The sequence below is a fragment of the Dermacentor albipictus genome, chromosome 2 (assembly GCF_038994185.2).
Source record: "Dermacentor albipictus isolate Rhodes 1998 colony chromosome 2, USDA_Dalb.pri_finalv2, whole genome shotgun sequence".
Taxonomy (NCBI): Eukaryota; Metazoa; Arthropoda; class Arachnida; order Ixodida; family Ixodidae; genus Dermacentor; species Dermacentor albipictus.
The window spans coordinates 55,707,173-55,851,351 of record NC_091822.1 but is presented as its reverse complement, the minus strand read 5'-3'; the positions used below and the strand labels follow the sequence as shown (position 1 = coordinate 55,851,351).

General features: G+C 46.3%; 1 protein-coding gene, 1 long non-coding RNA gene and 1 pseudogene across 2 annotated transcripts; 1 reads left to right on the top strand and 2 right to left on the bottom strand.

Moving 5' to 3' along the window:
- The first annotated feature begins 23,916 nt into the window (after positions 1–23,916).
- Positions 23,917–126,133, top strand: LOC135901823 (uncharacterized). Its single transcript, XR_010564277.1, has 3 exons — positions 23,917–24,040; positions 122,410–122,514; positions 123,084–126,133. It is a non-coding gene; the product is annotated as an uncharacterized lncRNA (long non-coding RNA).
- Positions 84,486–85,706, bottom strand: LOC135901787 (uncharacterized; annotated as a pseudogene).
- A 288-nt stretch (positions 126,134–126,421) lies between the features above and the next one.
- On the bottom strand, positions 126,422–127,450 carry LOC139055703 (uncharacterized). The gene is made up of 2 exons (XM_070533236.1): positions 127,059–127,450; positions 126,422–126,814 (listed from the first exon to the last, which is right to left on the bottom strand). The coding sequence occupies exons 1-2, from the start codon at positions 127,335–127,337 to the stop codon at positions 126,422–126,424; spliced, it is 672 nt and encodes a 223-aa protein (XP_070389337.1). The 5' UTR covers positions 127,338–127,450.
- Positions 127,451–144,179: the final 16,729 nt, after the last annotated feature.

Genomic DNA, 144,179 nt, shown 5'->3' with positions numbered 1-144,179 from the left:
CCGGCGCGTAGCAACATGGCGGCGCTCTTGCGGTTCCCGATTTCAGTGCATGGTCCCTATGGGTAATTTTTGTAGGAAACTCTATGCTATAGGTAGCTTGCCCTCTAGAGTCAGTATAGTAACGCTATGCCTCTCCCTCTTGCTCGCGCCACTAGGACATTATTCTACAGGTTTTCCCGCTCAGTTTAATCCAAACGCCATTGAAAACAATCCAGGTATACCAGCCAATTTAATCTGAGCGCCAGCATTTGTAATCCCAGTGCCAATAATTTAATCCAGGTGCCACCACATTTAATCCCAGCGCCATCCAAATTAATCCGCGTGCCAACTCATTTAATCCTTGCGCCAGCCATTTTAATCCAAGTGCCACACATTTTAATCCCAGTGCCAGTCAATTTAATCCTGTTGGAAATTGATTGAGAAACAAATAATTCTTGCAGAAGAGCTCGTAACAGGCGTCATGAATGCCGTCTATTCATTGATGTGATCACTATATTGGCGTCAGCACTATAGCACCACAGTTTCCACGCTACCGGTGCTGTCATGGTTGCTTCAGAAACGCTTCCGTGTGTTGTACCGCTCGCTCATTTCCTTCTTTTCGAATCGCATTTCCGAGTGACAAGAGGCTCACATAGGTGAGGCAGAATCGTGACGGATATTACGCGACATGGGCTGCGATCATGACATGTGATTTCCTTCCCTATCGTCTTGCATATCGATCGACATCGTTCGCAAGGGTAAAAACTTGCTCACCATTACTTGGCATGATCACTAAACGATTCAATATAGCTCACTAATCTTGTATTTTGCACGCACTCTTATGCTTCCGACATGCATACCAAACGACATGGTTCTGAGAATGTCAACAGCTTATTCTTGAGTGACATGATTAGGTCACTATAGTGAACTACTCGACTTCACTGCCGTCGCACCTCTCCTAACCTGCCTACTAACGTGTCAAAGGAAATCGCTTTCAAAGCTTTAAAAACTGATCCCTATCACTGACTAAAGTGACGTGATCACTATAGTGACTCGCGTGACATCACCACGTTTCTCACGCATGTACTATCCTAAACTACCGGCATGTATATCAAACGAAGTGGCTTATAAAGGGTAATAACCAGCTCGCTATCACCCAGCCAATGAGGTCATCACTAGTGACTCCCATGACGTCATCATGGTTCCCACCCAACCATGCACTCTCCTAATCTGCCGACATGCATATCAAACGAAACGGCTTTCAAAGAGTAACAGCCTGCTCATTATCGCAAAGTCAAATGAGGTGATCACTAGTGACTCGCGTGACATCACCACGGCTCTCACCCAACCATGCACTCTCCTAACCTGCCGGCATGCATATCAAACGAAACGGCTTTTGAAGGGCAAGAACCTCCTCCTTATCACAAAGTAGAATGAGGTGATCACTAGTGACTCCCGTGACGTCATCATGGTTCTCACCCAACCATGCACTCTACTAATCTGCCGACATGTATATCAAACGAAACGGCTTTCAAAGAGTAACATCCTGCTCATTATCACAGAGTAGAATGAGGTGATCGCTAGTGACTCACGTGACGTCACCATGGTTCTCGCCCAACCTTGCAATCTCCTAACATGACGACATGCATACCAAACGAAATGGCTTTTAAAGACATACAAACTGCTCACTACCACAAAGTTGAATGAGGTGATCACTAGTGACTCATGTGACGTCATTAAATTCGCACGCGAGCGTCAACTCCCCTTACCTGCCGGCACCTATTTCAAAAGAAATGGTTTTCAAAGGGCAGGTAGCTGCTTACTATCGCTCATTAACATGACGTGATCATTAGTGACTTGCGATGCGCTGTTACGACAAACTCGCTCAAGATATCGTGTTAGAGAAGAGGCGCATTGACACGCGCAAAGCGTGTTATACATGAAGTCACCATGAAGATTATTTAGCACGCACTCTTCATTAAGGGCTGCATTAATATAAAATATTTTTAAAACCCGAAATATGCGAATTGAGTCGCACCTTTTTCTTACAAATGAATTGGTCATTATGAAACGATGGTTATACTATGGCTAGCAACCTTGTTATGCTACCGACGTCGCAAAAAAAATATCCTTGTATCGGCTTACACTTTGATGGTTGCCGCGCGTTAATCAAATATAAGTGGAAGATTGCCGAATAGCTAAATCTCGGATGCGTAGGATTGAGAGAGAGAGAGTGAACTTTATTTAATAAGCACCAGCAGTTTTGTCGGCTGGGCCTAGGCCTCCCACGATGGGACGTCGAGGTCTTGCCTCTTCGCCGCTTCGTAGGCCTGCTGGGTCGCCCAGAGTTGGTCGTCGAGGTGGGAGCTGCGCAGGGCGGCGTGCCATCTCGACGAGAGGGTCACGGGATTAAGGTCTTGGTATTGGTGTTTGCACTGCCATAACATGTGGGGGAGTGTTGCCGATTCAGTTTTACAGACCTTGCACGTCTGGCTCAGGTAGATGTCGGGGTATATAGTGTGATAGCGTGTGAGGGAGGGGTATGTGTTTGTCTGCAACAGGCGAAGGGTGGTTGCCTGTGCCCTGTTTAACTTGCAGTGAGGGGTGGGGAAGGTTCTTCTTGCGAGGTAAAATGACTTTACAAGGTCGTTGTATCTTGTAAGGCGGTCGCGTCCTGCGGGTGCACCTGCACCGTCTCCGGCACGGTTGACTAGTCCTCGTGCTACGGAGTGTGTAACCTCGTTGAGGTTGGTGAGGTGCGGGTGGACAACGCCGGCGTGTGCTGGGATCCAGACGAGGGTGATTTGATTTTCAGACGAATGCGGGGCTTGTCGTAAGATGCGGAGTGATTGATGAGAAATGCGACCTTTGATGTAGTTGTTGACTGCTGCGCGAGAATCGCTCACTATGGTGTGACAGGCTGGGTCAAGAGTGGCCAGGGTGATGGCCACTTCCTCGGCCTTCTCGGAATTTTTTGGTAATGATGCTGGCAGCATGTCGGAGCAAGCCGCCTGCTGTGGTAACCGCCGCAAAGCGCCGTCCTTCTTGGTACTCAGCTGCGTCGACGAAGGTGACGCCCGCGGTATTGGCGTAAGCTTTGATGAGAGAAGTAGCTCGTGCCTTGCTGCGTTCTTTGTTGTAGTCTGGGTGCATGTTTCTCGGAATAGGGTTGGCGTGTATCCATTGCTGAATGTCGCGTGGTATTGGGTGTTTGTCTCCATGTTGACGGTGGTAGGTGATATTAAGCTTGTTTAGAATGCTGCGGCCCGTTTCCGTGAGAGTAAGCCTCTCTAGTTGAGATCGACGTTGGGCCTCGATTAACTCGTCTATCGTGTTGTGGATACCTAATTGTAGTAGAAGTTCCGTGCTGGTGTGGTTGGGTAGTCCTAAGGCCTGCTTATAGGCTCCTCTAATGATGATGTCCAGTTTAATCTTCTCAGCTTTGTACCAGTTGAGAAAGGGCGCAACATAAGTAATCTGACAGACGATAAAAGATTGGACAAGGCGGATGAGGCTGTCTTCCTTCATACCCCCTCGCCGGTTGGTCACTCGTTTCAGCAGTCTGGATGTATTGGCGGTCTGTCGAAGTATCTTTGAGATTGCCGTAGAGTTAGCTCCGTTGGCTTCTATGGTCATACCAAGAACGCGGATGCAAGGGACCACGGGTATAGGTCTGCCATCCCTCAGGTTGAGCTCTATTTCCTCGTATTGGCGTTTAGTTGTGGAGCCCCGCGGGGGGCGTCCACGGAGCGTGGGGCGGTATAGGAGAAGCTCCGACTTTTCAGGGGAACAGCGGAGTCCCGTGCCTTCAAGATAATTTTCTACGACGTCAATGGCGTCTTGTAGGGCAGTTTCGATTTGGCCGTCACTGCCCTTTGCAGTCTAGATTGTAATGTCATCGGCGTATATGGTGTGTTCAATGCCGTCGAGTTTTTGTAGTTCTTGTGCTAATCCAAGCATAACCAGATTAAACAGTATTGGGGAAATGACAGAGCCTTGCGGTGTGCCCGTGCTGCCGAGGGAGAGTTCCTCCGATCGAATGTCTCCGACCGACAGGAAGGCCTTCCGATTGGATAGAAAGTCACTTACGTAGTTGTAAGTGCGTTCTCCAAGGTTGAGCAAGGAGCAAGGAGCTGCGCTGAAGGATGGTGGAGTGCCTTATATTATCGAAGGCGCGCTCGAGGTCGAGGCCCAAGATCGCCTTCGTGTGACGGGATTTGCCATCTAGGGTTTGATGCTGAAGTTGGAGCATAGCGTCTTGGGTGGAAAGATGCTGTCTAAAGCCAATTATCGAGTGGGGATAAGCACATGTGTCTTCGAGGTGAGTGTTTACACGGGTTAGGAGTGCGTGCTCCATGACCTTGCCTACACATGAAGTTAGTGATATGGGCCGGAGATTGGCGAGGCTAGATGGCTTACCAGGTTTGGGGATGAGAATTACTTTGGCTGTTTTCCATGTCGGGGGAATGGATCCCTGGCGCCAGCAGGCGTTGATGTATTCGGTGAGTTGTTGCACCGAGGGGTCATCTAGATTTCTTAGTGTTTTATTCGTAACACCATCTGGACCTGGCGCCGAACGGCTGTTCAGCCTATGTAGGGCAGCATGAATCTCTGCCAAGCTGAAATCTTCATCAAGGGCAGGGTTGGAGGTCCCTGTGTATGGGCCGTGAGGTTGAGTGGGCCCAGATGGGATGTACGTTTGACATAAGCCATTCTTAACGTGGTCCTGGCCATGCGTCTTGCTCTCTGTGAATAAAAGCTTGGCGAGGCGATCTTGTTTATATGAGCGGGTGGTGGTGCTATCAATCAAATGTTTGAGGATTTTCCACGAGCGGGGGTGGTGGAGTTGCCCGTCTAGAGAGTGACAGAGCTCTGTCCATTGCGGTTGACTTAGAACTCGGCAGTGTGCTTCAATTTCCTTGTTGAGAAGTGCGACCTTCCATCTGAGTCTTCTATTTAGCCGTTGTCCCTTCCATCTAGAGAGGATGGATGATTTGGCCTCGATAAGGTGGGCGAGTCTACTGTCCATGCGCTCAGTCGGGGCGTCTGTTGTGATAATGCGGGTGGCCGATTTAGTATCAGACAGTAGATCGCATGACCATGATTCTATGTCGGTAATGGGAGTGTCCGTCGTTGCTGTTACACGGCGTTTACGGAACGCATCCCAGTCCGTCCAAGTAAAGTCCCTAGTTCTTCTCATAACGGCTGTTAGGTGCGGGAGAGTAATTTCGATGATGCAGTGATCACTCCCGAGGTCGTGTTGGGTGTTTCGCCAATGGGCGTTGTCTGCGTTTTTGGTGAAAGTGAGGTCTGGCGTCGTGTCTCGTTCAGTAGAAGTGCCGAGGCGAGTGGGGAAGGCTGGGTCAGTAATGAGTGTAAACCCGAGATCATGGGAGTCTTGCCATAAGTTACGACCTGCAGCAGAGCTGTGTCTGCAACCCCATCCTGTGTGCGGGAGATTGAAGTCACCTCCGATGATAAGGGGGCTGCTGCCTGCGATATTAAGGGCCTTTTTGAAGAGGGTTAGAAATCAGCTATGGCGTTGAGGTGGAGTATTGTAGATGTTGAGGATAAATATTCCTCCCTTTCGTTTTCTGTGCGGGATGAGCTCAATAAAGAGGTGTTCGGTGCGCCGATCGTTGAGATCGTGTTCGATTGCGGTAATTCTTTTTCGAACGAGTGTGGAGACTCCGTGTGGAGCGTTGTTCGCAGTGAAAGAGTGAGTTTCCTGGAGCAAGATTACGTCGGGTTGACATGAAGTAGTACGGAGGTGTTGACGGAGAACAGGTTGTTTATGGAGGTAGCCTCGGCAGTTTCACTGCCACAATGTTGTGTCAGTTTTAGTGTGGGCCATGATGAAGGATAGGGGATGCCACAGGTGGCAGGGTGGCGGCGATGGTTCCTGTGGTGTCCATGGCTACGGTTTGAGCGGTGGAAGCGGTTTGTGTGAAAAGGGTTTGAATATTAGCTTCCATGGCGGTGACTGTGCATAAGGGCGATTAGAGAATTCTGTAAAGCTTCCACCGTGCTTTGGAGTGTTACGAGCATATCCTTGACCTCGGAGCGTACTTGGCCCTGACCTCCTTCTTGGAGGGCACGCTTTTTGGGGGCTGGTCTTGAGAGTTCTTCGGTTTGGCTGTTGTTAGCGGGTTCTGGGGTGTTAGGTGTAGGTTGGGTTTTGGGTTGTTTGAGGTTGTGAACCTCCTGGGTAAGCTTTTGGAATAAATCACGCATAACTGCGTTTTCTTTCTTAAGGTGTTCGATGTCGGTGTTGTCTGGGTTGGGTTTAGGCAGTGGGGGGGATTTTACGTGACCCTCTCGCGAGACGCCCGTCAGGGCCTCTGCGAAGCTCACCTTTTCTGAGGTATGTCTGGCTCCTGGAGTCGACGTGGATCTTGATCTGGACCGACCTCGATCCGACCTCGGTCTGGAGAGGGCGCGCGACCGGGACCGGTGCTTGGTCTCCATGGACGGGAAATCTTCTGATTGAAGGGCTGAATGCTGTGCTACTCGGCGTTCTCCGAGGCGTCTTCGTATAACATACGGCGTTTTGTATCTGGCAGTACAAGATTTGCCCGCTGTGGGGTGGGGTACACCACACAACATGCACTTAGGTGTACACTGATGATCTTGATCTGGGTTGCGAGCTCCGCAGCCCCGGCAGATCTTGTTATTAGGGAACGGGCAAACGTCCATGCGGTGCCCGAGACGGCCGCAGTGGTAACAGATATCGATCTGCTTGCGGTACAGGGAGCATGGGATTAGTGTTGCGCCATACCGAACCATGTATGATACGTCAGGTCCGTCGAAGGCAATGACGATGGTCGTGGTGGAACCGATTCGCTTTGCGGCCAGGGCTAGAGGATTGCGATCATTTATGATGTTAGCATCGACTTGTATGGCGTCATCGGTGAGAGGGATGCCTCTGATGACTCCTTTGGTGGTATTATCTGGGGCGGCTTCGTACGCGCTGACCTCGTGGGTTACCCCGTTGACTTGGATGGACTTGATTCTTGCGTACCGGTCCGCATTTTGCGGGCTGGGCGTGCTGATCACCATGATGTTTTGCTGGTTGTTCGAGCATATTATGTCGTGTTGACTGTCTTCTGAGCTAAGTTGCGCTGCTTCAAGAATAGCTGCAGTCACTGTAGAGCTGCCGACCTTGGAAATATTGAGTGCTCCTTTGGGTCTGACGATGATCTTGATCTCATTTGCTGGTAGTGGGAGCATGCGCCCGGCCTCGAGAACCTGAGTTCTAACTTGCTCCCTGGGTCTATAGCGAGAGCGAGAGTCTTGCGTCCTAGGTTGTTGTTCTTGGGATAGTTTTCGGCACCGCTGCTCGTCTGGGCGACGGGCGGTACACCAGCCCATCTCGGCGGTTAACTCTTCTGGGGAAATATCTTTGCCACATACTTGGACTTCTATGCTTCGCAGATTTGGCCAGGGGCTTGTGCGTCGTAGCAGAGCTCGCACGGACCCGCGCGGGAACGTGCCAGGTAGCCTATGTAGGCCGAGCACCTGGCGCACGCGCTTGGCCTTAGCGCGGCGACGGCGTGATCGTAACACAAAAGTGGTCGCGGTCCCGGAAAAATAAATGTCCCACCTGATAACTTGGTATCTACAGAGTCCTGGTGGTCTCACGGTTCGAATGGTACAAAATTAGGGCTGGTATGCACAGAAAATCGCGGCGAAAACATTTCGAGAAGACGGAGCCGATGGAAACACAAGCTATGGGCGCTATGCTCGAGGATGGACTGCAAGAAGTACAACCGACAAAATAGCGTCGTGATGTGTTTTATGAGACATCTCACTCGACACCAGATGTACAAAAATACTTTAAGATCTTTTGAACGAAAAGATGTAATTTATTCGATGCGGTATTTAATTTCACAAAATACCAGGGCACTTCCTGAATGGGATTATAGAAACAAACCGAGAACAACTACATGTCCTCCTCTCTGAGCGCAGCCTGAACAAAAGGAAAGTTGTGCCTATCAAATGCTGCGCAATCCACGCGTTGAGCAAGTGCCATTGGGTGTTGTCAGTGGCGTAGCAACAGGGGGGGCCGGGGGGGCGTGGGCCCCGGGTGCACGGGGCCAGTAGGGGGGGGGGGTTGTCATATACGTCTGAAGACACCCGAAAATTGTCAATATCCTCGCCTTTCTCAACTACACCCGGGGTGGGGGAGGGGTGACGGAAGAGCTAAGGGCCCCGGGTGCCAGACGACCTAGCTACGCCACTGGGTGTTGTGCAGCATTTACAAGCAACGAGCGCTTGTGTTTTTGTGTGACTCCTTGTGGAGTCACCAGCACTGCGTCGCGCCGCTCACTAACGTACTGTTTAACTTGACATTTAAACTTCCTTTAAACTTCCTCAACGGGATTAAAGAAAGGGTTGTATGGCGGCAGGCGCTTGATGGAATGGTTCGAGCTGACCAGATTTGCCTGTTCCGCGCGATTGTGAGCGGGAGCGTTGTCGAAAATGAAGAAAGCCTCTGTATGCGGCTCCTCAGAGTCAACCTGGGCCGTAACGTCGGCGAGAAAGTCATTGAATACGATCCAATGGACTCTTTCGACAATTCGCCAGTGCAGCACACCGTTTTCCGACATGCAGGCGATGATGTTGATGTTCGCGCCTTTCGTCGAAGTCGTCTGGAGCGCTGCCGTGCCCTTTGTTGCGCTGCCGAATTTTCTTGATCACCACATATTGTAATTTGTTCCGTCGACGTAAGAGCGGCAAACCCAGGGCCCATTAGTTTGTAACCATTGCGCATACTCTTTTCGCTTCTTCTTCACGTCGGAGCGGTTGCGTTCCACCGGCCTCTGGGTCGCTAATTTGATGGAGGAGTAGGTGTGTGCGTCGAGGAGGCGGTCAACAGAACTGGTGCTGATTGTGAGACCAGGTATTGCTTGTTCAACGGTTCGCTTTATCTCTTTCAGCGTGCACGCTAGGTTCTCGTCGTCAGTTCTTGTTACAGTGAGCAGTTCGTAAGTCTTTAAAGCCATTTCGTTTGATATGCATGTCGTCATGTTAGGAGATTGCACGGTTGGGCGAGAACCATGGTGACGTCACGTGAGTCACTAGTGATCACCTCATTCTACTTTGTGATAATGAGCAGGATGTTACTCTTTGAAAGCCGTTTCGTTTGATATGCATGTCGGCAGATTAGTAGAGTGCATAGTTGGATGAGAACCATGATGGCGTCACGGGAGTCACTAGTCATCACCTCATTCTACTTTGTGATAAAGAGGAGGTTCTTGCCCTTCAAAAGCCTTTTCGTTTGATATGCATGTCGGCAGGTTAGGAGAGTGCATGGTTGGGTGAGAACCATGATGACGTCATGGGAGTCGCTAGTGATCACCTCATTGGCTGGGTGATCGCGAGCTGGTTATTACCCTTTATATGCCACTTCATTTGATATACATGCCGGCAGTTTAGGATAGTACATGCGTGATAAGCGTGGTGACGTCACGCGAGTCACTATAGTGATCACGTCACTTCAGCCAGTGATAGGGATCAGTCTTTTAAGCTTTGAAAGCGATTTCCTTTGACATGTTAGTAGGCAGGTTAGGAGAGGTGCGACGGCAGTGAAGTCGAGTAGGTCACTATAGTGACCTAATCATGTTACTCAAGAATAAGCTGTTGACATTCTCAGAACCATGTCGTTTGGTATGCATGTCGGAAGCATAAGAGTGCGTGCAAAATACAAGATTAGTGAGCTATATTGAATCGCTTAGTGATTATGTCAAGTGCCTGAGTAATGGTGAGCAAGTTTTTACCCTTGCGAACGATGTCGATCGATATGCAAGACGATAGGGAAGGAAATCGCATGTCATGATCGCAACCCATGTCGCGTAATATCCGTCATGATTCTGCCTCACTTATGTGAGTCTCTTGTCACTCGGAAATGCGACTCGAAAAGGAGGAAATCAGCGAACACACGGAAGCGTTTCTGAAGCAACCATGACAGCACCGGTAGTGTGGAAACTGTGGTTCTATAGTGCTGACGCCAATGTAGTGATCACATCAATGAATAGACGGCATTCATGACGCCTGTTACGAGCTCTTCTGCAAGAATTATTTGTTTCTCAATCAATTTCCAACAGGAATAAATTGACTGGCACTGAGATTAAAATGTGTGGCGCTTGAATTAAAATGGCTGGCGCAAGGATTAAATGAGTTGGCACGCGGATTAATTTGGATGGCGCTGGGATTAAAAGGGATGGCGCCTGGATTAAATTATTGGCACTGGGATTAAAGATGCTGCCGCTCAGATTAAATTGGCTGGCACCTGGATTATTTTCAATGGCGTTTGGATTAAACTGAGGGGGAAAACCTGTAGTACACTATAATGGTAGGACAACGACTGCAGCGCCAGAGTTCCCTGTAGTAATTTTTGTAGGAAACTCTATGCTTGAGGCCAGTGTTGCGCTGGTTGTCTAGTGTACTAGAATAATGTCTTAGTGGCGCGAGCAAGAGGGAGGGACAATGCGCCGGCTGAAGCAAATGCCAGTAGCCGCCGTCGGTGGCGCTGCTGTGCTTTTTTGTAGCTGTTTGCATTTAGATTTTGTGGCGGATGGACGTGCTTTTCGGGGCTCCGTGGCGACGACGAAATCATAAGTTTTTGTGCATGCTTTAAGCTTGCTTCTGTTTTTATTTGCCGTTTTTTTTTCATTTAAATAGTAATTGGGCGTGCGGACGCTCCTGTGTCGAGGCTTCAGCGACTTCGTTCGTGTGTGTGTGTGTGAAAACTTTTATTGTACTGAGGTCCGGAGGCTCGACTTCTCAAGCCAAGGCGGGCCGCTCCCACATTGGCACTGTCAGGCCAAGCCTTTCAGCGACATCATGGGCCCTCTGGACTGCCCTTAGTTGGTCCTGAAACAATGGGCTTTGAATCCTTTTCTCCCACTGTGTCCATTCTTCAACGAGGTTGGGGAGAGTCGCGGGACACCCCGCCAGCATATGTCTGATTCCAATGATGCCATTACAATCATTGCATTCCATCTTAATCTCCCTCTCTGGATATATTTTATTAATGGTGTACGGTGTGGGATATGTACCCGTTTGCAATAAGCGCAGTGAGACTGCCTGAGCCCTGTTCAGTTTTGAATGTGGCAATGGGAATTGTCTGCGTCCTAAATAGTAATGTTTGGTAACATCATTGTATGTTAATAAATGATCTCTGGATTCCTTCGCTTGATGGTGAACGGCTCGGTTGTGACTGTCACGGTTAGCAAGTCCTCGTGCCAAGTCATGAGCAACCTCATTGAGGTTTACCCGAGTCTCGTCCACTTTCCCCATATGCGCAGGAAACCATCGGATTTCAGTTGTCATAATCACAATGTTTTCAAAAAGTTTAGCTGCAACTCCAGCTACGTAGCCTTTATCAAAACACTTTACAGCGTTCGTTCGTTTACTTCGTTCGTGGCTAGGTGGTCTTTTTTCTTCTTGTTCCCTGATGTTTTTGAAGAGTTTTGTTTTGCATGGAGCGGGGGCGCAAATTTTGAATTCGTGGTAAGCGTGGTAAACGTGCTGGCTTTGTCTGGGTCTGGCGGCTTCCCTCGTTGGGCCTGGGTGCTAGGCGGGACCTGTTTGATAGGCCTATTTAACTATCTCAGCTAGCTCTTCGAAGTGATTTGGCGGACGTGCTCGTTGAGCCTGAGGAAGTAGGCCTAGCGATGAAACCAAACAAAGGGAAGGCCGCGGGGGATGCGGAGCAAGTGCAGTGCGACGAGTGCCTGCGCTGGTGCTCCCTCGACGAGACCAGTTTCCAGAGCTTAGCAGACGCGGAGGAGTCTAGCTTTACGTGCAGGCTGTGCGAAGGGGCCAGGGAAGCACTCCAAAAACTGGAAGGAAATTGGACAGCCAAGTTCGAGGAGCTGAAAGCAGACCTGAAGGAGGAGCGGGAGAGGCGGTTAGCTTTGCAGGCGAAAGTCGCCGAGTTGGCCAAGGTGGAAGCGGTGCAGGCCGCGCAATTAGTAAGAACCGTGGCCGAGCTTGCAGAAGAGAAGGAAATGAGAGCAGAACTGCATAGGCGTCTCGATGCGCTTGAGACGCGCGCAGCGGAGAATGATGGGTCGGGACACCAAGGCGGGGGCAAAAGCACAGAAAGTAGGGTAGACCCTACATGCGAAGTCGCGGGCAGGGGGGCAGAGCAAGCGGTAGTCAGCTCGCCGCCGGTGAATCGGCGTAGTTATAGCGAAGCAGCGCAACACGCCCCGCGGGAGGCGACGCTGCAGCCACAGGGGCGCCAGCGAGCGCGAGGAGAGGAGGGGAACAAGCTAACCCCAATAAATTAGCTCATAGCCAATGATAAGCACAACCTGGAAGTTAGGAGGGAGGGAAAGAATGCCCTAGTACTTATCGGTGGTGATTCAAATATGAGGAGGTGCAAAAGAGCTATAATGGAGCGGCGTGCGAAGGGTGATAAGCGGGTAGCAGTCGGGACGTTCCCAGGCAGGACAATGGACGCAGTACTGAAAGAAATAAAAAGCGAGCTTTCTGAGAATGCTGCAGAGCGCAATTTGGTAGTGGTAGTGGCGGGGCTAAATGATGTGTTGAATGGTGAAACTGCAAAAGTAGTGGAAAGATTAGCGGAGGGAGTTGACGATTTAAGGGCGATAGCACAGCAAGTCCAGATCGTGGTATGCACAGTGCTGGAGGTGCAAGGAAGGAACGGAGCAATTGCCAAGGACGTTGTGGCTGTAAATTGTGAAATAAGAAAGCTAAGCCAGGAGAAAGGATTTGAAGTGGCAGACATAAACAGAGAAGTGCATAGAGCAGGCTTTGGCGGAGGCTTTACACGAGATGGCATCCACTTTATTGGACGGCTAGGAGCCGAGATAGGCTGGCGCCTGGCAGGTCGGGCAGTAGCTTTTTTAGGGGGTCCACTGCGCCTCAGGGCGTAGGGGTAGGTAGAAACAGTCTAGAAAGTTCAACAATAGAGGCTGACGCCAAGAAAATGGCCACTAGGAGGTCCAGGAAGAAAACTACAAATAAATTTAACACCAGGATCAGGTACATAAACATGCAAGGCGGTAGAAAGAGAGCGAGGTGGTTAGAAATAGAACAGCAGTTAAAGGACGAAGAAGTAGGTGTATACGCGCTATGCGAAACACACCTCAGGGATCTAGAAGACCCACCGCTTATTGAAGGCTACGTCTGGGAAGGGAGCAATAGAACAACAACGGAGAGGAAGGGAGGAGGAGTAGGTATGCTCATACACCAAGGAACAAATTGGCAAAGAATAAAGTTAACTTGCAAAGAACATGTCTGGGTATCAGGTACAATTGCCGGTAAAAAGGCATGGATAGGAGTAGTTTATTTAGGGACAGGGGACAAATACAGGAAAGAGAACAAAGATCTAGTGAAGTGTCTCGATGACGATATAAAGCAGTTTGGAGAAGATGCCGATATTTGTCTGCTGGGTGACATGAATGGCCACATCGAGGATCTGTATGGATACACAGATTGTAATGGGAAGTTGATGCTAGGCTTCTGTGAACGACACAACCTAGTTATAGTAAATAGAGAAACTAAGTGTGAGGGACAAATCACGTGGGAGTCCCGTAACAGACAAACGACCATTGACTACTGCTTAATCTCGCAGGGATTGTATAGCAAGCTAGCAATAATGGAAATAGACGAAGAGGGGAAGTACAGCCTCGGAAGTGATCATAAACGTATTAGTCTACAGTTGGGAGCCCTACTCAAAAGAGAAATACAGGGAAGCCAAAAAGAGTACGCAAAATTAAATGACGCGCAAATAGCGCAAATAGCGGCTGGCATAGAGGAAGCAATAAAGAAATATCCCATGGAGAGGTGGGATTATAATCAGTTAGAACTACTCATTAGTACAAAAATAAAAGAGGTAAAAGCAGTAAACCGCTGGAAAGGAAAGGGGAAGCCACGAAGTTGGTGGAATAAGGAAATTAGAGAGGCCATCGAACAACGACGGTGGGCATCTCGGGAACACAGAGAAGCAAAGAGGGTGTAGTTATCTGAAGAGGAAATAGGCCAAAAATGGGAATATTATCGACAAAAGAAACAACAAGTGCAGGTCCTCGTCCAGGCAAAAATAAAGCAGTCCTCTGATCGCTGGCTGGCTGAAGTTCACGATGCAACTAAAGGGGGGTCAAGAAAATTCTGGAACCCTATAAGCTGGCTGGGTAAAGCTAATCACAGAAAAGAGGAACAGATTCACGATGCCGAAGGAAATTGTTTAGAGGGAGATGACGCTGTGAACTACATTGGTTCAGTTATAGCAGAGTCATTTAGGAAAGACGATAGGGTAATCGCCCCAAGTGAGGGAGCAACACAGAATAGCATAATAGAAAACAGCATAGAATTGACCAATCTTAACTGGAAAAAGGCGGAAGCAAATGTTCCAAAATGCACGTCCGCGGGGATAGACGAAATTCTAATCAAGTTAATTAATGAACTTGGCCCAAGAAGCAAGGAAACGCTGATAAAAGCATTGGAGGCAGTCATAACAAATAAGCAAATTCCGCACAGCTGGAAACATAGTAAAATGAATTTGATTTATAAAGGGAGAGGTGATAAGAAGAACATAAAATCTTTCCTACCAATTACGATAACATCAGTTATATATAGGCTGGCGATGCAGGCGGTGAAATTAAAAATACAGTCATGGGTAGAAAGTAATGGAATACTTGGAGAACTTCAGAACGGGTTCAGAAGTGGTAGGCGCTTAGATGATAGCCTGTTCGTGCTTACCCAGTGCATAGAAATAGCTAAGGCGGAAAATAGACCTCTGTATTTAGCCTTCCTGGACAAAAGTGGTGCATACGACAATGTGAACAGGGAACTCCTGTGGAACATATTAAAAGCTGAAGGTATCGGTAATGAGGTAATTGATTTTCTACAGGAACTATATCGAGAAAATAATGTTGAAATAACATGGGAAGGAATCAAGAGTACGACAACTGTCGAGGTTCACAAAGCATTAAGGCAAGGTTGTCCTCTATCACCGCTGCTGTTCATGCTTTATATGATAAGCATGGAAAGAAGGTTACAACGAAGCAATCTAGGGTATAATCTGTCGTACAGATTAGGCGAAAAGGTTGTTGAGCAACGACTACCGGGTTTAATGTATGCGGACGATATTGTACTGTTAGCAGATAGCCAGGAAGATTTGCAAACTCTGGTTAATTACTGTGGGGACGAAGGAGACAGTTTAGGTTTCAGTTTTAGTGCTGCTAAGTCCGGTGGAATGTTTTTTAACGATACAACTGATCAGGAGCTTACAATACAAGGCCACGAAATACCCCGAGTGGCCGAATACAAGTATCTCGGGGTATGGATAAACAAAGGGCAGATGTACACGGAAAAGCACGAACAGTCCCTAATAGCAAAAGGGCGAAGAGATGCCGGGATAATGAAACATAAGGCATTGTGGGGTTACAACAGGTATGAAGTACTGAGAGGCATTTGGAAGGGAGTAATGGTGCCGGGGCTTACTTTCGGGAATGCGGTCCTGTGTTTAAGGGCAGAGGTTCAGTCGATACTAGAAGTAAATCAGAGAGCTGTGGGAAGGTTAGCACTAGGTGCCTACGGGAAAACCACAAACGAAGCAGTACAGGGAGATATGGGCTGGGCATCATTCGAAGCAAGGGAAGCTCAGAGTAAAATCCTATACGAAAAACGTCTGAGGAAATTGGATGATAACAGGTGGGCAGCTAAGGTGTTTAAATACCTATACAGAAAGAGCGTTGACTCACAATGGCGGAAAAAAACTAGGAAGCTAACCAGTAAGTATGCCAGACACGAGGACGAAAAAGGACAGAGCATTAAACGACAGGTTAAAAATGCGGAAGGTAAAAATTGGATAAATTCAATGGAAAAGAAGCATAGTGTAGAACTATATCGATACTGGAAACAGCAGATCAGGAAGGAAGCGTTTTATGATAACTCAAGAGGCAGTGCCCTACTCTTTGAAGCTAGATCAGGATGTCTTAGAACACGGAGCTATAAAAAGAAATTTAACGAAGAAGAAGAAGACACATGTACAGTGTGTGGTAAATATGTAGAAACAATGGAACACCTCATACTAAAATGTGATGGTATCAATCCCGATGTCGATGCGGCCACAGTCACCCTTCCTGAGGCCCTAGGGTTCAGAGATAATGATAGTCATGTAAATAAATGTGCGGTGGAAATTAGCAAAAGGCGATTGGAGGATTGGTGGCTCAAAAGCAGAGAGGTGACATAAGGTTAAAAGGGTAGGAAGACGTATTTAAAGAAAATCGAGAAATTCAATAACACACAACACAGATAAAAATAAAAGGCAAAATAAAAATCTGAGCATGGTGGCAACTGCCATCGCCCCGTTTCAAAGGGGACGCTCCTACCTTCCATCCATCCATCCGTAGCTGCTGGCGCGCGGTCGAGCCGGCTCAGACACCCTCTGCGGCTGTTTGCTCCGTGTGTTTTCCGAGCCGTGTTACGTTCAACGTGGCCATGCTCGTGAAAAACAGTGGTTGATTTGAAAAAAAGAAGGCGTATGCCTGCATCTACTGCAGCACAGGAGGTTCGATGCCAAAAAGAAAGACGGACACCCATTGTTACGCTCCGGTCTGTCACAGCGATTATCAGGGCGCTCCGAAAGCGTCATTGTTCGCCGCACCAACGGAAAATGAACTTGGGAAGAAATGGGAGAGCGCAATCTGCGAACAGCAGACAAGCATCTCACTGAATCTTTAGCGGTATTTCATTAAAACTTCTTTCTGGGCGAGTTGGTGCATACTTGACATAAAAATTGCGTGCTTGTGTCTCGTCCTTGTTACTTTGTGGTTGCATGTGTTTGCGTTGTTACAATTTTTTATGTTCAGTGGTATGTGAGCGCCACTTTGAGCCTCGATACATTTGGAGGGATTACGTTCGCATCATCAATAGCACCGAAATGCGACTTCCACGTGGGAAGCTGTCGCTGGCGCCTGGCGCGGTGCCTACCCTTCTGCCCGACTGTACGTCCTACCTTTCTGTCGCACCTGTTGAAGAGAGGCCAGAAAGGAAGAGGCCAGCCGCAGAAAGCGCACCGATGGTAAGCACGAAGCCACGTAAGAGCGCACGGACCGCACAAAATGAAGAAAGAGCGGGAGATTGTCAGCTCCGCCAACCACTTCGCGAGATCCTGGTCGAGACTGCGTAAGATGAAAACGGACAGTTTGCGGAGAATGAACCATTCGCAATTAGCTCGCTCCAAGTTGTGAATGTTCCCTCAAGTTCTGGTGCCACTTTAACTGTGGCAACGACTCAACCGTAGTTTTCGCGACAACGTAGGTACAAAAGCAAGAAAGGCTCGAGATATTGCATGAGAAAGTTCTGCATTTCAGTGGGCATGAAGACGAAGTGTCTGCTCAACTGTACTTTAGAGGTGGGCTGTGCCAAGACATAGCTGTACGCTCCCTTGCCGCTGCGAACCATTTGCTATAAGGCTCTGAGAGCCGCATCATCTGCCAAGGAATAATGCCTGAAAGTGACTTTCGTGACCTTTCACGTGTTTTAACTCGAGGTTGCAGTCTGCTGCTGTGGTATTTGGGACTCCGGCATCCAGTGACAGCCGCCTAATTTTCTATATCGCTGGTTGTGGCGAGAAAGTGCATTTTAAAGACAGGCTGCGAAGCCTGCCTGAACTTACTACTGATCACAAAATGGGCAGCAGGAAATTTGAGGCTTGCAGAGTTTACCATATGAAAGACAATGGTGGTTTGTCATATCCTGCCTCCCCTCTGTACAAGTTTATGATCAACTTGGACAAAGACTTCATAGTTTGTTTAAGTCTTCTTGCACGTAGACAGTGTTTTAGATGTTGTAGGTATAGATGCTGTTAAAGCCAGGCTGCAGCATCAACTTGGCTGCCCTGATCAGCGAATCCATCAAAGCAGAACTCACTGCTTTCTACATCACAACCAGGCTACATTTCTTCACAAGAAGCGTGAATAAGCGTAATGAAAGAAGGCGTCAGGCATCAAAATTAATTAAACTCAGTTGATGTTCCTAGAACTCCATGCTACAAGGTGTTTTTTGGTCATGTGTTTTAACAGTAATAGTTACTTATAATGGGATTTGATGCTCGGTGTCTAGGGAAGGTACGCTTTAGGGTTCCTTTAGAGCTGTGCTATTTTCATTGTGAATAATTAAAAAGAAATAACCTGGATTTCTTTGGAGCGTCACTCTAACAGTATGTGCTGAAGATGCGGCGGATTTATTAGGAGCTAAAATTTCGGGAAAAATTGTGAGTTTGTATGCGCGCAATTGCATAGTAAAAAATGAATTCATTCCGGGGTTTAATATGTAAAACACACTAAGATCTAATTATTAGGCACGCAGTAAAGGGGGGGGGGGAAGGACACATGAATAATTATGACCAACTGGGGTTTTATAACCGGCAACACGGACATGTTTGCATTTTCCCACTATGAAAGTGCAGCCAACGAGTCCATTATTTAATCCTACGCCCTCGGGGTTAGCAGCGCAACGCCGAAGTCGCTACGCACTTTCCTGTCATTTGCGATAAGCACGCGATTTAAATGGAGTGGTAAATATAGCTCCACAGAAGCAAGGCAGGCCCAGATATATTGGCTTTCGAGCAGTAGATGAGCAACAAGAAGCTGAGGTAATTGCCAGCTGGTACAGGCGGTACGACGAGCGCAATGAAAGCGCCGGACTGTGCGAGAGTACGCTAGCAGACGACATTGTCGATACTATGGTCTCGATGTGGCCTTCAAAATCTTCCTTTACACAATAATTTGTTAAATACAATCCTGTTCTGTTATAATGAAAGAACCATGTCCCCTTAATAACACGGACCGCCTCAAAAGCAGCGAATATTAGAGCAGCCGATCTGCTAGAAAAGGTGGCAGTGGCGACACCTGGTGGCGTCAACGGAAAGAGGCACGCGCGCCCTTTTCCGGTCGTGTCACTAGGGGCGCTATTCTGGACATTCCGCCATTTTCTTCGGAGCGTGACGTAGGCGCGACGCAAACAAAATGGCGCTGGTGGCCCGGTTTTGCTTACGTAACGTGACGCCAACTTGACGTTTCGCCTAAGAAACTGAAATGAAGGCACTGAATGTAGCGTTATCGGTAAAGCAAAACAGTTTTCCTCCGCAGTAAAAATAAAGCAGCTATCTCAAAGCGTATGATTATTCTGTCGAAAACGCTTCTCGCTTCCGTCGTCTGCTGCGTACAAGCCGTCGTCTGCTTCAGTAGCTCGGATGCGTGTCCCTGGAAAATGGAATGAGTCATCGCATGTTCGTGCCAACGCGCTTGTTTTCTTTCTTGAGACAACATACGCGAACTACCAGTGGTGATGCGCGCACGTTCTAGGCCACGTTATCGCTATTTCGTGAAACGCAAGTGACTCAGCCCGACTCGGCTGGCTTAGAAACGGCCGAATATCACCGATAGCGTTGCGCGCGCCAGAGATATCCACTAGAGCGACGCAAGCGCCGGCGCTGCCATCTCTTGTTCATTTCGCTGGTTACTCGCACCGCGGGAGGAAACTTCAAGGCGCCGCCTTGCGTATATTTCTTTTTGTAAGTTAGAAAAAAGCCGTTGTCATAACTTTTGATTGTGCGAAAAGGCATTAATCTCGATTACAATACAAATGCAGCAGTGAAAAGTGGACAACATTGCTGAAAGTTTGCTATATTCAACCAATATTATTTCGTATTTACGCGTTCTTTTAAAAAACGATGGCCCAAAACACAAATGCCAACACCACCCGAGAGCGATGCAAATACTATGAGCACGCGTTATGAACAAAAGATTTTCGTGGCGCCAAACGACGGGGAAAATGTGGCGATACGCATTCCTCTCGGCTGCCATTGCATATGGCTGCCCAGTAGCATAATTCGCGCGGCTCGTCGCAGCAAAAATTATGGCGGAAAATCTCAGCAATGGCGGCCCTGCGCAACGTCACGCATCGTCAAAATGACGTTTACGAAACAGCCCTTCCTGTGACGCTCCTCATGAGATATTCCTTCAGCCAATCAGCAAGCTGGCATGGCGCATATCTTGAATCGCCACCACATATTCGCGCAATTGCAGATGCATTGCACTGGCTTCTGCACGCTACCGCTCACATTCTTTTTGAAGCGCTAACATCACAATATATCTGCCAAGGACCAAAAAAATGTATTAGTCCATAACATTTGCAGCTCCACGTCACGTTTCGTCATCTTGATGAAAACGCAAAATTGCACTTTGCAATACTTCCGCTTCCCGGCACAAATTTCAAAACACGTGACCTTTCGACAGCCAATCAGAGAGTAAACATGGCGGCTAATGGCGGCCGTGCAGCCGCCATGCGTGTCCAGGGGCCGAATCTTATAGGCTACCCAAGCACCGCGAGCGGCGCCACTGCTCCTGACGGCTAGTGCCATCTGTGGCAGAAAAAGTCGAAACTGGGAATATCCACTGCGCATTTCTGCTGCGCCGCGCTGCAGCCGCTCGCTTTTTGTGCACGTGCAGGGCCCTCTCCTCGCTTTGCACGTGCGGCGCGTCACAATGTATCGCCTTCAGTGCGGCTTCAAAAAGATCGGCCAGCTATTTTAGGAAAGCCAACTTGTTAAAAGGAGACAAGCTCGTCAGTCACGTAAACTTTGTGGAGCACACAATCAACGGCAACGATGCACAGCTCAATGCAAAATGTATTTCCCAAGTGAGCGACAACATCGTGTACGACGTGTACCTCGAGATGAGTGTCATTCTGTCATATGTTAAAAATACTGATTGCTTATAAACACTGCGAAATGAAGCCGCGCACTCTCGATGTTTTTCGTTGTCGAATATGAAGCGTATGCCTTAGTTGTTTTGATATGGCAGCTTTACAGTTGTTGTCGTCTACTGTCGGGGTCGAACGTGTGCGGCGTGCGAAAAAAAAATAATTGTACGGCCGTGGCATCCCACTGAAAAGCCTGGAAAGGTACAACACTTGTGCTTCGCCCGTTGGAGGATCACCCACTGACTTGGTGGCGAGGCAGCTGAAATTTAAGCGCTGCGAAGCTAGTTGAACTGCTCACCTCGTTGATTTCGGCGGTCGCGTCATGCCTGCACTCGAGTTTTGTGAAAGTATCGGCTTTACAGGCGCATAAAACCTGCTGCGCGAACGCAGTTCAGTGTGAGTGGTGCAGAATTAAAGGCGCGATATGGTATTGTGCGCGTGATGCGCTCGCGCAATTAGCGCGCTGGTGAACGCACACTCGAAACACTGTGCTGAGTGTTTATATTAGTAAACGTAAGCATATTATGTTGCCTTTACTTTCGCTTTATAGGGCAGCCTGGGGTATTGTGGCAGAGGTGCAAACTTGGAGTTAGCTTTGGAAATGCGCACCATGTCATGTTGCTGAATATTTGTAGAGGCAAGTTTGAAAGGCAGCTGCATTTGAAAAGTAGTGGCAAATGGCTTCACTGTCTCACCCTTATTTTCATTCTTTCATAGCTGCAGTGGTCGTGCCATGAAAAGAGGAATTCTTGCTTTCGAGAAGGAGATGCACCTGCAAAGCTGGCATTACGGCTCAGTGCGAGCACGCAGCGGTGCTGTGCATTTATGTGAACAATAAAGAATTTAATTAATGCATCAGCCAGCCACAGAAATGGGGCAAGCCACGCGGAAAGCCAAAGAGACGCCTAGAACAAGATGTCTCGGACCTTTTCCCAAATGAGTTAGAAAAACATTCATGATGTAGAATGCACTGCTTCAGTGAAGTAACTGTGCCAGTACTGAAGGTACGAGAATTAGGGGCTCGTTACGACACAGCAGCCGACGACACAGCAGTACTTCGGACCGCGCTTTCGCTTCGGCGGGGCCGCTTTTGCCATTGTGGAAACTCAACTTCGCGCAAGAAGCCTTTTGACAACGTTCCCAGGTGGCGGCGCGACGCGCCAGTGCCCCGGCTCGACTGAATAGCGCGGGCGCGCACGTGCAGTGGCCGCCTGCAAACTGGTTGCGCCTGGCTGCGCGGGCGCCGTCTATCCCCAGTTTTGCACTGATCGCTCGCTGGGGCAGCAGTGCGCGCTGTCGTCGCGCGCCCAAACTTGAGCTTGGGTTCGGTTGGGGAACCGTTCCTTTGGCCTCACCTGATTGGCCAAAATTTTTATTACGTCACAGGTCGTCAGAGGCAGCTGGGCGGTATCGCAATTTTCGAATACGTCACGCATCTGTCAATCATCTTCAAAGCGAACCGGTCGCAGGAACCGGCGCAGGGGTAGTCCGCTTTGGGTTCCGTTGCTGTGGCTTGGCTTCGGCTTGTGACCCTGGCCGCGCGCGCCGGTCGCGCGACCCCGGAGACACGCGGGCGTCGCGCGCGAGTGCGTTGGTTGCTTCGGAGGCTATTACTTGCCTTCGTCGTCTGCTTGGCGTTCCTCTTTCGGTGTCGACCACGGCTGGAAGCGCGATACGCGTTCGAAGAAGTGACGGATAATGAGTTGCACCGCCCTTGCTGGCTTTCTAAGTAAACCTTTTGCAGGCTACGCTATCAAATGTAGAGGACTCAGGTGCAAGCGTACGAGTGGCCATTCCACGCAGAGGAAGGAATATTGCGCGCTGCGGTTCATCGCCACTGGCCTGCAGCTCCCAGAGGTCGGTCGGACGTGAGGCATTCATCGGAATGACCTAGATCTCTGCTGCCGACACCGTCCACAAAGTTGCTCTCGCAATTACTGTGTTGGCCGGTTGAAGGGCTGGGTCAGCTTTCCCGTGACCTCAGCTTCAAAGCCAATGCCAAGGAGATATTTGCATGGTGAGATCGAATTCTCAGTGCTATCGCCAGCGTGAATAGCTTGCAGATCGCCGTTCAGCAGTCAGAAGCGTTCAACCTAGGCTGGTTCAGCACTTCCATCGTTCGGCTGATAAAACTATACAGTCAGGACGGGAAGATATTGTGGAGATCTCTTATTTGGCTGCCTTTTTTTCTCTTGTTCGGGAGTGCCGCACTTTCTTACTCAATTTTACGGCACAGCGCGCACCGTCAGCACCACACTATTCGATTTGACTTCGCGCAGGCAATGCAGGGCCCGTGTATCGTAATGTTCGATTTCAAGTTCCATTGCTGTTATCACGCGACGCGCCGTGGGGCTTATCGCAGGGACAGCGGCAGCGCGGCGGCGAGCGAGTCATGTCCGAGCCGATGACGAAGGGCAAAAAAAGAAGGAAAATTGATATAGTCGGCTAGTAAAAGTGTCCCTAAGAACCAGTTGACCGTTTTGTCGCGCTCGCTACTTGAGAAGTGCCGGCAGTGCGTTCCTGTTGCGTGCATCCTGCGAGCTCCTGGTAGCAGACGACATAGTGCTGCGCTCTGCCAACTCATTTACGCTTGCGATACCGCCTGTCGGCTGAGAATAAAAAAGAATAACATTAATAAATTACTTCTGCATTGCGTAAACGCCCGGCACCACACGTTTATACTTCAGAACTTGGCGTATAATATTAAATTTATATTTTACATTTGTTTAGCAAGCAGAAACATTCTGCAATTCCTCGATTAGCTCGTCATATAGTGACGTACACTTCAGAGGTGGCACCCTCTCATCTATTGGTCGCGTCCTCCCCTTCTTGCACCGCCGGCTTGGGAGTAGCACATCAAGTGACGTAAGTGGCGAAGCGAACGGTTCGTATTCCGAACCGTTATAAGATTCGGCCCCAGAATAGAGCCTTAGGACATTATTCCCTGAGGCAATTTCGGAGCCGCAATTACGCGGTGAGATTTCGACACCATTTACACCATCTATAAAGACACCTGCAGAACATCATCAAACGTTTTGGCTATGTTTATGGTTACTGTTTGATAACAAAAAAATTCGATCTCGATATTTTTAGATTACATTTTGAGATCATTTGGTGATTTTTTGTTGGGGCCATCTGGCAACCCTGCGCGGCGGGCATCTAGTTTGTTTATTTTTTGGTAAAGGAGGCATTTGAAGCAGGGTTAGAAGCATTGTGAAGTTGCGAAGTTGATCACAGTTGTCGGTCGTCCTTGTCATGCACGTGCTCATCGTTTGCTGCGGACGCGGTGGTCTTAAAGGTGGTTTCAGCAAATGTAAGTTATGTATCTCGCATCACATTTTGTAACGTGAGTAGTTTGTGTATCTTGACTGATGGAGTTTGCGTTGGAGGCATGTAAGGTTCCGACTGGTGTTGTATACCGGTGTCACACGTGCACTTTTATCGCCATCGGCACCGATCCGGATCGAAATTCTCGACTGCGATTGGCTCTCTCGCGCATTTTATGCAAATGAGCCAATCATGACCGAGAAATTCTATCCGAATCGGGCTTTATCGCCATCAAAATTGCGCTGTGTGACACCCATATAAGTCGCGGGCCGCTTGTTTTCGTTTAGACGATAGATTGATTTTTTACTGGTACTGCTCCAGGAAAGCACATGTAACCGGCAAACGGAGGCCTCAGGAGAGCACGTGAGATTATAATAGAGGAGGCGGCGCAGGATCTCCAGTGCACCCAAGCGGTAGCGTGCTAGGGGGTGTTTGCATAAAAAATTGGCTGTCCGCTGTCGCGGGCAGCCGATCTTGTAAACCCCGGCACGCGCAGGCCTCGGCGAGCCCCAATCCACGAACCACTCCGGGTTCTAGCTTTGATGTCCCAGTTGTCGCTTTGGTGTCCTGGAGGCGCCGCCAATAACCCGAAATAATGACACGTTGTTACTAGTCAAAACACGATTGAAGAAATATAATTACATCCAGCCGCTGCCTTGTGGCGCTAAGTTCTGAACTACCGCGTCCCGCAACTTCAGCAGCGCCAATCAAAGATTTGCCTTCAACAGAACTCGCGCTCATGCTACCCATGGTTCAAACAGGAGTTTTTTTTTTTTTGTGTGTCAGTTCACGGATCGCTTCGCCCAGAGAAAGCAGAAGGCGCTACGGCCTTTAGGATCCTGAACAAGACCTAGTGCCGTCGACAGCTACATGCAAGATAGTCCTCATTTGTCGGGAGCGCGTGCGAAGACTCGTCTTTCATGACAACTGCAGAGACTGTGCTTCTTGAAAGAAAAAAAAAAAGTGCTTGAGCTGTGATAGTGGCGTTACACCTTTGTTGTTTTTCAAGCTTATATGGCAGCAGTGTTCCATCAAACATGCGCCATCACAGTGAACCATGACAACAAAAGTACTTTAGTGACTCCGCAAGAGCGCAGTGGTTAGCAATGCTGTGACACTATACTCATTTAATTACCGTGGGAGCATACTACATTTCTAGTACAAACATTCTAGTTCAAAAATTTTATTTTAAGTTTGTTCGAATATAAGGGTAACAAGGTCTGTTTGACTCTACAGGAAGAATGGCCGATGCAAATATAGACTGTTACAAATGGTTTTGTTGCCCGAGAACAGCGGTTGTTGTGCAGATGCCAGTTCCTGAGTGAAAGCATAGAATAGCCAACTTCTGCACAGTAATTTGCATTTCGTTAAGTAAGGCTGCCCTGCCTCCCAAATTGCGCATGTGGCTTTAATGTGGAGCATTCTTTGCGAACTTCAGGTACTTTTGAGTGAATCTATCCTCGCACGTCGACGAGGCTCGCAGTGCCTACCAACTACAGATGGAAAATTTTATGAAAGTTTAAGGATGTGTGAAAAACTTCCATGTTTTTTTTTTCAGAAAAATATAAAAAATTGAAAAAAGAAATACTTGGGCACAGAGCTATGAGAAACCTGACAAATTTGTTTCTCTAACACTAAAAAGAATATAATTGTTACTTTATTGCATCACAAAAGGCCCAGCAAAGTTTCTGGGTTCAAAATCTAAGCATGATCAAGGCATTAATTTCACATCAAAGCATCAAGACTGACATTTGTGGCAATCTGTGTCTGATTACTTTCGATTTGACGCATCAACGCTCTGCTGTGCAGCGGACAAGCCTTCCAGACTTTCAAATTGGAGTGCACGCACGCAAGTTCATAAATGCTGCCCCCTGGGAGGCCGTTGCATAGCTTGGTGGGGACATTTTCACACTCGGACCAGTTCTGTTGTCCTGCCGCTGAAGGGGGGGGGGGGGGGAATCTGCAGTAAGCGACAAGCGAGGGGCTCATGGGTTCGCTAAAGCAGAGTCCTTGCCCCCCCCCCCCTTCCTGTTGATGGATTCAGGTGCTTCGCAGACTCCCAAACTCCTTCTTTTGACCAAACATTTAGGTACCTCGAAAGGAGTCATATCACAACAGAAGAGTTCTGAGGTGAAGCCTTCTCTTTAGTTTTATCCTGGTTTAAAAGAACGAGAAAAGCCAGGTTTTCTTTCTGAAATTTCCAATGTTTTTTGAACCACTTAGATTTCTACTACCAACATGAGCTGCTGGGTACATGCTCATGTTCACATTGCTAGCATGGTTGCGGCATTGTCATTTGAGCTCCTTCATCCGCCTATTGCCTCTGATTCTCGAGTACTACCTGCGCCGAGCCAGCTGGCACGCGTAAGAAGACCTGGGTAGTGGTGGCCTTCGCACGAACAGCAATTCACAAGCAAGTTTCCTTTGTAATAATAAAGATGTTTTTATCATCATCTCACTATGTGCACGCCAACCGGCTCCTGATGCTGACAAAGAAGCTCTTGGAAGACTGTAGCTTCGTCGAGAGGGGTGTCAACTCGGACATTACTTTCCTCAGTGGTTTAAGTGAGCTGCTCGAGGAGAAAAGAGACAGGTAGACGGGGTGGGAAAGGGAGGGAGGTTAACCGGACAAGATTCTGGTTTGCTAACCTACCCTGCACTAGGGAAGAGTCACGGGAAATGAAAGACTGAAAGAATACCAGAGAGAAAAAGCAAAGACACACAAAAAATATTGATGAGGTTGGGAACATCTGTGGGATCTAGAGTCTCTCTAATACGCCACTCGCATGAAAAAAATTCAAGAGTATGCATACTACGTGGCGTGCTACACAGTGCAGAAAAAGGGGAACATATTTGCGATGATCTAGCTAGCTAGGCAAGTCTACATTCTTTGACTTTCAGCATGTCCTAGCTCCACAATGAGTGCTTGCTCGAAGTCATTGAGAAAGTGAGAGCCAGATGAGGCACGCTGCTGTAGGGGTGATGCCATAGCCAGCTACCTGCAAAATACTTTGCACAACTTATATTTCCACAGTAAGTGGGATCTATGTATTTCTTATTCCATATTTCCTTACTGTTGGACTTCACAATGCTTTCAGTGTCAGCGAGCATTAATCATTAATTAATCAAAGCCACTACCGCTGCCGTTTTGATTAGCTTGCCGCCTCGAACCGGTGCTCTCGCACGCATATTCACTGGCAGCTGTCGCCACCACCGCGGCAACGCGAGGCTTAGCTGTTTCGACGTTCGCTATTAAGCTTTTTGCCCTCAGATTCCGTGTTTTTCATTGAAAGAATTAGCTGCTGTCGGCAATGTTACCGACTGCACCTCGGTGTGTTGCATAATGCGAGTTCCCGAAAGTCAACCTCGCCTCTACAGAAATGTTACTTGGTGAAGCATATGCAAAAGTATTGCAATGAAGCATAACAAGAGGGGGAAGGGGCTATTGCCACAGGACAGTATGTGTTCCTCAATTATACACGCGTGCATCCGGTATCTCCTGTTACAGTATAAGCACCGACATGCCTAATACCTGTACCAACAGGCCTTCAGAGCATTTTTGAATGTGCCTGTGGCGGTTTGAGCCCTGAAAGGCAGTAAATGACATGCAATTATTTTTTCCTACTGGCTGATTTTTTGGACGTTTTCGCAGCCCCTAGGGAGTTCGAAAAGTCAAACTTGGACTGTGTAACTGACCAAGAAGATGTTTCAAATGGTCCGGGTCCGGGGGGCGAACGAGTGACGGAAGGAGGACAAGAATAGAAAGAACCTACGTATTGAGGAATGAACAGGAAAGCCTGCTGCCGCTGTTTTGAAGGAGCTTGAGCTCAAAAATAAGAAGTGTTGGCTGATGCCAAGATGCAGGTGTCCCTCATCCAAACCAAAATAAACTCTTTAAAGCAGTGAAACACAACACTGAGGCGTCGTGTGCGGGCTGAGAGTATGTCAGGACAGTTGAGGTTGAGTTACGAGCTGTAGACAGAGAATCTCAACTGTGACAAAGTTCGGTCCTCATACCACTGAGCTTGCTATCAGCTGATAGAAATAGCTCATATTCGAAAAATTTGCTTCTGTATGCATCTCCTTTTTATTCGTATTTGAGAATGTCTGACTCAATTTGCAATTTCTTTCGAAAACATTTTATTTGCTGTGCATTTTACTAACCCCTCCTTTCTTTTCTCTTTTTGAATAACGTAAACACTACTCCTTAGTATTCAAACCGACTCAAGTCGTGTTTCTTAAATTTTTTTTTCATGTGCTTGTTAGAGAATGACAGCATCGTCCAACGTGGTTTCATCCCTTCTTAACATAAAACATAGTTCTGCGTCACTCAGGGAATTTTGCAAGGGCACTCACGGAAAACCTGGAAAACTCTGGCAATTTGGAAATGTCAACTTGGTAGACACCCTGCTTTTGTGCGCCTTGCAGTGCGCCAGATAGGGTACTTTATATATACATGTGTGACGGAAAGGCTTTGCTTATTTCCAACTAAAACACTATGAGCTCCATGCTGCATTCCAAAACATGCTTATCTGGGGGCGGCACGTTTCCCCCCCCCCTCTTTTTTTACCGAGCTGTTTGCAAACTGTATGAACATGAATGGGGATTAGGGTGATATCGGCCATGTTCTGCTGCAAGAGTGTTGGCTCCTGCAATCGCTGATGCTAAGCAGCATTGATCTGAGCTTGTAAATGAAATGGAGGCCGCTTCCAGGAACGCCGACTGATGGTAGCTCCGCCTGCCATGGAATAGTTTGAACGTCCGCTTTGTGCGATACAGTTACAGTAGTGGTGGCGGGGGATGTCCCCTTCCCCCGCAATAACAATTCCTCATCACGAAGAATGCACGAAAAACTCAAGGAAGACAAACAAATGCTATCCACACAAAGGTCGGGGTAAGTGGACGCCACCGCCGGAAAGTGCCCCTGCTCTCTGCCAATGGTCTGCTTCTCTTCTTGCTTGTGCAGGATGTCACCTTCTCCCCCTTCGACAGACTTGTTTCCCATTGTCCCACGAGCCAGCCGAATGGTTTTGGGCACTCATGGGTGTGTTGAAGCATGCGGACAAAGCGGTTGCAATGTTTGTCGTCAATATGGGCCGTGCTCGGGCACCAAAATACAGATGGGATAAACAGCAGAGATTTTCTGTCTCTACGACGCATGGACAAAGCACAGGCGGCAGCACTCCAGGGCATGAACTCACGTGATGAAATCGGGATTGTGATACCTTCAATAACCAAAGTACAAGCTTGTTGTAACAATTCATGATGGCACTGACACCACTTGTGTTTTATTCTGTCCATGTCTGCGGTAGCACTATTCTCATGTATGAAACTGCCTGTCACTTTGTGACCCATGCAAGTGGGAACAAATGTTTCCAACCACAGTTAATTATGAAATTTGAGGCTCCAGTTACAGTCAGTCATTTTTCTTGTTCCTCAATGAGGCGAATATTTATTGTTCTTTCCCATATCATCAGAGAAACTTCAGAAAACCTTGTTTTTCAGGTGTTTGCTTTGCCAGGTGTCTGAAAACCCTAGTATGTGTGCCAACTTTTGGCAGTAATTCGTGGAAAATGCAAGACAGCACCTTGTCTTATGATGAATGAAATCAGAATGCAAGTGTGGCAACTGGGGCATAGAACGCAGTGGCTGCACGATCCTGCCCATCCACCTGCTCCTCCTGCCCAACCCCTTTCTCTCTCCAATGATGTCTTGCCGTTACGGCCGTAAGGGAGAACAGAATGGGCCGATTCTGCATTCACATCTGGCAACACCCTCGTTTTGTTGCGTGCCATTCTCACGGTTTTATGGAAACTGCCACTTGCACACAAGTTGAGGCAACCTGAAGAGTGCGGGCCGCCAAAAAGTCCTCTCTCTCCTCCACTCTCCCTAAGCCTGCACCTTTCAAGATAGCAGTGCAGTGCACTACAGAGAATCTAGCTTACAACGCAGATCCCCCTTTTTTTTCGTAGCCCTTTCTGATCGCTGCCAGTGAAAGCCGTCCCCTGATTTTTGTCAGTAAATGCTGATTGAAGTCCAGACTGCCTTCAGCCTTGAGCATTCAGATTATATTAAACTGATGCACAAGTGGGGTACCTGCTGTCTCCCTATTTTATTAATGTACACAAAGCAGGAGTGCAGGTATTCAGTTTGAAATCTTTAAATAATGACTGCTACTAGTTCAAAACAAACACAGCCTTGAAGATTCCTGCTCTCCTGAGGCATGCTGGAGAACTGACATGATGCTGCATGCTCCATATGCAGCCTAGCCAGAAATATCATTTACAAATTGAACTTTTCAAAAAGGGGTGACATATTAATTGCAATGAACTGTAGGTTGCTTCGCAACAGGGTGAAATACTATTGTTACAATTCTTAGCATTGTAACAATGTTCACGCAGCCTATCATTCAGACATCGGCCAGTGTGACCGATGTAACGTTTTCCGCGCTTGAGTGGAAAACACTAAACAGCACAATTTGTGCAATTAACAATCTTTTTATGATTCTTATCACAGCTAGGAGGAGCCTCCTTATTCGGATTAGTGAGCTTGCAAATGCTCATAAGCTTGTTAGGGGCAGAAAACCCCACACAAATATTCGCTCTTCAGATTATGTGAGACGCTGTGGATATACAGGATAATGCTTGTCTTACACGGAGTAGTTGTAGGATTATCTTCACGCCGGTTGTCTTTTCTAAACTCTCTTAGAATCCGTTCAGCTACTGACACTTGTAAGGACACTGGATAACCAGCCTGTGAAAGCTGTTCACACTGAGAAGCCAAGCTAGACAAAATGGTGTGGGAGCACAATTTTTGCAAAGCATTATTTAGGCAAAGGTTAGCAATGCCTCTCTTGACCAACTTAGAATGAGCAGAATGAAATGGAAGAAGTGGTTTGTTGGCATGAGATTCATGGTACCAACACGTGTGAATGTCGGAACAAGCTAAGCGCAGATCCAAAAACCGGATCATGTCATTCTGTGGGAGCTCGTGGGTAATGTCAAGGGGGGCAAGGCATTCTTTGACTATTGGCACCACCATGGCAACCTCAGACTCAAGGTCAGCCAAGGTCACTATTCTTTAAAAATAGTGACACCCACAGTTCTTTGGTAGTTGGTGAGAATTAACCCTTTGATGGATGCAACGAGAACAAGTAATTTAGGCGCAATTTTTCATCACCGGAGGCTTTCTGGGGCAGTTTTATTACAAACAAAACAAACACGAGTGGAAACTGTCTGCTTACAAAAGAGAAAAAAGTGGGACAGCGTATGTCCCACTAACCACATAGCATGTATTCACTATGTGGGACAGGTATGTCCCACCATCCACTTCAGTCAAATTGTCAGCAGCAGTGAAACGGGCCAAAGCAAGTGACGCATAGTGGCACATTGCACATTTTGCAGAGGTATTTGGTGCGCACTTCCTTCTGCTTTGTAGAGAACCACCGGCACCGCAGTCGTTTCCCAGTGAGGACGGGGTGGTGACCATTTCCGGCAAATCGGAGCTCATCTGGTACACCACTCATTGCGCGCCCATTCTTCTTGCCTTTCTTGTTGTAGTGGGCTTTCAGCGTTGTTTTCGATTTTCGAAACGTGTTTTGGGCAATCAGGAGACGCCCAAGCATCAGGCGGAACTGCAGATAGGTGACAGGACTCATGGAGGAAATTTGAATGAAAGCATTGACCACCGCTGCGTCCAAAATGAAGTAAAAGATACGGCTCCACCAGCACTTTGAATGGCGGTCCGCTGGATAGGCATTCCTTTTCTGGTCAAATTTATCAACCCCTCCCATCCATGCGTTGTATTCTTTCACAACACATGGACAGTCCACTTCCTTTCTCTTCTCGTTTTGAAGGGTTTGCTGGACCTGCACGACGCTTTCTGGGTCATGATAGTTGGACTTGATGTGCACATTTTTAGAGTCTCGCCATTGGTAGGCTACCACATCAGCCTTCTTCCTCCAAATGTAGGACCCTCGCTCCAGCTTGTTGTCAACTTTGACTTCGGATGGCAGATCCCTCTTGTTCACTCTAAATGTGCCACAAGCAAGGATGTCTTTCTCTCGCAGCTCTTGAAGCAGCTTAGTGGAGCTGAAGAAATTATCAAAAAATAACTGCGAGCCAGCAGGGACGGCACCATCGGCCAAAGTCAGGACAACGTGTTTGCCCAAGGTTCTGTCTTCTGGCTTCTGCATACTCTTTCCTTCGTAGAGCTGGAACTTGAGGAGATAGCCCGTCTCAGAATCCGCTAGAGACCAAACTTTGTATCCTCTCTTGATTTTTGGTTTCATTGGCTTGTATTGTTTCATGCTTGAGCGGCCTTTGAAGAGAATCATGCTCTCATCGACAGCGAGGTGACTGGATGGCGAGTAGTGGGCCTGGAACCTCTCGTTCATCATCTCTATCAATGGCCGAACTTTGTATGCACGGTCAAAATCTTTTGAGCCGTAGTCGGGCATTTTTTCATTGTCGTTGAGGTGCAGGCAGTTTGTTATGTGTTGAAATCGTTTGTAGGTCATCACTTGGGTGATTTCTTTCACATGAAATAAGCTGTCTGAGCACCAGTACATTTGCAGGTGGTGCATGCGATTTACACTCATCAAAATGAGGACTCCAAGGTAGGCACGAAGCTCCAAGCACGTGAGTGTTGTCCATCGTTTCCGGTTGGTTGTTGCTGCATACAAGTTTGTTTGATCCACGATATGTTTGATCACGTCCTCATCGAAGTAAAGCATGAATGCTTCAATGGCAGTGCTTCTTTCCAAGATCTTCTGCGATCCAGATGCATTATGATTTGTCGGGATCGTCGCAATGAATTTGGACATGTCCCACTGGCTGGCTGTATTATCATCGCCTGACCCTTCAGGGAGCTTCTTGACTTTTTTTGGTTTTGTTCTTTTTCCTGAGTAAGGCTTGCGCGCAATTTTTTTGCGCTTGCTTGTCGTGGGAACAGGCAGAGGTGGCGAAACGTCGTCCTCTTCGCTGCTCTCAGCGCTTCCAAGCACAAAGTCTTCCTCATCAGAACTATCGCAGTACTCATCGGCGCTGTCATTCGACTTGTCCGGTAAACTAAAATAAAGCTCCAAGGCTTCTTCCCGACTCAGGTTTTTTCGTTCTCCTACGCAAAAAAAAATAAATCGTGGCATTCAGCTCCAGCGTCATGTTTGCGCACACACTAGACTCGCTAAGCCTAACACTACGGGCATCAAAACAGACCACTGCCGCAAGATTCATACATGCAACATTATTTTTGCCCGAAAATGATAACTATTGCGCCCTTATTTTTCTCTCAACATTGTTATAGTGCAAGAAATAGGTAAACTTACTTACCAGGCATCTCATAGCAGTTCACGCAGCTTTGAAAACAGGAGAAAATTATGAAGGGGATCCACAAACTGAAGAAAACAAAACTGACAGAATTTGTGGCTCCATCTGTTGCTAAGTGCAGAAAACAGCTATGAATGTTTTCTTCGAAGTCTCATAGAGGGAGCCACATCACTCAATGCCGTAATACGTTTTGATTTTGCGTTCAATCTAGAAAGAAAGTGAGCGCGTCAAGTGGGACCTCTGTGTCCCATCATCCGTCAAAGGGTTTTAAACAGGCTGAGCGATTCTGTATTGCCTCTAGAGACTGTATGAGGGTGTCATGACCAGGGTCCCATACTGATGATGCGTACTCAAGCTGTGGACGAATGTAAGTTGTGTACAATAAGGGTTTTAGCGATGATGGTGTTCGAGAAAATTTCGGACGAAAGTATTCCGGTGTACGAGTGGCCTTAGAGGTTATGTGATCAATGAGTTTTCCAGGATAGATTGCTGGCAATGCGAAGGCTGTGGGTTCGGTTCCCACCTGCGGTAAGTTGTTTTTTCATCCACTTTAATTTTCATCAATTTATCGTTTCTTTATTTCATTTATTAAGCACAAGTAATTTCCCCTATGTTGTCCTTAGTGTCAGTGTTTGTTGGCTTCTTATGGTACTAAAAACAGGTCATTCATGGTTATAATGGCTAGCTTAGCTTGCAGAAACAGCGTGACAGACTTCTGCCATGTGTCGTTTTCTGAAACAGGGACCTTCAGCAGCACGTCAGGTTTGTGTGTTCTTGTGCTAAAAAACACCTCTAGGTGATCTCGTCAGCTCTTGGCAATGTTTTTCAGCGTTTTGTCGAAGTTATATTCTCTGCAAAGTTTGCAGAGAATATAATTTTCAAATAGAATATAATTTTCAAATAACATGGCAGCACAACACATGTTGTAGCGTCACAAAGATGAGCAGACATCGTCGCTGCACAAATTGCCTGAGATGGACGCATACGCATGTGACATGCCTGCTCGTGGAGTTGGTAACAGCTATGCTGTAGAAGGAGTGAGATCAGAGATACAGCTACTCTGCTCGGCACCTTCGAAGCATTCGGAGCAGTATGGAAAGCAAGTTAGAAAAAAGCACACAAATAGCAGCCTCTGTGGAATGCAGTGAGAGGAAAAAAAAAAACTAGATCGCTGTCATTTTCAAGCCGGATAATGTGAGCCTATTTAATGCTCCGTTTGTGATTATCCTCTCTCTGAAAGGCTATTTTATGCATTTTTTTCATGTAACATATATATGGATACAACTAGCATGTTCAGATGTTTTTGAGGGTTTTTGTTAACATGAACTTCTGATAAGATGAACAAATTTTCTGGTCCCTTCAACTTGGTCCTTATGGGAGTCTACTGCATTCATGTTAAAATGAAATTTCGTTCGATATATCAGAGGCACAATTTAAAATGAAGCTTCCACTGCTAATGTCAACTGGTGCAGTCATTTTGATCCTCCTTGTGCACCGCAGCGCTGTTAACTGGAAGTAGCTTGAGCATCACCACCACTTGTTTTTTGTTGGTGCATGCAACACTGTAACCCGGTATTTTTGGATCATGCACCTGAAGCCAGCAATGTGACAAAGGTAGTGCCTGAATTGTAGGAATTCAAGTTTGTCCTTCCTTCTGCAGTTGTGTATGCACCATAACTTGGAGGCTCTTTGACTGGGCATGCCACTTCCTAGCCTTTCCTTGCCTTGGGATGCTTTGCTGTCCACTGATGCTCACCCGTAGAAGTTCTTCTGCCTTGCAACCTGTCCACATTCTCCCTATAAGGAAATGCAGCCAGTTGTGACCTGTGCAGGCATATGTAGAAAGTGCACATTTCTAACACTTGCTTAATTGAACGCATAGCGGCCATCGTAGTACGCTTTTAAAGGGCCTCTCACCAGGCCTCATAGCAAATTTTGGTTATATGTTGAAAGTTGTTACGTGTCCTCTAAGGAGCGTTCTGCCACAAAAAATTTTCAAATCGGCTCACTGATAGCCGAGATAGAAATATTTCAGGAGGTGAGCTCCATTCCACTTGCCACGTCTAGTCTCCGCAAGTGAAATTCTTTCCCTGTGTTCTCCCATACCGAACCTCGAGGATCGCGTGACGCATACGTCACGGGGCCCGCCTTCATTTTTTTCTCCTCGCCTTTTTTTTTTCTGGCGCTGCGCATGAGCTGTTGTGTTTGTCTGGTTTTGCGCAGTGCACGATTTTGCACGCTATGCACAAGGACACATGACTGGTGGTATAATTCAGTGCTACATGAATACTGAGGCAGAACAAGTGGATCGCAGAGCATGATCACATGTTGGAACACTAGAAAATTCCATAGTTTTGGTACCTGCACATGTGATTGCACAACCGTGCGAACAAGCAGGCGAAGCAGAAGTACACTACATCTCTCTTGCTTCGGTGCAAAGTAAAACAAAGAACGCAGGCATTCTGTTTGTGTGTTTTTTATTTCTCTAAACTTCAATTTGTCAATTCAAGCAACAGATCACACAAATAGTAGATGGTGCCTTGAATGATTCTCAGACCTTTCCCCGGCGCATAGCAATGTAATTCTTTGCAAACACAATGGTTGGCGTGTATTGTATGCTCTGCGCTTGTCTGCTCAAAATGGCCAGACCTTGTGAGGGGCCCTTTAAGTGAAAAGCATATGTATTTACCTTCATGCGTGATGCGATGAAAGTGATTTCCAGCATTCCCATCAAGAAGAAAAAAGAAACAGGTGAAATGCTTTATCAAACAAAGTCCAGAGGTCACGAATATGTGCCTGTGCACTGTGCATTTGTGTTGTCTAAATTGAAGCCAACTTTTTTTTTTTTTTTGCTGTTACTGCAGCTTGTGGCTGCTGCACTGCATTTTGAGCACGACTGTTGACTGTTCATGTTGAGTACGCCATACTTTTGAAACTGCACATGACCACTGACTGCTTGTTACTACAATAAAGCAACATCTTCAACACGCTTGCTGCTGATGTGACTGTCACTGGAGATATACAGAAGGCTTAATTTCAGTATTTAGTTGAACTGAAAGCACTTTATTGCTTTGTAAGTCCTTTAAGGCAGGAGTTCTCACTACATTTAACCTCGGCGAACCCCAACAGCTTTCAAAAAGTGCTGTGCAAACTTGCGTGTCTCGCTTTCCATCCCAACATCTAAGAAAACGGGAACAAGCACATATACAGGTTTTTTTTTTTTCTATGGTGCATCAATAAATGCCCCAAGTCGGTTGATAATGACTGGCTATGTAGCAAAATACTCTTACAGAGAACTATTACAGTGCGACTAGTCCCAAAGTAAGTCACGAAAAGAAAGGTGGAGGTTCGGACAAGCACACATTCAGTTACTTTTAATAATAATAATAATAATAATAATAATACTTTATTGACACAGGAATTCCGCCAACACTAATACATAATAGGCCTGCCAAAGCTGCATTGGGCTTGAAGGGCAGAGCCGACAGACAGCGTTTAACATGATGTAATATCGCGGATAACGCAAGATATGCAGAACCATTGTTAACAGGCACTGACACACAAGAGAAAAACAAACAGCAATGAGGAGGCAAAAAATGAAAATACACCACGTATCATGCGATGAAAAGTAACATAACCCACCATTCTTAATACAGAGCACGAAAACATGCATCAGGCATTTGTATGACACTTACAAAAATCATCAATTATCCTATTGACAACAGCCAACCAAGAACAATGAAAATAGGAACCAAAAAAAAAGAGACAGGAATATACATATGAGATCTGCAGGGAGCAGGGCACTGAAACAAAACGAAAGTACTCGTTGCACGCTCTATTCACACACATCAGTAGGTGTAAAATAAAACAAATGAATTAATGTATTCGATGCAGTACCGTAAAGTTATGTAGGGTTTTAATACACATGAAAGAACCAACCGTGTAATGGATTATAGGTTAATGCGACGAAGAATTTGTTTTAATTTATACTTTGATTTTGCGCGAAAGGCGCTTGCTGGTAGTTTATTGAGAGATGAAGGGATGAAGTAATTACGAGTGCGCTGACCGTACTTGGTAGAACAGCGAGGCACCCGAAAGCGGTCTTTCGGCCGGAGACAACGAGCAGGAACATATTCAACTTTGTATTTGTGCGACCAGAAATGCCTCAGGATGGCCGTTTCCGCTAGAAGGGCGTTAAAATCTGGCAACCTTAAGGCTTTGAAAAGGTCGATGCCGGTAGTTAAACATAAATCATAACCAATAATTTTTAGAATAGATCGAAAGATGGAGTTGACTCTATTTTTCCATCGAATCGCGCAGTGAACGTACGCCGTAATCCCATAGCGAAGCATACCGTAACCCAAAGCTTGCAAAACCATTTTACAAACGGAGAGTGGCATGTAATATCTGATATGGTATAATGTACCTGAAACTGCACGTAATCTTGAGCATATATGGGCCAGATGCGTATTCCGTGTGAAGTCACTGTCGAGAAAAACGCCGAGGTATTTCACTGTTGAAACATATGGAACGGGTGAGCAGGTGCAGGGGGAGCAAGATGAAGAGTGTGCCAGTAATGGAAGGTTTAAACTGACTTTCTTCAAAGGATTATGAAAACATATAAGCTGTGTTTTCGAGACGTTTACTTTAATGACATTGTTAAGGAACCAGTTCATAACGCTGATCGTTGCATCTTGTAAAAGGGAGATTGCATCTGAAAAACGGGGAGCTTGAGACAAGATAACTGTGTCATCTGCGTACTGAAATGTAGAAATAGGGGTAACAGCGGCGAGGTCATTCACATATAGATTGAAAAGAAGTGGACTTAATATAGATCCCTGAGGTACTCCGGCTTTTATTGAAGTTGGATTACTCCGGTACTGACCAATGGAGACCAACTGCGTTCTATCCTCCAAAAAGTTAGAGAGTAGCTTTAGGAAAGGCCCATGAAATCCCATCAAGGAGAGTTTATGTAACAGAAGACTATGGCAAACACTGTCGAAAGCTTTGCTAACATCAAGAAAAAGAGCACATACGACCTGGTTAGCATCAAAAGCTGAATTTATAATGTCTGAAATATCCTCAAGGAGAGCCTGTGTGCCTCTGCCTGGAATAAAACCATACTGCGTACTTGAAATAATGCTACTGGCGTCGAGGTACGTCGACATGACTTGCAGAAGGTGTTTTTCTAATATTTGAGAGATACAAGGCAAAATTGAAATTGGGCGATAATTTTTGTATCTATTTCGTGCACCACTCTCGAAGAGCGGTATGACTATGGCCTTTTTCATTTCTGTAGGTATAATACCATTGGTTAAAATGTGATTCAGCAGTGATAACAGCACATACTTAACAGCGTCGAAATTTCTGCGTAACTCGTCCACAGAAATGCCATCAATGCCCGGTGATTTACCAGTTTTTAGACTAAAAAGAATTAATCTGAGATCAAGTTCTGATAGAGGAGGAAGTTGTGCAGATTTGTATACGCTGTTCCTTAAAGTACAGTGATCAGGGTGTGGTTTAGCAGTACCAGATACCAGCGAGAAGTATGTATTAAATTCATTTGAAACAGTTGCTACATCTGCAGAAAAATGGGACTCAAGTGGTAACAGGCGACCATCACGTTTGAATTTACCTCTTAATTCATTTGCAAGAGACCACGTCTTTTTCACGTCCGAACGAGCTTCTTTGAATTTTTGGCGCATATGATTTCGCTTTGCTAGCCGAATCATGGAATTCACTCGATTTCTACATGTCTTAAATTTCAGTAGTAGCTCCGGACAATTTGGAGCCCGTTTAGCTTGGGCCCACATAAGATCTTTTTCCTTAATTGCCGCTAATATTTGTGGCGATAGCCATTTGTTCTCTTCTCGTCGTAATCTCACTTTTACAAACCGGGTGCATTTGTTTCTGTAATTGTGGAGAATCTGAACGAAACGGTCGTATAAATCAGCTGGAGAGAGTGTATATAACATGGACTGCCAGTCATGCTTTGTGACGCATTCGTCAAAAAGCTTATGATCAAGAATGCAAATTTCCTTTTTCATACTGTTGACTTTTAAAGGCGTGGCATTTTCTACAAGATGGCAACAGACGAAGTAATGATCAGCGACCTTTGTTTCAACAACAGCGGCCTGCATCGCATGATTGGAGCACCGAACATTAATATGGTCAATGCAGGATTTAACCAACTTTCCAGACAGAAATTCTTCACGAGTTGCTTGATGTATAATGCCTTCTAATCCCCATTTAGATAATAAATCGAGATAGTCGGCGACCGGTGGCAGAGTGGGGCGGAGGGTGTCGATGTTTATATCGCCTAGCACACACACGTTTTCGTCAAGAGATAGGGATGATAGGGCTGTGTCAAGCTCTGATAAAAATAAGCGAACATTGCAACAAGGCGGCCGGTACATAGACAAAACAAGAAATGAAGTCCCAGATGAGCATAGTCGCAGAGCAACAACTTCAGCTTGCGAAAAGGAAAGCGGTATTTCTGATACAGACCACTTGTCTTTCGCAAATACCGCCACGCCCCCACCTTTACGCAACGTGCAAGTGTATGAAAACAACTTATAACCTGGTATAGAATAAGAAGACATGACGTCCGCAGGAACATTAATTTCTGTCAAAACAAAGACGTCACAGATAGACAGAAAAGACGAAGTTAAAGCGCAAAAATGATTCCAGTGTTTACGGATGCTGCGGATATTAACATGGGTGGCAGTGAAGGCATTACCGGTGTTAGCAATAAAAAAGTTATGAACGTCTGAGAAGGTGTGAAACGAGAGTGATCTAGCTACATCCATATTTATACGAGCTTTTCGAGGTCAATGGAAGTATCAATGCGAATGACAGGAGCACCCTCAGCCTTTCTGGCCAGCACCCTTCCGTTGCGTGTCCAGACAAACTTGTAGTCATTTTGCTTCCCTCTCAGGCAAGCCTGACGAAATAAATCTCGGTTAGCGCGTGTCAGATTGTTGTTGAAGTATAGCCGAGAATTTGGAGCCATTACATTAAAGACAAGACTTGGGAGACAACTGCGAGAATCGAGCCACTTTTGCTTGATCGCTACAGTTTGTGCTTGCACAAGAATAGCCGGGATGGAATCCTTGCGAGCTGGTAGCCTGTGTGCAACAGAAACTTCTGAAGGCTGAAACTCTATATCAAGCTTTTCTGCCACTTGATCCAGTACAGATATCAGGTCCTCGTTATGCTGAACAGGGAAACCGTGTATCTCAAAATTACACCTTCTGGTGTACTGCTCAAGGGCATTGATTTCAGTGGTCATACTGTGGAGGGCTGCAGCCTGAGAAGAAACTGTCGATGACAACGTCTCGCACTGGGCACGAAGCTGGCCAAGTTCAGCTTGGCTATCCGACACCGCCGAAAGTACGGAATCGTATTTTGAGGACAGAAACTCAATAGACTTCTGTATTTCCCCAACAGACTCAGTCAGCTTTTCTCCCGAGGTTTTGAATTCCAGGAGTTCTTCCATCTTAACTACAAGTGCTTCTACAATGGTTGTAAGTTGATCCAGTTTGTTCTTGACGTCTGTTAACTGATTTGAGAACGAAACATCGCTATTGGTGGATCCAGATTGCCTACATGTCTGGCAGGACCAAGCTTCGCGTTTTTCGGACGTCATTTTAGTGTAGGTACCCTCGGCAACCCCCGAACAACTTTTGCCAAGATGATACCCCCGCTTGCACAAAGAGCACGTTAAACATTTACCATCTGCAGGTAACACTTGGGGGCAAACAGCACAAATATTCGGCATCTTGTTGCAGTCAGCGGCAAACGAGGACACGTGAGAAAAATACAAAAGCAGGTTGATACAGGGACTCACCTGCCGACAGCAAGGTAAAAACAGTCACTTGCTGGTCACGGTTTGCCGCCGACTGCAGAGAAGCCCGGCGAAAGCGAGGTTTAAATAACCGCAGGTGGACGTGACGTCAGGGGCGTTGACTTCAGCGACATCGGTGGCGGCTAAGAGCCGACTAGAAGCGTCCCAGGCAGCAGGTCAGCATTCCGCATGCGCCGATGTGTATTCCAGGACGAAGCAGGCTTTGCAGACTGAAGATCCTCCCACAAGCTGGCTGGGATGCAGCCACGTAACCTGCCGACAGCAAGGTAAAAACAGTCACTTGCTGGTCACGGTTTGCCGCCGACTGCGAACCAGAACTGCGAAACGCAGTCGAAGAGACCTTGGTGTACTGTGGAACACTGTTTGGTAATGCCTGCTTTAAGCAAATGCATTGTTTTGTGGGCTACTGTACAGCAACATAGCAGTAGCATAGCATGAAACGCAAGCAAACATACGCTATCCCCTTTCCTAGACTGTGGTCTTGTGGTGTTGCGTTAATTGCATAAAACTCAACCAGCCGGCCTGCCTGCAGTTATGCAGTGAGACATCTCATGTACCTTTTCAGCTCCCACCTTGGCAAACAGTCATGTACTGATATTTTTATGCATGAACAACAGTGTTTTCTAACACTGCAACATGTGTATTTTGGGCACATTACTCTCACCTTTTACAATATATAGCACACAGCTACATCAGTGTGTGTAAAGAAATGGACACTTTCTTGCCTTGCCGGCACTTTATAGAAGAAAAATGTGAAGCTTTTTGGCGCGAACCTGTTGATTAATGAATGGAATGACTCCACGTTCAACGTCTGGCATGATGGTGACGCTTGATGTTGATAATCACGCAACGATTCTCAACAAGGTTCTTCAGCTTTACAAAAGCGTCGATGTCTTATCACGCAAAACAAAAGGATACAGCATCACATACAGGCAGAAACATTTAAAAGGGCTGTCAGAATAAATCATGATGAGCACAGCAATGAGCAGGTATACAATCCTCATTTGAAATGCCTCAACCAAACACTTTATCATAATCTCATGACATCAGAAGTGTCATTGGTGACCACCAAGGGCCATTGTTTAGATCTGCAGCCTAGGAACTGCAAAGGATATCCCTGCAGTATAAATGGGAAGTCACTTGGCATGATGTAAATACCTGCAAAAGTCCACTTTCTGAGCAACAGGTCCCCATGTTCGCATTGTGGATAGTCATCACTGTGGTTACAGCTTATTTTGCACATGGTTTAGGAAAGATTTCTGAATGGCCACCACAAGCTCTCCTCTGCCTGCAGCTTCTTTTTTAGCCCTGCGCACACAAAGAAAACCAGGCAAGTGTTCTTAGCTGCCTTGCTTAAAATATAACTGCATCCGCATCACTAAGAACTGTCAACCAACTGCAGTTCCATCATGATGAGGACACTGTTATGCCTAATTTTCTAAAAAATTTGGCACTGTTCACAAGTAAATAGCAGTCCGCACGGAAGAACCTGCCGATGAATGCTGCGTTGTGCTGAATAGTGCTTTCACATCAGTTTTTAATTAAGTGTCACCTGTTTGTAACCCTTTGATTGCGGTTCGGAATTTCCCGCCCATGGACCCCATTGTAATAGATTGGGACGGTGTGGCAAATCTAATTAGCAGCTTAAAAATATCTTCATCTGCAGGACCTGATGAAATCACGTCGAAAATTGTAAAATGTACTGCCGTGTATTCATCTGTTATTCTCTCTAACATTTTTTAACAGTCCTTACAGTGCTCAATTCTACCCAGCGATTGGAAAGATTGGCAGGTGGTTCATGTTCACAAGTCAGGTACCACACATTCACCCAAGAACTATCGACCTATCTCATTAACCAGTATTCCTTTCAAAATTCTAGAACACATCATTTATTCACTATTAGTTAATTTCCTAGAAACAAATTCATTTTTAACCCTTGTCAGCACGGCTTTAGGAAGCACTTTTCATGTGAAATACGGCTATTATCATTTACCAATGACCTGCTCTTTAATGCTGACCTAGTTTTTTAAACTGACTGCATTTTCCTGGATTTTGCAAAGGCACTTCACATGGTCCTACATAATTTACTGATCCTTAAGCTCAGCAAACTTAATATTGATCCTAACATCTTATCTTGGATTAGAGACTTCCTGACTAGCAAAACACGGTATGTAACAGCTAATGATTACTCTTCTCCTTCCTTTGCTGTAACATCGGGAGTGCCGCAAGGATAGGTGCTGGGTCCATTGCTTTTCCTCGTCTATATTAACGACCTCCCTGACTGCATTACTTTTTCCTCTATTAAGCTCTTTGCTGACGACTGTGTACTCTACTATAAAATTACTTATCCATCTGATGCATGTAAACTGCAAAACAATCTGAATAATGTGTCACTCTGGTGCAGTAAATGGAAAATGCAACTTAACGTAGTTAAATGTAAAGCTATGCAAATTTACCGCCGTCAAAATGCAGTAACACGCACCTACACTATCTTAACGATAATCAGCTAACGCCTGTTGACTCATACAAGTATCTCGGCCTTCATATCACAAATAACCTCTCATGGCACACCCACATTGAGTACGTCTGCAATAATGCTAACCGCTTGCTTGGATACCTGCATTGTAATTTTGCATCTGCGCCTTCATCCCTTAAAGCAATTCTTTACTGAACGTTTGTACGATCAAAGCTTGAATACGCCTGCGCCATATGGGATCCCGCTCAAACCACTGTAACTCCTGCCCTCAAATCAATACGAAACCGTGCAGCTAGATTCAGTTTATCCAGTTACTCACATCATTCCAGCGTTACAGCAATGAAAAATACCCTAAACTTATCCGATCTTTCATCACGCAGAAAATGCGCTCGCCTTTCGCTATTTCGTAAAATTTTCCACTTCAACCCTGTATTAAAAGAGCAGCTTCTCACACAGCTGTTTTGTTTCATCTCGTTCAGATCATTACTTTTAAGTATGCGTGCCGTCATGTAAGGCTAATCTTTAGAGTGATTATTTCATTCCTCGAACAAGTATGGAATGCAACCATCTTCCCACTGCCATCGCAAGAATGTCACTCAACATGCCTTGGCTTAAATCCAATGTTATTTGCACAAATTGTTCATGTTTCCCCAACTCCTTTCTGTAGTGCCTCTAGGCCCTGAAAGCAAATAAATAAATAAATAAACCGGAATGTGAAGACACAACAGTTATTTACGATGAGACCAGTGTGCATGGTGAACAGAACGCCTATGTTTAGAATGGTCAGAAACTGTGGAAGTACTGCTTTGTCACATTATGGCTGCTGCATTAGCAGCTCGCAAGAAAAGTTTTCCTTCAGGATGGAACAGAAAGATGACAATACTTATGCCAGCAAAATCTTCCTACTCCGCTAATGGGACAACCTCTCCTGCTTGGTCTGCTGTGTTTCATGGCAGTAATGCTAGTGGTCATTCAAGATGTGAAGTTTCCCGGCAGACACTAGACCAATGATGCACTAGAAGCGGTGAGGTGCTAAACATTTACAACATGCCAAGCAACGATGCGGTGGGTGATATCAGGCCGCTCTCTTTGCATATGGCTGCACACCTGGGTGTGCCTGTCTGTGAAAAGTTCATTCACATGAATTTTTCCATCATCAAGAGCCTTAAGCGTCCTCGTAAATTCTTCCAACTCCATGGCGCCACTGCTGGCGACTTCATGTAACTGCAGCGGGAAGTGAAAGAAAAGTTAAAGCTGACCAAAGCAAGTATGCTCCACATATCAAAACCAGAAAGGTCTTTCAACTGCACAAGCTGGTCATATATTACACGGTTGAGAAAGGTGTCCTGCAGTTAGTGCATCCCATACTTCACACTGTAGTCTGGAAAATCGGCATGGCTGTCACCTGCCAACTGGCAACAAGTAGTGCTTAAGCAGGTCAAAAGAGAGTTTTTTGCATTCTCAAAGCTATAATGAAAAATAGACACATATATAAACAGTGTTATAGGGTCACAAGTAAGAAAAGAAAAGATGGAAAGCAAAAGCTGTAATGCAATGCGACAATGCAACAATACAGCTGTAATAATGGTCAAAGTAGTAAGACGTCAGAAAGTCATGTCATACAGTATGTGAAAGCACTGCTACGCCACAGCAGAGTTTTGTTTCCAATTGTGCCCGCTTTTGAATCGGCAGTATTCAAGACATAAAGTGGCACAATCATCAATACTGTTCTCCAGCAATGTTTGCCCCATTTTATCTTGCTGTGTTGCCTCAGAAGATCATCTTTCTTCTCGGTGATGCGTTTACACAAGTGTTGCAACTCCTGGATGCCCATGTTCTTTGCATATCTCAATCTGCGTTCCGATTCCACAGCAATGTTGCCCAGTGGCAGCCTTTTAGATCACTGAGCCTTCATACCATTCCTGCCGCAGTGATGCAGCGAGAGATACACCACTACACCGGTGTGCGGCTGCTTCCAACACAACCACCCACGAGGCTTGCGATGCCCCTGTTGCTCTACTGGAGCACCATCTCGCAACCAATATAAAATTTTACTGCCCTGCCTCGGTCTGCACGGCAAGTTCATAGAGCGCTGGAAGTCCTTGTAATATTAGGTCCGTTCGATTTATCTGCACTACCTGAACTAGTTCATGTAGTGCCACACTCGGCCATTCGTTTTGGCAGTGCTACGTGGCGCCCTCTGAACTACGGCATTCGTTTTAAACAAGTGTAGGCGTCGTGCAGGGCTAGTTCAGGCAGACCCTGGACCGTGTCGGGAGGTGGTGCCGGTCGTGCACAAGCGCAACGCCATGGCAGCAGACGACGGCAGCATTTGCGTTGCAATAGACGGCATGTCAACGAAGCTGACGCCGATCGTCAATGAAGATGGGAGCCGTGTTTGGCAAGAGAACGGCTGTATGTACAGGATAGAAGGTATGTTTGGGCACAGCTCCATGTTGCATGAAACACATGGGTGCACAAAGCACTTTGCTTGTAACGTCGTACCCGCAAGAAATATTTCGCTGTAGTCGGCGCGCTAATCGCATTATTAACTGCTGCGAGTTAGTTTCTGTATGACAGCTTACCTTTCCTTGGCACACGACTATCTGTAGTAAACTGATACCTATTTGTGTGTATTAGCACTAATACCTCTTTGTGTGTACTAGCGGGGCGCAGTATCGGTGCGTAGGTTAGCGTTTAAAGGTAACTTTTTATACTTATATTGATTCTGCATGTGCACTCAATGGTATTCTAGCTATTGGGTGCGGTACGCTTGCGTCTAAACAGTTGTGTTTACGTTGTTAGGATATACTGCGCTTGACAAAAACAAAAATTGTTAGCTTTTGTACATCCGGCAGTGTACAGCCACAGACTAGATTATTATGTTGCGCTGAGTAATTTTCTACTTCTTAACCAGACTGGACAGTTATGTCCGTAGTGTTTGCGGATCAGCAGCTGCCTACCGGCAGCCGCCAATACAGTGAAACCTTGTTAAACCGTAGTCGTCGGAAAAAGTACATACTAAACGGTAGTACTGTTTAAGCGATATAGCATCAGATCGCCCACTTACCTGTCGAAAACGGAATTCAGAGAGAGTGCGATGAAAGGGGAAAAAACATGCAGTATTTATTCACTTCGCGGGACGTAAGTGTTGTTTTCGTTTGATGTTGCGGCAGCCTAGCATGACGACAGCGGCCTCAAACTTACTGAAGCTGCGTGCCAGCTTCTCAGACAGCCCCTCTCCTCTCGGCAAACACTCGCACGGCAGATTCCTCGTTGTCGTTACGTATTCTCTGTGCACGCACGCAGTAGTGCTGCATAAGTCCCGTGGCGCCTTTTTCATTGCTGGGTGCCGGAGTTCAGAAAACTTTTCGTTTGGAATAGTTACGTTATCGCGCCCCTGTTCTCCTTGCGACGATCGCATTCATGAGGCTGACATAATGCGCAGCTTCTGCCACTGTTGGGCCTGAATAGCCCGTGCTGTCACTTTCCGTGTCGTCCTCATCACTGTCGCTAGTTGACACTTCGGCAACAATAGCGGCAACGATGGTGAAAAGTCGAACCTCGTAGTCGACATCTCTTCGCGGTCGCAGCAGCGCTGCCGAGCAACTTCGCATTCCAAATGCCACACACTGTAGTCAACAGCAGATCCATGTCGCGGGCCAGCGCAGACTTCTTCGTGTCACGTTCGGTAGCACGGACGATGTGTAATTTTTCTTCTATGCTGAGCACCCGGGGTCTTTTTTATCCTAGCTTCGGCATGACGCGAGTCCTCGCTTGCACGACGCCACAACGCTCTCTGGCACGGCGTCCATGCGGCGTCGAAATGATGTTGATGTTGATGCGGCTTCACGTGCAAAAGCACAGGGCGCTTGGAGGCCGTTGTATGGATCTCTGAGGCTTGTTGTTCTGCCGGGCCGCCCGATGGAGACGACGCACCGCCGTGTTTGCGCGACGAAAAGTGGAAACGCTACGTTTTAACCGATGCGTATGCAATGAGCTGGTACGGTTTATGCGGATACAAAATACATTGTGTTCAATGGCCCCTGAGTCAGGGAATTGAATTAACTACTTTTAAACCGAAACTACTGTTTAAGCGGGTACGGTTTAACGAGGTTTTACTGTACAGCCTACTGTGTTTCGGGGCCCCTTGCCACCGGTTTTCGCAAGGAAGCTCGCCTTGCTGCGCTCCTGCTCCTGCCGGCCAGGCCACGCAATAACCTCCTCACTGACACTGTTGAGAAAATCCAACATTCGCACGACACAGCTGTGTACAGTCAACACGGCAAGGTCGAAGCGGTCAGCCAAAGAGTACATACTGCACTGTCCACCCAAGTAACACAAAACCACCAAGCATGTCTTTTCGGCACTAACCCTTGGACGTCCTCTTCTTGTCGCACTCAGGAAGAACGGCGACGCCATGTATCCGGTAGCAAGTCTATCAAACGTCCCGCGCGATAGGCGGAAAAGTCTTTTAGATTCATAATCAAAGTAGTGACTCACGACTTCTTCACAGTACTTGGGAATTCTGTTGCGTTGCAACCTAGTTAGCTTCAGCGCTAGAATTGTGACAACATCGTCGAAGTCCTCTTCTTCACTGTTTGAGTCCATGAGCTCAATAACTGTTTGAACGATGGCTGCAGATGATGCGCCGCAATCCATAGTGCTTTCCACCATATCAACCAGCCTGTACACCCTTCAAAACACTTTCGCCTAACCGCGGGCAGGCTGGATCAATCCATGAACAAAAGCCGACGTGCAGCTGGCGAAGCGCCAAGACCAGCAGAAGGCCTGCACTACCTTCACTTCAGCATTCGTTTCAGTTTGGCGCTAGTGTCGCGCTATGCCTGCAGTGCTGAACTGGCGCTGCATGAGTATGGCACTTTTTCTGAACTGCCAGGAACTAGTTCACACAGTGCAAGGTAAATCGAACGGACCTATTCTTGGCGAAGCAGGCATAGCGGCTAAATGATGCACCGCTGTCCTAGCAGGTGGCTGTTTCCAGCACAGCCACCCATGGGTCTTGTGCAAGCGAGGTTGCTAGGTTGTCTTTTTGAACTCGGCGTCAAGCATACAATTTCTCTCCCTGCCACGGTGGACAGTTCTCTTACAATACACTGGGCAGGTTCATAGAGCAACAGGAATCCTCATATCATTTTTGAGAAAGCAGTGCAGCAGTTAAATGATACACCACTGTCCTGGCAGGTGGCTGCTTTCAACACAGCCACCCGTGGGTCTTGTGCAACCCAGGTGGCTAGGTTGTCTTTTTTGAACCCAGCCTCAAGAGCACAGCCTTTCCCCCGGCCATGGTGGGCAGTTCCCTCACAATCTGCTGGGCAGGCTTGTAGAGCACCAGAAGTCCTCCTATCTTTTCTGGCGAAGTGGTGCAACAATTAAATGATGCACCGTTGTTCTGGCTAGTGGCTGCTCCAAAACAGCTACCCGTGGGTCTTATGCGACCCAGGTTGTTCAGGTTGTCGATTTTGAACGCAGCCTCAAGCCGACAATAACGACAGCTTTTTCAATCCATGGGCCTAGTAATGCTTTTGCATTAAAAACATGCTTTAAAGGCCTTGTTGATGCTAAAGCTTTTTTTCTAGTGGGCACAAACGCTGTTAGACAAATTGTGCTCACCTTGTGCACAGCTAGGATCAACAGATCCCTTTGTAGGTGGTCATATGTTCGCTTGGTGAAGCCAGCAATACCGGCACTCTGGAGCACCCGCAGCACTTGTGTGGGACTTGATCCGGTGAACAAGATTGAGGCAGCAAGAACAACATTGCTCATGGCAAACTGTTTCTTCTTTGGCTGACTATGCCAATGCAAAGTGTGGCTGTCCTGGGAGGTTCACGTAAAAACACCAAGAGAGCCAAAAGCCTGCACACACAAGAACACCTGCATAGTCCTCTATACATAACAGAATGCAAGATTAAACCTGCTGTTATGCGACTACTACATAGAATTGAATGAAGAAAATGAGTGATAAAGCTAGAACAGAATGATAAGTGATCACTTAAGCTTGGCTATTCCAATGAACACTGCCTTCAATGATAAGTGAATTATCTGTGTGGCCAAAGTATAGCCTGCTGTTTTCATGGGTGCTTGAACACAAGAATCAAGAAATGTCTTTTCCAGTGGAACTTGCAACATGCAAGAAATATGTTTGCATTGTCTCTCGATACATACGTTTCGGAAATGCAAGAAAGGAAAAAAGGGTCATGGGATTGGCAATATGACAGCATGAAATTTAAGAAAGTGTGTTGCAGTAGTTTTGCATAAAAGCAGTAATTCCCATACCTGTACTGATGACTGCAGGAAGGTGGCATTTCCTGCAAAGCTTCATAAGGGCCAGGAGGTGTTGTTCATATACAATGAACTTGCAAGGAAAGCCTGCTTGAATGGCAGAACTGTAAAGCAAATTTATATTTCCTTTAGCACAACTGCTTCGATTCTGCACTCAATCCTTCACATTTTTCCTGCACAAAGTAGGGCTTTTCAGAGTATTACTGCAAAAAGCAACTATTTCGCACGAATATCTTAACAAACATTCTTTGGTTAAAGTACCTGCATTGACCAGCATACCTTTAAGCAAAGACCTGAGCTGTCAGACACTACCCCAACCTACAGCACTCATATTTACACCCAACATTAACATGTATCTCATAGACACGTTCCCAAAAACCTTAGTAGATAAAACAGCGTAATGTGGTCCTGGAGCTGTGGGAGGTGAAGCTGACCAGCACACGCCTGGATGACCAGGCAACAGTCGTTGTAATTGCAGGCAGGTCAACAGAAGCCTCCAGAGCCCTGGACTGAGGGCCCTCCCACAAATGAGCCAGTTACCATCCTCACCAATAAAAGTTAAATCAATCAGTCAGACTTCCACATTCTCCAAAAATGGCTCATATGTGTCATCATTTGGATTGTCCTGAAAGCAGTGAAAATGCTTGTGATTGTGGCTTAGAGCACCTCTGGCAGCAGTGTCTGCAAAATTGCACTCAGTCTGACATTATGCAAAGCAAGAATAAAAGCTATTATAAATGTGCACATGTTGAGGCTAGATTGTGAAGAGTGAAAAACAGCAGCTCAGCAAAAACTTTGGGTACTCCTAAGTAAACCCTTAGCAAGTAGCCGCAAGAGCGTAAGAGGCCCTCTATGCAACTCGACATGCAGCATTCTGCTACTCGCAGCTGTACGTTTTGAAACCTCTTTTTCAAGCAGCAGAATGATGCCCCATGCTCTGCCACCCCTTGCAGCTGGTACACTATCAATGCTCTCAACTGCCATGACATCTGATGCATGATACCCCCAGTTCTGTGCCTGGCTCGTATTTCCTGCTACCGCCGCATGCTGGTGCTGCTGCAGGGCAGCAGAAGAAAGGAAAAGTGGGTAGAGATTGAAGAGCAGTTAAATAGAGAACAAATAGGGGTGTTTGCTGTTACAGAAACACTCCTTAGGGACTCGGAAGTGCCACCAGTGGTTGAGAACTATGTTTGGGAAGCGTACAACAAAATTTAATGGTGAAGAAAGGGAGGGGGAGTGCGAATGCTCATCCATCAGGGAGCCAAGTGGAATAGAATAAATTCAAAATTTCAAAAGCATCTTTGATTATCATGTACATTGAGTGGAAAGAAAACTTGGCTGGGCGTAACCTATTTGTGGACCGGAAATAATTGCAGAGAGAAGAATCAAGAGTTAGTGGAATGTCTAAGTGCGGATATTAAGGGTTTTGGGAATGGTGCCGAAATTATCCTATTAGGTGGCATGAATGCCCACATACAGGATCTAGATGGCTATACCGACAGCGAGAAGTCAATGCTAGATTTTTGTGAGCAACATAACCTGGTTGTCGTGGATACAGGGCCTAAGTGTGAACGGCAGACCACATGTGAAGTGGGAAATCTGCAATTGACCATTGATTACTGCTTGATGACAGAAGGAATTCATGTTGAGAGAAATACTTGAACATTTGAAGGGGCAGCGCAAGACGATGAAGAAAGAAGGCAGGAACACACAGGACAGCACTGTCCATTGTGTTCCTGCCTTTTGTCTTTGTTGTCGTGCGCTGCCCCTTCAAGATGTTCAACCAGTACCAACTTGCCCGAATTTCTATCCTTCCGAGAGAAATGGTCATTGACGAGGAATGACAGCATAGGGAGCGACCATAAATGCATCATTTTGAATGTGAGCTGTGTAGTTGCAAAAAAGAGCAAGGAGCACGAAATGACCAGTCGAAATTTGAATGCTGGGCAAACAACAAATATGGCTGCAAGAGTCGAGGAACAACTTAGCAAATTGCCAAGCAAAGAGTGTGAATATGGTGAGCTGCCAAGTGTAATGACGAAAATACGGAAAGAGAAGCAACATCCTCGATGGAAAGGAAAAAACACGGAAAGCTGGCGGAACAGGAAGATATGAGAGCGATTGCTGAATGACAGTAGGCGTCCCGAGAGCACAGGCAGGCAAAAAAAGTGCAGTTGCTGCAAGGTGAAGTAGCCAGAAAATGGGAAATATACCGGGAGAAAAGATCTTTGGTTCAAATACTTGTTCAAGCAAAAATAAAAGGTGAAAGTGAATGTTGGTTGTCAGAAATACGTGATATAAAGGCCTCGCCTAGAATATTTTGGAACCACAAATTTTTGGGCTGGAAGTCTGGAACAATGCAACAGCATATCCTAGACAAAGATGGAAACTAACTGTAAGGGGACGCGGCATTAAATTACATCTGAAAAATAACAGCTGAATCATTCCAAGGCAATGACGAGGTTTTACTTGAAAGAAAGAGCATGAAAGAGAACCATATGGAAAAGTAGCTGGTGCGGACAAATTTCAACTGGAACAAAGCCGAGGAGAAAATTCCGAAGTGCTCAGCTACAAGGCTAGACGAGGTTCCTGTTAGGCTGATTTATGATCTCAAACCAAAAAGTAAGAAAGCTCTCTGAAAGCAGTGGAAAAAACTTTAAAAGCTAGAATACCAAACACTCGGTGACAAAGTATAATGAAATTAATTTATAAAGGTGGCGGGGAGAAAGATAGAATTCACTCATGTAGACCGTTGACCATTGCATCAGTAATATACAGCTTAGCAATGCAGGCAATTAAATCTGCAAGCATGGGCAGAGAGTGGCATTTTGGGAATACTTCAGAATGGCTTCAGAATAGGTAGGCATCTGGTTGATAACTTATTTGTTCTTACTCAGTGTATTGAAATATCCAGAGTAGAAATGAGACCGTTATATGTGGCCTTTTTAGACATTACAGGAGCTTAGGACAACGTAGACTGCAACATTTTACTGGATGTTTTGGAAGGGGAAGGGTGACGATTGTACACAGCTTTTAAGAGAGTTACTTAGAAAATACCGTTTGTGTTGAATGGGAAGGGATGAGGAGCAAGGAGAATGTCGATATCAACAAGGGACTGAGGCAGCGGTGCCCTTCATCCCCACTGCTGTTTATGATGTACGTGGTGAGGATGGAAAAGGCACTAGAGGAAAGCAATACAGTAAAAGCTTGTTAATTTGGACTTCTAGGGACCGTAAGTTATGCCCGAATCAACCGAATGTCCGAATTATCGAGCGGACACCAAAAACAATAAATGCACAACTTTCATTAACATACCTTTACTGCGCAATGTAATCAAGGATGCTCGTCTGCTTTTGCGCAGAAACCCGTGTGGATACTATTTTTCGAAGTCCTTCCAGGTGCTTAGCAGCTCGCATGCTGTCTGCAGTGTCCCAACAAAATTCTTCCAACACAGCAAGGGCCTCCACGGCTTCCTTCACAGGTGGAGGCGGGGCCAAGGCGATAGTATCGCGTAAGTGTATCATTTCATGATACGCCCCTGGTTGTTTGTTCGTGTTAGTATATTTAGGTCTCGCTATATTTTTGTAGAACAAATTTAGTTGCTGAGTGTAAATTTCTTATAAATGGTAAGCATTATGGAAAAGCATATTTTTTTAAAATTTAGGACATGGCTTAGCCTGTTTAACCAAGGAACATGTACAAAAAACGTGTATAAAGTGTCAGCATGCCATGCATAGTTTCACTTTTATTGCCAACTGACTGATTCTATGTTGGTTGTGGTATGTGGCACTGCGTTCTGTTCTGTTCTGGTGGTCTGTTCTGTTCTTCACAAGCAAACTGCATCTGCAAATTTTCTCTGTGACACTACATGAGTCTCTTCACCCTCACTGGATCACCACCTTCGTTTCAATGCTATATGTCGGTGGGTGACTGTGATCCAAAAGTTGAGTGCACCGCTAAACCTCACTTAACTCTTTCCTTACCGCGGAAAACGGCCGTTATTGCTAAGTGTCTAGCTAACATTTTTTTTTCTTCGGAACATATTGTTGTACAAGAGATTGTTATACATGAAAATGTAGCTGATTGTTTTGCCTTTCCAATGTAATAAAATACAAAGAAAGCACTGCCACATTTTTTAATATTTTAGTTATGAAAGTTGAAGAAAAGGAAGGAAAACATATATGCGAAGATACCAAATTGCCACTACACTTCACCACACATAGAATAAAAAAAACAAAAAACACTGGAATCTACACATGATTGTCCATGTCCTCAGGTACACTTCCTGAAAATTTGAGCAGTCTAGATAAAAAAAAGTACATTTTCAGGTGACCTTTGACCTCAGCGCCCATGATGCATGTGCCAATTGGCAAAACAGTTAGGTGTAGTGGTAAAACAAAGGTGCGCTTCACAGGTGCTGCAAAAAACATTTGTCTTGACTTCTTTCTTGGTGTTTTCATAGCACTGCTTGCAGTTCCTTCGGTTGCCAACCTTCTCAGGCTTGTGGTCATCATTGATCATCATCAAGATTCAAAATTTGCTTCATGAGCATCTCTTGGAAAGAAAGCTGGTCAAAGTGGGCACTCAAATGTAGCTCAGGGATATCACAGTGCTCTTTCCGATGCTCTTGAAATAGAATAAAACTATTTCCACAAGCAGTATCTATGCAGTGAAAAAAGTGTTTTCCACCAGCGCACACATTTACGTAGGACATTGTATGTGCCATTGATCTGGTCAGATTTGTCAACGCCCAGCATACCTGCGTTGTACTCATGCACCAACAAGGGCTTTTTTGTGGTCCTCTCGCTCCATTTTTTGCCCACTTTTGCACGTCTGTTTGCAGGGACATGTTTATTGGCTGTATGAATGGTGCTCGTAAGAGTGACAGCCTGAAGGTCCTTCCACTGAAGACACAAGATGTTTCCTTCCCTGATCCAATGAATGTCTCCACGTTGAGCTTCCTTTTCCCATTTTGAATCTTTCAGATCGCCAGGGAAGCTTTGACTATTTTTTCTAGTTGTTCCACATGCCAGCGTTTTTCACTAAGGAGGTGTTTGAAAAGGTGCTTCGAAGTACCAAAATTGTTCACATAAATTTTGTATCCCTGTCCTAAATATTTGTCGCAACGTTTACCGACTACATCAAAAGCCAATATATGCGGTCCCAGTGTTTCCTACTTGCCCGTGTAAACGAAGATCTGCAGTGTGTATCCAGTTTCTGACTCAGCTAAAACCCACAATTTGTAACCCCACTTTGTCACCTTGTCACGAATATATTGCCTGGTTCCTGAGCGTACTTTAGATTTCACCATTCTTTCGTCGACTGAAATGGCTTCCCGTGGCTGAAAAAGTCGTGCCGACGCCTCGTTGACCCGTCGAAGTAGTGGGAATACATTCCGCGCTTTGCCACCTGAAGCAGCACTATCGTTCTCAGGGTCCGAGACATGCAAAAAAGCAAGCAGGGACAAGAAACGCTTCCTGTTCATGATCTTCCCTGGGAGCAGACCGCCGTAGATTGTTCCAGTGTTCCAACACAAATGGAGCCGAGGTAGTTGTACGAAAGCCATATAAATCAACAGTGCAATGAAACGCAACATATCAGGGGGCGTGACCTCTAGCCAAGAGCCATCTGGCTGAGCATAGCTGGGCTTCTCAAAAACCTTCATCCACGCATACTTGTTGGTGTGTGCGCAGAAAGTGGCAATCAAGTCAGCGGTAAAAAACATCATGAACATGTCCAGTGCACTGAGAAACCTCCGCTTCTCACTCTGGCGTGTCACATTCAGGTGTACGCCAGGTGCACGTTTCGGTGAGAACTTGACTCGGCACGGTGTGTTTGGCAAAATATCGCCTCCATATGTAGTTGACACCCTAAAAGAAAAATGTAAACAAGTGTCGTCACTTACAAAGCATGCGCACCATATAACAGCATTGACATCCGAAACTATGCGTACCTTGCCACACTAGTTGAATGTCTGGGCTGCATAGATGAATCATCACTGTCGCAGTCGAATTCAGATGATCCAATGTCCTCTATGGATTCCTGACTACTGCTCATATCGAGAATATTGGCATCAGAAGCAGCGGAATCACTTTGAGAAGACTTCTTCTTCAGCGGCGCACGGCGCGTATTCTGCGGCATCTTGCGAAAACTCAGTGCTATCTCCTCCACTGCTTATTTTTCCGCAGGAGCCCTCGCACTGGAACGAAAAAATAAATAAAATGTGCAGTAGTTCTATTACTGGCCAGATGGCGCCAGGTGTCCGTAAGCCAAGAGTTTTATTTTTGGCGGGGCCTTCAAAACCATCGATCCATAGTGATCGATGCTGTATAAGGAAAGAGTTAAAGAAGCGGAAGCAGTATTTAGAACCTGGACAACCTTTTGTGGTTCCACAAACAGTGCTCCGGCTCCAGGCAAACGACTCCACTCCAGCGTAGTTTTAGCCCATCAACAAACTCCAAACCCACACAGAGCCAGAAGATTGCTCCTCAGCAAAAATCATGCAGTTATCTCGGAAGAGAGTGACAATTGTGACCATCATTCAGGCGTTGTGCCGACGATGCAATGTATGCACCGGACAGAGTGCATGCACAGCGCAGACTTTGCAGATCTCACAGTGGCTACAGAGGATGCTGCCAATGTCTTATCAGAAATGGCTGTTGAACTAATACTCTCTCTTGGCCATGCATACAAAAACGCTGAATATAGCTGTTGGTTATCAGGTTGATGCCCACGTCGTAGATACTTTAAGAGACCAATAATTGTCAGCTATTAGACCAGCAAGAGACCAATAGCTGCCAGTTATTGGACCGACACACCTTCTGTTAGTTCAACAAGACAGATAGGTGGCAGCTATCAGACCAATACACTCTATTATTCAAATAAGAGACCAATAGGTGGCACCTGTTTGTTTTTTATAGGACCAGTAGAAGTTGTATTGGACCAATAGGGACCTCCTATTGGTCCAATACAACTTCTATTGGTCTTGTAAAATACTAGCAGGTGCCACCTATAGGTATCTATTGGTTCCAATGGAATTCCTATACAGCCTGTAGAGCTCCAATTTGTTTCTCTAGAACCTATAGAGATTTTCTATTGGTATTTTTGCTAGGAATTCATATTACAACATGTATTACGCGACTTGTGTGTTTGTCAAAGGAAGAATTAGATTTTTTGTCAGGCTGCAGTATCTTTATTATTCTGAAGTCAAGTACCTTTCTGTCATTTTGTTTTGTTCTTTATCTGTGTGGTAATCTTGAGATATTTCTAAGTGTCGCATCGTCACCGATGATGGTGTAGACTGTTTGTCGAACAGAGGAGTGCATGCGCTTGGAGTGGGGTGAAACTTTCTCAGAAGAGGCTAAGAGTTGGGCAGGAACTGATTTTAATATCCACCCAGTCTGTGTATGGAACTCTGTGACGTCGCATTGCATGATCACTAGGTGCGTGCTGTGTCATCCTCTCAAAACCAATACCCTTGACCTAGAAATTCGCGACAACACATCATCCCCCTCTCGTCATAAAGAAGAGACGTGGGACTGTTAATTGACCTTATGCGTATTACACAAGTAGGTACGTGATGACATAATGCAGAACTAATGTTGCAGGTGCACTGCATACATGAACAGGTGCCATAACTTTATACACTACGAAGACACTGAACAGAGTTTTCACATGCAGTAACACATGCGTAAGGTTGCCAGTAACAATAGAGCATTTGATGCAATGTAACAGTTCGATGCACAGCCAATAAGACCCTTGTAGACCTTTGTGCATTATAAAATAGCAACTTTATACGATTGTTATAACAGGTATACCGCAGGAGTGTATTCATTCTTTATTATTATAATATGATGGTTTATATTGTGCAGTTAGTGATGGTTTATATTCTGCAGTTTATATGTGCAGTGATAGTTTATTATTGTGCACTGATCGATATTTCAGACTACGACTTGTGCATTATGTATTGCAATGACCTATTAAGCATATAAGAAGTATGTATAAAGCAATACTGTATTCACGCAACATCACCTTGGCTCCTTCGAACGCTGGATTATATAAGAAAGGCATGTAAAAATATTGCAAGGCATGTTGTAGAAATAATAAACATACATGGAAGAAAGAATATATGCGTATACTAACGAGCATAGTCCCTAAAGGCGCCCTGAACCACTTTTTATCGAAGTGGAGAAAATACTCTGAAGTGAAAATAAGCTATTTTGGAAATACTTTGCTGCAAAGAGTACTTCAATGCATTCAGCAGAAGCTGAGTTAATAACAATCAAACATGGCTTGTGCGGGGCTTCTACTCCTTCAATTCCTTGCACTGCGAATGTTATGGCGCAAAAGGGTGTGCCCACAATGGTCTGCCTTGTAAATGTCACCATGGCGCGCAGTTCAAATTCGGTTTTGGACGTTAACGATGATGCCACTTGCGATTTTGGCACTTACATCGCGCCAAACGCAAGCCATATGAGGTTGTACTCAGTAAGCTGGAATGTGCTTGGCAAGTGAACTCGTCGCAGCACCCTGTAGCGGCCGCGGTATTTATGCTACGTAGGAAACTGCAGCTACACGCATCTGTTGTGTGTATGTGCAGTGTTTGCTTTGTGCATGACAGGGCTTGAGTGTGCTCTCACTAATATGCTTGTCTGGCCATGCCATGTGGTGCGGACCGGATTTGTCCTTCACGAGCTTGACCAACAGATTGTAGCCACATCCAAATTGCGCTTTTTGAAGTGCTGTCAATAAGTTTGACAAAGCATCTAACCAGGAGTGGCCAGGAGTGTGCGTGCACTGGCATGTGTGCATGTGGTCTGGCCTTAGGTTTTGTGTGGTGTGGGGCTAGTTGAGCATTCAAAACTTGTTGAAATCCGCGAGGCTCGACGGCTACGACACCAATAAATAGGGCGGCTAAAGTTTCATTACTCTGTGGGCGGCCGTGGCAAAGTGGGAGCAGACAAAATTCAACGACAACAGACATCTTCCAGTAGTAACTATTATCAAAATTCGAAAGCACATTTACGCTTACTTCAGCCTGTTTATTGAACTTTGTGAAGAAATATACGCAGTAACAGTAGGAAGAAGTGCATTAATCGAAACACTCTTCTTGATTGAAATCAGCTTTTGGTCAAAAGCAGCTGCATATGGGAATCCGCTTTATTACAAAATAAAGCATACAGAAGAAATAAGAAGCAGGCTTCTGTTGAAAAGAGAGCGTTTGAAAGAGAGGTGACTTCGTGCTCCTGGTTTCGGGTTTATGTATTGTAAACTGAAGTTTCCTAGCGGGGCTGATCAAGATACCTTCAAGTTTTACGAGTTTCTCCATGCCAGACTGCTTGGAATGCTGTTTTGTTTCAATTATGATCCCGTCAGCAACAGTGCAATACTTTTTGGATAGCGGTGCCTCATTATCACATGCAGTTAACTGGCTGAGTAGGCCTGTCGGTTGCCTCTTATATTATAGATGGTTTTGATGGCCTTCAGACACCATGAGGCTCATTATGTAAAATAGAAGCGAGGCGTGCAGACAGGACACAAGAGTAGAGATAGAGAAGTGGACAACACGAACGCCGCCTCACTTCTATTTTGCATAATGAATCCTTACCAACTATCTCAGCTTTCTGTCGTTCTAAACCATGAGGCTCCTTCAGGCTTAGCTGAGCTGCAATTGTGCTTGCGTGCTCCTACAGCTCATTAATTATGGTTTACGATAATTGTGTCGTTAATTATGGTTTCATAGCGCAGCCAGGAGATCACTTCGCAGAGATCCTCTGTTGCTAGCTGCAATGCAATATGTTGAGCACTGGAGAGCCCTCACGAGTTCTTCACAAAACCCGAAGAATGCAATGGAAATATTGATACCTAACGGCATCTTAGATTCCTGCAAAAGCCTTTTGTAACTCTTCAAAATCGCCTAGCTGCTGTCAATCACTGAATATACTGTCTGCAAAGCATCTTGAGTGTCTGTTGAAGCCTGGAGTAATTGTCAAAGAACCTTTGCATTTAATTTTCTCTCCTCCCATTGTCCATTGCATTGGGCAAAGCAACAGCAAGGTATTTAGCCTTCATCAGGTCTCTACGGCAACCTCGCATCTCGCAAGAAATACTATGTCTGCATAAACACTTTCGTGCTTTGAGTCAAGCATTGCACTGGAAACGTCTTTAACAGTACTGAGAGCCTCTCCAATTATGTCAGAGCTCTGCCTAGGCTCCTGCAATGCCAGGTTTATAAACAGTGATTGCTGCAGTGCACATACAGAGACATTGTCTGGGTTGCCGATTGTTTTCTGTACACCTGAAAAATAGCCCGACATATTCACCGCCCCTACAAAGCATTGACCATGCAAACAGTGAAGGTCAAGGCCTAGGCACAAGACCTTGATGGCGTACTATTATGTCTCAGATCTGCTGTCACTTTCCTTATACAGGGTGAAATACTCAAATTTCAAGCATCTTTGCTGTGCACTCGCTGCACAAAAAAAGGTTTTGCAGATTACATTTGTTTCATGCTCAAGCTTCTCTTCATAGTACTTCTTGAATGTTTTTCCAATCTGTGGGGCTTGTGTCAGATATACATGTTCTGAGGGCATGTGTGAACTTGTGGCCTCTCCTCTAGATCCTCAAGCTGCTGTGCGAGCTTCATTCGGAAAGCCAACTGGTCGTAGTGTGAAGGTCTTAGCAGTTCAGGTGCCTCAGCATATTGTTTGCAGTGCGCTTGAAAAATGATGATGCTGTTCACACAGACAATGTTAATAGGCTGGGAAAAGTTTTCCACCATTAGGCACATAGCTTGAGCACATTATACACTGCAATCATTTTGTCCGACTTGTCAGCTTCAAGCATGCCAGCATTGTAGTCACTGTTGAGCTTTGGCTTTTCACCCGAAATTTCCTGCGACTTCCTATTATTGTTCACGCTTCGCTTTGAGAGCACGTGGTTATTGGCTGTTTGAATGGTGCTCATCATGTTCACCATTTACTGATCCTTACATTGTAGGTACAAGACTGCGCTTTCTTGCAACCGAGCATTTTCTCTTTTAGCCTTCTTCTCCCAGTCTTTTAGTTCTTTCGGAAAACCAGGGCTACGTTTTCTTGTTCTGCCACAAGCCGTGTCCCTCTTTAGCATGTGCTAAGACAGAGATGTTGACCTGTCAAAATTGTATATAAAAATGTGGTACCCCTGGCTGAGGTACTGCTCAAACAGCTTTGTCACTGCATCAAACACTAAGCCATTGGCACTTGGTCTCTCACACTTGTCCGTGTATGCAAAAAATTGTATTGTGTAGCTTGTCTGGTGGTTGGCAAACAGCTTCACAACTTTGTCCTTAATATCTGCCGGATTTCCGATCATGCTTTCGACTTCACCATCTTTTCACTAACCGAAAGGCTTCCTTGTTGCGGAAAAATTTTCCCGACTGCTCATTCATCTCCCGAAGCAGCCAAGGACATTTGTTCAACTTTTGTTCGCTTTCTTCATCAGGGTCTGAAGCATGCAAGACCAAAAAGAATAATGTTTTCTCAACATTATTCTGGGATGAATGAGACCTGGAAACAGGGCGCCTCTGCTTCAGTAAAGATGCATCCATGGTAGCTTCATAATGCCCATTTAGATCACTTGGCCAATTAATTCATCTCTGGGGGCGTGACCTCTCTCCACAATTCATCAATCTCAGCTTAACCCAATGCCTGCTTACAGAAATGGCCGGAGAAAAAAGACATCTCGTTTAAGGGCTCACTGGACACAAACGAACATGTCCACAAAATGTTATTGAAAAAAGTTGTCCATATCAAAAATATAATTAGTATCATATTTTATACAGTAGGCTTTCATTTAAGGATTTTGAAGGCACACGAAAGTCGTTCTTTATGATGTGACATTTGAAAAGATAAACAATTTCTTGTTTAGGCAAAGTATAATGCCACATTTTAAACAAATGGAGCTAAACTTATTCTCCCTTGCCACACAGTTATTGCAGTGCAGCTTCTGGTTTGTTACAAGTGGGAAGTGCCCAACACCATCTTTCCTGATTTCAACATTCAACTCTTTTGGCATACCTTTCCTTTTTTTTTGAGCAGGTGATGGCAAGCTGGATGGCTGTCCCTTTTTTGTTTTCCCAGACATCAGGGACATCAGGACAGCGCTGCAATAATTGCAATAAACTACAAGAAAAAAAAAAGATCAGCATGAAACATTGGATATCAGTTCCAACACTTCGATATTCATTTATTCTACTCAACTGGCATAGTCTATGAGAACTACGAGAACTATGGAGAAAGAGAAGGCACGCATTCCAGTAACACCTGCTGCGTCAAGCGTGATACAGGCTCAAGCATGATACAGGCTAAATCATCACACTACTGTACAGTGTGAAGGTCGGGTCAGCTGTAAAGTTCAGGATGGCAACCATAAATTTTTTTTTCTGAAAAAAGAAAGATAGTTCATATTGTTAGTGCAAACAGCAATAAAAGAATTTATTGATGCAATGATGCAATCACTTTTGAGTCCATCAAGGAAACTCCGGAGTTGTCGGCATCCAAGAAGTGTGATGAAAGTTGTTGCCTGGCTAAAGTGTGACAGTTGTTGCAAGAACACCTTTGGCTTTAGCTGCGGGACAGTCACAATCACTCTCACATTATGTTCTGTGGTTGGAAAATGCTGCACGCAGATCCAGCCAAGTCGCGAACAGAAGCCCTTGACCAGCAACAAAAATTCTGGTCATGTAGTACAGCTCATGCAGCCTGCGATATTGTTATGGCACCACACCGGGCACTTTGGCATGCCGGAACAGCGGTCTAAAGAGAGACGCAAATGGGGACCGAGGCTGAGAGCAAGTTTATTGAAGCGCAGCGCCTTAAATAGGCGCAGCGTTGCTATCACAGCACTCCTTGAGGGCGAGTAAGTTTCGGCCTTGAAACCGAAGCCTCGATATCACACCATCTCCCTCGTTTTGAAAGTGATTCTGCAAAGAAGCAACGTCATGCATTATACAATAGTAATTGTCTGAAGGCGTATTGAACAGAAGGCAGGGGAAGCATCATTTTACGTCTTTTAAGGGGGGATGCTAGGCTCAAGAGTCGACTTTTGAACTACTGCATCAATTTTTATCAAATTTTAAGCGACTGTTTATAATCTGCTCATTAGAATATATTCAAAGTTTCAATGTGCTAGCTCAAACAGACAAAAAGTTATAGCTCTCATATTCAGCAATCATGTGTCTCAGCTTAGGAAAACTATCATTTCAAAAATAATGGAGATATATCAACTGTTTGTAATTAGATATCTTCTAGATGGTTCATAGTGCAAGATAAGACCGCTCGCATGCTTTTTATGCAATTTCTGTAAAAATGTCATCAATCTAAAAACAAAGTTCAATTTTTTTGTTGTCATACATGTCAGACATCTCAAAATATTTTCTGTTAGAAACTATTTAGCACCCTAAAAAGTATCTTATCTTGTTCCTGAGAAAATTTCAGTCTAGAAACCACCTTGAAAGCATCTTTTGGCAATGTAGTTTAGAAATGATTGTTTTCCTAACGGTTTTGTTTCCCCCAAAAGTGCAAACTCAGAAAAATGAGTTCAAAGATTTGAGAACATGCTATTTTATTTTGTGGTAAAAAAAAATTAATCAAAGTGCCCTGCTCCATAGGTCGGGCCCTCATCTTCAACGCGACGCTGTTCTGTGGCAATTGCTTCAAGCCTTCTTTTCTTTTTCTCAACTTTAGAGCTGTCCATCGCCCTTGCCTTCGCTCGGGCAATGCTTTGATGGGTTGCTTGTTGGACGTGCTTCATCGTCTGGACTCCATGTTCTAGTTCCAGCTTGTCAAATACTCTCTTGATGTCACGTGCACCCTCATTAAATTCTAGTACAGCCAAGGCTGCTGCAGTCTCCACGGTTCTCAGGGATGCGAATTGGGTCTTCGGGCACTTCTTCCACACTAGCGCATTGAAAGACTCGTTTGCATTCTGTGTCTGCATTCTTGAGCATCGTGCAAGGAGCTCTGGCTTACTAAGCCGGTTGTAGAGAGGCACAAGCTCTTTGGCAACGTCTCTGCTGAAAGCTGGACGATGGGGTCTTGGCACTGATGGCTTACCAGCTACAACTAGGGCTTTGTGCCGATTGTAGTGGCAGCATGAGTCCTCACCATGTGGACAAGTGTCATGTCGTGGGACTTCGTCCGTCGAGTAGGAATGAAAAAGTGTCGCAGATACTCCTCGTTGCATTTTTGTCACATCTGGAGCATTTTCTTTCAGGGCAGATGCATAGTAAGCAGTGAGTTTTTTTACCACGCTTTGCGTCAGCTTCCCCTTGCCTCCTAGACCTTTCATCGTTTTCTTTAGTTTTTCAATTCCAGCATAAACACGTTTTGCGACATGATTTATGCAGTCTTCCTTCACAATCTCTTTATCATACAGCTGCAGGCTGGAGACATGCAGGAATGATTTGCTGTCGCCATCACAGAGCACTGTGGTGTATTGCATGTTGTGAAGCTCCTTAGAGCGACTGAATATTATGCCTGCAGCTTCAACTTCCATGGCATTCGATGATCCACTGAAGTTCTTCTGGCAGACCTCACTGTGTGCTTTTTTCCAATCTTGATGTCCATCCTCACCTTCTTTGGGACCATAGTTGCAGCCATGGCAATAGTTGCATTGCACAGCAAAATCCAGCACCAACCCAGTTTCCAGCTCGATAGCAATGCCGAGCCCAAAGTGTGAGGTGTGGCCGCGTTTATGCCAAGTTCCGTCATAACTTACACCCACGTCCAAAAGTTGAGTGGAGCAAGCAACGGAGTTGATTGCCCTCACAGCGGCTCCGGCTTCGCGCATGACATCAGACGCAGCTTCCATAGCGGCTCTGTGCACCTTCTCCGCTACTGTCTGGTATGTTTTGTGGTGCATGGGCATTGGCGCGTCCATACCCGCAAAAAAGTTTGCCATGGTTTTGTAGTTCATGCCGCAGTTACGGCTTGCAACCACGAGGCGCAATGAAAGCTCAGGCTGCCGACTGGACTTCACAGGTGGGGCATGCGCGGCCTTCTTGACTTCACCACACCATCTACACATCACGACAAACTCCAGATTCACACCCGCACCGATTTCTTCCAAGTCCAACGACTGTCCGTGACAATGCGGGCACAGAAGCGATGTTACCACCGCCTTGATGGCTGTAACTTTTACAAAACGGTAGCCGCTGGGCTCTGGCGTTTCCTCGCTTTCGTCGGCAGGACCCTGGCAAAGTAGCGCAGCCTTCCTTTCAAATGTCGTCAATTGGCACTCACCACCATCAGCAGAACCAGTAGACATTTCCATAGGTGACGAACCACCATCGGAGCTTGTAGGGTTCGCATCAGCCGCCGGCAGCAGGCTTGGGCTTGGCGAACACACAGGCAGACGCTCATTTGCTGGCGGTCGCCCAGTGCTGTTTAGGCCTCTCGCTTTCGTCGTGCGTTTTCGCTTCCCGAAGCTTTTCCGTGTCGAAGCCTTCGTTGCGGGCATCTTCGGGTCACACCACCGGCCACCCGATGATCGCAATAAGCTCACAGAAGGAAGATATAGCAACACATAGCAAGCGTCGAGCGCAACCAACGCAGGAACGACTCCAAATGGCGCGAAAACAGCGTTGGGTGGTCACGTGGTACATTTCCGCCAATCCGAGCTCCTGTTTCGGTTTCTGCGGCCAGTAATATGCCTTTCTTTTTTAGTTCTTCGATAGTTGCCTTGCATAGTCTCGATGGAAAGTATTCCGTCACTAAACAGCGCGAAAAACAAACTTTCTATCACAGGCATTCACTTCACGTTCGGTTTTTTGCCCGCACCGCGGCCGCGTCTTGAAAGGAGCGTTCAGACGCCTTTGACGGCAAATGCGCCCCACCGCGTCGTGAAAAAAATTAATTTTCTTCTTTTCTACTTCTCCGATAACAACCAAACCTGGTGAGAATATTCTTCATTAAACCAGCAATCCAAAACAACTCAAGCTTTAAAACACATTTTTTTTCCGAAAATCGGTATTTTAGCCCCGCATCCCCCCTTAATGGTATGCATTACATCGCATCCTTTCCAACTCTCTCCTCCCCGATCAAGAAGTAGCGAAATACAGCACTCCTTTTTTTTAGAAATAAAAGCACGTAACAAAAAAATGAACATGGAACACAATGGTCTGCACAGCAGCCAACAAAACACCTGAACACCTGTCCAGGTATGTCACAGAAATGCAAGTAAGAAACTGCGCACGCATGAAATAAAACCTCGTAGGTGACACGGTTTCTGCCGCCACCTTTCTGACCACTGAGAAAATTGCAGTACATGAGGCTGCGTTCCTCTATAGGTGCCAGTAATGGCTCCGAAGTTGCTTCTCAACTTTGCTACTCAGCTAAGCACCCACCAGGCGAAACTGGGGACGGAGATGAAGACTTGATATTTGAGCTTCCTAGCTCACTGAAGCACTTGTCAGATGACTCTGAAGGTGAACAAGATCCAAAAGAATCCGAACATTCCCTGAGGCGCTCCTCAGGCACAGCTGAGAGCGAAGACTTATGAGGAACTGCATGTGAGCACGAAAGCGTGAAGACATGAGTGTTAGGCTTTTCAGACAAAGCATGGGTACTAGGCGCATCAGTCACTTGTTTTGAAGGTCCCTGCATTGAACCACTGGGTCCAGTTACAATAAAAACCCGCATATAATACGAACCCGAATATAATATGAGGTGAAATTTCTGGACCGAGAAATGGAAAAGAAAAGTTTTACCCACGTATAATACGAGTTAGAGAAACTCGGGGAAAACATTTATTTAATTCGGACTCAGCACTTCATTCACTGTCGTCCTGCGCTGCGCTTTCATCGGACAATTCCTTGTCTGACATCTCCCAGAGGTACTTGTCCTCGGTGCCATCAAGCGCGTTCGAGATCCCGCACTTCTTGAAAGCGCGACGCACAAGGTCTTCTGGGATGCTTGACCATGTGTCCACGATCCACTTGCACAGTGTGGCTGGCGATGCCCGCTTCAGCCGCGCAGTCGGCGTCACTGCAGGTTTACCTGACCGCATCCACTCTGCTTAGCACCGCTTCACCGCGTCCTTGAAAGGCTTGTTGACGCAAACATCTAGAGGCTGCAGCTGAGACGTCATGCCACCCGGGATAACGACGAGTTCAGTATTACAATCACGCAACAGCATCTTCACCGAGTCGGCCAAATGGCCACGAAACGCGTCCAGCACGAGGATGGACGGGAACGACAACAGTGCACCGGGCTGTCTACACCAAACGGACTTTATCCAGTCGAGCACAAGACTCTCATTCATCCACCCTTTCTCGTGGCATTTTACGATGACATTTTTCGGCAGCTCACCTTTCGGCATTGTCTTGTGCTTGAAGACGACGTAGGGCGGGAGCTTGCGGCCATCTGCCGTGCATGACAACATGACGGTAACTTGCGTCTTCTCGTTCCCAGTGAACCGGACACAAACTTGTTTCGAGCCCTTTTCGTGCACGGTGAGGGGCGATGGCATGTCCAGATAAACTGGTGTTTGGTGAGCATTGCCGATTTGCCCTAGCTGAAAGTTCTTCAACTTGCGCAACGAAATAACGTGGCGCTGGAAAGCCACCAGTAACTCTTAAAACGATTCCGGCAGCTTTTGCGAAATTAAAGTTCTCCGGCGCAATGAAAATCCTGCACAGCACACATACCGATAAATCCAATGCTTGCTTGCTTTGAAGGTGGAGCTCGTTAGGCCTTTTTCTCTCGCAAGCTCCCTAGCTTTTGCCTGCATGAGCTCCACGCTCGCAGCAAGATGGGCCGCTCGCTGTTGTCGGACAAATTCCGTCAGTTTGAGTTCAATTTCCGGGAATGTCCCATTCTTCGGGCCGCGAAAGCTTCGTCGCGTTCCACTGCACTCGAAAAGTGCTTCTTTTTGCCGTCGCCATCCGCGGATGCTTCCCTCGGTGACGCCAAACTGCCTCCCGGCCGCACTGTTGCCGATTTCCTCTGCCGCTAAAATCACATTTCGCTTGAAAGCTGCCGAGTACTGCTTCCGTGCCCCCGACATCGTGCTCCTTCACTAAAAACGATGCACTTCGCGAAGCGCGGTTAACACGTGAACTGCCAAGGTCCGCACTCAACAAAGAAAGAAACGATGCCGTAGCCACAGAGCAATAACAAAACCAAAACTTCGAGCGGAACTTTGAAATTTTTGTCCGGATCCGCATATAGTACGAGGCGGAAATTTGGGACGCTAATAACAGGAAAAAAACCTCGTACTATACGCGGGTTTTTACGGTACATGCCTATCGAGTGAAAGAACATGTTAGCTCGGCACCACAGCCGGATGTAAAACTGGTGCCTGAACAGAATCCTCAGATACTATCAAGCGCTCAGCAGTTGGTGCTGCTGATGGAGCAATTTGACTGGGCCCGTCAGTCAGCATAAGTAATCGTGCCCAACTCTTGTGCCTTACGGCCGAGCATGAAATACTCATTCGAGGTACTTTACGAGCTGTATCAGAACGCACTCGCGAATGAGAACTGCATTGAAGGCGGAATTCACTGACGGCATATCTGAAGTAACTATTGCATCTAACTGTTTTAGAAAAGAATTTGCAAGTGGGGTATACGCCTTAGCATGTGCGTGACTATAGAAAAACCTGGTAGAAATGTGCTCAACATGCAAATTGACTCGTGATGCATAGTCCACAGCGGTTTTGCGTGGAGCTTGCTGTCGCGACGCTTTAACTAGGGTAAACTGTTCCAGCACTCTAACTGGTTCACTCTCGCTGGGGAAGTCAAACAGACATTGGCCTGTGGTGCACCGTCAAAGTTTGCTGCACTGTATAAGTTCAGTGAAGTCAGATGACATTCCGTCCAGCGGGAACCGATGTCGAAGTCCAGTCGGGAAAGTGAGGTTTGGACACACGACAAAGTCGCTCCATCGATCACTACCTTCAATACCTTAAAGGGAAGCTGACGAGTCTGTCGAATTCAATAAGACACTCGTATACGGATGCGGGAACCTTATAAACCACGCACGTAAAATTTTGGGCGGGGTTTTTCACTTAGAAATGACGGTTAAAATTGCACTGACGCTGACGATGCGAGCAGAGACCGGAAGCCGTGGCGTAGTGATGTCAGCACTGGTGTTCCGCTCCTTGTCTCCGCGACTGTGCCTGACCACGCTTGTTTCTGCTTGCCGTCATAATCTGCCTCGCTCGACCCTGCATTCCTTTGTTTGTGTGTATGTAGAGTGGTAGTTGATGTGCGCAGCATCAATTGAAGTGGTGGGCCGATCATGCCAGCGTTCTGTGCAGCCTACGATTGTACATACACCAGCGGCCGCGACGATGTTCCATTACTCCCTGCAAGACAAGAACCTTGCAGCTAAGTGGGAGGCTGCTGTGAATTGAAAGAAATTCAAGCGCTCAAGAACAACAGTGCTGTTCTCTAACCGCTCCCGTGACAACAATTACTACCAGAGTTTATCAATAATGCGTGAATGAGTGAGAGTACGACTTTCGGCTAGCAGGCTTTCTAAACGCAGCGCGAAATGGTCGGGGGCAACGAACGCACAAAGGCAAGACGGGTGCGGGCGGATGGATGGTAACTGGTCTTGGAAGACCTTATGAATACACAAAGTCGTCCAAACCTGGATTTTTATTTATTGCTAGCTCCTTCGTGTTAGCACGCTGAACGGAAGGTACATGTTCATCTCCCACCCTTGACGCAGGTTTTGTTGCAAACCGCCGTTAATTTTCTATTCGCATAAGTGTTTCGAAACAGCCAACATGCAGCTACCATAATGATGTGCAAGTGTAAAGTTTTCATGTGTTTGAAAGCCGGTGCACGCCAGGACGCTGCGCTCCCCCTTGCGCACAGAGAGAAACCGGCTGTCTCGCGTAGCCGACGGAATTCGCTGCGCCTTTACGGCTCTGGTTACGAGTAGCGTGCAGATGGCGCACTGATGAAGGCCACTACACATGCTACAAGATCCGGAAAACTTTTTCCCCATGTAAACCGTCTGTGTAGATTGCCAATAGATTTAAGGTAGCGCACAAATGCCGACGATCGCATCCCTCCTTTTGTTCCACGAGGAGGCATGCAGGAACGTAACAGTACAGTTGTCTGCCCGGAAATGAACTCACTGGATCGCTGAATACAGCTTTGCAAAAAACATACTCGCCAAAGAACATTTCTAACACGAGAAGATGCTAACACTTCGCTTTCGTTTCGAAAGTACTGCTTGCTACCAGCATCTTTTGCTTCTTGGAAAGACCGGCTACGTATACATGTAGGGAGCAACGCCGAACTCCTCAGATAAACGCAAGCTCCCGAAATTTACCGTATTACCGTCTCGCCAAACCACAGCGGCCGGTCCGGACGAACACCAGTGTTGACGTCACGAGGCAGCCGACCAATCACAGGCAGAAAAGAGGCGCGTGAGCTGTCCGAGTCTGCTGCTGCACTTTTCGTCGAAATAAAATCTGTTTGCGCTTTCTTTCGCTCAATTTCGATGCGATATTCGAATTCGGAGGATTGAAAACCATTACGTACGGCTATTCACTCATTTGTTCTGGAGAACTTTTCAGCTTCCCTTTAATAGCGTCAAGTCCAAGTGATAAACCGAGTTCAGTCAAGTTAAAGTTCGCCGAAGCTGACTTCTTGAAATTTGACAGTGGCGTTGAAAAATCCCAAGTTCTTCACCACTTGCGCCAAGTAGTGCTGAATGACTTAATGCGATTGAAGTAGGCGGATATTTGAGAAGTGACTTTTGTAGTTTTGAAGATTCATCGTAGACACAACTGCTCCGGTGTCAACCATCAACTGTAGAGTCAAGTTGCTCACCTGTATGGGAATGTGCATAAACGATAAGGCACCGACAGTGTCTTTAATGTGTAGAATGGTTGCTGTCTTTTGTGGGGGTTCCACTCTGCGTGTGGCTAGGGCTGAAGGCGAGCTCCGGATCTAGCCCCACGCAGTCACTTCGTGGTACTCCCAGCCCGTAGCGCGGGAATCGCGGCTACGCCGGGTTCGAACGAATAAGGCAACCAGCGGTGTCAACGGTAATAACGTTTATTGCTTTTAGCAATAGCGAACACTCGCAGAGGGACGTCCTCTCAGTAATTAGAAGTAAATAGGCTTGCCTCGTTGTCTGGGTGGGTCAGACAAACGAGATCACTCACGGGATGCGGCAGCTGCTGTCGTGCAGGCGGTCCAAGGTGTCGGCGTCGGCGCCAGTAAATAGGCTTGTCTCGTTGTCTGGGTGGGTCAGACAAACGAGATCACTCACGGGATGCGGCAGGTGCTGTCGTGCAGGCGGTCCAAGGTGTCGGCGTCTCGAGAGAGCGAGTCTATGGTGGTGCGCTTTTATGCCTTTTTACCTTTTTGCGAGGGGAAGTCCTCCTCGCCCGCCGGATACGTTTCCCTTTCCCGTGAGCCGCGTAGGGGGAGAGGGGTACGCGCGTCATCAGAGTGACAGAGAAAGGGAGGGCGCGTAGTGCCTCTCTCCTTTGTCTACGCCAGCCCGACCCGTCGCCATGTGCAAACGGGACGCCGCGGTTACGCGGGAGGAAACGGTGGCAGGTGCTCCCCACATCCTCCTCCCTTTAAGAAGGCCCTCGGACGCAAAGAGTCGGAAGCCGCTTTATTCGCCAGGAATGGCCCAGAAGCTGGTCTCCATCTCCTGGAGTTCCTCCGCCGCCTCCCTGTTGTCGCTGTCGGCCACCGCCGCAGCATCTTCGCTCGCTGTGCCAGCCGTCGTCTTCGCGGCTGGCTGCTCCGCTGCTGGTGGTTCCGCTGCCGGCTGCTCCGCTGCTGGGATTTGCCGTCCCAGCAGTGGTGCCTGGGTGTCCGGTCGCCACGTGGAGCAGCCATTCCGCGAACTCGTTCTCGCGGGCCGCTCGGGCCAGCATGGCCTGGACCGCTCCGTTTGGTGGTCGTGGCTGCGGCGGTGGCGTACTGGTTGCTCTCGTCCGGAGCCGGTGCAGGGCCCCTCGGTTGTGGCTCTTGTGGATGCGGACCGCGCCACAGCCGCACAGAAATGTGGGGGTTCCACTCTGCGTGTGGCTAGGGCTGAAGGCGAGCTCCGGATCTAGCCCCACGCAGTCGCTTCGTGGTACTCCCAACCCGTAGCGCGGGAATCGCGGCTACGCCGGGTTCGAACGGATAAGGCAACCAGCGGTGTCAAAGGTAATAACGTTTATTGCTTTTAGCAATAGCGAACACTCGCAGAGGGACGTCCTCTCAGCAGTAGTAGTAAATAGGCTTGTCTCGTTGTCTGGGTGGGTCAGACAAACGAGATCACTCACGGGATGCGGCAGGTGCTGTCGTGCAGGCGGTCCAAGGTGTCGGCGTCTCGAGAGAGCGAGTCTCTCCTGGTGGCGCGCTTTTATGACATTTTACCTTTTTGCGAGGGGAAGTCCTCGCTCGCCGGATACGTTTCCCTTTCCCGTGAGCCGCGTAGAGGAAGAGGGGTACGCGCGTCATCAGAGTGACGGAGAAAGGGAGGGCGCGTAGTGCCTCTCTCCCTTGTCTACGCCGGCCCGACCCGTCGCCACGTGTGAACGGGACGCCGCGGGTACGCGGGAGGAAACGGTGGCGGGTGCTCCCCACATCCTCCTCCCTTTAAGAAGGCCCTCGGGCGCAAAGAGTCGGACGCCGCTTTATTCGTCAGGAATGGCCCAGAAGCTGGTCTCCATCTCCTGGAGCTCCTCCGCCGCCTCCCTGTTGTCGCTGTCGGCCACCGCCGCAGCATCTTCGCTCGCTGTGCCAGCCGTCGTCTTCGCGGCTGGCTGCTCCGCTGCTGGTGGTTCCGCTGCCGGCTGCTCCGCTGCTGGGATTTGCCGTCCCAGCAGCGGTGCCTGGGTGTCCGGTCGCCACGTGGAGCAGCCATTCCGCGAACTCGTTCTCGCGGGCCGCTCGGGCCAGCATGGCCTGGACCGCTCCGTTTGGTGGTCGTGGCTGCGGCGGTGGCGTACTGGTTGCTCTCGTCCGGAGCCGGTGCAGGGCCCCTTGGTTGTGGCTCTTGTGGATGCGGACAGCGCCACAGCCACACAGAAATGTGGGGGTTCCACTCTGCGTGCGGCTAGGGCTGAAGGCGAGCTCCGGATCTAGCCCCACGCAGTCGCTTCGTGGTACTCCCAACCCGTAGCGCGGGAATCGCGGCTACGCCAGGTTCGAACGAATAAGGCAACCAGCGGTGTCAACGGTAATAACGTTTATTGCTTTTAGCAATAGCGAACACTCGCAGAGGGACGTCCTCTCAGTAGTAGTAGTAAATAGGCTTGCCTCGTTGTCTGGGTGGGTCAGACAAACGAGATCACTCACAGGATGCGGCAGGTGCTGTCGTGCAGGCGATCCAAGGTGTCGACGTCTCAAGAGAGCGAGTCTCTCCCGGTGGCGCGCTTTTATGCCTTTTTACCTTTTTGCGAGGGGAAGTCCGCCTCGCCCGCCGGATACGTTTCCCTTTCCCGTGAGCCGCGTAGGGGGAGAGGGGTACGCGCGTCATCAGAGTGACGGAGAAAGGGAGGGCGCGTAGTGCCTCTCTCTCTTGTCTACGCCGGCCCGACCCGTCGCCACGTGCGAACGGGACGCCGCGGGTACGCGGGAGGAAATGGAGGCGGGTGCTCCCCACACTTTATAGCAGTATTCTCGAGTTTCCAACTCGTTGACTGTTCCCAATGTACTTTCTGATGAACAGCACAGTTGGAAGTAATGTCCCTTCTTGCCACATGTCTGGCAGAATTTGTGGCGGGCAGGACAACCTGGAAAATTCGCCCAATGATGTGGCAAGCTGCAGCAGAAGCAGCTGCCGCGCTGAACTGATGGCGCAGAGACAGTTTAGTAGCAGCACTTCTAAAAAATTAATTTTCTGGCAAACACTTCCCTCCAAGTAGCATCTCCCAAAGTCATGATTTTCTTAATATGCCTGCATGAAGTTGTGCATGGAAAAACGGCTAAGAAAGTGGAACAATAAAAATGGTACAAGTGAATTTATATGTTCTTAGGCCATCTTATTGTGCATGACAGCATTTCCGCACTGAAAGCGTTCAGTCTGCTTCATGCTAGCCCCACTCATATCACTTGGCAACCATGTTACAGTAGTCTGCTCTTCACAATACTTTTGCCTCAAAAGGCGCTGAATGAAGTTCGCTGTCAGCGAGCATGCAGTATCAAATTTGGATTTGCAATTGAACTTAGGACCTGACTTGAATGTATGTTGCAAGGTAACAGTCCTCCTCATAAGCATAGAAATGGTGCCACATATTCCTTATTTAAGGTGGGGCCTCCTATGGTACCTTTTCTTGCCTATGAGCTTCAGCCCCTTCTGTTTCTTTGAACATCCAAGTTGAACATTCACAGTTGCTTTCACGTAACATTTCACTATGGGCTAAAAATATTTTGCTCAATATGTGGACCTTTGCTTTTAATATAATCTTACAAGTGCACTCCAGCAATTCCTCCAGAGCTGCCGCACTGGTGTGTTCAAGGGCACAGGCTTTCTCTTCCTGAATAGCCCACTGTGATACAGGTTCTTAGGTTAAGAATGGGTCACTGAGGCAGAACTTTGGAGCAAAGCTGTTTGATGACAGCTGATGACAAAGCTGTTTATTCATCATCATCACCATCATTTATTTACCCTTAACCCATTAGGGACCGGTTTCTTTTTTTTCTGGTTTTGTTGAAATAAACGATATATATGAACATATTTCTGTACAGATTAATGACATGCAAAAATAATTGCGTTTGCGTAATCAGTTATGGAAATATAGCCCGTGACCATATGGTCACGCTGGGCCTTCAGGCTACAAAAAAGTGCACCAAATGAAAAACATTTATTTTAAGCCACAAAACTTGAGGAAAATCGAACTTGCTGAACAGTAGGGCAGTCATTTGGTGTGGTAAGGCTGAAAGCATGTAATACAGATGCCAATATCACACTTGGTGCATTGTGTGCGCACCGCACTGTTGCAGTTGTCGCCGGCACACCTCCGTCTCTTTCCATTAGGTACGGCTGCAACAAAGTGGGCAACTTGGTCGTACCGGACAGCGGTCAGGACGTCACCAGGCTTCGAAGTCCTCCTTCGACCAGGTCCTTTCGGCTTATTCTCCCATCGCATCAAATAGCTTTGTACCACTTGCCTGCGGAACTCAAGCTGGGTAATGTTGGACCCCGTGCTACGAATTAGTGCCCAAGCGTTGGTGATGGATACGTCACAAAGCCACGTGAAGATTGGCCACCACCATTTTTTGCCACGGATTCCGATCCTGTAAGCAGCTACATTTGCGTCCATCTGGTCTGTGCCTCCCATAAAGCTGTTGTATTGAGCAACAGCATTTGGACGGGGTACCTTGACTCTTTTCTTCTGAACACGGGAGTACCTGTCTGCGAACGACATTGGTTCTATTCCGTGTATGGTGCTAGCGATAGTTACTACGGAGTTGTCCATCCAGCGGACAACTATTATTCCATCGTCGCTCAGCACGTGCTCTTCATGCCTGCGAGGCTGACGCTTGATATGTTCAGGTCGAGCAATCGGGCACTCTTTCGGTACACGGTTCTGCCGCATTGTGCCCGTACCTTCGTAGCCCTGTGCCTTGAGATGCCGAAGTAGCGGCATGCTGGTAAATAAATTATCAAAATAGAAAGAAAATGGAAGATTGTGAGCCTCTACTGGGAGTTGATCCACCATTTGAAGAAGTGGTGCGGCTGCTTTGCCAAAGTTTTTTTCATATTTTGCAGATGTTCCTGGGTTGCCTTGCTTTCCTTGATACACTTCGAAGTTTACGAGGTATCCATTCTTGGCGTTAACGCACCATACTTTATAGCCGAAGCGAATTGGCTTTCCGCGTATAAACTGTTTACAACCATGACGACCGTAGTACTCAATCATACTTTCGTCATAGCTCAGGTGACGAACAGGCTGAAAGTGCTTCAAGAACCTTGCTTTCAGTAGGGCCATCAATGGACGCAACTTTGTTAGCTTGTCGCTAAGTGTCAAGCTCGCATTGTCCGCACAGTGCAGAAACCTCATTATCTGTATAAAGCGGTTTCTCCGCATAGCATTGTAAATCATTGCGTTGCGCATGTCAGTGCCGCTGTCCCAGTAGCACTTTTTCCCTGGCAAGCGGGCGTAGCCGGACAAAACAAGGACTCCAATAAAACATCTCATTTCTTCTTTTGTGACCTCCGGATCAGGCATATTAAAAAATAAGGCGTATTTTCTTGTTTGCTCCACTAACAGTTCCATGACAGTTTCATCAAAAAAAAGTTCAAACAACTCAACAGGTGAGAAGTCCCTGTAAGCGGAAAAGTTTGCGTCAGGAAATATGCATGGACGTTTTTGAAGATCAGCCTTCCTCCATTGAAAATTCTCAGATAAACTCTCAGGAATGCCTGCATCACCTGCAGCGGAGGAGATGTTTGAGGTTCCGTGGCCCAGCCCACCATGTTCGCCATCCACGTCGTCGTCGTCGGAGTCGCACCCACCGATTCGGCGTCCATCTGTAAAAACAGTTTCAGCGCCGGCTCTGAGCTGCCTCCCACTTAGGTTATCAATGAGCCCGCCTGAGTCTTCATCTGCCAAATCCTCATCCGAATAGGTGCTAGCCTCTGGTGGCTCGATATATATTGCCGATACGTCATCGTCGTCGTCTTCGAGGATCTTTGTTATTTCTTCCAACGTCAACCTATTTAAACATTATAATACAAGAGTATTGCGTGAACACCCAAACAGCAATGCGCGATAATAATGTGCAGAAATAAAAAAAATCACAATGTTTTCGGAGCCCTAAGGCCTAGCGTGACCATATGGCAACGCAGAATACAATGCGCTATTTCATAAAGTAAACACAAGTCAACCTCTCTCAAAAGCTCACTGGTGGTCACATTATTCAAGAGCTATAGCGAGATAAGTGCATCATGTTACTGTGTACGCAAACAGTGCGAAAAAAACACACTTACCCTCTCGAGCGTTGCATGGTGAGGCAGCGCATACAAAAACGCGATTTGCTAACTTTCCGAGTAGGTCCCAGAAACTGACCCACAGCTGCTTCCACCTGGTGTCTCTAAAGTGAACCCTAAGCTTTCAGACGGCACGTACGAGGCGACTTTGGCGGGAGTTTTTGAATATGTATTCACCGATAACGTTTCTGTAGGCGAGCGTGACCATATGGTCACGCTGGTCCCTAATGGGTTAAGGGCCCCTGATGGGGCATTACTCAAGGAGGGGGGTAACAAATGGTAACCACGGGTCACAAAAATAAAACACATGAAAATGAAAAAGCCGATAAAAGGGATTACTCCTGGGGCTGTGGACAAAACTGGTGGAATAATAACAGTTTAATTTCTACAGAATTTGTTTCACTAACAATAGTGTCGGGAAGTACATTCCAATCCGATGTGGCAGTCGGCAGAAATGATATATTGAAAGCATTAGTTGAACCATGAATGCGTTGAACACTGACAATTAAGCAGACATCGTGATGATCTCATGGGTGGCAGAATTAGGCTCTCACGTAAATGAGAAAAATGATAATATAGCTTATGAAAAAGGCAGAGAGTTGCCATCTTATGACGGGATGACAGGGGGGATAGACCTATCGAAGCTTTGATGTTAGTAACGCTCAACCGAGAATTATATTTGGATGTTATAAAACGAGCAGCTCGATTTTGTATAGCCTCTAACGCCTGGATTAGGAACTGTTGATGGGAGTTCCAGATAGGGGATGCATATTCAAGTGTGCTACGGATGAAAGTTTCGTATGCGATTAGTCCAACCATGGGCGAAGAAAACGTGAGTGATCGTCTAGTGAAACCTAGTGATTTGCAAACGCTTGCAGAGAGCGACGTGATGTGCTTTGACCAGCTTAGATTACTTGTTATTTGTATGTCTAGATACCTATAAGATTCCACTTGTGATATCGCGATAGTGTTTACTGTGTATGGTAAGTGTAGGTTAGATCTTTCACAAGATACATTCATAAACTTACATTTCGGTACATTTAGCTGCTTGAGCCAGGTTGAACACCAATTTTGAATTAAGGTTATATCATCCTGCAACAATGATTGATCGGTAATAGTAGAGATACGTCGGTAGGGAATACAATCATCCACAAACAGATGATGAAATTTTAGCAGGAAGGTCATTGATTAAGATTAGGAACAGAAGCGGGCCAAGAACAGAGCCCTAGGGACTCCGGAGATAACGTTAGTAGGGGCAGAAGGATGACTTTCGATGACGGTGTACTGCGAACGATTAGTTAAAAAGCAGTGAATCCATGAAAGTATCAGTGGGTCCAGTGAAAGGCAAGAAAGTTTAGCCATGAGACGCTGGTGAGGAACACGGTCAAAAGCCTTAGAAAAATCAAGGTAAAGGATGTCAGTTTGAAAGGATGAGTCTAGGTTTAGGTGCAGGTCAGTCATGAACTCAAAAAGTTGAGATTCGCATGAAAAGCGAGACCGAAATCCATGTTGGTTTGAGAAGAAAAAGGAATTATTCAGGTGCTTTGCCACGTGGTAGTAAATTATACGTTCAATAAGTTTGCATGCAATGCATGTTAGCGAGATAGGATCATAATTTGACGGATCGGAGCGGCTTTCTGCCTTAAAAACCGGTGCCACTCTGCTTACCTTCCACTGGGACAGAATTTCGCCACTGGAAATAGACTGCGTGAAAATTATTTGTAGTACGCGACTGGATATTACTTTTGTGCCTTACACAATGCTGACACACAAAGCATTAATGCCACAAACATTCAACGTCTAGAGAGAGCATTAACAGGAGACGGTAGATAATAGGCAGTATGCACTAATGTAAACGGGAACATGCGATAGGCGAAACACAACAGTTTACCATTGCATGCTGAGCGAGGTGCGGCAATGAGGCCAGCAACATGAACTTGCTAAGAAGGTTTAACGACAAGATGATGACAACTGGAGAGCAGTTCTTGCTGCCAAAAGGAAGCAGGTGCCTTAGCAGAAAACCATCAGAATGAAGTACCAGGGGACTGAGAGGTCCTGGCCAGGCAGCTGGCTGTACAGGAGCTAGGGCTCGCAGCCCGACTGCTCACATTCTGCCTACTGGTGCAGTCATCCAAAGGCGTCTCGGTAACAGCGGGTAGCCTGGCACAGTTGCAAAGCATAGGAAGGCATTGGCTGGTCCTTGACAGATTGCCCCAGTTGGTAGAAGCCTTGGTGGCTTGGGTCGGAAACTCGGCAGCCCTTCTTGAGCACCTGGTCTGGTGGCTGACCTTCCTGCATGGCTTCCTGGAACTCTATCCTCAACAACATGCTTCACCCTTCTCGTCATGGCCTTGCATTTCCCCAGGATTGGTCTCCTTCAGAGCTCAGTGTTCTTCACCAATTGGTTCACTGGTGCTCTGTGCATACCTGCGATTGATTCGTTCATTTCTTTCTTGTGCTGTGTGCTCTTGTGCTTGGCTCTCTGTGATCGTCTCTTTACAATGTGCTGCACTGGCATCATCCGTGCACGCACTCTTTGCTGTCATCTTCCTTTTCATTTTTGTATCACTTACACATGCTTACACACTCGTACAATCACACACACTCGTACATTACGCACTACACACTACACTACACTACATTACACACTCGTACATTTAACTCGTACAATGAGCGCACCCCTAGATTTGCACCAATTTTTTTGACAAAAAAGTGTGATTATGCGAGTAAATACGGCATATGATCATATACGAAAACTTTTTCTTCTGCCTTACTCATTCTGTTTCTGCAGAACCTTCATTTTTAAGTCAATAAGGGCCTTCTTTGCTTTAAGGTTTTCCATTATTTGTGCATGTTCTGCCTGCCTTTTCTCAAGTCTATCTTTATGATCCTCACGAGCGAGTTCCATGCGAAGTGCATGGTCTTCACGAGTTAGCTTCATCTTGAGCAAGTGCTCTTTCCTTTTTCTTTGAGCATCTTTTGTGATTGAAGCAAGCCGAGCGCCAAGTTCGCTCCTCACAGCATCATCCCTTGTGCAGGATGACCGGCTTGCGTTTATCCGCCGGCGGGCTGTCGGCACTAGCGGCACAGCAGCTGGCGGGGCTGGAGCTGGTGGGCATGTAGCTAGGGGTGATGCTGGCTCTGGTACAAGCTGAGCAGTTTCAGCATTTGGTGGCGCTGCACACTGCGAAGCTGCTGCTTCGTCCTGGTTTTCAATGTCCCCCTGCCAGGAGTCATCATAGTCCATGTCGGCATCTGCAAAGTTATTGCAATCAGAGTTGACATTAGTGTCGTTTCCACAGTGCTTGTACCTTTTACAATCCACTTTTATGAGTGCGCTGTGAGCTATACAGACATTTTTGCCTTGCTACATAATGCACCGATGTTGAACAAAATACTGCACTGTACTTACTATTAGGACATACTAAAGAACTTTACACAATGTAAGCCCATGATCACACAACAATACAGCATGTTCCTGCTGGTGCATCCAGCTGAAGCAGGTTGAATGAAACGGTGACAGTAATAACTATGCGGTTGCATTCAAACTTTTGCATACAAGCCGCTCATCCTCATATTAGGACTCATTCTCTGTTTCATGGGCCATGAAATTAACTAAACCAATGGTGTCTATGCTGACACTCAATGCTGGCACTTATTTGCATCACAGGTAGGCTTTCTGTGTATATTGCTTGTTGACGGTACATAATAAACAGGAAATTATGGGCACTATTGCATGGGAAAAAGAGGCGCTTTGGAAACGCTGGAGAGGTTTGCCCAATAGCAAGTCTACCTGCTATTCCACACGGATGTGGCAACAAATGAAACACATGTATGACCACAAACACACAGCATAGGCACCCATGAACATACACAGCTAATCATATATCGAGTACACGACACAACATGGTCAATTTACAGTTATCTCCACAAGGCATGGTGCCTCTCGTATGTTCAGAGCAGATAACATTGACATCTCCTCTGGATCCAGACAGTGCAAGAGCATATCGATCCATGTGTACTGTACATTGCACACATTCAACTTTGGCGATGTAACCACTCCACTGTAAAAAATAAGGGATTTCCGTTTGCAACACTGACATAAAAACAATGAAATAATGCACAAATGCAACTGCAAAAACCAGTTTTGGAAGCCTTTGAGACAGAACCAATGACTGCATCATTCCTCGTTATAGTGTCCGTTGTACGAAACCATAAATAAAACCCTTCCTGCACTGCTCCAACCTCATCACCATGATGCCCAAAAGTAATATCAGCACTTCGACATTAAAAAGTAGCTTAGTTTCTTGCAATACTGCTCTGTCAAATGCGTAATACAGAACGAGTTGTTCATTAGCCACCTGCAATGCCTCATTTGGTGTCTTTCTGTATTAGCAAATCTAGTTTCCTAAATAATTAGTCCAGATATAATATTGCACATTAACTCATACTCACCATCTGCATCAGTGCTTTGTCCCGGCTGTGACGATGCCAGCAGTGCTGCTACAGCTGGCGTCGGCTCTGTGCCAGGCCCAGTGCAGTCGCTGTCAAATGGGTTGACAAGGCATGTGGCCATGTGAGTTGCCACTGCACCGACCCTGAGCAACTCGTCATTCATGTGGCGTCCTGCCGGGGCGCCACCATCTTTGAAAAGCAAATATCAGCATTAGCAAAATTTGACGATCACTAAAAATTCAACGATACCTCTTCAGTTTCACCGCTTCGAAAATACTGGCAGAAACATATGAACACATCATGATGTAGCTGTCTTAAGTCATTTTGGAGCCCTGCTAGCTGAGCACAAAGGAAATACAGACACAGGTCGCCGTGCTCACACGCACATAGCACCAGGCATATGCTAATGAACTGCAACTGTGCCCAAGTTTTCCTTGCCCCTGGTATTTCATTACAGCACACGACAAGCCTACACGCAAAGCTAGTTGATGGCGTTCGCCCAAGAACTGCATTAGCGCGCTTTGCAAACAAATAAGGTAGCGTTTCTTTCACAGCAAGACGTCCTTTGAGGTAGCAAACGACGCCTTCAAGAAACCAAAACGTGAGCAAATTTGCCGGTCGTGCAAGTGTGTCGCGGAAAACAAACATGCGTAAGCACATCCTTTGTTTGCCTGCATGTTACGATCAAGCAATTTTACTGCAACGTTATTTTTGGCGATGAATTTATTATGTCCTCGCCACTGTTCCGTATGCACACGCACAAGCTGTTGCAGAGTGCGCTAGAAATCAGCTGTAGCGATGGCTTCCCGTGCTTTCATCAAATATATATACAAGCAAGATGCAGAAATTTCGGCAGATGAGGAATAATGCTCACCTGTTTTGAATATCTCCCGCGAGTCTTCGGCTTTGGCACGGTGCCACTTTTCTTTGAGATTGTCCCAGCACTTCTTTAATTGCTTCGACGTGCGTGGCCGCACGTTGTGGCGACTGTTAAATTCGTCGGCCAACTTTTCCCACGTCTTCTTCTTTGCGTTGATCGACACCGCATCAGTCTGTTTACACTCGAGCACATCGCGGTGCCTCTCCATCAGGTCCATCAGGATGGTGCGCTCTTCGTCCGTAAAGTTAATTTTGCGCCGCTCCATTCTCAACGCGGTTTACCAAAAAAAAGATAATACTACGACTATTTAAACAACTAAACTGATAAAAAATGAGTAAAATAATGCACAGCTAATTATAAATAAGCAAGAAAAAGCGAAGGAAGTCATAACAAGGCAAAACAACACGGACAAAACCAATCTGGAGAAGACGGTACAAAAACGTGCACTGCGTCGAGTGGTTTAGACCAACGTGGCCAGACGTAAATGGCGGACTCACCAAAAACGGCGAGCGTTTCATCAAGTTTCATCAAGCATTTATACATTATTTATGTACAGATGCTTGTGTGCATGCCATTACTGCTTTCTTATAATAAAAGCAGTTTAAACGTCGTCAAAGTATCTATTTCGTAGCAAAAAATTCTCTAGCCTCGCTCCCAGGTAAAACACTTAACGAGTGAAGGGTGCCTTTCATAAGGCACACCTATGGCGCGTTAAGGTGCGTTTTCGAAACGCACCTTGTTCTTTCCTTATATTTATACCTTTCTCATCCTTTCATAAGTGACCTTATCGCGATAAGTAAAGTTTGGTTTGTGAATACAGGGGTTACTCCTTTAAGCGATTGTATAGCTGGGCATGGGGGTGGGGGGGGGTGGAGTCCTGTGACTTTTTTAGAAGCCACCCGAGGAACTGCATGTTATTTTCGAAAAGAAATGCGCTGAACAGGTCCAGTGGTCCATGCTTGCATACATAATTTGCAAGATGTAATACACCGTGAACATTGTAGGAAACCTGGTTATTTCCTCAAAATTTTGCAAAAGCTTTAACAAAGTACTGAAGAAGAGACTCAGCACAATCAGTATGCTTCTGGCACAGACTAGGACTTGCCAGAACGTGGACTGCAGAGTGCAGCAAAAGAAAGTTCATGTGAAGATCTGGAGGCAGAATGGGCATGAGTACTATAGTCCCAATGTAGAGAAGTAATCTGAATTTTGTTGCCTTCCAACGCTCAGCCTCTGCTACACTTCTAGGTTTGTGGGAAAATTCTTTAGGAACATACAGAGCTAAAAAAAGAAAGTCAGACAACCGTCCGCGCTCTGCAGGTCCGAGACGGACCTGTGAATGACCACCTAACCAAGCACTAAGCAACTTTTTTATAATGCCCAGACATAAAAGGTGCATGTAGTCAAGAGGTGCAGAGGCAATGCAGTCTATGGGAAGCAGCGTCAAGACTGAGGTGCCCAGGTGATGGTCAGGGTCAATCTGACGCCTGAGTGAATCTTCAGTGCGCAAAGTGGAGGATCTTGTTGGAAAGCAGAGTCCGCTGCTGCTGTATGTGCCCTCTACTGTGCATTTGGACACGCAAAATACCCAATGTGTCCTTTAATTAGAATAACAAACGGCTGTGCTGGTGCATGTAAAACAAGACCCGCTGACGAAACCTCAATTACTCACTGCTCAAAAACCATTCCATGCAAAAGAAGCTGTTGCAGCTCACTGACAAGAGGGCTCAAAAAATCATTTGCTGAAACAGGCTTTGATGGGCCAGCACGAATGCCGACTACAAAGGGGGAACTCTGCCATGCGCACCATAACTGCATGGTAGAACTCTTTGAAACTGGAAGTCCATCAATGTTAAATAACGAAGAAACATGGCTGCCCTTAAAACATGCTTTCAACAAGGCATTTTCTAGCCAGCACTGCAAGCAAAAGTGTTTTTTGCTAACGAGCCATTGCAATTAAAGCAGGTGCACATTGTGTACCCCTGGGCATGGAGAGCAAAGTGTGAGCGTCACTTGGCTAAGTGTACAAAAGGCTTCCCGGAAGACACGAAAAAATTCGGAAATGAGGAAAAACGCATTTGAAAGTTTCAAAACCTTCTATTATTCAAAATGCAATTGTTTTCGCATGAATCTTGGTCACACTCAAGAGCAGCTTTACAGAAAGCATGCAACATTTCTAGAATGCTCCTATGCTGTAGCTTTGCCCTTACCGGCTCATACGGTTGGTCTCCTCGGTGCGAGCCCTTTTCACTGCACTCCGACGGTGCGATATTGATTCTGCAGTTTGCTTAGAGTTCATTTTCTTTATGCGCATGTAATTAGAATGGTCGCTGTGTGTGACCAACTCTTCTGGGGGAAGTACTCCAATCTCTTGTAGTACTTCTTCAATGCCAGCATGGCCTTTATTATACCACAGCACGGCGATAGCCGTGACTGCCTCCACTGATGCCCGGGAAGCGAAGTTCGTCTTTGGACACAGCAGCCATATCTTGCTGTTGAGCAACTCCGCTGTGTTTTGTGTCTTGCCATGAAGGCATCGAGTCAGGAGCTTCTCACCAGTAAGGCGCTTGTATATAGGCATAATTGCCAAGCCCTGAACTTTTGTCAACAAGGGGGTGTGGTGTGATGTACGCTCCCCCAGTGCTTCAGCATGCCTATGTTTGCACCAGCAATCTGGTTCAGCAGGGCAAAATTTGTGGCTGCTGGCCCCATCACTAGAGCAGCAATGAAAATAGGAGGCCCATATAGCAGTGTACGTGCTGCACACGCTGCCCTTGTTATTTGTTATGGCTCTTTGGTAGTATGTCTGCAGTTTCTGGATGGCTGCGACTTTTAGCTTTTCACCTTGTGGCAGTGGCATCATTTTTCGCAGAGCAGTGCCCAGGTGTTTTGCAACATCGTCTTCTTTTTCGATGACAGTGTCACCGTACACCTCAGCCCCACAGACGGCAGTATAGGCTTTGCTGTCACCATTGCTCAAGAAACTTGTGAAGTACAGTGGGGTCTCGTATGACTAAGTCCTCTGCCATATGCGCACTGCTGCTTCAGGTTCCATTGCATGGGATGAACATTCAGTGTTTTTTTCACGTACAAGATGATGAAAGGCTTACCATACCTCATCATCATCACCTATGTGCTTGTGGATACTGCAAGCAAGACAGCAATTTGAAAGGACTTCAAAGTCCAAGCAAAGACCTGTGTCCAGGGACACAGCTATGCCCATTTCGTTGTGGCGTTTATGGCCCCATTTTTGCCAAGTGCCATTAAACATGACCGGCACATCACCGCCGCCAATGGCGTCCTTCGTGACCTTTCGTGCCTGTTCCAAATTTTGGCGAACAGCTTCCATTGCAGCACCGTGGAGCTTCTTAGGAATAGCATGGAATGTCTTGTGATGGAGCAGTTTTGGAAGGCCGATCGCACGAAATCACGAAAGCTGGTCACATCCAGCACCTATAGCACGCGCTGTCAAAACAGCCATCATGTTTACGGCAAAGCCGTCACGCGAGCTCCCGCTGTGATAGCGAATGTTCGCCCCGGGGTCACCGCGCTCACCAGCTGAGATGATTCGTTTTGATGTGTGCATTAATGGGCTTCTTCGATTTTCCATTTCTGGCTACCCGCGGGCTGCCAGAGCCAGCAAGAGTGTCTTCGTTTTTCTCGGGTTGCTCCGCCCACCGCGCGACACACTTCCGCCGGGCGTTCGTTTTGCTCGGACTGGACGGTTCTGGCTACCCGCGGGCCGCCAGAACCGGCCATGACGATTTTGGTCTGGCTGCTCTCTGGAAGTTCTCTGGCTAGCAGATGACTAAAAGAGGCGATGGGCACTCGCCGCCATCTTTTCGAGGACTTCACGAATTGCAACGCGGGCGCTTGAGGACTTACATTTACCTCGCTCAGCCAACTGTCTACGGTCATCTTTAGATTTCTTTACTTCTAGCGTTATCTTTTTAGGTGCTAATGCTCCGTTCTGCATGGCGAAGCAGTGTGATGCGAGCTGTGGTGAACTGTTTGAAGCTTTTGTGTGTGTGTATATGTGGGTGTGTCCCTTGATTGCTTCTTCGTGGCGATGAACAGCACGCCGCGCTCTTATGCGCGCATGTTATCTGGATCGCGTTCCATGCAAGTTGTAGATGCTCATTCAAACATTGCGGTACATTTTGGGTTCGTCTTTCACTGGTGGCGTTCCTTTTCACATATCTCGCATATGTATATCTCTCCTTTCTCTGCAGTTAGTGAACGCTTTGCAGCTAGCCCGTGTTCTCTCCATCGTATGCTTAGATGGCAGCTCGAAACCGATATGTGTTCGAACTGCAGGCCATTGATCTAAGAATACACTGATTTCACTCAGTACATTGGCTTATTGCCCTCATGATTGCAACCAATGTTGTTTTTTGTGTGAAACGTTTCGCTGGTCACACGCGACGAGCATTTTCATGTGCCAGCCGCGTCTTCAGCTCCTTAGGGTCAAAATGAGAAGCACCATCAGCCACAACAAACTTTCTGAAGTCGAAGCCCAAGCAGGTCGGCGCGAAATTTTATGCGTATGAGACGTACCCGATAACCTGCTTTTTCATGTCTTGTGATGACACAGCTCCAACTCATCAGTGTCGCCGGTGGGCGATGTGATCGCTGCGAGCAGGGATCCTCCAGCTATCGCTTTCGAGTATACAGTCACGATTTTGCATCTTGTCATTTGTCGCGTCGGAGGCCATCTGTTGCACTGCGCAAGGCGAGGTTGGCCCAGTACGCGTCCTGCACCGAGTTGAGCGAAATCATGCGAAAGTGATCGTATTCCTGAATGCAACTGCATATTTTCTAGCTGGAAACGCATAAATGGGCCGACTACGCCGAACGCGCGCCGGCCTCGCCGGGCGCTGCCATGCTGGTAGCATGTTTACATTTGACCAGCTGACCGGCGTTCGATATTGCGAAATTCGGGCAGGTTCGGGTTGTCTTGGGATCCCAGCCCACGTGACTTCCTGTCAGAAACGGGACTAGCTGGCTGCCATCTGGCTGCCAGTGGGCTGCCAGAACTCCGAAAATCGAAGAGGCCCATTGAAAGCACAGATTCAGGGCAGTCGGGATTTTTGCAGCATAGCTCTAGGTATGACGAAAGTCCTTTGTGCTTCTCAGCTGCTTCTCAGCTGCTTCTCATACCGTGAGTTTCCGTTCGTGGCAAATGGGGCATTTCGAACTTGCCAACAGTGCCGTCAATGCGCCGATCTCGCACGGCACCGTGCTAGCAGCAGGGGCACCAACCGACCTTGATTCACTTTTGAAGAATTCCATCTTTGTCTGCGATGCACTGACGAAATCCACAGCAGCGTCGATTTCACCATAGTCGCGGTGACTGGTGTCGGCGGTAGGCCTAACCGACAACGGAGCGTCGCGGGCGTTGTTCTCGGCTGTTGTTTTTTTACCTGTCTTTCGCCATTTCCCTCGGTACTTGTGCCGAGTTCGATACTTCCAGGCGTTGAAAATGCAATTTTTCAGGCTAGTCATCTAAAAAAAATGCGGAGAGAACACGGGAAACTCTGCGGCTAGCAAGAACGCACAGCAATGGTGGTTCGGCTTTACTGCACAGAAGGAGCACCGTCATGCTCCTTCTGTGCAGCGTTGCGCGGCGCTGCACCATGCGGCGCACCATGCGGCGCTGCGCTGCATGGTGCGCAATTCAAAACACGTGACAGTCTCATCTTCCTTCTTGTTTTCCTTTTATTCTCCGTGAACATGCGAGACTGACAGCTATTGAACCTTGAAGGAAAGGGCTGACCACGACCTACTCTATAAGGAATGACCTGTGCATCCCGTGGTCGCCTACGGCAGTGCGCGGCCGAAGAAATATCACGTCGCCATTGAGTAGGGACCAAGCGTGCCGGTAGAGGCCGCCAGTGCTCACCCTCGCAGCAACGCCCTAAACGCTCCGGCCCTGCCTTCAGGAGTATGGCGATGATGGTAAAAATTCGCAGAGGAGCAGCAATAAACTCGGCATTTCACATTATTGGCGGCGAGGAGTTACGGAGTCGCCCTCTATCGGAAGCGCCTCGCTGGCGTAGTATGAGGGATCACGTGGCGCGCTCCTCATAGGTTTTGCTGTCAGCGCTCACTGAAAACACCACGCGTGAGCTCTCCCGGACATTTCTGTGAGTACTTTCGAAACGAGAGAAGTTTCTTACTGTCTAAATAATAATCTTGGGCAAACTGAAAACACACAATCGTTTACAGCCGCTATCTCTTTACCGAATACGTACAGTGAACGCCACTGCGCGCGGTCGCCGCGATGGAGTCTCCCGAACCGGCTTCTTGCGTGAAAGGTAGGTAAACGCTGAGAGCAAACTATGTGAAATATGTTCTTATAGTGTTTGTATAACTAAATGGAGCGTAATAGAATGAAGCCTCAATGCAGCGATCGCGCAGATTCGCAGCGACCGACTGCGCGTCTGCATGCTTGTCCGCGCACTGTTTCGCTTTCTGCGCGCGCGCGTTTTCGCACCGTGCCATGAGCTTAAGGCCGCAGAATATGAGCATTTGACAGTACACAAGCAACCATTGTTGCGTGGGCGCTATCAGAGCTGTTCAAAAATAATTTCATTGTAGAGACTTCGACGCCTACGGGACTGTGATGTGCCGTCGCGACGATTCAATCTTTTTTTCTTCTAAATTCTTTGACCTTTCAATACTATTTCTCTAATTGCGTCGCACTGTATGTTTATCGGCGTTCTCAGCGTGCAATTTCCCGCTGCTCCTTTTTTTGTAATCCAGTGCATTAATTCATAACACAAACATGACCATATGCCATGCTTTCTTTAAATGTGCTTCTTACCGCTGCCTTTCTACTCCACTGAACTTGCCAGTATCTATAGTATCGACAAGTTCATAGACTAAACCGTCATGACATTAGTCGGGCAGCGGACTCGGGCGAGCGTCTCAGTGCGCGTTTCCAGAACATCGCAGGCCCGGCTTCGTAGCAGAAATCTTCCTTGCGGCTGTGCTTGCTGCATACCCGAGTTGTAGCCGATGACTGTTTGCCGGTTTTATGTTTCGCGAGCCAAGCTTCACACAGCTTCTTGTCCTGCGGCTACGTGCGAATAAGGCTGACACCGGCCTCCGTTACGTGCGTCCGGCTCTGCGGCACCGAGCAGTAGCCTACCATGTCGCGCGCATTCAAAGGCAGCCACTACCTATTGTAGTGCTTTCAAGCGTTGTAGAGGAGACACTCGAAGCGTGAAAATTTCGCCACTAAATGAAAACCGCAGCGTACGAGGGAATTTAAGCTCGTTTTCAGCTCGCTTCGGCACGCCCGAAGCAGACGACGCGGCCGCTATGCCCACGTGATCCCTCCTAGCACGTCACGCCGACGGTGGCGCCAGCTTTTCCAGATACTTGGTATCTTCGCTGTGCAGTGCAATGAAATTTGAAACTACTTTGAAGGTGCGGCTGCGTGGCTGCTAGGATTGAAATAGTGTAATCCCGTAGAGCTTTTTTTTCTCTCATTATCTGCTAAAATGTTGGTTAGTGCCAATATGGTCTGGTGCGCACTTTCCGCGCTAGCCGAGGCCTGAGCGCGCCCGCACTTCATTCTCCCGTAGGTTTCGTTAGTCCCGAGCCGGACGCAATGAATGCACTACGTACCGCTTTGCAGGGCCCACACGTTCCTTTGCTGCATTTGGCGCGTTCGCTGAAGTAATGTGCCGTTGAGAGCGTGGCAGAATGTGAGTAGTTTTAGTGGCAGTGCATGCCACAATCGTAAAAATGTGCTGTTATTTATCTATTTATTTGCGCCGCTTTACCAAATGATAACGAAAGTGAGCTTGAAAAATTCCAAGTGCACTTTATTGTGCCATCACACGGATAGTCACCACACTTTAAGCAATTTTCTGGAGTTGGGCTTTGTATTCAGGATTTTTCTCTTTGCGTTGCCAAAAGGGCCTGATGAACTTTTTCACTACGTCTCACAAGTTCCATTCTATGGGCCTCCGAGTGATTTTTGTTGCACATAAACAATGGGTTTCTAACAATTGAAGGGAGTACAACTTCTCCAAACTTTTTTAAAGTCTGTGGTTCTTCCACCAGCACTGCAGCCACTTTAGAGGCAGCACCCTCAAGGAGAGAAACAAAGCCCACAAATGTCAAAATGGAGTGGGAGAGAGCACTCCTCTGTCAATTCCTGCAATCAGGGCAGTGGTAGTTGAAGTGGAAGTTTGTGCACATAACTTATCAATGCATCACAAGCAGTCAATATTATCTTGAACTGCCCTCACCAGGAAACCAATAATCGGAGCTAGCGTACTCGACTTCAGGCTCTGTTGTGGCAGACCTGGAAATAAAGTGTGGTATGCTGCAAGAAATAGGTAATCACAAGCTTAACAGCAGTCACAGAATACAGTAAACTGGTTAGCGATATCTTTGAATAAGAGGGGTTGCTACAGAGACCTTGACATCGAGTGCAGGCCAGGATATTGTTATATAAAAAGCCACTTGAGGCATTTTTCAGAAAATGCCTAATAGCGCATTGTGCACTCTATGGAAATTTCGGACAAAGCATATATGCTTCATTGTTATCATGCTCTTTTTTTTACAAACATGGAGACCATTACAAGTAAATTTTTAGCTATGTTTTCAGCGCTCGCTCCACAGTGCATTGATTAGGACAAATTGCATACTTGGGTACCGCTTCAATGCAGACAGGTAGGGGAGCAGAAGCTTTCCAGCACCCTTTCCTGCAGTGGCCTTACTCACTGTTTGAACAGGTAGACATGATGCTGCCCCTAGATTTGCCACCACACTTCCGACACTGCCACTGGCTGAAGAATGAATGATCCCAGTGATCAGAATCTTCTGAAGCGCCGTCAACGCTGAGTAGGCATCTGTTTGGTCATTGCTGCCATTTAGGTGCCTAATAGCTGAGAACAATGACTCTACATCATCACTGGAAGACTTCCTGTCAGCACAAAGTGAAATCCTGCATTTAGCAGATGTTTTGTGGACTTAACGGTTGATGCGGTTGTTACAGTCAGTGCCTGGTGAGTCTCTTCAGTAAGAAATTCCAGCTTGTGGAGGCAAAATGTGTGAGACATTCTGCCTCCAGCCATAGAAGCCTGCAAGGTAAATTAAAAAAAAAAGAACTAACACAATGAAGCATGATGCAAGAAAATGGCACCGAGCTTTTCTTTTTTGCAGTATGAAAAAAAAATGAAAAAGGATTTTAAAAGGAGTACATGAGTAACAGCTTTCACATGCACTCTTTATGGATGCTTTTTTCGAGTATACTTGCATTCTCGCAAATTAAGACTTCTGAAAGATAAGTGCTTTTACATCTTTCAACCATTATGAATATGGAATATACCTTTTATCACTTGCACTGCAGAAGGGCATCATACAAGCATCCCTACTGACGGTATAAAATGTAGTGCTCTTGATGTTGTGCACTGAATACCACTTGTACACTATCTCCATTATCTCCATGGATTCGACTGTGGGCAAGCAATCCCCGAATCCAGGAGAGCACCAAGACGATGTCCGTGCTGCTGCGAAAATCTCGGGACTGAAGTGACCTTAAAAAAAAAAAAACAGCAGTGAGCATCTAAGCTAAGCTAAGCATCTAAGCTGCAGAGGTTCAAAAGCCTTCCGGATAGTTTTCTGGCGGGAAGTGAAGGCTGCAGACACCTGCTTCAGTCGCTTAGAATCCAGGGCTCTTTCCCTGGCCCTGGAAAAAAAGAAGGGGACATAGTGGAAACAGGTATACATTACTTCATGCGGGTACGTTCTGAGTACCGCTCAAAGCAACGCAAACTCGACTACTGGAGCGCACGAGAACTCCGAAGCTCGATCGCCACTTGGTGGGCACCGTCGCTCGAAATGTACATTAAAAGCATGTTTCAAAGCTAAGTGCAGCATAGTAACTTACCTTTGCCTTGCCAAGAGATGTTTTTCAACCATTGGTCTTACTTAATGTCAGTCACAAGGAACTCGTGAAATAAAATTCCTCTTGATGCTCGGCCGCTTGACTTGCACAACGGCTGCAGAGGTTTAAAGCCTTCCGGATAGTTTTCTGGCCGGAAGTGAAGGCTGCAGACACCTGCTTCAGTCGCTTAGAATCCAGGGCTCTTTCCCTGGCCCTGGAAAAAAAGAAGGGGACATAGTGGAAACAGGTATACATTACTTCATGCGGGTACGTTCTGAGTACCGCTCAAAGCAACGCAAACTCGACTACTGGAGCGCACGAGAGCTCCGAAGCTCGATCGCCACTTGGTGGGCACCGTCGCTCGAAATGTACATTAAAAGCATGTTTCAAAGCTAAGTGCAGCATAGTAACTTACCTTTGCCTTGCCAAGAGATGTTTTTCAACCATTGGTCTTACTTAATGTCAGTCACAAGGAACTCGTGAAATAAAATTCCTCTTGATGCTCGGCCGCTTGACTTGCACAACGGCACGCAGCAGTAAACCATTATGCATGAAGAAGCCGCAAACGCGAAAGCCGGTGCCCACGGGGCTGAGAATCGCGGTGTCACTGAAATAGAATCTGGTAATCAAGATCTAGCCACACTAACAGATCACTAAGCACTCAGCTAATCGACTGTTTCGCGCACATGCGTTTGCGTCCTTCCATGCTCGCTGAAAATGCTTGCTGCCCGCGCGTGCGTCTGGCCACGAGGTGGGGGTAGGTGGGGGTGAGCACTAGCGCCACTGTTCATGGCGGCGGTTTGGAAAACTAAAAAAATGCACAATCAAAAGCAAATCAGCAGCGCTGGCGCAGCGCCACACGCGCAGGTGGCCCCTTATACAGTAGGTCGTGGGGATGACGCTTCACGCCCCATAATTGCAAATGGCGGGCGGTGACGCTCGATTCTGTGAGAACGATGTAAATGGTGCGGACTTTCTAAACTTTCGGTGGGTTATAAAGTTGCCGCCGCTCACTTAGGCGCATTTTTCGGCGAGTTCTCGTGCGAGTTTCGGCTTGATATTTACAGAAATAAAAGTTAATTCACCAAAGATGACAATGCAGCTTTAAAAAATGATTTTTTTTTCAGAAAACCGCATCTCCCCTCAAGTCAAGCTGAAGTGACAGATTATTAAGGCTCTGTTCGCTTTAGACATTCTCGAGCACTAATCGAAAAATTTAGGTAAATGCAGGACATGAGTAGAGACTCCCCCAGGACCTTCAAGTGCTTGCCTGATGACGAAAGCACTCCTCAGTTAAATTCCTTCACTAGTACCCAATAAGTTGTTGGAAAAAAAATATTCTTATATTGCATTATAAGATGAAATACAATGCTACTTGTACAGTTCTATTTCATTTTTGGAAAAAGAGAACTAATTGAAATTGCCCTTGACAATGACAGGGGCGATTGAAAGGTTTTGTTTTCGCTTGACTGTGCCCTGCCCACGCTTTCTCGTTTCAGTAGTTTCGTTATCGCATAGTGCTGCGCTGGTTTTGCTGGCTCGAGAAACTCGCGCAAACTGCAAGTAGCAGAGAATTCACCTTCCCCATGATTTTGCGGGATTTTGGAATGGTCTAAGCCACTTGACCAAAAAGCAGCTGCAGTGGCAAATCCACTAGTCTGCCTTGGCTCAGTACCGCCATCTGTCGGGTGCCGTTTTACTCACCGACGGCAAGGGTAGTGATGGCGTATCTATCCCCCGAATGGGTGGCGGGAGCTTTGAATTTTGAAAAAGGTATTCGGGCCCTTCAGATGAAATTTTCTCGTAAATTAAGCCTTTTCTTGGCCCAAAACAAGCGTTGCAAGGTTTCCGAAATGGTATTTAAACAGTCCACACTGACCACGGTGTAAGAATACATTTAGGTGTTGACACTGCGCTCGGCGGCGCGACCAGGACTTGTTCGCCGCTCCCTGCGCTTCTCTCGAACGCTGACAGATGGCGCTACGCACCCGGGGCCCCTAGTCGCCGAGCTTCGGCAGCCGTAATGCAGATGCCACGGGATCTTTCGGTGCCGCTGCGTGTACGTGTGCTTTGTGAAGTGCGGCAAGACAACGAAGGATTGAAACTGCTGTCGACACCAAATAATTTTGGGCAACTTCGTGTTTTTCTTGCTAATACTGCATGAATGGGCGGAACAGCAGCGAGGACACAGCCCTGTGCTGCTTCCGAGCTCGTTATCGAAATGCGTTCATAGCAAATTTTTTTTTCGTTCATCCGCACGACTGCTGTGAGCATAGTTAACTACACTGCCTCTTAAATATAAAAGGTCGGACTCAACGCGCCCACATTTGGCCTGAAGAGCCTACGCGTACATTCAAACATTGCTTGAGCAGTGTATTGCGCCAATGCTGCGAGATGACCGCCGTGTTGAGAACATGGTTAACTTCGGCCACCTGGAGTTCTTTAATTTGCACAGAAACCTCAAGGACGTTTCCGCATTTCGCCTGCATCAGAAATACTTACTCCGCAGCCACGAATAGAACCCGCGCTCTTGTGCGGTATTGCAGAACGCCACTGCCGCTATACACGCGAACGCCGGGACCAAAACAAAAATCCAAGTGTGCGTTTGCGGCTTTTTAATAGCAAGTGCAGTCCACAATTAGGCACGCGAAACGCAAATAGTTACTGGAAATGCCACTGGCGTTGTTTCTGCCAATCTTATCCCTCAGGTCGGCACCGACGATGCTGAGTGGTTGTCTCTAGCACTAGGCCCGAGAACGTAGGTGTAATGCCGGCTGCGGTGGCCGCGAAACAACGCAAAAGGTGCCCGTGTGCTGTGTGATGTGAAGAATCCCATGTGGTCTAAGTTTGGAGCCCTCCATTGCGGCATCTATTAATGCCCATATGCCCCTTCGGGATATTAACAGCACAATTTGCTTTTTTTTTTGCTCAAATGCGGCCTGAATAGCCATTCTGTTGAACAAACAAATTTATTACTACAAGTAGCCTCTCTGAGAGATGTGATTTCCTGTAGTCACTAGGTTACGCACAAAACACAGTGAATCACAACCTACTGGGCTACTTTCGTGTAATCAAGAGCCAAGACCGTGACTGCAATTGTGATGATCACTGCATTCGTTTATTTGGACGATACACTGAGCGAATCATCCTCTATCATCTAGGATGAGCACAGCTTGGCCTGTTTCTTTTTTTCTTGACACTGCTTTGTCATGACTGCATTGGTGTGCTTACAATGCTGCCTCATACGCATGCTGACGTAATAGTGGAGGAGCTGTGGGAGTACTTCTTCCTTGTGATCAGCACATGGGAATGTCATCGTGTATGTATCTATCACTGCGTCTATGGTGTCCCAGTACACCGTGTGGCAGTCTGCATAGTCAACAAAAAACCGCTCCGTATGCTTTAGAAGGTCAAATATGTTGACGTTAGGGTGGGTAAGACCCCCTCTGGTCTTCACATTTGTTAGAGCTGCTTCAGCAAAAGAATTATTTTTTACGCTGAAGGCTGACAAGCAAGCAGCGCAGCTGGTAACTCTTCGCATCTTTCTGCACAAAAAACCGGTTACATAATAAAGTATGCAGTCTGTAATTTGCCCTCCGTCTGATTTGTGTTTCCGAACGATATCTTCACATTCCCAGTCTTCTACTGAAACTAGATCGTCTAGCTTTTCTTTAATTTGATTGATGAATCCAGGGCATGATGCCACTTTGTCGTCTGTTCTAATGAGGGCCCTGAAATATGACGCATCCAGCAATGGTTCCTCACCCTCGACGACTTTGCAGTTGCTATACTTCGGAGGTTTAAGGATACTGTAGATCGACAGCGTCTGGTAAAGCTGCATAAAGGTGGGCATGGAAGGGTGATCATTCTGGCTTCCTGCCAACCGTATTTTGCCAAAGAACCGCTCGATAGGATCTTGCTTCATTTTGTTGGTTAGGACATATTTGAAGTTGTGGCAATCAAGCAGCACCTCACAAAGATCCAAAGTGGACTTCAATGTGACTCGAAGTCCCTCGCAAGTGCTCTTTGTCAAGAACATGTCGTTTATAATGTTGCCACTTTCCAGTTCTCTTTCCCAGCTGTCCAGCCAGTCAATTCCATGCTTGAGAATTGCGAGGTCTCGGCTGTTCCTTGTGATCCCTTCTGCAGGAAATCGCCTGTTCAGTGCATCAAACAAATTGTTTAAAAACAACGTGAATTCTTGAGTTTTCTCGCTGCCTATGAGTTTGCGGATACCTTGTTCCCGATAAAACTGAATACCCGCCGCCATGGAGCGGCTAAAGACTTGGGTGGCTAACTTCACACGCATCTTCTCACAGTTACTCGGGTATATGTGAGAGTGCGTTATTTTCGGGCAGACTTTTAGGCCCCCCGCGTTGGCAACGTCTTCCTTGTAGACTTCAGCATAGTACTCCCACTTGATCCACTGTCCTTCGTTTTTCAAGTATCGCTGCTGCTTAAGTCTATTTCTCACACACTTAAACAAGTGTGGAGTGTCAGAAAACGCAAAAACTTTTCTTTCAGGGTCAACTGGGTGCGTGAACGAGTTGCAGCTCTCCTTGAGGCTTCCATTAACACCTAGAATTTTCCACATGCTCCTGTTTGTTGACGCGCCATCACAGACAAACCCATGAATCTTTGCACCGGCTTCTTCGAGCATCACAATAGCTTGGCGAAGCAACTGAGCGAGAATGGAGCCTTTGGTTGCATTTTTTGCTGCGAACACCCCTATAGGTTGAGCGTAGCTATCGCCAAAAGGACAGAACATGAAAACGAGGGCGTGATCAGCGAGCTCATCAGCGTTTCCAGCGTCTGTTGCCAGCCCTACATATGTCATCGTGCGAGAATTGACACGTTTACTTTTTCTAACCTGCATTTCATCGAACATGATAATCCCATGTCGCTTGAAGTCGTCCATTTTTTCTATTTTCCTTTTCAGAGCAGAAAAGAACTTGCTGTCAAATCCCGACTTAAATCCCACCATAGAGACATACCGGCGTATTGTTCGGACTGACGGCAATGCGAGCACTTCGTTTTCCATCAGGAACCTGTAGGCTGCTGGTGACCTGATATGAAGGAGCAAGCAAAGCAGGATCCAGCTGTCCGAGTATCGTCGTCCCTTCTTAGAACCAGTCTTGCCAGCAGCCACACATTCCTTTAACACAAGCTGCTGTGCCTCAGTAAGGTTCGCATCACGAGAAATGCGGTCAAGTGTTTCATCACTTAATCGTTTAAGCTTGGCTTTGCATTTGCTCAGTTCCGCCTCAAGCTTTTTTTTTTCCTTTTAGAAGTCGCACTTTGGACCTGTAGCAGGAAATTCTTGCCTTCCGCAAAAGGTCAATGCGGGCTTTTTTGGAAGGGCTGCTTAAAAGACAAATGTGCTTCATTTCTCCTCTCTTCTTCATACGGGAGTAATGTATCCGGAGTGTGTCTTTCAATCTTTCGCAACGTTCGCAACTTGCTTGTTCAGAAAATAACATGCAGTTTCTGTGCCGCCACACGCCACATGCGTCGATATATGCACACTCGGGTTGGATGTTGTGGTACATCTCGCCACCGGGGCCACCAGCGCATACGTGCAGGTTGTGAAACTTGTGAATCACACTCTCCAAGTCGCTTAGGCCGCATGGAACAACATCGCCACTTATGGCGTTGACAGTTATAGGGTGACGATAAATGAAGGCACGCAGTGACAGCATTCCGCTGGATGAAACTGTAGCATCTAATGACTTCCTCAGGAAAGGTGCCTGGTCGCGTTTCTTCGCCAAAGCCACTTCTGTGAAGACTACAGCCTCCACACCAAAGCTATCAACAACTTGTGTTGCCCACGAGGTTCCTGGAAGTTGAATGCTGGATACATAACTCGAGAGACATGAAAATGTGAGCGGTTCCTTTTCATCTTGGCCGCTGACAGACACTCCCTCGTGACTTTCCTCGACTACTCCGAGGCTGCTGCATGCTGCCAATGGTGCTTCAGTCTGGACGTGACACAATCCATCTGGACCACCCTGATGTGGACTCGTGCGGTTGTCCTGACGAAAAATGAGAGAAATTATATCAGTGGAAATGGATTTAAGGTATTGTTACAAAACATATGCTACTATCAAAAGCAGCCAAACCCAAAAAGCTACAGGCAAAAGTTTCGCGGACTGCTTCATAAGCTAAGGGCTTAATCATGCTGTATGTTAACAACAGCTAAATTATTTAATGTCCTGGGCTGGGCAGTTACTATTAACCTGTATTGCAAGCAACTGTATCTCGTTATCCAGGGGCACCTATAGGTATCTATGGCATGCCGGGAGGACCGATACGGTTAGCAGAAAGTTATGTACAGGGAACACTAAGCACCTAGAATATGAAGTACCCGGAGCAGTGCAGAAGAGAACAAACCTTAACGTCATGAACGCCAAGGAAGACGGAGGTGGCACTTGAGGAGGTGCCTCCAAGTTCCATCGTGGGAGAAGGGCACGTTCCTTGATCACTCCACTCACATGTCTGCAGTTTCTTCTGAGGGCTCGATGATGGATCGGTGCCTTTTTGTTTTTCACAGACCGTCCCAACGGGCAGTGCGACAGCGGCGGGAGCGGGCCGCTTGCTTGACTGATCGCCACACGTGGCCGTAGACTGTCGTTTTCTAGGAGGCTTTCTTGACCTTGTCGGTTTTGTCAGATATTTCGGACACCCGGGAAAAATACTGGGCACAGCATTCGCCGACAGCACCGGGATCTTCTTCGGTACATTTAAAAGTACCTTGCCATGGAACTCTGCGTAGTACGATTTTGATATCATATGCTCGGGAAAGTGCTTCGCGCAGACGTGGTCGCTCGGTTGCAATATCCTATCTGGCGCCGGGCAATTCCCAGAGCAAAGTTCTAAGCGAGCAGGCTCCGACGGAGCTTTAAAAAGTGAAACTTGATCCGGACAACTCCGGTAGCCCGAACTGCAGTTGGGTACGAAGCACTTCTTACCCATAATTGCGTCTAGCAGACTTCTGGACCCGGCTGAAGTTGACAGGTGTGTCACAGCAACAAACAACAGATCACAGACACAATGCACATAGGCCGCGACGACCGTCCATGGCGTCGGCCCGCGCCACCACGTGCGTTTCCACAACTGTCAATCCGGCTTGTGCCAAACCGCGACACAAAAAGCTAGTTCTCGCAAAATTTGCTCGTCCACGATGGAAGCTGACGACGTGGAAGCTGAGATCGTGGTGTTCACAGCTTGTGATGGACTCTCTCAGCTCAAAACATCGACCAACGCAGCCTAAAAGGGCACCTAAAGCAGGGCACGCCGGAGAAGGGAATATACGGCTCTGGGCACGCCGCTTGCCGCACCGAAAGCGAAGGGCCTCTGCTCCGCAGCGCCCCCGCGCCGCTGCGGTCGGCGCATGTACTAGAGGGCGAACACAATCTGTGCGCGCTCTCCGCCGCGGCGGGCGGCCAGTGTCAACACCTAAATATAGTATTCTTACACCGTGACACTGACTTAGTATTTGCCTTTAGTGACCCTTTAACGTGCCATCCTTAACATTCTCAGCGATGCTCTGTTGCACAAATTAATTCTAAGGACATTTGTTTATGTATTCTGAAGGGCATTTTAGTGGTGAAATGTGGCACCAGGTACTCGTCAAGTGACGGAGGGCAAGCAAAGAAAGTCGGACACTTGACTGCCATAGACCCATATGGCAGCTGGCAAGAAGGGTTGCCACGTGGTACATGCACCCCACTCGCTGACATGACATTTTTTTATTTTTGTGGAAGTCCACAAAGGCAAACTCTGGCAACCTTAGCAAAGCCCAACTCCACAGCTTGTTGCACCCTGCTCTTGCCCTTGTTAAAAAATGCTTTATAAGGCTGCAGGGTCATGCCACCAAATGGCTTGCATAGGAGTGGAAGCAAAGGGTCGCCATAAATGACAAACTCCTTGCCCATTGTGATCTTCTCAAGGTTCTTGTACAACTTAGTTTCCTTGAGAATGCTTGAAATGCAGTTTTTTAAGATTCTGCAGAAACAGTAGTGATATAGTTTATCATTCACTTACTAAAGCTAATATTTCATTATTAAGTTGACATATGTCCAATTCCAGGGTTCAACGAAAGCCCGTCTGCTTGGCAAATATTGAGTGGCAATAAAGCCTTTTAGACCGATATTAAATCAAACTGGGTCATCCAATATTGCAAATAAAATATTAACATTTGGGTTGGCCTGCTATGCTCTCAGCCTCACAAAATGAAGCTTTCAAAAATGAATCACTTTAACAGAGCACAGCATTCAACCAAAATGGATATTGTGAGCACAAGAGTAAACAATGAATGACTAAACATGACCACATTAATAATCAAGCTGTAATGCACTTTGGCTCATGCTGCTGCGAAACGACCACGTGTGTTGGCAGGTATCATGCACAAATATCCCTCATGTAGACATTTAAAGGGACCCTGAAATGATTTTGATGATTTTGTAGAGACGTATTGAGTAGGTCAATCTGATCATTAATTGACGCATCTAAGTGCTCCGCGTAAAGTGTGTAATTTATTATAAGGCTTTAAAAATGCACATCGCTGGCGATCGCAGCACACGGTTCGGCAGAATATTCAGCCGCCCCTACCCATATGACGTAAATCACCCAATTGACGTCGGTAGGTCGAGCTATCCGATTGGCTGCCCAGGGCACGTCATCGATAATTTTTTCACCTTGGTGGTGAACAAATGATGTTCGTAATAGTTGGAATGTTAGTTAATTTGCTTCTATAAAAAGAAAGTAACAGAAAGAGAATGCACAAGAACAATTTTTCACTACACTGAAGCACTTACGGCACACAGCAAGTGTCGTCTGCTTGTGTTCTCTCTGCGCATTAGAAAGCTTGCTGAGGAAATGCACGTTCCGATACCTCAGCAACACCTGATGGTACCAGCTAAGCCATTGCCGCCATGGCAGTGGAAACCCATAGAATGCGATACATCATTCGTTGAGGTGACGAAACACACCCCACAGGCACATATTCGAATGCACTTCTTGGAACTGCAATCGAAGTACTCGTGCATAGAGTTTTACACTGACGGTTCTAAGTCACATGCCGGAGTGTTTTATGGTGTAATCAGACCATCCTTCTCCGAGTCCGATGGACTGCATCCGGAAACAAGCATATTCACCGCGGAAGCTATTGCAATTCTATCTGCTATTAAACAAATAAAGAAAAGAAAGTTGCACAAAGCCATCATATACACCGACTCTCTAAGCGTCGTAAAAGCCCTAATGTTCCTCCGCAATCATCGAAACCCTGTACTCACTGAGCTTTATTCTGTTATTTGCACATCCTACATGTCTCAGCAGCAAGTCATAGTATGCTGGGTACCTGGACACAGGGGCATTGAGGGTAATATGCTGGCTGACCAAATTGCCACATCAATAGCTTCACAAGATACACATTCTACCACTGCACTACCTGCCTTAGACCTAAAGCCATTCATCCGAAAGAAACTCAGAAGCCACTGGCAGCGCTTATGGGATGCTGAAACAAATAATAAGCTTCACTTGATTAAGCCAAAACTTGGTTATTGGCCGCCCGCAACAAAAACACGACGAACAGAAGTCCTATTCTGTCGTCTCAGAATAGGACACACATATGCCACACACAGTTTCCTGCTAACTGGAAATGAGCCACCATCCTGCGGTAGATGCGGTGAAAGGCTCACGGTCCTCCACGCCCTCCTGGAGTGTCGGGAAGCCGAAACAGAGAGAAAAAACACTTTCCGTTAGCATACCGGCAGCACATTCCCTTTCATCCTGTAATGTTTCTTGGTTCAGAACCGTTGTTTGGCACCAGAGCAGTCCTAAGCTTCTTAAACGATGTTGCCTTACATGTTGTTAGTCCTACGAATTTGTAGCACATCCTCTCTCCAGAGGATGCCGCTGCGATAATTTATTTTTCTACAGCACATGCCTTCAGGCCCTTCAGTTTCAAGGGCTCTCTAAGGCAGTAGTGCGTCTTGCAAACATTTTCCTACATATATTTTAAAATATGATCAATCTATCACAATGTATCTCTTGTGTTCTTAGTAGTACTCACTAGTCATTGCCATAATTTTATTACATATAGCTTTTATGCAGTTTACAGAGATCGCTTTTAGGCCCCTTTACAGCTACATCACAATAACTCACGGAACTCATCTACCCACTGCAAACTCATCAGCACTGACCTGGCGCTCTTTGGCCATAATTGGCCCTTGCGCCATAAAACAACAAATTCATCAAGCACAATTATTCACCCTGAATAGCTCTGCTAGCATTGTTTGTACTAAAAAATGGTGAGTGAAGTTGAATGTATTTTATTGAGGCAAATATTTAATTCACAAGCCATTGGCTTAGCGATTGACGGCCAGGTTCAGACAGTGACATTTGTGAAGTAATAAATGGTGAAAGTTGCAAAAGCTATCAGTGCACTGCTTTGCTGGGCTCCATTCACTGAAAAATGTCTTTGCAACGACGAAAGCGTCAGACAGGAAATGACACCCCACTGCACAATGTTATTCGCGCTGAAAATTTTTACCATCATATGTGATGGGCAGCAAAACCATCTGTTTACGAAGACTGAGTGCATGAAAAATGCGACAGCATTGCAAGGTGGTGTTTCGCAATATGCAGCCTTTCATGTGCACTTCTGGCGAGCTGCCACGTGCACTGATGCATAAACATGAACAGAGGTAAGAGGCAAAGTTTCTGTGCAACCCACATGACGCTTTAAAAAAAATGTATCTCCAAACCTTTCTATTTTCATAGGCGATCAAAATCTGTTTTGAGCAAGTTGGTTAAGCACATTGCAGCAACAGCACAAGAAGCAAGGACAGAAAACACAGCGAGTAGGCAGATTGAGAAGACAAGGTAGACCAGTGAGAATGGTTTTAATAAGATGGAAGAGGCCAGCTATGCTGTGTACATGAGATTGGTTAACGAAAATGTGTAAAAGCTTTGCTGAAAGAAAACTAGCAAAAGCAAATGCTAATATAATATAAGAGGACAGAAATAAGGGTAAGCGTAAACACGCATGGGAAGCAAGCACGTATTCACACACAAGCGCGAAAACTAAGAAAAACTCAAATATAAAGAAATGCGGGAAATAAAAAAAATTGACAAACGCAAGAAAACATACATTTACAAACAGACGCGGGTAGAGGTATTATAGGAGTGGGTTCACAAGCTGCTGTGCCTACCTTCTCATATGTTATTTTCTTAACCGTTCTCTTAACACTGTTTTGGGAATTTTTAATTGCATTCATGACATTAGTGCTCTCAGGCGCGTCCACATTTCACGACAGCGCTGAACGTCTTGTATGCAATTATAATGATGTTTCCTAATTTCCCTCCACCAATAGAAGCATCTTTAACCGTGCAGTAACAACTTTTGAAACAAACGATAGATGCACGAAGCAGAAAAGGCTGGTGTGATAGGGCTTCTCTGTCGGGGTACTACATAAGAAAACGCAATCGGCAACAGTTATGCTCGGTTCACTTCTGAGCACACATCGCGTAGTACGACCACTTCTACACCCAGTAACGCTGCAACACATCGCACATATATATCACGATTTGTAGCTTGCAAACACACTTCATAACAGCAAGAACACAGCTCGAACGTCGCGGTCACCTCGGCGCGTCGCAGCTGGCAAAACGGCTCACGCGCAGTATAGCACACGCAGAATGGCAGCGATAACGAGCCAATAAAAGCTTATCGCTACTGATCGTACAATTACTTCTGAAAGTTTTGAAGGGCTGGTGTTCACCACTTTGTGGCAGTGATCCGCATACACAGAACAGAAACCAAACGTGTTCGCTGGGTGCACTAATCGGATGCTACTTATTTCGCCACGCACTGAACATGTGTCCTGGTCAGAATGCACGTGTATGTGATGGACTTCTCGTCTGTGATGCACACACGAAGCATGGCACAGAAAATCACGAAGTTGATGGCTTCAAATATTTCTTCCAACGCTCTTGTAACCACAACACACACTTCCTGCGCTCCGTCTGTTTCTGTTGGCGATCGCACGCACTGATGAGGTCTGGAAGGGTACACCTACTTGCTGCTTTCGATGACTATCTCCGTGGGTGCCAGATATCTCTAGTGAAAATCACGAAAAGAAGAAAAAATACACTGTTTCTGACGCGGCTGTAGCTTAGGCCTTGCGTCCCCGCTTCAGTTAGAGCATGCGCCATGTTTGCTGCGACGACAGCCTACACTGTCCGCCTCTTACCAGTGAATGAGAGACGAGCAGGCTTGCGGATGGGAAAGTGGCGACCGCTCCTCGCTCACCAGTAGAGAGCCATCAGCACACGGGCGGACGAGGGCGGAACGGACGGGCGGGTTGACCATGTACGGGCCCTAAGCAGGCGGATTTTGTCAAGTTTCTTATGCTTCTGCCTGCTCCGAGACCAAGTGTGAACGTATCCTTACTCGAACAACTGTTTTATTCTTGCCAAAATAAAGTGGCCCATTGCTTCACCGTGCTATGCGATAGGTTTATTGCTGCAGCCAAAGCAAGACAGACGTGCAGATATGTTTTCCTGCATTAAATTTTCCACAACCCGATGCCCCTTTAGCTCTTTCTATTTTCGCTTGACATTTTAAGTTGTCTCAACTAGTGGTTGCCACACTAATTCTCATGCAACAGTGATGCACTGTTTTTGACTCATGGGCTCAAAAGTGGCTCTGTTTTATGATCTCTCCATGCATTTCAACTGTAAGGCCAACAACCTAAGGGTCCAGTTTCTTGCCACAAAGATATGCACTTCTGTGGCATTGTACAGCAAGCCTCATGTGTACAAGCCAGATATAGAACCAATGAGTGCTTCAAATGCCGACAAACTTAGTTCAGAGCTTTCAGTAATCATAAATGAAAGAAGCAGGTACTTTGCCATAATGTAAATAAAAAGATTGGCAAATTTGCTACCAATGTCCGAAAGCACACCGGACGTAAATTAACGCAGATGTTCAGTTACATCTGCAACTACATGCACACAGTTTCTCGAGCTTTTAGATCACACGTACTTACCCGCTTCATGACGTCGCCCCTTGAAAGGCCCATCCAGTTGGCAAACTATGCCATTTGGGCACATCACAGCTTGGCATTTTTGCATGTGGTGCCTCTTGTGCCCTGAATAGTGTTCTTGCTGGTCCACCGTTGGGTGACAAATTTGATGTGCTGTCTCATCTATGAAGGCCCAGTAATTATCAAGCAGAGCACCGTTTGCATGGATAGGCTGAGAAAAAGAATAACAGCTGAAAATTGAGCACAGGAGAAAAGTTGAAAAGATATGTTGTTGCATAGAAGTTATGTTATTGCACAGAAGTTAAAGGTGGTAAAGTGAGCATACTTTGTCAAAGTGAGTTCCTCACTTGCAATGCTAACATAGTCCTCTCCCTTCCCTCCCTCCCCAATTTTTCTAATGTGCAAGTAGCACATTTTGACGTACATCTTCTCTGATGTGTTAAAAATGCAAGCAGACATGGTGAAACAGCTTAACTGACTTATTTGAGCTAGGTCCTCAAGAAAATTAAGCTTCAGTTTTTTTCCTTCACGCATGGTGTGCACATTTGTGTACGCCATTTGTTTTACCCATTGGGTCCAGTGGTAGCAAATAAAAAGCAACATGCATCGAACTTTGGGTGTAATGAGCCCTCTGTATTCTTTACCTTCTGCGTGCTGCATATTGCTACAGGCACCCATTCTGCCGAAGGCACTACCAGTTTTTCGATCGTGACTGGCTCCATCCAGCGGGTAATGCAAAAAAGCGAATCTCGCTCGAGAATTTCGATCCAGACTGGGTTCGATTTCGATCGAGTGCCCGTGAGACCAAGGTACCGGATAGCGTGTCCGACATGCCGTGCTCGACAGAACTTTTCATTTCTCGTAACATGTGCATGTACTTCGAGCTGTTGAATGTTACGTAGAAAAGCAACCTTGCTGACTGCACAATAGATAGACTAATCACGATGAATCGTTAGGCAATGCACAAACCGACATATTACTGCACGTCTGTTTATGGAGTGTCCGGTGCCTTCAAATAAAGTTGCTTAAATGTGACATGTAGCGGCAGTCCATCATGATTCGCGCTTGAAGGAGTTATACTAGTCCGACTCACCTTGTAGAATTTCTCGAGGGTGAGCAAGTTTAAACACTTGTGTGTAGTCATGTCAGCCAGCAGGTGGCGAAGTAGTGCTCGATGTGAGCTAGCACTGAACACAGGACGCTCGACAGCACAGAGCTGTGCATGTTAAACAGGAGCTCCAACTTGCACAAACGGTTGCGGTGGGCCAGGCGTCGGCGTCGAAGTGCCATACAGCGCACCTCGTTGCCTGGAACCCGGACGCGCTGGGCACTGACGACTTCTTCGGGAATTATCAGAGCCGATGCAAAGTCCGTCAAGTCAACCTTCCGAAAGTGAAACAAGCGATAAAACTCATCCCTGTCCATTGCCTCCGCATCCAGAAAGCCACGGTCGTGTAAATTACAGCGTGGCACTGGCTCCGGTTGTAGGAAACAAATGTAGTCTATTTCTCTGCATGACAGAGAGCGCATTAGCATTTTCGTCGCTAAGCAGGCTGCAATGTGACATTTGCACTTAGTTAACTGCACCTATGCCGTGCCCAAAGAGAAAACCTCGAAACAACGCAGACTTGCAATGCGGCCCTGCAGAAGCCTAACCACGTACAGTAAGCCGTTGCAGTTAGCAAATAGCCAATTGTCGAACCACGGGCGCATGCACGCACCTGTAAAACAAGGCTTGGGCTTGACAGAAAAATTAAATGCTGGTAGTCACAGGTCACAGAGGAATGCCAGGCGCTGCAGCCACTTCGCCAGTCATCCGGGAGGCGCAAGCTCGAGATTGCCTGAGCTGCTCTGGTTGAGACACGCTGCCTGCTGCTCTCTTGTACTGTATTCATATTAGTGTCTGGTGGAGCTGCTGTGGTTTTCCCCCAACCTGGAATTACGCACCTGAACTCTGCCATCCATCATGCCTGACGACCCCAGCCAGACATCCCTACCTGTTACTCCAGCCCCGGTGACCCGGTGCCCAGCGTCAGCGGGATCCTGATATCTTCAGCAGCACCGATGAGAAAGACGAAGGTTGGCTGGAATCGTATGAATGCGCCAGCAACACCAACAAATGGGACGATCCCCTCAAGCTCGGCAACGCGATCTTCTATTTATCGGGCGTCGCCAAGCTGTGGTTCAAAAACTGCGAAGCCGATCTCTGCACATGGGCTAGCTTCAAAACTGGCATTGCAGAAGTTTTTGGCCACCCTGGCATAAGCAAACTTTGAGCTGAACAGCGCCTGCAAAGGCGATCCCAGAAAACTGGTGAAACGTTCAGCAGCTACATAGAGGACATCGTCGACCTCTGCTCGCGTGTCAACCCAACGATGGCAGAGGCGGACAAGGTACGTCACATCATGAAGGGCATTTCCGACGATGCCTTTCATATGCTGCTGTCCAAAAACCCAGGCACTGTTTGTCAGGTCATTGAACTTTGCCAGAGTTTTGATGAGAAAAGTGGCGATTGCCAATACACAAATGGCTGAAAATATATATGTGGAAACAGCCATAAACTGATACCACTCCCCCTGTGCACAAAGAAAACGTATGCAGCCCTTTTTCCACAGAAGAGGAACATGTTGTAGAACTGTATTGCGGTATTAATGGGTATAAGCCAGATTTCAATTTCGTTGCCCAAAACTTGTAGTGCTTCTTAGATAGTCCAAAAGGTAAATGAGCGTGTTGCACTTGTCTGTTTCTAGGCATGCGGTTGCGATAGATGCCATATGCTTCATGCTGTATGCTAAAATACATCTACAAGGATGTACATTTCTAGCTGCCCTCAATCCCCTTCATGCTGCTAGTCAGCATTTATGGTGATATTGTATTATTCATCTAGCACTGTTTACACACAGCAGGCATGTCTGAATACCAAACCACCTTACTCTCCGCAGTTACTCTAAAATGAATGCTTTATGACAAAGTGTAATGTGAGAAGTCCATGATAAAGACATAAAAATAGCTTCTTACCTATTTCTGCGCCATTAAGTTTTGTATAATACAACGTGGCTCTGTGATTAACACAGAGCCACGTTGGCCTAACAATAGTGGCACAGAACATCCTTCAAATTATCAATTGGTACAGAACCATTGAGCACACTGCTGGTGCTCTTGCCCCCCACTGAGAATGCCAATAGCATACTAACACACATTTTGTTGCTAGAGGTCCATTACAGATACACTAAAAGGAGACTAAATCATTTGACTGATAAAACAATCTTTCAGGACTTTGTACTCATGAACATTGTGGCAATAAGCTGATTAATAGAAGATAAAATGAAAGTTTAACTTTCATTTTTGAATTATGACGCAGTGCCAGCACGCCAGTGTGGAGTCATACTTCAACTAAGCTTATTCTTTGACTCCTTTAGAACAGAATTAATCAATATTGGCCAATAGAACATTAACTAGACCCGAACAGACACTGTAAAATTCCGTGATACCACAGCGAGCTGGTGCAGGAATTATAAGGTGGTAGTGGCGACACCAGTTTTGTTTTTGCAAGTTATCGGGCTTATCAAGCCAATTTTCACAGTAAGAGTTGTTTTTTCGGTGTTGTAGAAGCATCATTTAATAAAGCTACATGAATTTTCTAGCTATTGTATATGTTAATATCTCTTCTGTCTTGAAGCATTTACCTCTGTCAAGATAGCATAAGTGATTCATTGCAGTGGCCTACAATGAAGTTGAGGATGCCAAGCATACCATTTTCTGCAAACAGTGAGGGAATGCACTTCAATACTGTTTTACTAGCAAAACTGACTTATGAACTGTACATACATTTTATACAAAGAAAGAAATTAGCTAGAGCTATGCACTTATCGAGGCAATGTTACTTCATGCATAGAGCTATAAAGGGACGGCACACATCTTGTCGTTTCTGTAGCCCTCCTCTGTGCTGGGCGTGTTGGTGTGCAAACTTCTATAATGTTCTTGCGCAAGCATACGGGCAAAAGGTAGATGCAAGCAGCACGTCTATGTCTCCATTTTATCTCCATCTGCTTACGCAAAAATGTTATCCAAGTTGTAGTTTGTGCTACCAACTTTTAACGTAACAGTTAGCAATGCTGTTACATTATTGCAAACCTGTTTCATATTGGAAAGTGTGCCCATGCAGTGTAGTGAACATTCCTGGCCATCTCAAGGGCACTTTAGACAGCATATTACAAAGAAAACAGCTCATTGTTAGTGTTCAGGAATCCAGTCTGAATATTAGTAACTGTCCAGATTTTAAATTTTTAATTAGGAAATGCAATGTGGTGCCAGAAATACATCTTTAGAAGACAGGTACCAATCAGAACCATAACATGAAGTCGCATTAAGCAGGCTCCTACAAACTCGGCATGCTCTCTCATAGTAGTTAGTCCTCTACAGCTTAAAAAAAGCCTTTTGCAGCTGCCTGCATGTGAAATAGTAAAGAAGTTACTTGCTCCGAGTATTTTTAGCTCAGGTGAATAAAAATAATTGTGAAAAAGATATTAGTATATAGTAACTCATGTATATACAGAAATGGTTGATCCCTGAAAGGAGTAGCAGCAGTTTTGTCAACAATGAAAATCTATAAAAAATAGGGACACATTAAATTACCAGAAGCCATGGCAGAGAATCGCACAACCTCGCCCTGTTTCCCGTGGTCCAGAATGATGCTGCACAGGCGGCTGCAACTGTGCTCAATGCTGCCGACTATTGTTCTTTTGAACAATATATTGAACTCCATCAGCAGCTGAAAACAGAGACCATTATGATTAGCATAAATGGCATAAAAATGTTGAATATAAGCATACCGAGTCTTCTGTTGCTAGGAAGGGATACTGCTGGAGCGTCTACGACAACGTGATTTGCCGAAGACACTCGTGCTGTTCCTTGGCTCTTGCGAGCAGACATGGCCGCAAATATTCTGCATCAGCTGTAGCAAAATTTTCCTGTAGCCACTCATTATGTTTGCCGTGACTCCAGGGTCTCCCTATAAACGATGAGTTCATTATTGTCCTGCAATATGTAAAACCAGCACCTCAGTGACGAAACTTTGATAGTTAAAAGAATAATATAAGTGAAACAAGAAACAGCCAAAAGATTTGCACCACTGACAACACTTAAGCTGCATTTTTCAGAGGGGTATTCAAAACAAAACAAAAATAATAAACAAACACCAACAGAGAGGCGGCACAGCTTCTTGTTTGCCACCTCCACCACTGGCTCCCTGGGACTCTTGCGGTAGCTCTGGGCCAAATGGCTTGCATTTCCATGGACACGTTCACCCCCTCCTTTCTGTTCTTAAGCTTGTTCTTAAGTGCAACTTTCCATGATTCCTGTAAATTATTTGAACAAAGATGCATAAAAGACAACTTTCGTTACTTTAGTGCATAAAACGGCGCACATGAATTCCAGTTGGCTAAAGAAATATGTATGCATACTTATAACAAAAGCCCGTTGCCTGTTACTGTGCATCACAAACAAATTCTTTTAGAGGTACTTCAATTTATACCTTTTCATTCTGTTGGATCTTGGTTGTTTTACTTGTGAAAGTGTAAAGATTGCTATCTTTACGGACTCTCACGCTGCCCTTAGCAGATTACAACACAGTCAGATTGACTGTCTAGTTGTGCGCAGCATTACTGACTCTGCCAACAAAATTGTCTTATATGACGTGTCTCTCGTTGCCCAACGGATACCTTCACGCATAGAGATCGCCAGAAATAATGAGGCTGTTCGGCTGGCTTCACTTGCGCTCATAATGGCTGTGCCTGCCCTGAAATGTGCGAACATGATGACACTCGTCTGCTGATTTTTCAACACCTACTCAAGCAGCATCCAGCCCAACGTTTCGCAAATGGAGTGCTCCCACCCCATGTTTGCAATCAAGGCTTGTCTCGTCGCACTAGAGCACAACTACTCAAGCTAAGGGTTGGCTATGTGAACATGTGCGAACGTTTGTACTGACAAGGATGTGTGGTCAGTCCATCATTTCCTTTGATATTGAGGTGTCCTGGTTCTATTGCGCAATGCACGTCGCTTGTGAGAGACTGTCACCTTCTTGGCCTGCAATGTACGACACTCAACAAATATTTGTACCCCAGTGGTTGTGCGTTTCGGCGCGATCAGGTGCATCACACTCTTACTTTTAAAAAAGAATCTATCTTAGGTTCACATTTGTAGCCGATTTCTGTTTTCGAGTGACAGTAAGTCCGACACCATCTTTTCTATTTCAACAATATTTAGCGGCGCGAACTGCAGTGACCGGCCCTACTGTGTGTGACCGGTATTGTGTGTGTTCTACCTAATTCTTTGAGATGTGTCATCTTTCTCTTTCTAATCTCTTCCATCGCCTTTTCCCTATCTTCCATTTCTATGTTGCTGTCTCCTGCTTTCTGAAGAGTAGGCAGGTGTTGTGTTCCTTCCAGTGGTAGTTGCCAGCCTGCTCTTTGCATCCCTTTCCTGCCTAGCGTATATAACAGGGTGTTTCCGCAAATACTTTCAAAAATTTTTAGAGGTTGCCTGTGGCAGCTAGCACAATTCTAGTTCATGAGCTAGTCTATTTGCAGACATTACTTGCAAAAAAAATTGAAATCCATAATTGACAAGTTAACATACATTCACTAATTACGTTTTTAACTAATTACCTTGTGGCCCGTATCGTAATTTACAAATTTAGCCACGCAGTTCGCAAGGCGGATCCACTTGGAACAAATTCTCAGGATGACACCAGTTTCAATATATTAATTCCTGAACGTTGCGGAGAAATGCATTGGTGTTCCAGTTACTCTCCCCACGAAACGTCGTCGTATGCATCAAAGCATGAAAGTAATTCGAATGCCAATGCATTTCTCCACAAAGTTCGGGAATTAATATCTTGAAAGTGTGTAATCCTGAGAATCCTTTCCAACTGAATCCGCCTTGCGAATTCCACGGCTAGAATTTGTAAACTGCAATATGGGTCATAAGGTAATTAATGAGTCAAAAACTTGCATAGTTATTTTTTTAATTAGTCAATTATGCATTTCAATTTTTGTGCAAGGACTGTCCGCCTCTTTAAGTAAACCGGCTCATGAACTAGAATTGTGCTGTCTGCCACAGGCAACCTTCAAAAGTTTTTGAAAGTGCTCGCTGAAACACCTGTTATGTTTAAAAAAAAAATAATAATGTTACTGTGCATCAAAAAAATTTCAAGTACTAGTTCTGTTTCTGCCATTTCATTCTGTTGGATCTTCCTTCTTTTACTTGTGTAAGTGCACACAGGATACGTAACTGAGAACCCCATGAAGCTTTTACTGCTGTATGGTATCAGCACACCACCAGAGAATTGAACTTCGTAACATGAGTTTTCCGGATTTGGATATATTCTATCCATTTTCTTGATATAATCTGAGTTTGTTGCATATTACATAAAGACTCGGCTATTTGAGGTGCTTGAGCGAAGTTGCATATTATTCAAGGTTCCTGAATTAGGCTTCCTAGTTTCATAAACAGTGAATCATTAATGCCTATCCTCATCTCATCATTGCATTTATTAGTAAACTGTGCATCTTCCTTCTTGTTGCCCTTGCCTGATTATAAGACCCTGCAATGAGCTCCGCCACACCACATCAATCCAGCTGTGAGAACCACTGCATAAGACCTCAATGTGGCACCTATATACTAAAATGAGAAGGGAAAGATGGGAAGTTTTACACTCACCATGCCGCTGCCTTTCTTCACATTGCCACGCAAGTGTGGATATTCTTGAATTAGTTGCTCCACAGCAGTGCAATAAAGCTCCTTAGAAGGATACCTATACAGAAGAGATGTATCAATATGTTTGTGTTATCAATACGGCATGAAAACATCTCGGGAAAGCACTCAAAGTTGTAAAGAATCTTCAGAAAGCCAATTGACGCAATGATTATTTCTTAGGTATATTCTAAATGGTTGAAAGAAATGATAATTGATTATCAGCCCCTGACTCAACATAGGCCAACCTGCAAACCACTTTATGTCCAAGCAAAAAAAAAAAAGATTCATGTAGGACAAAAGGTAACATTTTAAAGGAACTCGGGAAATACACCACGCAACTTCAGTTTCCTACATTCATGAACGCAAGCATTTCAACATACGCACATAGGTAATGCAGTAAGCTGTTTATAAAAGTGCAGGATGCAGGTGCACTACACCCTCTGTTAAGAGCATGCAACCTATCCCCTTCAGTCACGGTGTACACATTTGTAGACACGACTTATTTTTGCCATATCTGTGCAGTTGTGGCAAGGAATAGATAATAAAAATTAAACTTAAGGTAAATTGAACGTTCTTACCTTAAGTACCTCCATTATACTTCTGAGGAAAATCTATCGCTACCGAAGGTTGCTTTGGAGAATGCACTACAGTGTTTGACGGTAGGTGTGACAGGAGATGTTTCTGTAGCAACTGTGAAATTTTTGTTCTTTCTAGTAGTGCTTGCAACCAATAATTAATTTGCACAAGTAATTCATGCTAGTTTAATTTGTGACTGATGGGGCTATCTGGCTTGTTCAATTACTACTCTGTCATCTACATTATAACATTTTAAGGCAGCGAGGCTGTTCTACCTGCAGTCACCTTGCAGAAGCAGAACTTATGTGTGATATTGCATTGTAGTGTAAGAATACGTGGAACCAAAAAGATGCCACCCTCCAACTTATTTTATTCACAACAGTATAGGCACATTAATATGCAGCTGACTGCAGTAGCATTAACACATCTATAAAAACTACGCCCACACAAGCAGCACTTGGACTAGGCAATGCACACAACAGCCTCCCAAATATTCATAATTTTTAATTCATAATTTATTTATTAGTAAAAATACAGATAATTACATGTGCGTAGTATACATAAGGAGGTCAGGACCTCCTGTTAAGACACTTATGATGTTATACAATGTTTAAAGCAACAGTAGTACAGATGAGAGCTAAGAGTAATGTCGAAACATGTTTATAGCATATGAGTAATAAGAACACTTGTTAACAGCATGACAATATAAAAGAAACAATAAAATTTAATAAATGGACAATTTCAGTAAGTATTTATTATGAATGATTAGTTTTCTATTAAATCTGTATAAATTTTTTGCATTCTTGATTATATAGGTGGTAGAGTATCCCGAAGCGATATCGAGGAAAATTCCACAGTCTGCTTACCATAGTTAGTTCGCACTTTAGGTAGACGGAAATTATTATTGAGTGCAAATCTAGTGTGACTATGAGCTATCAGGTCACAAGGTGAGAAGCAGATTGATGGTAGTTCCTTGGTCATATATTTGTAGAATAAAATCCCTAGATTATATTTCGTGAGTTCTGAAATGGTTAGGATGTTTTCATGTAGTAGGGATTTTCCATTTGCAAAGCATGAACTGCTTGTAATAATTCTTGTGGATTGGTTCTGAATTACCTGGAGGGATGCCAAGTGAGTGTTACAAATGTTACCCCAGCATATTATGCCGTAGTTAATACGAGAGTGAATGAATGAGTGGCATAGCGAGATTAATGTATTATGTGTAAAGTAGGGACAAGTTTCAATGAAAACGCGAATACTGTATGCTATTTTCTTTTTGATGTGAGAAATGTGATCTTTATATATCAAGCTGCAGTCAAGAGAAATACCAAGAAAAGATGAGCATGGACTGGGAGAGGTAGAGTGTGAGCCAAAAGTTAAAGAAGGGGAGGATGCGGAATGTTGTTGATGTGAGGAAAATACCACAAATTTAGTCTTGGAGGCATTAATAGATAATAAGTTAGCATTACACCAACTTAAAACATTTTCTAGATCAGTATTTAGCTTGTTAATAAGAAGTTACTTGTTCTTATCATCAGCGTACAGAATGCACTTAGTAGGCGACAAACAGTTAGGTAGGTCATTGATATAAATAAAAAAACAGCAATGGTCCCAAGATGGATCCTTGAGGGATGCCAATGTTAGTGGTTTGTTCTCTGGAATAGACATTAGACAGACACTATCTGAACTCTGTTTGATAAGTAACCTTTTAATAGTGAGAGTGCAGGACCACGAACGCCAATAGTCTCAAGCTTAGCAAAAAGGATGATATGGTTTACGCAGTCGAACGCCTTTGTTGGATCAATGAAAACTGAACCTGCAAATACACCATCGTCAATTATTTTTTAAAATTGGTCAGTTAGATGTATGAGTACCAAATCTGTGGAGTATCCATTACGAAAGCCAAATCGGCATGAAGAGAAAATATTAAACTTAGTGAGATATTTGGTTAGACGCAATGCGATTAATTTCTCCAGAACTTTGCCGAAAAAAAGTAAAATACAAATAGGGCGGTAGTTGTGTATTAATGTGCTGTCACCTTTTTTTAAGAACCGGAATGACTTTACTGCACTTAAGCTAAGACACGATATCAGAAATTCGGACATCTGGAAATATACATCTAGAAACTAAATTTCTTCATTAGCAAGAGCCAAAGAAGCTAGGCTGGCGTATTTGTAATGACTACGCCGGATGTCTAGTAATTTTTTTAATGCAGTGAAAGGCATCAGTGATCACATCAGTGGCGCTTTATATGTTCCTTCTTGTGTGGGTTTATTGTGAAGTTATTTTGCTTTTCAGTTATGAACCAACCAGCCTGAGAATAAGTGCTTCTGTTTATCTTGGCTCTGCACTTTTTTGTTGCTATTGGAATGCCACTGCAGGCAGTATTCAGGGTGCTTCAGCAAACACAAACATCTTTAAAGGTTGCCTGTGGCAGATAGCACAATTCTAGTTCGTGAGCTGGTCTACTCGAAGAGGTGGGCATGAAAAAAAAAAAAAAAACTGAAATGCCTAATCTGTAACTTTTGTGCTTGAATACATAAAACATACATGTTTACATGAATGTAATGTAAATACATGAATGCCTGTTTTGTTAAGACAGTAGTTAATTAGTGAATGTTGTTAATTAGTCGATTATGCTTTTCAATTTTTTTTGCAATCTCCACCTCTGAGTAGACCAGCTCATGAACTAGAATTGTGCTCTCTGCCACAGGCAACCTTTAAAGATGTTTGTAAGTGCTTGCTGAAACACCCTGAATACTGCCTGCAGTAGCATGTGCTTCAGTTCACCCTGCAGGTTACATAAATTTGCAATCGATTTCCTGATAGTCTAGTACAGAACAAAATTTTGAGCATAGCACTGTGTTCAAAAGCCTTTCATTCACTTGTGCTGTGGACTGCCTTGTGTTCATTGCAATGTCAAAGAATATTTTCACTGTAGTTGCCTACAGCTTGTTCGGCTACGTGATTACTGCATTTTGCAATGGGCCTTGAGACGGTTGGTATTGCAATATGAGTTGGGCACTCAGATTTAAATCGCTTACCAGTTCAACTGGTTTATTAGCCGATTCCCTGCACTAAGTAAGCAGTTCCACCTGGGAATCCGCTAATAAACCGCTGCATCTAGTAAGAACCAGTTGAATATTTTGCACTATTGCACAGCATGATACAAAGAAGTTTAGTAGTTTTTATGACTAAAAAAAAGCATTTATATAATCTTTGTTTACCACATATCCTAAAACTAAAGAAAGGCAAGAAGAGCCTGGAGGAAGCTGTGGGACGTTTTAGTACAACCAAAACCACTAGAAGATTGCGGAGAAATGTGTGAAAACTATCCTGAGGTCAAATGTGGAAGCTATCGCTCTCAGAACTTCTCCTAATAGAGAGTATACATGTGTGCAATATCACACTATCGTAAGATCAACAGCTCTTCCAGTTTATAAACATAAGTTCTTATATCTCGATTCACCACTAAAGCACTGCATGAGAAGTTGCATTTTTTGGTGTAATATGCCGCTTGCGCAAAAGCAGGAAAGAAAGAAAAATAGACGTAAGGCATTAGTACTGATTCAAACTGCCTGCCTTGACACCGAAGATGAGTGCCCTAATCAGTGTTATGATGGGAGCCTGTTTTCGCTTGTTCCAGGAAAAAAAGAAGGCAGCAGTACTGCGACAGCAGTCTCAGCAGCACTGCAAGAAGCTTGCCACAAACGGTCTACCACCTGAAATAGCTGTGCTTTCTATCAGCATTAACCTAGTTAAATTATTTTTTTATTTAGTGGTACAACTGGTTTACTGCCAAATTCAGTCACCCTAGATGGATACCATTAAGACTTATAAAGAAATTATTTGGTACCAGGTGCTTCGAACTAAGAATTCAATAAAAGAGTCCACCAGTCATCAACCTTGGGGACCAGTGTGATTGCAATCACTGCGGTCAGGTGGAGCTAGAGGCCAAATTCTATCTATGTTGACACAACATGGGACCAGACATTAGGTTAATGCAAAAGCGCTGCTTGCCATACTATCTCGAAACACGCTTGAAAAAGGCGGTTAATGATTGCCCGCCTCACCGGCGGCCCCCCATGGGCTCTTTCCCCTGTAGGACCTCTTTGTACGGGCCAAATGATGGGAATTTGAAGTCTAAATAGTTGAACAGCTTGTGTAGTGGCACATGCACCTTCATGATGGAGGAGCCATCACTGAAAAGGATTGTTACTGTTAAGTTCATAAAGTAGTAACTCCTTTTAGCTGCAGTGAATGACAAAAGGCCTTTCTGTGCTTTTTCTATGAAATACCAGCTCTTACCTGAGACCAAGCTCATCAGTGGGGCCAGCATTGTCAGATGCAGTTGAGCAGCTGGTGTCGGGGCTCGTGCAGTGCATAGCAATCATGCTTTCCTGCAGCAACTGTTTCTGATTTGTACATTAACAGAGGTCCTCAATGAAAGAATCAGTCACTTCACTAAGCTGTGCTAAATAAATAACTTCAAGCATATTGCAACAAGGCCATTTGTGATGCTGGTAATAATTACAGCCCTTCGAAATTATATTTAGACATGTGAGCTGCAGCAGCAAGGTATTTGAAATTGCTTGAAAACCTGACTTGGCTTAAAAGAATATTTTCCCTTTTAAATGAAATATGCACCAGCCAATTCCAGCACAATAGCAAACACTACTGATACCAAGCAGCATGACAAGCTAGCCAGTGTGCAGAGTCAGCCAAATTCTATGTAGCATAGGGAAGAGGAACAAACTATTGATTACTTGAACCTGACACCTAAATCTGAATCTGCATCTGCATTAACAGCTCCACATCCTGACTCCCTTGAATTCGAAAGCTTCTACCAAATATACATTCCTTCTGTCTCCTCTTACAACTAAGTTGAGGAGATGTTGCGTTTTCATTACAACTATCACGTCCTTTATTATTACTTTCTCTTCCATTATTGCAGTGCCCCGCACTTACAATTACATTTTTTGCACGTTCTGCATCAAATGATTTACCGAAGTCATGTGTTATAGTCTGCAACATTGCAGGCAGTGCCTCTGGTGTAGAGACGTTTAAGCCTGTGACTTTCATTCTCTGGCAAAAAGTGGGGCTCCCTTGAAAGGAAGGGCATACAAGCTTTAAATTCAAATTTTAGCTGTTTTTTGCAGCATGCAGTGTTCTGATACTTCACAAACACAATAAGTGTGTGATCTACACACCAGGCTTGTGTGTTTGCATTCCCTAGCCTGATGAAGGGCCCTTTAATTTTTTCCTTACCGGGTTCTTACATCCTTTATTGCCGGAGATAGGGTACAGACTGGCGGGAAAGCCGCCGTCACGTGACACATGGTAGCACAGGGTTGCTTGGCCCTAAGATTGTCTCGCTATAACATTCCTCCCCCCTACGTCACAAAGTCCTTCAGATACGCAGGTGGCTGCGTTGGCGCTGTGGTCGCTCGATTTGAAGGGATGCACTCACTTCACTGTCCTCACCACAAGGACCAGGTTCGGTATTGGGCGTTGTAGCCTCCTCTTGTATTTCTCCTTGGTCCCGTCTTCCAGGGTTCTCTTGGTTTGAAGGAATGCCAAGTTTGGAACACTCTGCAGGGGAAGCAACTAATGGTTCCTCCTCTTTGCACATTCCAGAAGTAGAACTGTCCAATGCGTAGCTGGCAGAACGACTTCTGGGTTGATTAACATGACGTCTCCATTGACGTCCATCCTTGGTGACGACCAAGTATGACATTGGTCCAGTGACAGAATCCACAATGCTCGGCAACCACTTGGGCCCATAGAGATAGTTGCGCACAAACACTCGATCCCCCACGTCAAACAGTTGCACTGCCTGGTTACGGCACTGCATCACCTGCTCTTGTTTCTGCTCCACACCTGACTGCAGGTCAGGATGCAGACGCTCTAACACAGTTGAAGGTTTCCTGCCCATTAGCGATTCGGCTGGGCTCTTGCCTGTTGTAGCATGAGGCAGGATATGCTGGGTCATTAAAAACATAGCCAGATGTGTTTCGATATTGCCTCCAACCATGCACTTGAGTACTTCCTTGGTTTTGTGCACCATCCGTTCTGCTTGACCATTCGAAGAAGGGTGATATGGGGCGACGGTCACATGTCGAATTAGATTTCGGCACATGAAGTCTCTGAACTCCTCCAAACAAAATGCAGTTCCATTATCCGAAACAAATTTCTGGAATGCCATGGGTAGCAAAAAGAAAACGAAGCTTCTCACAAACTGCAGCTGCCAACATGGAAGTAATTCTGCACACTTCCAACCACTTTGAGCGAGAGTCCACCACAATGAGAACGACGTTGCCTTGGAACGGCGCAGCAAATTCGATGTGTAGTCTTGTCCAAGGACGCTTGGTGAATTCCCAAAGGTGAATTTTTGCAGCTGCTGGTGCAGACCTAGATTCCTGACAATGTGCACAGTCCCTCACTTTCTGCTCAACATCTCTCAATTCTTGGGTACCACACGGCTCCTCTGGCGAGCCCCTTCATCTTGACAATTCCTGGATTAGCTGTGTGAAGAATGTCTATGACATATGGTCGAGCTGGCTCCGGAATGACCACACGACTGCCCCACAGCAAACAACCTTGGTACACCAACAGTTCATGCTTGCGGCTCACAAATGCTGCAAACTCTTCTGGTAGCTTGCCCTCTGGCCACCCATGCTGCACCCAATTGCAGACTCTAGCCAACAGCTTGTCCTTTCACGTAAATCTTGCCACCTTCCTAGAGTTCCATGTTACTTCAGGCGCTATTTCCAGCATTCCTACTTCCCAAAGACGCTGCTTCTCTTCCTTCGCCTTACTGGCCCTCGGTGGTAAATGACTGAATGCGTCAGCATTGGAAAGCTTCTCCACTGGTCGATACTCAATTTCATAGTCATATGCTGAAAACATGAGAGTCCAACGCAGCATCCGTGGTGATAGCACCTGGGGAATGGGCTTGGCATGGTGCAACAGTCCTTAGAGAGGTTTGTGGTCCATCACAATTTTTAAATGCGTCCCGTACAGAAACTGATGGTACTTCTCTATGTCAAAGCCGATGGTGAGCGCTTCTTGGTCTGTTTGGGCATAATTCCGTTCTGCCACGCTCATAGTTCTCGATGCATATGCAACTGGTCTCTCGCTGTCATCTTCACCCACATGACTCAACACAGCACTCAGTCCATACAGGGACGCGTCACAGGCCAGCACGAGGGGCCTGCTGACATCATAGTGCACAAGAACATGTGATGACTGCAGCAGATCTTTCACCTGGTGAAATGCGTCCGCCTTGGCTCCCGTCCAACGCCACTCGCGACCCTTGTCCAACAACCGGTACAGTGGCTCTAAGGCATGAGCTGCTCCTTGAAGAAACTTGTAAAAGTTCAGAGCTCCCAAAAGGCTTGAAGTTCCTTTTTGCATGTCGGCTCCGAGGCCTCGTGAATAGCATGCACTGTGTCTTGTCGGCTGCACACCTGCAGAGTTCACACTGAATCCCAAGTAACACACTTCCTCAACACAAAATTGACATTTGTCAAATTTCAGTCACAGACCGTTTTCATGGATTCTTTTGAGCACCTCTTGCAAACGAGCATGGTGCTGTGCCTCATCCCTTCCACCAATCAAGATGTCATCCAAGAACACCATCAATTCCGTGCAGTAGTTCTTCCATGTACCTCTGAAAAATATCCACTGCTACTGCCACGCCAAATTGAAGACGGGTTACACGGAACAGTCCCTGATGCGTTGTAACCGTCAACAAGCCAGCTGTTTCTTCATCAACAGTCTTCTGTTGATACGCTTGTCCGAGGTCTAGCCTTGAAAACTTCAAGCAACCTGCCAGCCTGTCAAACAGCTGCTCTGGTGTCGGCAGAGGATACGTTTTCCACTGCACTACACGATTGACTGCTCTTGTAGTCCCCATATATCCTTATCGATCCATCTTTTTTTACATCTGGAACAACAGGTGTTGCCCACTGCAAGTGCCGTACAGGCTGAAAAATGCCTTGGCTCGCCAACCTGTCCAGTGCTTCTTTGACCTTCGGTCTCAATGCAAACAGTACTTGTCTTGGCTTCAGAAATCGCGGCGGAGCTGCCGCGTTCACCTCTATGCGCACAGGAGGCCCTTGTCCAAAGTCCAGGGTCAAAGACTGAAGAATATTTTTTGAGCATGCCGTTGTTCCCCTACTGCCAGTTCTACTCGGCTTGCACTCACTGTGAATGCCACTCAGACTTATTCCCTAGGAATTCAACTAGTCCCGACCGACAAGTCCGATACTAGCACCCTTAGCCACCACCTATCGCAGGCGATGTTCCTGTCCCTTGTTTTTTGAGCCTTGTATGAAGGCGTCACTTCAATTACATTCTTCTACTTTAATTTGCATATTGCACTGGACCAACCCTAAGCTGTCCATTATTGAACCTTGTGCACTGCGTCTGTGTAGTTTAATATACACAAGCCAGCATGCATTTACTGCAGTGCACAAAATAAAAAAAGGGGGGGGGAAGGTGCCGGGGGCAATGGAACACCTTGTAGGCCATGCATGTAAGTTAACTTTTATGCATTCGTACTTAAGCGAGTATGGAGCTCTGGAGCATGGCATTTTCCCATTTAGGCTTCAGTGTGCAAGGACATTTGAACTTTTGTCTATGAATTCTCACAGCTGATTAAATACAACATTTGAAGCTGTTGACAGGAACTAATTTGCAAACGGAGAAACCATTTGTTCAGACCTGCGTTAGTTACACCTCAGTTACACTGAATACTGCTTTTTTTTACTAGTTTGTTTCCTTTCTGCCTGCTTTCCTTTTTGCAGCTCCCAAGGAGCCTTCTTCCTTGGAATGTCCAGTTTTAAAAGACAATGCAGCCACAGCTCAGTGCCACCTGCAAGCGGATCTGCAGAATAACTAAGCTTCTGGATGCAAGTATCGCACAGTTTTGTTTCTGCGGCTTGCAAATCCTGTTTTCTTGCATTTTATTTCTGATTTTGGCCGAAGTGGTGTGAACAGACGTAAAGTCTTTAGTCTACTTGTTTAAAACACAATCCTTTAAGCTGGAAATATTTTGAATATTTAACAAAAATTATATTGTTGGTGTGGGAAAAACACAGGGAATAGAAATTCAAGATGATAAACAAAACAAGATGAAAGCAGGGGCCATTTCGATAAGTGGACTTTTCTTCAAGGCAACGTGTCGACACATTGGCTCCAGCTTTCATCTTGTTCTTGTCTTGCTTATTGTTGGTGTAGGTTTGTTATGTGCAGTACAATATGACCATTATGGGCGCTAAAATTAGGGATGCGCATCCTTTTGCACTGAAAGCTAATTGTATAACACAGTTCAGTCTGACAGGCAGATTCAAGGTCCTACTTTATTAGAATAATAAAAATCCTCATGTAAAGGTGCTGAAACAAGTAACATCATTATACATTGTGTTGACACCAGTGCTTTTTCTTCATATGGCCATCACACATTCAATTTATCATGCAGGCATGATGGACAAAGAAGTGACAGCTGACCTGCTGTCAGCCCACACCTCTTCACTGGAGGAAAAAAACCACCACCTTCAGCATGACCTGGATAGTGCACGCAGTCGCCTGGCAAAGGCAGCCCCTGGAGAGAGAGATGTGTTCCGCAGCAACCCAGACATGGTTGTGTTTTACACAGGGCTGCCAAATTATGCAGTTTTGGAGGCTGTTTACAGCCTAGTTGAGCCTCATGTAAGGCATACATTACGAAACCACCCGAGTAAATTTCAGGAAATAGCCGTTTTCCTAATGAAGTTATGGCTTAAGAGGAAGCTTTAGCTCGGGCGCTCCCATCTAAATACATGTAAAAAGGGAACTCGTTTTTCTCGGCAACCACTGCACCAAATTTGACGAGGTTTGTTGCATTTAAAAGACAAACTTAAAATCTAGTGACTGTTGGTTTCAAAGTTTTTAGTTAGGCCGTCAATATTTTATAAAAAATTGACAAAAATTGCAAATTTTCAGAAAACGAAACTATGAAGTTTACAACTCTGTAACTCAACAAGAAAAAATGATATCGCAATTCTGTGAATTGTATCTGATAGCACATCTAAAGCGGACAAAATTGATATGTTACACATGAATATAAAAAAAATTTAATCATAGGGAAATACAACTTTTGCAAAACCGTTGTAACCAACGTAACAAATCCACGTAAGATGTAAAATGACATATTGAATTTGTCCGCTTTGAATGATCTAATGGATGCCGTTTACAGAACCGCGATATCGTTTCTTGATGCAGAGCTATGAATTTGTAAACTTCGTGCTTCTATTTTTCTCAAACGGTCAAATATTTGAAAATCGTTTTAAGGAAATTAAAGCCCTAAATCGAAATTCCGCTTCCAACAGTCACTAGAATTTAACTTTCTCTTTCAAATGCAACAAATTTCATCAAAATTGGTCCAGGGGTTATCTCATAAAAACGTTTTTGCGTTTTACATGTATTTGAATAGGCCGCGTCGGAGTTGGGCCCGAGCTAAAGCTTCCTCTTAACAACGTGTTACAAGATCTTGCATACAGGTATTTTATTCTGTATTCTGGGCAACAGCCATAACTATATTCATTTGTAACATTAAGCTTCGTGCGCTACGCAGAACTGCACAGGTGAGCATGCAATAGCCATGTTGTGCTGGCGAACTTTATTGCATTAGCTTCAGTCACACTTGGCAGTTTATCTTACAGGTTTGGCATTCACCAGTCAACCATAACGAGGACAGTAGAAAAGCGGCTTGATGCTGCTTATGTCAGGCTCAGCAGTCTAATCAAATGGCCAGAATGTGAAGATCTTCAAAGAACAATGCCAATGGCATTTCAAGAAACATTTGGCAAGAAAGTAGCAGTGATTCTTGATTGTTTTGAAGTCTTTGTGGACAGATCTTCAGCCATGGAACTTAGATCATTAACATGGTCTACGTACAAGCATGCGAACACCGTGGAGTACTTAATTGGCATCGCTCCGCAAGGTGTAATCACGCACACATAAAGAGGGTGGGATGGACGCACCAGTGACATAAATGCTGACAGAATCGTGTGGCATTCTTAGCAACCTGCTACCTGGCGACTCTGTGCTGGCTGGCTGGGGTTTCTTTATCTCTGATTCCGTGTGCATGTGTGGAGCGAAGCAGGAAATCCCAGCCTTCACCAAAGGGAAGCCACAGCTTGCTGCATACTCTGTTGAGGCAACACGTAGGCTAGTAAATGTTAGGATTCATGTTGAAAGAGTTATTGGGTTAGTCAGGAACAAGTACTCCATTCCCAAAAGCACTCTTCCTACTGAATTTTTGGAGCCAAAGGTATTTAACGGCATGAAAGTGAGCGCACTTGACAAGGTTGTATTTGTGTGTGCCGCACTTACCAACCTGTGCGACTCTGTTGTACCATTTGACTGACGTGTCTATAGTGCAAAGCATATAGCAAATGTACAGTACTTTTTTTACGACTCCTTGCAGTCATTACAAAACCATTTTTGCGATTTAGGTGCCCTCTTCAAATTAACGCACTGGAAGTGAAACTATTATTGACTGCAATGCTTCCGATCACACCCAATCATGTCTCCATATTCTGGCTGCTGACAGTGGCAATATTTATCATACTGACTGCCTGCACTTTGCTCCTGTACTACTTCAACAGCAGTGGTCGAATAACGGAAACAAAGTTAAGGCAGGAGAACTCGTTCAAAATACAATGCACACTTATCCACAATTTCATTGCAGAACTCCTTATCAAACATTACTCTTTCAATAAAAATATAATTCTATGTCCATACTACAAGATCACAGTAGTTTCTTTTGCAGACAGACATCTGCATCATTACTTGCTTGAAGTAATGATGGTTGTTCAATAGCTTTGCGTCATTGCCATCAACTACACGATAACATCGTTGCTGCTCTGGAGTTTTGCAAATAAGTGCATCTTTTGCAGAGTATGGACATTTTATCTCCAGAAGGCCATCTCCACAACAATTGCAATGTACAAGGCCATCAGGAGTTGCAGGAACAATGGTCGTTCTATGCTTACGTGCAGGCCACACATTTCGCATTTAAAGCCTAGATGGTGCTTTGCCTGCATTGCCTCTATGTAAGTTGCCCTCCCAGCAGCTTCTTCTTTCCCCATTGAGTTGCTGCACTGTGGAATTTGCATTCCACCGGACAGCAGTCTCTTCAGCAGGCTCTTTGAAGGCTTGGTCAATGATGTTGCAAATACCGCTCCTGCATTTGAAGCTGTGATGCGTCCAGTCTGAAATGAATTCCACTTCTCGGATGCAGATTGGGCCTTTGTGTGCTTCTCGATCAATGCAACAACACCTGCAGGAAATTGCGATTCATGTTCAAACAAGCAGAAATGTTTATCCTTTTGATTGCTTTTTAGTTCTGCTGTAGTGCTGTAAGGATGTTGTGGATTCATGACAATATTGCATACATTTGAAGTGCCCAGGCAGCATATGCAGATTTAGCATAAATTAATTATAATTGTGAACAGATGCTGACGCACTGCTGCGCTGCACGGCACATTACAACAATAACAACTTGCACAATTTGTTTCTTTAGCAAGGTTTGGCTGTAAGCAAGCTACAAAGAGATGAAGAAACTTGCATCAGGCTCAATTGAGAGGTCCTCCAAGACATTACGGCATTCTGCCTGTACATCCTCCAAGGAAATTGGGCACTGCTTTCTTTGCAGATTGCAGAGGTGGAGCTTAGGGTACTTCAAGCCCAAGGGAATGTAGGGGTCAGCAAATTTTTGGGCAAGCGAGAGAAGTGCAGGCCTACCCTCACATTTACTCAATGACGAGAAAAACTTTAACATCTCGTCCTCTCTCGGCTTGGGCATTTCAACACTTGGTGGGTCGCGGGGGGCAGCCTCAGCGTCGTCCAGGCGGCGTTTTTCGTTGCGAAAGATGCGAAGTCCATCTCTGCCACCGGTCGGCATTCCAGACTGACGAGATGAGGCAGTAGCCATGCATTTTGCCCATCTGTGCATGATCGACCATCCTGGCGTGTCACAACAGCCTCCATATAAAAGAGCACTGCTCCAACGTGTGAGCACGCCTCCCTGAGGCCAGCCATGCACATACAGTGCACGCACAAAACTTCCCCGTCAGCTCTAATCAACAGCAACGGCAGCAGCGGCTTATCTCTGAACGCCTGAAAGTGGCGGACCTGCACAGTGAGAAAAGATACGTCAGTGGTTAGCTTATGCAATTAGACACTGTGAACACGAATTCAGGTGTATGAAGCACGAACAACATGTCAGCAACTCCATCGGCGATCTAGAGACAAGTATGATGGACTGGCCGCCACATCCATTGCTTGCTCCATCGCTATATTTCTGGAAGACTGAAAAAATGCCCCAAGCCGCTGACATGTGGTACATTATATAAGTACAGCCTACCTTTCCAACGACGACGACGTTGCCATCACGAACTGGTGGCTCTCACTCGCTCACTCTTGATAGCTCCACGAGACCACAGGGGACGTAATTATGAGCCTCCAGGGATTTATAGCGCTTTAGCTGCTCCCGTATCACGAAGCTCGTCCCGTGGACTAGATAGTTGCTGATGTCTGCACGATTCACACTTCGATAAAAACCAACATTGTTCGTAAAGTGGTTGTCGGACAGCGCCAACGGGTCATCTCCGCCACATTTCACAATTTCGATGATATATCTGCTGCACTCAGGGTCAGGCAGCGACTTTGCGTAATCGTGGAGTTGCATGTTACACTGGAGTCGCGCCGAGTGAGACGTACACAGCAGCTTTTTGTCGCGAACGAATTGTTGAAAGCGTCAGTAACAAGAGCGTTTGCACAAGCACAACCACAAACATGGCACCCGACACAACCCCGCAGGGGCGTCTGCGTCAGCAGGCGTTTGGTGCGTTGCGACACCACGGACCCGAGCACATGAGGGTTGGACCCTCCCGCGTGTAGCCGTGCGCGGCTTAGCCGTGTCTGGGGAAAAGGGGATCCTGGAGGTTGAGCCGATGCTGGGTGTTTGGACCTTTAAGGCCCCCCGGCGGAGGCAACACACCTCTTCGGCCTCGGCTTCACATAGACGGCACCTCCAGGCTGACCCACCTGGAGGAAATCGGCAGTCACCTTTTCCTGTCCTTCACTTCAATCTTCGTCTTTCTCTCGCACTTTCAATCTTTCCTGTCTTCTCTTGGCTTCTTATTACTTCCTGACTTCCCGGTGGCGAGGGTTAACCTGGTGTAGTTATCCAACCTTGGGTATCGTATATTAGGTTATAGCGGCGATGCATGGCTGGCGTCTGCAGGTATTTTCCCGACGTTGTAGCGTCCCCTTGTTGGGCTCGGTGGTGGGTGGCCACCATCGCCGCCGAATTTTCCAATTTTTATGGCTGAAGCTTTTCCCCTATTACCTGATCGCTCCCTGAAGAGGGGGCGCACCGATGAACCTTTCAGCTTTTTTATGCAACCAAAAGAGTCCTTCCCGAAATACCACGTCGTTCACAGTCAACACGAAACTAAGACTGTCCGTATGATATCACCTTTCCTTGTAGCGAAATCCCTTACTGAAGCAATAGGCCCAGGATATAAAGTAACAAAGATGGGAAGTGGTGATCTTCTTCTCGAAGTTCGCGACAAGCCACAGTACGACAGACTCTCAAAACTGGTAGCGTTTGGGGACATTCCCGTCTCAGTAGGCCCACACAGGACAATGAATACAGTGCGCGGGGTCATCTCGGAAGATGACCTTCTGGAACTTAGTGAAAGTGAATTACTAGAAGGATGGCAAGAGCAGAACGTTGTCAAGGTGCAAAGGATTAAAATAAGAAGAGATGACAAGGAAATACCAACTAGGCACATTATCATAACTTTTGGAACCAGCATTCTTCCTGAATCAATCGAGACCGGTTACTGCAAGCTACGTGTCAGGCCATACATACCAAACCCACGTCGGTGTTTTAAGTGTCAACGTTTTGGGCACGGGTCCCAAACCTGCAGAGGGCGTGCTACTTGTGCCAAGTGTAGCTCCATCGAACACTCTTCTGACGTTTGCAGTTCAGCAACCCACTGTGCCAACTGTGAAGGAGACCACCCTGCTTACTCGCGATCCTGCCCTTCGTGGAAAAAAGAAAAACAAATAATAGAACTCAAAGTAAAACTAAATCTGACTTTCCCAGAGGCACGCAAGCGTTTCCATTCCAACAATCAGACCAGTCCTTCTTACACCGAGGTGGCACGCCGGGGGGCAGCGCCACATCGTTCGGCGGCCGCCCAAGTCACTCGGAGAGTGACGGCGGTCACGCCATCCGCCCCCCTGACTGGAACAGCCAACGCTGTTCCGTCACCCGCAAATGAGGGCCAGCAGGCCTCCGGGCCTGTTGTACCCCGGGCCACTGCTCGTACAGATCGGCCCACTACTCTCGCGAAAGTGCCTGCTCCGCGGGCAGTATCCACCGCCTCAGACGAGGTGATGGATACAAGCACAAATCCGGCGTCTCAGACGCCCAAGGAACGGCGCAGCTCCCTCGAGCGCGTCGGGAAGAAAGAGAGAGCTCGTATCAAGGGGCCTGAAAAGGTCTCGTGAGCTTATATAATCTATATTTCTTAGACACACAGCACACAACACACACATAATGGATACGCAGATAATACAATGGAACGTCAGGGGTTTACTCCACAACCTAGACGACATTAAGGAACTCCTAAATAACTATAATCCAAAGATGCTGTGTGTCCAAGAAACACATCTTAATTCTTCACACACGAACTTTCTCCGGCAGTATGCCATATACCGAAAAGACCGCAACGACGCTTTTGCCTCGTCCGGCGGCGTGGCAATAATTGTAGATAAGAGTGTTGCTTGCCGACAATTACAACTTAAAACACCCCTAGAGGCAGTTGCAGTTCGTGCGATACTGTTTAATAAACTAGTAACGATTGCCTCAGTATACATCCCTCCGAACTGCCATCTTTCAAAAACAGAATTCCAAAGCTTTATCAATGAACTGGTGGAACCTTATATTGTCGTCGGAGATTTCAATGCACACCACACCCTTTGGGGAGGTTGTCGTTGTGATGCCAGGGGACGCCTAGTAGAAAGCCTCCTCTTCACTACAGGTGCATGTTTGCTAAATAATAAAGAGCCTACATTCTATAGCGTGGCAAACAAAACATTTTCATCAATCGATTTGAGTATTGCATCTGGTACACTCGTACCGTATCTAGAGTGGAACGTGCTTAAGAATCCATATGGCAGCGACCATTTTCCAATCCTCATAAAATCAACAAAACGTGATGAATGCTCTCCATATGTACCTCACTGGAAAACCGAGTCAGCCGACTGGAAACGTTATAAAGAACTCACCCGCATGACTTGGGATGACATCTCTGACCTTTCTATTGATGACGCCGTGGCATATCTGACAGCATTTATTGTTGATGCGGCGTCACTATGTATCCCTGTATCAAATAGATCGCTCTTCAAACGACGTGTTCCCTGGTGGAATGCGGAGTGCAAAGAAGCTCGTAAGAATCAAAATAAGGCGTGGAGTCACCTTCGCGAATCTCCAACTGCTGAGAATCTAATCAATTTCAAGAAATTAAAGTCACTAGGCAGAAGAACACGCCGCCGGGCCAAACGGGAAAGTTGGCAAAAATACATTAGTAGCATCAACTCATATACAGACGAGCGGAAAGCCTGGAATAGGGTCAACAGAATAAAAGGCCGCGAAACTCATCCTCTACCTTTGGTAAACACTCAAGGAGACACTATTGAGGACCAGGCTGATTCGCTAGGAGCACATTTTCAGTACATCTCCAGTTCATCTCATTACTCAGATACATTTCTAAGATATCAGCGACAAGCGGAACGGCAGCCTCTGAATCAGAGAGGAAATAAAAACGAACCTTACAACCGGCCATTTAACATGGTGGAATTTCAGGCTGCACTGAAGTGCTGCAACAGATCAGCTCCTGGTGGCGATGGAATAGTTTATGAGATGATCGAACACCTACACGCCGAAGCACACAAAACACTACTATCACTCTTTAATTCCATATTCACCGCCAGTTATATTCCATCTGTCTGGAAGCAAGCAGTCGTAATTCCTATTCTCAAAGAGGGCAAGGATCCAACTTCGGTCAGTAGCTACAGGCCTATAGCCCTGACAAGCTGCCTATGCAAACTATTTGAGAAAATGGTAAATAGACGCCTAATTCATTATCTTGAAAGCAACACAATACTCGACCCCTTGCAGTGTGGTTTTAGGGAGGGTAGATCTACGACAGATCACCTTGTCCGTATGGAGGCGAATATCCGAGATGCGTTCGTGCACAAGCAGTTTTTATTAGCGGTATTTTTAGACATGGAAAAGGCATACGACACAGCCTGGCGTTTTGGAATTCTTCGTGATCTGGCTAGTATGGGTGTCAGAGGCAATCTGTTGAACCTGATCCAAAGCTACCTCTCTAATCGTACGTTCCGTGTGAGGATTGGTGAAGTGCTGTCTCGTCAATTTACGCAGGAAACAGGTGTTCCACAAGGCGGTGTACTGAGCTGCACGCTCTTCATCGTAAAAATGAATTCCCTCTACAGCGTAATACCACGAACAATGTTTTATTCGGTGTATGTGGATGATGTACAGATAGGATTTAAATCATGCAACATTTCTATCTGTGAGCGACATATACAGCTTGGCCTAAACAAAATATCTAAGTGGGCTGACGAGAATGGATTCAAGTTAAACCCCCAAAAAAGCACATGCCTTCTATTTTCGAAAAAGAGAGGTATATTACCTGACCCTGCTATCTATCTTAATAGACAACGGCTATCTGTCAGCCACGAACATAAATTTTTAGGAATCATCTTAGACTCCAAACTAACATTTGTCCCTCACCTTAAATATCTGAGAGCGAGATGTCTGAAGACAATGAATTTGCTAAAGCTCTTGTCCCGCACATCTTGGGGAAGTGACAGGAAATGCCTTTTGAGCCTCTACAAAAGCCTTATACGGTCCCGTCTCGACTATGGAGCAATAGTATATAGCTCTGCTGCACCTAGTGCTTTAAAGATGCTAGATCCCGTTCACCACTTGGGTATACGCCTGGCTACAGGCGCTTTTAGGACAAGTCCCGTAGAAAGCCTGTATGTGGAGTGTAATGAATGGTCATTACATCTCCAAAGGACATATTTAACCTTTTCCTATGCTCTCAAGGTCAAATCAGATGTTCAGCATCCATGTCACTCACTTATTCATGAAGAGTCTACAGCCAGATTATTTCGTAACCGCCCAGCTATTAGACCTCCGTTGAGCCTTCGCTTGACAACACTGGCAGAAGAAACAGGTGTCCTAATCCTAGAGAATGTCCAAATGGCACCCACTCGCCTGCTCCCACCATGGGAATGGCAGACCATTGAATGTGACGTCTCCTTCGTAGAAATAACTAAGAGGGCACCAGAAGCACATATACAATTCCATTTTCGTGAACTTCAGGAGAAGTACTCCTGTACAGAATACTATACAGACGCTTCCAAGTCCTCTAAAGGAGTTTCCTACGCAGCTCTGGGACCTTCATTTTCAGTATCCGGTTCACTAAATCCACACACAAGTATATTTACAGCTGAAGCCTACGCTATACTATCGGCTATTCAAAACATAAGGCTCACAAAACTTTCTAGGGCTATTGTGTTTACAGATTCATTGAGTGTAGTCAGAGCCCTACTTAGTCCAAGAAAATACAAGAACTCAGTTTTTAGTGAGCTGTACAGTCTGTTGTGCTCCCTATATATGTGCAATCAAGTTATTGTCATATGCTGGGTACCTGGCCACAAAGATATAAAAGGCAACGAAGCTGCTGACGAAAGCGCTAGGTCAGTAATTTTTAGTCATGCAGATTCAAATATCCCCATCCCTGCCACAGACCTAAAGCCCTTTCTACGCAGTAAATTGAGGAATCACTGGCAGGGCGAATGGGACACACAGGCAATGAATAAGCTTCACATAATAAAACCAAAACTGGGGAACTGGATAAATGGGAAAATAGCAAGGTACAAGGAAGTACTCCTTTGCCGTTTAAGGATAGGCCACACATACGGTACCCACTCTCATCTCTTGACTGGGGGCGATCCTCCAACCTGCGTTAAGTGTGGCAATAGTCTTACAGTCCTCCATGTTCTAATTCAGTGCCGTGCAATAGAAACAGACAGGAAAAAGTATTTCCCTGCTGCATACCGCGAGAATTTACCCCTTCACCCTGCATTTTTTCTTAGCGATGAACCTCTTTTTCATCTGCAAACAGTTTTAGAGTTTTTAGCCGAAACGGACACCCTGAAAATCATCTGGCCTGGCAACTTTTAGCACACGACTAACAGCCCTGCTTTTCAAGGGCTCTCTTGAAACTCTGTTGTCAATGTTAAGTTTTATTGCATCATGTTTTAACGAAAGCCGATTGCCATAGCCCACATCACATCCTAGTCACCGTCATTATTTTAGCACCTATGTATTCTACTCCACTTACAGCGGAAGTTTTTAGGCCCTTTTACAGCCATATCTCATTTACCATGATGAGATCATTGTGCACGTCATCCACAACACATGGTCAACATTACCACCTGTCATGGCGCTCTTTGGCCAAACCTGGCCCTTGCGCCATAAAACACTACACATCATCAGCACCCGACACAAGGCACCGTAGTGCCACATTGCGGCCTAGTTTCAGTGCATACTCCCTATTGATATCTTTATCCATGTAATAGCTACTGTAACGAGCATGAGTAACGACACGCACACCAAGGCGAGTGCTGAACAAAGACTGGCTTTATTGCAACGCACGCCGACGACTCGAGAACGCGCAAAAGCCTCTTGGGAGCTCAGGGTTGCCGGCTGGGCAATGCGCTCCCGCTAGGCTGGGCTACGTTACACCTCCCTTACTCCCACGTGAGGGTCCAGGTTCTTGCTCGAAGTTCTCATCGTAAGTTAGACGCACTCGCGGGTTCCTTGCCCGCACAGGGCGGCGCGTGGGAGTTGCTGCGTCTTGCAGGCCAGAGGCTGGTGGACGTTCTGGGGTGCCTGCAGGGCTTGTTTCTTGGCCGCTGCCATTAGCTTTCTGAGGATTGTGGGGGCTGCCCGCTGTGTCACTAGGCGAGTGGAACGGCTCTGCCGTCTGCAGGATGTGCTGCCGATTTCGACGCAGTAGGCTCCCGTCTTCGGTTTCCATCAAATATGATCGTGGTGTGACTTGCCGCGTTACTTTGGCTCTGCTAGTCCAACCCTGATCTTCTGAAAGGCGGGCCGTGTCTCCTGTCCTGAGTGGCGGTACTTCCGTCCTTGGCCGGTGCCTTTGTGTCTGCTTCTTCACCTCGGTTGCCTGAGGGGTGGAGAAGTCTGGAAGACGGCCTCGAAGTTGTCTTCCCATCAGCAGCTGTGCAGGGCTCCTTCCATCCTCTAGTGACGATGACCTGTAGTTTAGAAGTCTAAGCCACAGAGGCTCATTAGCATGCTTTGTTTTCTTCGAGTCTTTTGAACACTTGTACTTCTTTCTCGGCTAGCCCATTTGCCCTTGGAAACCTCGGACTCGAAACCACGTGTCGAAAGTCGCATAGCTTGGCAAACTCTAGGAACTCCCTCGAGGAGAACTGCAGTCCACCATCCGTGCACACTTCTAAAGGTATTACATGTCTGGCAAACCGCATTTCCAGTTTCTGGATGACTTGGTGGCTCGTTGTTTGAGTCAGCTGTTCTATTTCTGGGTAGTTTGAATGAGCGTTATAGCCCATTAAGTAGTGCACTCCCGCATGCTTACACAGGTCCAACCCTATTCTTGACCACGGCGACAAAGGGACAGGCTTCATTAGCACTGGCTCTGATGGCTGCCGACACGCATAGCGACAGCAGGTCTCACATTTTGACGTTTTTTCCTCAATGTCCTTTTGCATAGCCGGTCAATACATTAGGGCTCTAGCTCTCGCCTTTGCCTTGTTCACCCCGAGGTGCCCCTCGTGCACGCGGTCCAGCATTTCTTTCCGTAGCTTATTAGGTATTATTACTTTAACGCCTCTCATAAGGATACCATTCACAACCGACAACTCTGCTGCCACCGGCGATAACTGCCCTTGAATGGCCTCACGATTCTCGAGAGCGGTCATCACTCGCCTGAGGTCTTCATCTTCAGCCGTCGCTGCCTGCAGCCTCTTTACCATGGCGTCACTGACGAGGGTTGAAAGTACGTTCACAGCATGTATGGCTACATCTTCATATTCCTCTGCCCGAGTTGAGTCTGGTGGTATCCGCAGACGCGACAGCGCATCCGCCAGTAGGAGCTGCTTTCCAGGCACGAACTGCAGGGTGAAGTCGAACTGCATCAGACGCAAGAAAAAAACGCTGAACACGAGGGGGCATTTCATTCAGTCCCATTTTCGCAATAGCTAGAAGGGGCTGATGGTCTGTTTCTATGGTGACATAAGACCCCACGATGAATTCTCTGAAGCGTTCGCAGCCGAATGTTATTCCTAGTGCCCCCTTCTCAATTTGAGAATACCGGGTTTCCGTTTGCGTTAAAACACGCGAGGCATACGCCACCGGTCTCCAACCCCCCTCATGTAGCTGGAGGAGAGCAGCACCCAAGGCAAAGTTGGACGCATCGGTTGACACTTTAGTGGGCCTCTCAGTGTCGAAAATGGCCAACAAGGGGGCAGAGGATAGCATGCCGCACAAGTTTTTCCATTCCTTGTCATGCGTCTCTGTCCACTCGAATTCACTGTCTTTAGGGAGCGTAGCACGTGTGTTTTTTCAGACAGACAAGGCAAGAACTTTCCGAAATAGTTGACTGCGCCTAGGAGTCTTTGCACCTCCTGTTTGCACGTGGGTGAGGGCATGCTGGCTACGCATCGCACCAGATCCGGATCGGGCCGTATTCCTTCTTTAGAGAGGACATCACCTAGGAACTTGATCCTGTCAGCGGCCACTAAACACTTCTCCGGGTTAAGGGTAAAGCCTGCAGTCTCAATCGCTCTGAGCGCCGCCTTCAGTCGGGCGTCGTGCTTCTCCCTGGTTGCTCCCCATACTAAAATGTCATCTATGTAGACTCGCACCCCCGAGAGGTTGTCCAGGGCATCACTCATGGCTTTCTGAAAAACCTCCGGTGCTGAACGTGCAAATGCAGGACGTATAGTCATCTAGAGGTATCTGGTAGAAGCCTCTATTAGCGTCCAGTTTGCTAAAATACCTGGCTCCGGCCAGCTCTGCCTCAATGTCCTCTCTTCGGGGCAGCTCGTAGTGCTCCCTTCGGATACCCTCATTCACACGCCGCGGGTCCATGCACACTCTTAATCTCCCATTTTTCTTAGTTACGATGACAGGCGGGCTTACCCTATCAGTTGGGTCCTGCATCCGAGTTATAATGCTCTCCGCCTCCATGCGGTCCAACTCCTGGCGCAGGGGCTCCTTCAGTGCGCGTGGCACCCTCCTCGATGGCAGCGCTATAGGTCGCGCATCGTCTTTCAGGCTGATCCTGTATTTCCGCCTCGTACATCCTAGGCCACGGAATAGAGCGGGAAACTCTTCAATAATCCGCTGCTTGTCCATTCCTTCCTCTTGTGACACTGACCGGACTCGTGCTATAAAGCCGAATTTCTCACATGCCTCAAGGCCGAGTAATGCCTGTTTGCCCTTCTTCACCACATAGAAAACCAGCTGTTCGCATTTATCGCCCACTTGAAGGGGCAGCACCGTTATACCAACATGCTGTATAGCATTGCCTCCATAGCCTGAAAGAACAATCGGGCTGGGGCGCAACGGTGGCTTTCGCTTGAGTCTCCGGTATAAAGATAACGGCAACAAATTCGCCTGGGCTCCCGTGTCGACCTTCATGTGCACTGTATCTGTGTCAACTTTAACCGGGACGATTCAATCGTTCGAGCTGGCGACGCCGGCTATATGCACGTCTAATATTTCAAAATCATCTTCCGACTTTTCTTCAGGGCACTCAACTTCTTGAACGCTTCTCTTCGCTCTGCAGCACGCCGCGAAGTGGTTCAGTTTTCGGCACACCACGCACCTCTTTCCCCATGCCGGACATTTTCGCGGCGGGTGACAGCTACCGCAGAAGTTGCACCGCCGCAAAGTCTTGCTCCGAGCCGGCCCGTCTAGCTTTCCTTCCACTGCGCCGATCACCTGTGCCGTCTCTGCCTGCTCCCATACTCGCGCCTGGCTAGTGGCAGCCTCCGCCGCTTTGCAGAAATCAATGGCCTTCTCGAGTGTCAAGTCCTCGCGCAGCAGCCTGTTGCGCAACTTTTTGTCCTGAGTTCCACAGAACTTGTCACGCACCATGGAGTTTTTGAGATCGCCAAAGTTACACGACTGCGCCTTGAGCTGCTCGTCCCGCAAGAACTGTTCAAATGGCTCACCTTCATTCTGGAGTCGCATGCGGAAGACGTATCGCTCAAATGTTTCATTCTGTTGTGGTGCGCAGTACTCTTCGAACTTGCGCACCAGCACATCGTAGTCCTCCGCTTGGGCAGACGTAAGTCGAAGAGTGTTGAAGACATCAATGGCCTCCTGGCCGGCCACATGTAAAAAAACGGCAGCCTTCTCCGCGCTGGTACGTTCCTTTCCCGTGGCTACGAAATATAGCTCGATGCGTTGCCTGAACTTCTTCCAATTGGCTGCCGCGTTCTCAGCGAGCACCAGCGGAGCAGTTGGCGGTAGGGCTTCCATGCGCAGGCTTGAAATTCGAGCTTGCTATGCAACGGTCGCTTGCGCGGGAACGGCTACCCCACTTCTGACACCATGTAACGAGCGTGAGTAACGACACGCACACCAAGGCGAGTGCTGAACAAAGACTGGCTTTATTGCAACTATAGTGAGCTAGAATAGGGGTAGTGGGCTCAGATGACGGCTCCGCTTGAGGTCCTTGATGTCGCCTCCGAGAGATGGCGCTACAAACATTATCACCTGAAACGTTTTGCAGTCCTGCGCCTACGCTATGCGGGTTCTGCGGGTTATTTCATCGCATAGCGTAAATCTAAATAAGTTGTTGCTATCGGTATTACCGGAAAGGCGTCAATTCGCATTTTGTGCTATAAATAAATAACTTTACCATTGTGACTGCGACCGCTCGGGAGGCATTATCGATGACCTCGCGAGTACATAAATTTGGCTGCTGGTTCGCCACCAAAGTGGGCAGCTTGCGGCAGTTTGTAGCAGTTACTGTGACGATAATGTGAGCGCGATGATTCGTTTTATCTACGTCTAGTACCAGTAATCACCGTGTAATCGTCCACTGTGGTCCATCAAGGCCAGCGTCGAGCGTGCGCCGCTCTCATTAGCAGTGGACCATTGCCCAAGCTGACCGCACTTGGTCAAGTTGCGGAGTTTTCTTGCGTCATAAATGCGACCTGTGGGTACACATCGCCGGAAAGAAATATATGGCGCATATATTTATGAAAAATTATTTTCCTTAAAATATCAAACAAGCTTATTTCTAATTGTACACAATAATTCCAGCAATGATTTTAGCGACCAGGCGAAATCGTTCTCTGAGCGCATAAAATTGCGTTTATTTTCGAATGCACTTTCAAGTTCGTACATTTTATTAGGAATAGCATTGAAAACGATGTACAATATTGTTGCAGGAGTGAAAAATAAGCAAAATTAGCCCCATCGAAGAATACTCAAAGAACTGCAGATTCCAAAAATATTATAAATCTCACTGTTAGTGCATGCAGGAAATATTTCTTTTTACAACAATAGCAATGTTTACAAAATAAAACAAACCATTCTTTTTTTCTCACAGCGCACACACCAGACACAAAACAATTTAAGAGCATGCCTAATATGGAGTAAGTCGACATGAAAAAAAAAAAAAAGCTCCCATTAAAGTCATAGTGAACCACACTCCTCCAGAGTTCAGTACGGTGTTGGTTCTTTCATACCCTTTTTCATATGGTGCACCACCGCGACATATGGGCTTCATTCACGTTGACATATAATTTGTTTTTATTTTTTTTAGATCTGCCAGGCGCCTCTTCATTCAAAACAAACATGACATTAATTGAATTTTTTTAAATGAAGAAAATGTTTTAAACATGTACTGCACAGCTTTCTCATACAGTTTTACTTATTTTCCTATGCTTTGCTGCTTCCCTTCTGCTTCGTTGCTCTGAGTTGATGCCTTTCACGAAAAAATGGAGCCGTGTAGTTAAATAGAAGCTGATAACTTTTCTCGTAACTTCAGCTGCGTGCTCATTGCAACCAATGTTGCTCATGGACCTTGCCCTCACGAGGGTGAGTATATCCATTATACTGTCGGCATGCAGTTCTTGCTTACTAAAACATTCTGTGAACAGGTTTTCAAGCATTTCCACAAACTGAAAAAGTGCACTGGAGGGATAAAGAAGACCTCCATTATCCTTCTGCCGTGTATACATAGCAACGTCAGAGCTTTCTGCAACGGATGACAAAGTCAAAGACTGCATACATGGCTTACAGTTCATTTTCATTATGCACTTCCGTGCAGCATAACCAGCTACATAGTAAATTAGGCGTGAATCGCTTCTCTCTACATGCTGGTCATGATCGCCAGGTGATGACAAAGCTGCCTCTGCTGCAGGCAAATTTCCTGCATCAATGAGGCTGTCAACCCGATCCCAAACAGTAGGCTTACGAGGAAGAGTGCTGCCACTTCCTTCAATTTCTAGCAGAGCACTCAAAGCACATGGATCGGAATTTCCATACCTTACAGTTTTTACCAAACTGTAGAAGGACATACAATTCATGGTAATTAGGAATTGAGTGGGCGTAGGGTTGTCGTTACAGCCAGAGGATTGGCGAACAATGCTGAACAAGTTTTCTAGGGGGTCTTGACTAAGTCGAGATGTCATTAGGTACTTGTAGCCTAACTTATTAAGGTATGACAGAAGTTCAAGTGTGCTTGACAGGGTGACCCGCAAACCGACGGCTGTTGACTCGCTGACAAATCCCCCGGCTCCACCTGCGTGCTGTTCCCAAGCTGTCAAATATATCAAAAAGTCTACAATAGTTGCACTGGAAGATGAGTCTGACCGCAGGGCTTTGGCTGGGTACCTCGAGGTCATTACAGTGATCAGGGAGTTGATCCTCCTGCAAGGAAAAACATGAGACTTGTCAATTTCTTTGGCAGGGCCTACCTAAAATTGATGTACATAAAATACCAAAGAGCTATGAGCGGCCATCAGGTGACTATGTAAACCGCAAAGCTACATGCACATTTTGCTGCCATCAGAAAAAAAAAGTTGATTCAACATAGTAAGCTAGACTCTGCTCAATACAAGTACCTGAAAAATTCTTGTGTAGCTTTGATGCTTCCAATTCTTGCCTCTATTTCAGTCTTGTAGAGTTGGAGACCTTGCAGCACTTTTTCCCCAAAGAGCTGAAATGCGAAGCCAACTCTCATTTTCTCGAAGGCATTTGGCTGCAGATGACATTTAGTAATGCCTGGCATGGCCTTAAGTGTCACGCTACTGGAGTCAATATTGAAAGCCTGTCTGATCGGCTGCATAGAAACCTGGAAGAATAAAAAGCAGAATAGGAAACAATAAATTTATATCACTTCTTTATCTTAAAATTAGACAACCCCTGAGCTCAGTGATTAAATTTCTCGAAAGGTCAACATAACTAAGCAAACAAGGCACACTTACATGTCCATCTGGTGTATTGAAGGGGCACTTCAGCAGGCTGTTCCTCAAGCATTTAATCAGGTGAGGAAAATCGGATATGAAGTATAGGTTGCGACTGTCGTCAATGGGATGCTTCACTCCGCATTTCACATTGCTTGCTCCTCCTCGGACACCTAGTATTCTCCACATGCGTCGATTCCAAGTGGCGCCGTCACAAGTTACAAAATCCACAAAAAGCCCGCTGTTCTCAGTTAAGATTGTGGCTTCTACAATTACCTGGGCTAGCAAGTCCCCCTTCATATTTCCACTGGTGGCAAATGTGCCAATTACTTGACTCCACTTGCCAACAAATGGCACAAACAGGATAACAATCCCGTGGTCTGACTTCACGCCCTGGTCTGTGGATGAAGTATAGTCTCCTAAATCCACAAAACCTTCAATGTGACCTGATGTTTTAACACACATGTGTTCCGAAAGCTTTAGCTCGTCAACAAGCAGGCCACCATGCTTCCTGAAGGTGTCCATATCTCGAGTCTTTTCTTTAAGCTGTTGTAAAACCTTTTTGCTAAACCCAAAGGCAGACCGGTAAACAGCCATGTAACGCTTCAGAGTGGACTTGCTTGGAAGTACAAGTATTTTGTTATCCCGAATGTGGTTGTACAGGCGGGAGCTCTTCATCTTCATGATTATGCATTCCAAAATCCACGCTTTGCTGTAACGAATGCCTTTGTTCTTTACTTTTGCTGCTGCAAAACATTGTCTAACACACTCTTGTTGCTTCTGAGGGAGTTCAGAAATCCGCTCATTAACAGTTTCTTCATCTAGGGAAGCATTTAGCACTTGCATCTTGTCAATGTCTCTTTTCATTGTAGCAATTCGTGCGCCAAGGCGCCTGTTTCTCTGTGCTGCACATTTCAGCCGCTGAACCATGGTTCGCATTGGCTTGGAAGGTGCTCGTTTCACTCTTGATTGTCTATTCAAAAGCACTTTGCGCAAGTACTTGCACGGGATGCACTGCCCTCCTGAAAAGAAAACCCGGTTAAAGTATGGTTTACAAACAATACATTATGATATTCACATTGTAAATGTGATGCCATATTTATAATTCTTACCTTTGTTTGGAACTGTGCCGAGACATTTGCTGTTGAAGTATGTTCCCTGCTTTAGTGTCAGCTGACTCTTAATACCTGCCGTCAAGAAGGCCGGACAGTAATCATCAGCATCCAGGGCTCCAACACAAAGTTCGGTGGCTTCTGCTTTTTCTAGCAAGTTTCCTGCTTCTTCCAAAGAGCTCAAGCAACTTTCTTCGATTAGTCGCCCTCTGACATACATTTTTGCGTAGACGTCAGGTAGCCTGTCACAGACAAACATAACTACTTTTTCGGATACGACGGTCGCTTCCTCATACAATACCGAAGTGCAATAGAGTACTCCATCTAGGTTTGGGAAGCTGTGTTTTGTCCAGTATTTTGACGGAGTTTTCAGTTCTAATAAAAACTTTAAACTGTTTTGTACCGCAGATGAGCTAGCTGCTGCTAGTGTCACTTCGTTAGCGCTGAGTAGGTCAACATTCTCGGGCGACGACTGGTCATGCGAGTTATTTACGGACAACGGCTCGTAAGGCGTGCTCCAAGCTTTCTTGCTGCTGCTCGACGGTTCAGATTCTTGCCGCTTTCGCTTGCTCCTAGGTTTCGGAGTTTTTTTGGTGAGGTACGCAGGGAGATTCGGAAGAATCGTCGGAACAGCGTCTTCTGCCAATGTTGGCTTCGTACGCGGAATGCGTACCTCTTTGCCGTTAACGACGTGAACGAAGTCCCTGATTATATAACGCGGTTCAAAGTGCAATTCGCACACGGCACATGTCTGGTCAAGCTTCTTGTCTTCACGGTGTAAGTTTCTTTCCCACAGATGTCTCCTTTCTTCGTCTTGTGGGACGCTGAAAAGAGACGCCTTCGGCGAGTCTTTCACTCGACTATAGCCTGTCCGGCACCCTGGTGCAAAACAGTAATTGCGCCGGCGACTAGGCATAGTTGCTTAGCGCACCACAGAACGAACACAAAGGCTGTCCGAGGACGTTGCAGAGACAAGTCTACGCTAAACCAGTCTGTTTCTACAAGTCACTACCACCACCTCCACAAGTCTACGAACGTTGCACTTCACAAAAACAATCAAAATCAAGTCGATTCACATTCTCGTGTACAGGCTGCAGCAAGCGAATGGCAGTGACGGGAGCGCACGCGCTGGCACGGGTCTTCAGGTGGAACTAGCTCCAGCGCCCCTAGCGGCCTCCGGCTCCGGCGACATGCGCGGCTTCAGCCGTAAGCGTGCGCCGCATAGGGCAGAGAGCACACTACCCAATATTCTAGTACACTATAATTGCAACGCACGCCGACGACTCGAGAACGCGCAACAGCCTCTTGGGAGCTCAGGGTTGCCGGCTGGGCAATGCGCTCCCGCTAGGCTGGGCTACGTTACAGCTACACTCAGATTTTCCAAGTGCTTCCAACATGCAACTGAATGGCATGTGCTGTCACGATCCGCCCGGGTTCGTGAACAAGGGAGGGCTCGAGGCATCCTCCGTTAGACGGACGCTCCGCAGCGTAGTGGTGCTGAACGATGACTGACCGCCGAGCAGCCGTGCTCGTCGGTGTTTATTGTGGTGCGGTGACCAATCTTGCCTGCCGAGCTTAGCAGGCCTCCGAGCCTGGCGGCGAACGAACATTATGCCTGAGGGTGCGTCCCCTTACCCCCAGTTTGTTTGTTAAATAAAATATGGCTGTGGCTTAGCTAAGGTTAAGCCCAGGATGCGAAGCATACTAGCCTTTATTTTAGTTGTTATGCGTTGCATATTGCAATCACTCAGTTCAGCCCTTGGGCGCGGCCGGGCAGCCACCATTTAACCACGTGAAGTGACGTCACGACAGCCGGAGGAAAAGCTGGGCCCCAACTCGCGCGGTCCCGCTAGGGGCGCTGCGCCGGCGCGTGACGTCGCGGTCGCGCCGGCGAGCGCGTGACCGTGGCAGATGGTCACCTTCCGGCGAGCGCACGAGCTGAGACCCGGCTATGTAGCTACGCGGCCGCAAGCGAGCGCACAAATTGAGCCTCCGCTACAGTGGCTACAAGGGGGAAGTGTGAGGAGCGCGCCCGGGCAGGCGAAGCGCTTTGGAAGGAAAGGGGCAGATGGCGCTGCAGCGCGCATACACGTCAGATTCTTCGGCTGCAGCGTTGGTAAACGCGTGTTTTATACGCGGCGGACGCAGTTTTTCTTTCGTCATGTTTCCATGGCTCTCACTATATTACAGAAATCGGTTCTGCTGGACACTTGGTTGTACAAGAGAGCCGGAAATATTACTGAGTTAATTCCAAATTGAGCAGAATGTCAAGAGAAAGCAGACTTACCGTTTCCATGTTGGATCGCCCAACAGCGTAGATTATTTCGCGACGGGTTGATTTCTGCTGTACTCGGACAAAGCACCACATGTTCAAATGCGCAAAATTTCTGAATAAAGCTTTATTTTGCTAAGCTGCTCTGGTAGCGGCAAAATAAAATGATTTCCTGGTACTTGGGAGTGAAACCTCTTCCAAACAGTCCTTAGGTAACCCGCCTCAGTTTCAAGTGCTTCTTTTTTTCCCGCGATGATTCCCTCTCTTTGTTAAGGGATTTCATGTAGAAATGAAGGCGTGTTAGCAGGAAAAACTTGGTGATGTGGTTGGTAATACTCAGCCCATGAAGTTCACAGCCAATCAAGACATTGTTCTTCCTGAGACAGCATGTCAGCTGATCAAGGCTGTCATAGTGCAGTTGGTTGTTGCTAAACCACATAGAAAAGGTGAGTTCTAACGCCTCTACAAACGAGAAAAGTTCGTGGGATGGGTAGAGCAGACCACCTTTGTCACAAAATTTGGTAAATGTCGAGAGTTCTTTGTTAGCATTCTCCGG

What these genes read in the sequence shown, in the direction of transcription:
- LOC139055703 (XM_070533236.1), bottom strand. Translation starts at nt 127,337, where the DNA reads ATGCAACTCCACGATTACGCAAAGTCGCTGCCTGACCCTGAGTGCAGC. An exon ending in AGCTATCAAGAGTGAGCGAG is followed by an intron (nt 126,815 to 127,058) that starts TGAGAGCCACCA and finishes TAATTGCATAAG; the next exon opens with CTAACCACTGACGTATCTTT.